Genomic DNA, 134,364 nt, shown 5'->3' on the forward strand with positions numbered 1-134,364 from the left:
TTAATTTGCAATGCATTAGAGACTGGCAGTATGCTGAGATCTGACAGTCCTGTTGGTAGAGATGGTGGACTTGGAAGATGGAATCAGAGTATGGAGAGATTTTTGGGAAGGAATAACTGCATCTTTGACTCAGGAGTTTAGTACCTAGATGAGAAAAGTAGAGATGTGCTTGCTGCCCAAAGTGTAGGCTACAGTACTATGAGTTCTCTCTGCTCACTTCAGGTAACTTGGGATGTGTAATGAAATTACTTTGGAAATCTTCCTCCTCTTTCTTCCTGTATTTGGATTCTGGATGAGTGTGCATACAGTGCATTTTGACCAGCATTGCAGTTAAATCCCAAGTTTTCAGTCAAACATGTGCATTTCCTTTGTAACAAAACAGCTTTTTCCCCTTTTTTTTTCCTGTCAGAAGCAGGTAGAAGCTTGGTATTCCTGTAAACTATAAAAAAATATAACGGATCATGATAAAAGTCTTCCAAGATTCTTTCTATTCATCTTTTTTTTTTTTTTGGTACTTCTCTGTTTATTTGGTTTTATAATTAAAACAAGTATACTTACATGATCCAGATCTTGTGATCTTGTTGTATCTTTAAATTGCTTTCTGCATTTAGAATTAGAAGTATCAAATTTTATCTCTGATGAAGAAGTTAAAGATTTGAAAATACTCTGATTCAAACTCATATTTAGAATGTTTTACCTAGCAGGAGGCCTACTTTTCCCAGGAAATAGATGTGCATTATTTGTATGATTTATAATTAATCTGATATAGGTACAGATTATTTAGAATTTTTCATGGGTATTTATTTTTTTAATGGACCAACAGACTTAGTCCCATTTCTTATTTTAGGTAAGTGCCCAAATATAGCACTGGTACCAAGTATAGGTTTATTCCAGTTTTGTGGCAGGTGCACAGGAACGGGTTCTAACATTTTAAAGGGCAAGGTCTGCTTTTCCTGTGGGTCCTCTTTTTAGTGGCTGCTCATTTGCCACGCTTCAACAGGAAACACAAATGCCTTGTGTGAAACTTGGGTGATGAGAGGTAGTTTTCTAGAAATATGTGTCTCTGTTTTCATGCATACAGAAAAGGAGATTAAATAGGGTCCATCAAAGAACTCTTTTCCTTTTGGTTTCACCACTCTTTTGTGTATAGGAAGAGGAAGAAGACAGCATGAATAAAGTTGAATAATATGTTATGAAAATATTTAAGAAAATAATATCAAATTTTAAGAGTGAGGAGAACCAGAATATGGTGCTAAACATCTTAATGCCTTATTAGGAAAACAAAGACATTGATTAACAAGTGCCGAAATAAAAAATTTTGTCACAAGATGAATGGTAGTCATAAAAATTAGAAGTTCAAAGAATGGTGTCCACTTGCTCCGCAGTCAAAACATAGTGTTGGTCAGAGGAAGGAATGCCTCATAAATGTCGTCCTGTTCTCCTTGCACTATGCAACTACTGTCTGGGGAGGCAGAGAGGTGCTCTGAGAACTTGGGAAATAAACCAGAATTTTATCATCAAAATACAGAAAATTGGAGTATGGCCATGAAAAATAGACATTCTAGCCCAGCCCTGGGCAGGTGATAACCAAAGGTCCTTTCCTCCCTCTAGCACATTGTAAGGCCAGAAAGGGGAAAGGGATAATAGATTCAGTAGCAAAGAAAAGATTCAAGATGATAAGTCCATTTGAGGTTTATATTCAGCTCTTTGAAGTTGGACCTTCTTAGTAAAGTCTGGCTTTGCAATCAAAAGTTTTAGTTTTAAGAAGTCAAGAGCAGGGAGAAGAGGAAGGAAATGCTCAGATTTCCTTTTAAGGGTTTGAGTGTAGTTTAAAAGCACCATGAACTGCCAGTACCATGGCAGTAAAAGGAGAAAACAGGTTGGTCATGAAGGTGACTTATATGGAAGGAACTGACAACTCCCACTGCTGTAACCTGTGCTGGGCTGGCCTGAGTACAGACCAATGTTTGAAACTTGCTTTGTAATGCTGTTCTCTCAGGATGTCATAACACCTTTTTAATGGTGTGTACTTTCTAAACTGATCTCTATTCCCTCACAAAAGAGAAAGAAAAATATGAGAAACAGAAAAGAAGTCAAACTTGGAGTGACTTTGGATGACAAAAAGTGGAAAAATGAGGATTGTGCAGTTTAGGAAGGAAAAGAAGCAGGAACAGAAGTTGAAAGTTAAGTTGGAAAGTAGTTAACCAACAAAAGTATTACTCAGGACACAAAGTGACACAAAGAATGGAATAATTGATTACAAACTCTTTAGAAGAGCTTTTTTGCACGGCAACCCTTTGTCTTTTCCATAACTGTGCAGTGGGATCAAAAACTTACTAGACATACAGATTGAGAAGTCAATCTCTAGCTTCATTATGTAAGGTAGCAGCAGGAGACATGCTGCTCCATGCAGTGAAGTACTCTGGTAGCTAAACAATATTTCAGTTTTAGGGACATAGCTATCCCCTTAAATGCTTCTTTGTACAAGAAATTGTGTGAAGTCAGCTGCTTTCCTAACAAAATAATTGAGCAAAAGGGTACAAATAAAAGCTGTGAGTTACTTGGGAAAGTGTTATTATTTCATATACTAAATGGAGTCAAAACCAAGAAAGAATGCTGAGGTGCAGTGGACTATGTGTGAGGCTCTGGGATTTGTTTCCTCCAGGGTGCTCCACATCTGGGCTTCCCTTCACAGGGCTCCATGTACTTAACCCTCAAGGCTGCAATCATAGCTCAGCCTTTGTCTTCCTCCCCAGGCTGTGTGGGTTTGGTTTTGTTCAATGGCATCTATAAAAGTCCATTACTCCTTGGTCCTTCTTGTACCTATTGTGATTTCATCTGCTGAAATCCAGATTCATTGTGATCATGGCTCTTCCAAAAGCACTGCAATAACAATAACTGTTTTAGCTGTAGAAGGCAGAGGATAGGAGAGAATCTCTTGCCCTTTTTCATCATCCTGTCTGCCAGTGAAATGCAGATAGCAGGGGAGTGGATGTATATGCCTTCACAGGGGTAAAGAAATCCCTCAATACTTCAGCTGCAGTATTTCCTGAATCCAAGAAGGTAGGGTAGGGAAAGGCATTTTTCTTTCTCCATCCTTCTCAAGTACACTGGTTTTTTTCCACGGAAAATGCATTCTTTCTGCAGTCTACATTACCTGTCTGCTCAGGCACACAGAATGTGGCAAGAGACTTCTTTAATTCAAGTGTTTAATTTAACACAAACATTATTTTAAAATGATATTAAAAGAAAATAATAAAATTATTAAATTCCTTCCTCATAGAAGGAATTTTGAGCAAAATATTATGGCCAGTGTCTTTCAATAGTTCAGGCTAAAGCACAGTGGTAATTTATTTTAACCTTAATACATCTGAATAATTAATTCAGAAAGGAATGCTTCTTGGAAAAAATGAAATGAGGTAATGATTGGAAATGCCTATCTGACAGCTATAAATATGGCAGCCATCTTTACACATGACTTCATCAACATAAAAATTTTCTCCCTTCCTTCTTTTTATAAAGTAACCTGTAGATCACCAATTGGAAAAAATGACCAATTAAAATAAAACCAAAGCACACTAGATTTTCCACTTGATAATGGAATTTGTACTGAATTTCTTGTACATTCAGCCTTTTTCCTCCTCTGTGAAATTTTTACATGGAACACTAAAATAAAAACCTAACACCTTTTCTTAAATAGTAGTAGAATATGCAGTGTCTACTGCTTTTCCTGTTAGTGATTCCTGGAAGATGGTGTCTGTCCAAAGCAAATGAATGCTCTTTTAAATACTTGTTTTTAGAAACAGTTAAAGGACTTGCTGATTATGCTGTAGCAGCAAATTTGTTTTGGCTTTCATCTTACTTTTACATAGTTCTTTGGTTTAGGTGTTTCAACTAAGCTGATTTAGTGGCATTGACAAATGTAGTGACAAAACATGAATTAATTATTTTCACTTGTATGCAAAATGGACAGAAATTCATTGTCATTGTCTTGTTCTGAAGTAACTCAGCCTGAAATATGTTGTCATCCTCCATGTGATCTTGCTTTAAGAATTTGAGAGTTAAACTCTACAAACATTGAGGCTGTAGGAAGTAGAAAGGAAGTCTTTAAAAACTTGTTTTGACTCATCTTTTGTCTATGATTACTTTTATACTAGGAATGTGGTCAACTTTATAAACTAATATACCTTTAGCAGAAAGCAGTAGCTGTGATACTTTTGAAAAGTTTAACAAACTTGTCCTCTTTGAAATTCAGGTGCAGTTGCCTCAGGAAGAAGGGTAAGAAAACTTCATAAACTAATTGATATTTACAAACCCTTTGAGACTGACAGCTATTTTTTTCACAGATGAATGTCAGTAATTTCTTAATAAGAACTGTACTGTCCAAAAGTCCTTTTTTTGTTTTGTGTATTTTTATTTCCAAGAATAAGAGAGAGGAACACTCTCCCAAAACATTGTGATGGCCTTTTCTGGTTCTGGTTTTGGTTTTTCTTTTTTTAAACTATAATTTTGGAGTTTCAGTTATATACCTAAAATAGTTATGTTATTATTTTTGTTATGTTTCTAAGTAAAAGCAAAGGCATTTTTATCTTGAAATTACTGACATCTTATTTCTTCCATTTAACTGTTGCAAGGTATTTTGATTTCTCTATCTGAAACTTCACAACTTCATATGTGAAATAGCTCATCAGTCATAAAATGACTTTTGCTATTGCCCCAGTACTTTTGTAATCTCCAGTGTAGTGATTGTTGAGGTTTGCAGAGAAGTTCTGCTCGTGCTTGCAGCAGTGCAAGCTGGGCATAGTGTTAAGTTTCAAGTTGCTCTGTGCTGCAGAGAAAGGCTGTGCTTGTGCCTATGAACCAGCACAGTGTCCATCCAGTTCACTGGGATAAAGCTTGAAGGCACAGGAGCAGGAATGGATAGATCTCTTGTCTTAACATGGAGAACAGAGCACCAGCTTCTGAAATTCAGGGAATTCTGTCTGTATTTTCATAGAGGAAAAATTAAATGCATATGGAAAGAATTAGTTATATGACTTATTAAATGGGAATGTAGTACAGCTTTCTGTGCTCGGAAACTCATCCTAATAATATTCAGTTAGACTTCAGTAAGATTGTTCATTATTTGCAGAAAATATACTGCTCTGTGGAATGGTCAGCAGAGAGGAGACTAAAATCATAGGTACTCTTAATTTCCTTAAATTTGCTTTTCTGCCTGCCATTAAAGAAGATTGGCAATACTGAGCCTGTGCTATATATTTATTCAGAAGAACTAGTTCACATTGTGAAGAACTTCAAAACAAGACAGAGTTTAATTTTATGGAAGCAGTAGTCAATCTGCATGAAGGAGCTTTCATCACTGGAGTTTCTGTTACACACTGCAGTCTGAAATGGTGTGTTCTTTTAAAACTTTTTCAAGCACTGAATCTATTTTCAGAGTATCATAGCTGCAGCTCCTCTGTTGGAAGTGTTTTGAACTCCAGTTCAGTTGGCAGTTTGTTCACTATCCTTTTTCCTTTTGTGGTACATCTAGATATTTTTAAAAAATATGGAAGGACAGATTGGCTTCCTGACAGGGTTTTGATGGAAAATTTCCTTAAGTTTATTTGGCTTTACATTTTTAGTCTGAAGACTTTGCCATAGGCAACCAGTGTACAAAGTACCTGTAATGGCAGCTCTGCATTTAGCTGTCAGCACCGTGGTATAATTCTGCAAACCTTCAGCTTGCCTTAAAAGGGGAGAAAATACTTCTTTACTGTAGGTCTTGAAGGGAGCTGTTCTATTTGTGAGAACAACATAGTAATGGAGAGTTCTCAATGATTTTTGTCAGAAAGTACCATTAAGGTTACACTGTCAAGTTTTCAGAAGCTGCAGATTTGGGCTGTTGGTCACCATTCTTAGAGTCCCCAGCCTGTGATCATTCAGATCATTTGGGAGAACCACTCTTGAGGTCCCTACTGAAATCTCATTCTGGCTCTGTAAATGTTCTGAAGCTTGTACTGCTCCCCCAAGGGGAGTCACCTGAAGAGGGTTCTTGTGTCACTGAGATGCCCAGTCCTGGCCAGGCTGCATTGCAGGACCTCCTCCCTGGCATGCCCTCACTGGGCATGGTGCTCACAGGTACTGCAGTGGTGCTGCCAGGAGCACAGCACTGCAAGGCTGTGCATCCAAAGGGGAAGAAGAGGTGAAAGGTGGTTTGAGAGGCAAAAATGGGGAGGCTTTTCTGGAGGTGCTGAACAAACACAGCATTGCGAGACAGGTTAGGCAGGAGAAGGTGGGATCTTTATGGGCAATGGTGGCAGTCTGTAAAAGGAAAGAGCTGAGAGGGAAGATGTACAGTGACAATCATGTCTAATTAATAGAGGTCAGATTTTGCCTTTCTGGAGAACCAGATATCCAAATGCAAACAGAACAGAATCTGGACTTTCAGCAGCAGTGTGAATGCTAATTTTCTCTACTGCTTTGGGAGTTTGACTGTATTTAATTGCAGTTCTGAGGAAGACTATTTTATACTTCACCTCTCATAGGAGAGGAAAAGGCAGGTTGGTGAAGCTAGTTTAAAAATAGCCTGAGGAGTCTGACATACTCAGCTGTGTATACAAAGCTCACCAAATTACAAAAAGAAATATGATACTTAATAATGGTGTTCTTCTCGATTTCACCAAAATTTTTACTTCCTGCCTCCTAAAATGTTGAGATATTTTCAAGTACCTGTATTGTGAGTTCATGTGGTTTACTGTCTGACATACGAGACCAGGTTATTCTTGGGTCGTATTTTTGAGATATCCCCTGGAACCATATGGATAAGAACTATGTATTTACATGAAAGATGAGAATATAGTGTGGTTTTTTGACTTCAGGAGTTGGAACTTTAAGAAAGACTTGCACTTTTGCTTGCTTAGTCAAAGCAGGTTATTTGATGGGTTGGATCGTTATAAATCAAAATTTCTTTTCTTCAGCTATAATATACAAATGAAAGAGAGACTACATCCATATCCTACTCCAGGAGATTGTTCTAAAGGAAGGAGTCCATTTCAGGAGGCAGTTGGGACACTCTGGAGAGCAAATGGGCACCTGGGTTCCCCTGGGCTGTTGCCCTGGGGCCAGGGATGAGAGGCAGCAGGTTCTGACTGATAAGGCAGGATCAGGCCGTTGGGGTTGCAGGAGTGTGCTGGTGTAGGGCTGACTGTAAAACCGTAGGTTGCTTCCTGGTTAGGTTTTAAGTTGTGATGTATGTATCATAAACTTGTTAATAAAAGGAGGTGCTGTACCTTTAAGTAGCACATGCCGTCTAACCATCAACAGGCATCTCTTGCAGCAGCTTTAGCCTGTTTCTCCAATCATGCCTGCCTAAGTCAATAACGCTTTGCCAAAGCTCCTCGTGCATTAAAGGTTACCGTTTAGCTTGTTCCATGAATCACAGCAGATGCATAACTTGGCAGTGACCATTTCTGTCCCTCCCCTTCTTCGCTTCGTACTGACTGCAGCCCCCCAGCTCAGCGCTGGCCGAGCCCCCTCCCCCAGCAGGGAGAAGTCATTACATGAAGAGATCAACTTACCAGTTGTCTTCAGAGCAGTGGCTGAGAGCAAAGCTCCTGGTCGGACCGTGAGTGCGAGAGAAAGGGGGAGAGGGAGACAGACTCGTACCTACAAGAGCTCAGGGCTGTGATCCTGAGACACAAGTGCATCTGCTAGCTGTTAGTACTTGGCAGAGGGTTTGCTCCTCCAGGGTAGCTCTAACTTTGGGTAATAATGTTTGTCAGCTACCTGATACTAACGTTGCTCTGCTTTCAAACAGCAATGTTAGCAAGACCTGGGGGTGAGGTAAGCAAAGTACAATGTCTTGTCAAAAATCGTCTTGTCACAGTTGCATTTTCTTCCTATCTATTAAGATGGACTGTAAAGTATTTTTATGCTGTTAAACATTTTAGAATTGTGTTGTTTGTGTTGTGTAAAAAGCTTTTGCTTTGGTTAGATTTGGGGGTTTGTTTTGTTCGGGGGATTTTTGTTTGCTTTTTTGCTTTGGGGTCTGTTTGGTTTGGTTTTTTTTTTCTTTGCAAAAGCCAGAAGGTACTGTAGGAGAATAGTTTGAAACTTATCTAGATTTGATATACAATATGCTTTCTATAAGAAATTACTAATTTGTGAATTTTTCTTTACTAACATACAGAGAAATATGATACTCTGCAGCAGTAGATGGTATTGTTTTGTTCATATTTTCTGCAAAAATGTGCGCTAGTGAAAAAGTTTTTGCACAGGGTACATTTTAGGGATGTGAGCATGTAAAAACTCCAGGCTTCATTACTTTAATAAGGTTCTTTTTGTGCAAATACATGTAATGTTTAGTCTGGGGCAGGGCAGAAAGAACTTGATTTTTAAAAAACTCTATATAGTATAATCAAAGAAGGACTTTATGTGTTCCTAATATTCCTAATTCCTAAATCTTCAACAGTGGAATAGAACAGCTCTTTATACGCTTTAAAAAGTTGCTGCTTGATTTATGAAGAGCCATTTTCCAGATTTTTGTCCTCATCAGAGCAGTTTGTCATCAAGTACTTCTTTCATACCAAAGCAGAAATTTTCTGCTACTCTTTTGCCATTTAGGAAATAACTTAGCAGGCATGGTACTATTTGATATAAAATATTCCATCTAATGAAATTAATTGCAAAAAACACATTTGATACTCATTCTCCCTCACTCTACCTGAGATGGGATGTGTAGCTGTGCATTTTAAACAAATCATTGGATAATTTTGTTCCATAAATATACCTTCCTTAAGTAAATCATCTGAAAACAGTGATTCTGCTTTAAAGCTTTATTGGTGCTGTCATAACTTAATAGTAGCCTAATGAAGTCCAGATCAATTACTTTCCCTGGTAAAGGTGGAAGTGAACAGGAAAAAACACCTTGTCCAGCAGTGTGTGGTTGACACTCCCTGTAGCTCCTGTGTCTAGAAATAAACTTTATTTTGCTTTCAGGGTGTTTTAATAAGAGAATCTTTAACAGCTTTGTTTCAAGAAAATGTCTCTTAGTGAAATCTTGTGCTGCCTTTGATCTAGCTAAAGCAGGGAAAGGTTTTCAGCAATGTCTCAACAAATTTAAATGGTTTGATGATCAGAGCAATTGGAAGCTGATCATTGCCCTCTAGTTGTCACAGAAGTTTTTAACTTCCTGGTTGATTGTTATGGAGCACAGAAAATGATAGATGGACTCACCTTGTTCAGACTGAGGGACCTTAAAATCTGTGGTGGCTCATATGGAAAATATTTCTGTCACCACTGCATGCACATGTGGTCTTCAGAGATCCATATAAAGAGCAAATCTAGAGCAGCAGCAGTGCTGCCTGCCAATTATCCTCGTTAGCAAGTAAAATAAAAGCAATGCTGTGTTCTTACCTGGAAATTAATTTCTGCTGTAAAAGTGCAATGTGGAATGTTTTAGCACTGTGATCCATATGCCAAGTACTTTAAACTGGACTGTTTTTCTTAGTTTTTCAGCTAATACAGCAGACAGAATATAAAAAATTGGCCTGTTGCTTTATCAGTGAATTTCTGGTTGTAGATTTTAGCATAAGGGGTGAGAAATTTTTTCCTTTATTATGTTCATATGCCTAATTTTGGAAATTTCATAATAAAAATATACTGTACCTACTGTTATTAATATAATATTTCTTTGTCCTGTATTGTAAGAGACAACCCGATAATCTTGTGCATTTCCCTGCTCCAGCTGCAGAACCTTGGCTACATAAATATTATTTCTCTAGGCAATTACTCAGTAAAGATTTTTCCTGTGGTTGACAGTGAATTGAAGACAGAGGAAATAAGTGAGAAGCCATTTTTTGAAGGAACCTGGATTGTCGTTTTGTGTTCTTTGAACTGTTTTGTATACCTCTCTGAATATTTAATTGCTTTATAGGTATGTATTTTTAAAAGTTCTGCTCATAAAAATGTCAGGTTTTAATAGATTATGAAGTCAATGGGAAGTTGCTTTTCTTGCCAGCTTGTTTTGTCTGTATTTTAATGCTGCACAACTTTACCTGTTCAAGAAACATTCAAGTAATATGTTTTTTCCCATATAATTCTTAAGAAACCCCTAACACTTGTTCTAATGTGTGTATGATTATGTTCTGCTTTTCATTTGTTGTTGATTTAAGGCATGACTTGGCATGAGGTCAGTGAAACTACATTGCATCACTTTTCCATCCAGGAAGGAAATAAGGTTATATAGATTTGTAACTTGCACCACATTTGTATGGCCAAGCCCAGAGCTTGTGTGTGTGTGTGCTTCTCAGCAAATGAACATGCTGAACTCCTAGCAAAACAACGCTTAATCAAGCTTTCCTCCTTCTCACTTCTTTCATCTGGTGTTTTGGAATCAGCTCTAGCAGGAAAATCGTTGGTTTGACTAGATACATTGGGCTTGAGCAAGCAGGGAGTTTTCCTGAGGAATAGCCCATCCCTGTATTTTCAGGTATTCCTAAGTCTGGGATTATTCTTCACTCAAAAGCAGGTAGCCTTTAAAATCTGTTTTCTCAGAGTACTTGTCAGATATTTGCATTTGAGAATTTCACATGCCTTGGGATTTTAGTTGATTCAGCTGAATTTTCCTATTTTAGTAGCTTCTTTAATCCCATACAAATTGACCATAAATCAGTACTGTCAGCCCTATCTGCCTCAGTACAGGTGTCAGTGAAGCTGTGCAAATGTTCCAAAGTCCCCAGCCTGGCCTTCTCAGCAATAAAGCAAATCCAAATGGTACCATTCTGAGTTTGGTTTGAATTGTTTTCTATTAGTTTTTAAAAAAACATCGGTCTAGCTGACAAAATATGTGGACAATGGGAAGGAAGCCTCACATATAACTTCTGTGTTGATTTGATCCCTATTTTAATGTGATAAGTAATCATAATCTGACTAATCATCAAAATACATCATATATGACTTACCACAGAACTTTCAGCATGTTTAAGTGAACAGGAACAGGTTTTAGGATACCTAATTCTTTTCAGTCCTTGAGCATGTTTTGCTACATTAATCAGGCTGTTTATAGAAGCAAAAGTTTTGTTTAAATAGTAGATACTATTCAGCTTCAGAGTATTGAATACTAGATACTGTTCAGCTTTCTTCATAAAGTAGTGCAGTATGAAGTGTAGAAGATACTAAACAGTGTCCTTAAGTGTTGTTTTAATATGTTTTTATTATAAATAAATTTCACAGATGTGAAATGCTTCCCTTTGGAATTTGGGCATAAAGAGTGTGAAAAAGTCTGACTCCACCCTCTAAAATGAGTAAAGGGAGCCTGAGCAGCTCTGAGTGAGATTCTTGGTGGGCTGCAGACACTGCTGGTTCTCATCTGTGGCTTGTGGGCCAACCAGTGGGGCAGTTGTTCTACACAGTGTCCAAAGTTGCAAGACCAGGAATAAGCAGACAGGCGTGCAGAGGGAGTTTATTGCCATTTTTCCTGTTCATTTGCACCTCCACTCTGCTTGGCCTCTCTGCAGTGTGTGTAGCTTGTCCACAGGAACCAGAGAGGCAAAGCAAACTTGGCAGCATTTAAAAGATCATTCACTGAACAGGGTCAAGTGTCACAATCCCCACTGCACAAATGCAGCACATTGCAAGAAATAACTCAGTCTTCATCCCAGTGAGCAACTTCGTGTTCAGCTCAGTGTTACTTGTTTCTGTGTGGTACAATATGAATGGAGCTCTCCCTTGTTGATCTTGTTCAAGCAAGAAGGAAGAATACAAAAAAAAAAAAAAAACACCAACCAAACCACAAAAGACCCCAGACACCTTGAGATCATGGTCCTTTTGAGACCCTTGACTGACTGTTCCCTTGTCAAGGAGGAGCTCTCTTTCCTGAGGCTTACTGCAGTCAAATTTCTGACCTTACTCAGTGGAATCTCCCGGTGTTCTGTGGACAGATCTGCTGCACTTGTGAAGAGGCAGGGAGCTCCCCAGCAGGTCATATCTGCAGCAGCTAATGTGATTTTGGCCAATTCTGTGAAAGGGCAGCATGGAGAACAAACATGGCAGTGCTTATGCTGCGTGACTGTTGGTGGTCTTCATTTATTGCATTCAGCTGTAGCTTACCAGCCATACTGGTCTGCCCATAATGACTGTTGTATCTGTGGATTTTGTCATCTTCCATTTTTTTATCCTTATGATAGTCCTGTGAGGCTGTGCTGTTATACAGCTGTTATTTATGAATTCCTGGACCACATAGGTAAAATACAATTCAGAGGCTCAAAACATTATCAGTAAGAACAACTTTTACATAAGCTTGAAAAATCGGCCTTTCTAACACAGGAATGGTTTTATATCTGAGCACTGTCTCAAAGAAGCTCTGTATGGCCAGGAGATGAACCAGTTAAGTTGTGTCTGCTCAGTCTCCAGTATCGAGTTGATCTGATGCCATACCTTCAGTCATGGGTAGGGAGCTCATGATGGGGCCCAATAAAACAAGCATTTCCAGCTCTGACTTCCACAGGGCCAGCATATAAGAAAACATCATTTCTCCCACTGTCATACAGGCAAAAATAATTCCTCATCTCTGTACCTGAGTGTTTCCATTTGCAGGCCAAGGTTAATAGGGTTTCCATTGATTCTCCTGAGAAATTGATACATTACCTTGACTCTTACTTTCCCATAAAACATCACCCTTAACCCTTCTGTTTATGAGGCATGAGAATGTTTGAGAGCATTTGTGGACTGGTAACTAAGGCGGGATTGAACCATTTATTTATTTAGCATACATAAAAGAAAGTTATTTGGATTTACTTTAAAATTACCTGATTAGAAAAAAAAAATTACATATGGCAGTAACTGCTGACATCACCAGTAAAACATCTGAAAGTGAGAGATACAATAGTTGAAAAATAATCCTGTCAAGTAAATATCCACAGCCTTGGCCAAATTATAAGAACCTGCTCTTATGTATTGGTGTAAGTACTACAGTACATGTTTATTTGACCTCTGACATTGTTGCCTCACTCTCCCCAGTTTTACTGTCTGTCTCAACTGCAGTATTAGTAGTACAACCCTGGTTTGCTTTGAAGACTCTGGTGTATACTTGGTGTAGTAGAATGTTCAGTTTAGAGTTAATTACATTCTAGCAAAATTACTCCAACTGTGTTCTTTTACCCTATGTGATTAGGGGGAATAAATGTTCTTCCAATTGTGTTCTCAGGATTTCTGTATTGCATTAGTTCTTCCTGTATGGTGTATCCCTGCCTATTCTTGTGGGAAAGACAGGACTGCAGTCCCAGTACAGTGGTGTGCACTGACCAAAGTCTGTAAGGGTACTTCCCTTGTAGTTCTCTAGATCCAAAGTCGTTTGGCTTTGGGCTCTGGTTCAGGCTGTGCTGAGCTTCTTGCGTGCCATAAACATCTAAAAGATGGATTGAGGGCTGCAGTAATTCCCACAGTAATTACAGCATCATGCTCAGTCCTAGCTGAGTGAAGCTAAATTCATTAAGTCATTACCAAAGACATGGTTATGTGTGATGGATGAGCTAATTTGTTTCTGAGACATGGTTCATAGACCATTTTCTTGAAAGCAGTTCCAGAAACTTGTTGGATTGCTTACTAGATAGACATATGTTTAAATGAGTTTACCATGAATTTTACACCTGGAAATACTATTTTCCCTAGAAACTAATAGTTTACAAAATACTTTCCTAATAATGTTTCATAATCACTATCCATTCTTTTGATCTGCTTGATTTTTTTCACCTTTGCTTTTTGAAGTAATAATTCTCTTAAAATTGAATTCTAGTGAATGTATTTTTATCCCTGTAATGTAAATGCTTTTTCTTCTGGCACAGTGAATTTAGCTCCTTTTCTGAGGATTTTAATATTTGTTCCAAACATGCTGAGCATATAAATGGAGCAATGAATTTAGAGGGCAGGTAGGTAATATTAGAATGTGTTGAAAGGTAGTTACAAACAACAGAAAAGGAGGAATAAAGATATAGTAAGTAAAATAAGTCACACTAATTGTTTTGTAAATCATAACAGTCATTGCATAAATAGGTTTTTCTTCTAAAGTCTCCCTTGGTTTTCCTATCTCTTTATGGCAATTTTATAAGGCTCTGAATTTTTAAGTGCTCTGATGTATAATAGGGCACAGGAATGTGTTCCAAGACTCATAAAATCTTTAATTAAAAGAATGGAAATTCTTGTAAACTCCTGGTGGTTGCCTTTAAGTGATATCACTTCTTAAAACACTTCCCGCTCCCCCCAGCCTGAGAGATTGTCTTGCATTTGTTACAGCGCTGTTAGGTTCTGCCTGTGGATGATGTACCCGTTTTAGGGAGACGAGCTGATCGTTAGAATTCCCTGGCCTTTCTGGAAGGGAGACCTGGCACACAAAAGAGGCTCTGCTGAGTAACTAAACAAATGCTTTGCTGTTAAAGGTCAAAAAGGAATTTCACTCCCAGCTTGCCTGGAGGCACACTGCTGGAGGTGGGTTACTGGCACTGCTCACTGAGCTGCTGCTCAGAGCCTCTGAGTCCAGAGCTGGGGGCACTTGTGCAGCCATCAGGAACACAAAGCAAATACTCAATGCATGGTGGAAAGACCGTGGGCAGAAGGGGACTGGTATGTGACACACATCCCTGTCCTTACTTGGTCTGTGGCTTTCTCCATTTTTCCTTCAATATCCCTTGCTGTTCATGGCAGCCAAAATGAGAGCAGCAGGGATCAGTCATCTTTCCCTGGTGTGTAGGGACCCAAGGGCACCAACACAGCAATTATATCACTGACAGCAGCTACATTGCTTCTCTTTAAAGAGCCCTGCTAAATGAGACACATGAAAGTGAAGCATGAGAGAGCATTAAATTAAAGGTTTGCCTGTGTATGTCATTGCCTGAAGCTGTTGATCTGTTTCTTCATGGGTTACAGGTATTATTTTCCCAGCATGAGGGTTGTGAGGGAGGTTTTATCAAGAGAGAGAAGTTTTTGACAAATTTCCACTCCTACCTATTTGGCAGTCACAGGAGAATGAGGTGAATTAGGAGTCAATAAATTAATCCTCCAGCCGTAACTGCTTTTTGACTGAAGCAGTCAATATGAAGCAGAAATATGTTTACTTCCATATTTCCTGAGATTTCTCCCCCAAATGTCGTGATGATGAGAATAAATCCTCAAACATTTTTTACTTCAAGACAAATCCTTTTGTTATTCAAATTCTTAGTCAAAATGAAAAGTTTTTTTTTTTTTAACTGTTTTTTGAAAAAGTGTTGACTAATATCACAGGTAGATGATAATGTAGTAGGAGGCTTGGCATTTAATATAAAATTGTCTCCTTGCACCTTGGAAATTGAAATGACAGAAGCAATGGTAAAAGCATGTGGAAATGTTGCATTTTGATCCCAAATAGTTAATAGATTTACCATAAGAAATCACCCCCTCTGAGGAAAGATCTTTCTATTAATGTAGTTATTTCACTGTACATTTCAAATGAGCTTTAAGTAACTGCTGCAGAGACAACAAAGCCACATTTGATAGCATTTGGTGTGTGGAGGATGTATTAACATCTGTACATGAACAGAATTTCTGCAACACGTGCTGGACTCTTGCTTGTAAGTACTTGAAAACTGAGATTTATTTAGTGCTCTAAAGAGCAGGTGATAGTGAAGCATTCTAGCCAGGGGCACCAAGGGTTTTGATGTTGTTAACTATGAGCCAATATCCTCTAGAAAAGCACAGAGACACAGACTAACTATATAAATAACTTTTCTTATTTCCTCATTAAATGGAAGATTCTTGCTGAAATGGCAGGATTATCTTGTTGGAGCCAATGCATTAAACTGAAGACAATTTCTTAAAACATTTCCTTAAATATTTTGATAGAGAGAATCTCAGGCACAGATTCTCATGGTGCTGTGGAGGAACTGAAGGGAGGAGGTGATAGGTACATAGTGCCCAGGTGACAGAGGTGATGAGTGCATTGTGGACACAGAGGTGATGTGTGCATGGCGCCCAGGTGACACAGAGGTGATGTGTGCGTGGTTCCCATGCTGTTGAGGATTGCTCATGTGTACTCTGCTCATGACATGAGGTGGTTACAGTGTCATTTGCTCTGTGACTGCATCTCACCCTTTTGGAAATTTTGAGTATTCAGGTGATGCTTCAGTACTTCAAGGTTAACTCTTCAGTGTTATCCTGAGGATCCCTGGCAGAGCATATAACAAATGCTTGTAATGGGTTATGTTTGTTGGGGTGCTTAGCTATCGGTGATGAACAGTGCATTACCGAAGAAACCAATAATTAGGAAGGATCAACACAAGAATGGAAATATTTCTTCAGCTGCTTTATTATGGTTCAGGGAATGAACAAAGCTAAAGCAAAGCAAAGTGACTGCAGCATTGTAGTAGTGAAATTAAGAAAACTCGTAATGCTTCCAGCTGTCACTATGTGGCTGTTGGGGATTATCTCCACTTAGGCCATGTCAGCAGAGACTGGCTTGTGTCCTGCCTCTTCTTTCTGAATGACCACTTCTGATTTTCAGATGAGAGTGAGAAATACTGGGAGTGACAGCTAATGCCATGTTGCTTTATTTTGTAATATAGAAATGGGTTGCTAACCATGTAAAAATGGTTAATAACTAAGTAAAACCATGCTTAGGAGTCAGTTTAAGGTAAATAGTCATAATGACTTGTGCAGAAGAAATTAAAAAGTTTTAGAGGTACTAATCTCCCTCTATATAGCTGTGTCAGTACTGAGAGGTGTTGAAGGAACCTCTCAAGTACAATTCTAGTTTCTTCTTTGTTCTCACTCCTGACACATTACCTAAATGTCACACTATTTTAAAGGTGTTAATCAATGTTATTTCTTAAATGTGGGCTTTGCCTGTCCATTATTTTTGCTTTAGTAGTGGATACATTGAATCATTGGCATCTTTCAATTTTGTCATTCTCACTGCAGTAATTTCTACTTGTGACAAATGAGCCATCTCGTTCTTTTATGAATTCCCCAAAGGCAATTTTAGGAAAGAAGAATCTCTAAATATGTGTTTATAAGACATTCAGTGCACTGAAAAAGCGGGAGTTACTTGAAAAAATCTAATACATTTTCCCATGTTGTCAGAAGCCAGTATTGATGCACAGAAGTCCATTAGTCCTTGGAAAGAATGGCAGTTGGTGTAGCTCCAGCTGTATATGCAGTCGTTCATTTTAAGAATTGATTGAGAGCAGATGAGATCAAAAGTTAACATCTGCAGCTGTTTCTAGCCACTAAATAAGCATTAAGGACCTGGCAAAGCTGTATTTTAGTGAAGAATAAACACTACAGAACTTGCAAGCACAAATTTCAGTAGTGCTATAGCACTGTTCCCAATCAAGTTTCAAGTTTTGGGTTCTTCCCTCTGTTAAGAGAAGGCTGGGCATGCCTAGTGAGCAAGTTAAAATTCACACAACTTCATGTCTTCCTGTGAGGACAAGATAGTTCTTGGAGAACAAATTTATGATGCTAGAAAATGCTCCTACTTCTGCTTCAAGTCAGAAGGAAATTTCTACTTCATCTTAAGCAGTTTGGCAAAATTTTAGAAAGTAAGAAATGAATGCTGTTAAAACATTGTTTGCTTTAGGAGGATTTGGCCAAGGAAAGTAAGGAAATGACCTGAAAAACAATCTGCCTTGTGGAAACTACTGGAGACTTTGTTAGGGAGACATTGCAGGGAAGCAAGTGAAGGATCAGCACTGGGAATGTCAAGGTGAAGTCTTGGCTCAGATAAAGATTCTGAAAGCCAAATGGTCACTGATTTAAAACTGTCATTATTAGGGTTTTGATCTCAATGACTGAAGATTTAGGAAAGATGTCATTAGCCAAATCCTGCTGCCTTGATTGGATGCAAATTTCCCTATGTGCATTGTACAAATGTCTGTACAATGGCTGAGTTGTAAGTACATTGGTTGGGAGGATCTGGAAATAAATGTGGTATCCTGCAACATAAGGAATGAAAAAAACATCTGGTGTGGGACATTTCTAAAAATAGTAAGAACTTACTAAATTCCATGCAAGCCCTTTTAAATTTTAGAATAAAGCTAAAATTCAGCAGACATGCTGTCCCTCTTTGATTTGTAGAAGTCCTGCAGCTTAATAAGTTTCTGATTTTTATGCATTTATTTATTAAATTACATTTTAATGATAAAAACTTTCAATAACATCTGCCGTTATTTCCTTTGAATCTATGAGAATATTAGGCCTTGGTCTCAGAGATCACTTAGCACTTTTAATACATTATTCACTCACTGAATTATCAAACTTAGAGATATGAAGAGGGAGTTAATTTTTATCCAATCTGAAATAATTGTATGATAATTACCTGATAATTACAGATAATTATCTAACAATTACCTCTGAGCCACCATAGCTGAGCTGCTTCAGAGGATCACAGTGATGCTTACCAATGGATTCACATTTACATACAAATGCAACCATTGTGTCTCTGTGGTCTCTTTTCTTTCAGCACAACATACCATTTTAAAAATACTTCCTGAATCAGACAAAGAATCGAGGTTTTAGCTCGTTTTTCTGTGACTTGTTATTGACAAAGTGTGTCAATAACATTGTGTCAGTTACAGTATTCATTGTGTCCCTGAGACAAGTGAACATGAACTGCAATTTTAACTGCATTTTATGCTATCTTCTGGATAGAAAATGTAATGTAGTATTGCTGCTCAGTTAAGCTGACACCATTTGTTGTGGATTGCAGCCTTGGTGTGTGCCCTTGGTGGCTGCAAAAAGCCCAACTACACATCCCAGTTTGTGAGGTCACATCAGCACTTGTACAACATGATCAGATGCATGTCTGGATTGCCAGTTGAGTGGCTGGAGTTTTCCTGGATTTTGGTTTTATTTTTCTACTTTTATGTCTATCCTTTAGATTGGTTTCTACTATGGGTTTGGTGAACTTCTTCAGATAAAATGGAAATTGAGGAAACCTTATCATTTCTCGTCAAGAATCAAACTAAATTTCATGTCCTTGAATCTCCAAAAAATGTAACTAAATTTTCTTCCTGGTATTTTTACTGTTTTGGCTAGACAGAAAAAAACCAGAAGCTTTAGTAGTCATATTGGAATATAAGAATTGAATTGTCCTTGTGGGTAAGGATGTCCAAGTTCCTGTTTTCAGGTCATCTTCTCTTATGATCTTTCTTATGGCAATTTCCATTTTCCTTCCTGTTGTATTTCCTTCTGTCCTCGAAGGTTCAGGGATAAGTAGTTAAATTTAGGAATGCTCTTTTTGTTTGGAAAGAAAACGGAAAAAGTTGGATAGCCTGAATATTTAACAATTTCCCAGAAAATATGTAAGATCATGAAGTTTACAGTAGTAACTAAGAGAAAAGGAAACCTTCAGATATTTTGTGATGGTTTTTTTCTGATTTGGAATGTCATCAGAATTGTTTTGCCAGCTTTAGTTGCCTCTGTGCATACATTAATTTCTGCAGCTGCTTCAGTTTTGATGGCACAGGCTGAGCCCTGTAGCATTGTCATGTATTGCCTTGTGCCATAGGGATCCTTTATTGCCTGGTTAATGAAATATCTCCAATAAAGCTTTTCTGACCTTGTGGCTTTGAGAACAGACAGTTTCTGTATGGATGTTCTAACAGAGGTAATATGGCCTTGTGCTGTCAGGTGTTCCTGATGGAGTTCTAATAGGATCCCTTTCTCCTGCTTTATCTCCTGTTCTCAAAACCTGTGGTGCCTGTCTCAAATGCCTAGAAAAGCTAGTTATGTTTCCAGGGTGTTTGAAATTGGTGAGGTCTTAAAACTTCCCACTGACTAGTTCCTGTTCTGCCAATATGTTTCTTGTCTTTTCTTTGCTTAACTTAAGAAGTAGGAAACTTATGGTTGGGTTTTTAGCTACAGTAGGATCACAAAACACTGCTCAGCTATAGATACTCTTCCTTGTAATCTCTGCCTCATAAGAACAGACTTTTCTCATCTATGAAATAGGGATACACAAAACTGTTAGATGGTAGAATGCCTGCAAGGAAACTATGTCATGACACTCTGAAAGGTATTTCCATTTTCAAGTCCTCCATGCCATTCACTTCTGTGATGTTCTATTTACCTTGCCAAACTTAGGTCCATCTGGGAATCCTGAGGTAAAGTGAGAGAGTCCCAAGCCACAGGGCAGCATCAAAGTGTCCACAAATGGCCTTAAAAATTGCTGGTGTCACTAATCCCTTATTAGATATAATGAGGCCCTAAAATTTCTTTTTTAATTGCCTTCATTAACCTGAATCCTGTGTAACTTGGAGAGGCAGATTTTAAATGTCTTTGTTAACATAGCAGGAGAGGTTATTACAGGTTAATCCCTGAAGCATGACAGTTTTTATGCAGCCATAAATTTATTTGTGTACATTAAAAATACAAATGGTTTAAAGTTCAGCCCTTACAGTCTGTCTGGAGCTTAACTCAATGCACAATCATGGCACATTTCCAGATAGTGGTTGTGCCAGGCTACAAGAGTTGGTTTCCCTGTAGTGGTGAAGCTGAAACCCTCTGACTCCACATAGCTGAAGTCAGTTTACTGTTGAATTGGCAGCAGTTGTGGTCAGGCTTCAGTTGTAAGAAAATGCTTTATTGCTTCCAAGTTTCCCTTTCAGCAAAGAACACTTATAAGACCATAAAACTGTCTGTGTCTTTCTAAGATCTATCATGGCAGCCTGGTTGAACAGCATCTATTTTTTAATTTAAGAGTTAGTGTTTTCCAGTTATGTAGAAGGCTTAAGTAGCAATATTTATTTGTCCTCTGACTTGTTTCCTGTTGTTATCCTCTGTCCCTTCTGAAATGCACTGATCTGCATCAACAACAGGGAGAGTTTAGTTCCTCTACTGGTTTTAAAACAGCAGGAGATGCAATTGATGGGAATATCTGCTGCCGAATGGTTCGGCACTCTTGCCAAGAAGAAAAGGAGAAAAGTGCCACAGAGGTTTAAACCAACACTGTGTGAAGTGGCACAAGGTGATACCTCAGTGTTAATCTCCAAGATAAATTCCATCCTTACTGCTTTTGTGTTTGTTAACTGTGCCTGCAAATCCATTTGCAGGACCATTGACTTTACAAATTCCATTTCTGTTTGCCTTTGCCCACATTTTTAGGTCAGTACAAGAGTGGCATAACAAATTGTCACACATGGCTTCTGTCTCAGATGTGTTTGTTGGCTTCTTTTAGGTAAACCTGACATAAATCTTTTGGAAAATAAAGTGTGTTCTTGATACACTGTTGAGAATGGTTTTTCTTGGTTTCTTACAGGTGCAGAACAGAGAAAACTGGTGAAAGAACTTAAAGTGTTAGATTATTTTGATAGTGGTATGTCATTCAGTCTTATCAAGGTCTTAAGCTCAAATTGAGTGGAAGTATTCAGGTAATATATCAAAAATTGAAATTATATGGGTTGAAAATCTACTTATGAATTTGAATCTAAAAAGAAGCTAAAAAGGAGAGGGAAGGAAAACATACAGAAAATTTAGAAATTAAGTACAGTACTTAAAATGCAGTTCTGTGGAATGTCAAAGAGTGGCTTAGATGGGTTTAATCAAACAATGCTTCATTGTAAATTAATTTTAATTCATTTTAATTGTCTCCCTTCTCTATGGACTAGTTTTCACTCTTTACCTCCACATCTGTTTTCTCACAGCACTGATTGTCTTTAGGGCTGTCCAAATCTGAGAACACAGACCTAATTCACACAGAGTGCATATACCTTTGTGTGAGAGAAAATATACTTATGCAGGCCAGTGCAAGCATGCTGAGATGCCTCAAAGACCCAGAATGGACATGTCACATCTGTGATACTATGTCTATAAAATAGCAAAGTGTTTTATTTTCTATGAAGCATTTCTCTGAACCTAAATTTTCTATAGGGGCTATGGGACATACTGAAGAATACATTCTCATAAGTTGTCATGATTCTCATGAGTTGTCAATAGGACAACTATTGATGAGGTTTTATGCAGAGCTTGCACTCATGAGATGCACAACTCTAAGCAGAGATGCAGGTTCAAGTAATCATTGCCTGCCTTTTAGTAGAGAAGCCATTGTTTTAGGTCCTAGATATTTTCTCGTGATTGCTGTGTTAGAAGTTGTTCTGAAAAGCAGTGACTGCACCCACAGTTAGTGTCATCCTGGCCACTTAACTCTATCAATGGCCATCCAAACCTTTCTCTCTTCTTTTGTCATGTGCGTTCTATAACCCAATGTAGTAATATGAAATTATTAGGGTGCTCACTGGTATGTTAAGGTAAGCTTAGTTTAGATATAAGAGAGAAGTTCTTCCCAGTTAGGGTGGTTGGACACTCTCACAGGTTGCTCAGAAAAGCTGTGGATGCCCTGTTCCTGCAAGTGCTCAAGGCCAGGTTGAATGGGGCTTGGCACAGTGGAAGGTATCCCTGCTATGGCACCGGGGGTGCAACTGGATCATCTTCAAGGTCCCTTCCAAGCCAAACCATTCTATGTTTTTGTGTTGTAAAGTAATTTATGATCTTCATGGCTGGAAAAATGAGTTACTTAAATACAGCCATGACTTTAACTCACATTCTCCTCAGCTTACAGAGCTGTGGATGTTCTGAGCCAAACCCAGTGGTTCTTACCCAGGCAGAACTCCCACTGACTTCACTGACTTCAGTGGGAGTTTTGCCCAAGTAAAGACTGAAGGATTTGGATCACCAAACTTAGAACATAAAGTTTTCTATAGCCTTGGGCTGAATTGCACAGGAGGCAGTGGGTGTTTGAAGGAAAAAGGAAATACACTTTTTTCTGCAATAATTTCAGCCCTGTTAGTGCTGAAGTTAAAAACATTCCTTTTGAGAAAGCCTGACTTCTAAACTCTGCCAGTATTTTGGACTGAGGATGTTAAGAATTACATTTGGAATTCTTTGTACTGCACTGCCAAGTTTAAAGAAATACTCTTCAATGAATTAGAGTAATTATTAGTATGGTTGGTGTTTTTGTCATGTGGTAACAGAATAGATGTTCTGTGAAAAATAGCAGTGTACTTGCTTTTTCTTGCTTTAAATTTAAAACAAATATCACAAATATAAAAACCTTGAACCAAGTCCAGGAAAATTCTGTTTATTTATACAATACAATAAATATACAAAAAGTTAATCTTAAAATTATTTACTGCTTACAACGGGTTTTAAAATCTTCTCCAGTAAAATGCAGTTAGAACAGTTTTCTTCATCACAGTGTTTGCTGCCCAGATAGCATATGCCCAGATGAGTGTCTAGTTTGTGCACAGCAGTGCAGAATAAGTACTAAATATGGACAAATAAGAATATTAGTGTGTTACACCCACTTTTCCCTTGTGCTTGTGTCCAGTCAAAATGAAAGACACTGGAGAAGCAAGGCTGGACTACTTACATAACAAAAATGTAGCAGTAGTACCTCCCTAGTTATTGTGTAATGGAATTGAGGAATTCCATACTGAGCAGGGTGTGAGGAATTTTTCCTGTGGGTCTAGGTTTTATGCTTTCCTGCTCGGAGAGGCTGAGCATGTCATAAACGTGGCCTGGTGAAATGTTTCTGTGGGCCAAGGTGGTGGTTGATGGGAATTGCACAGGCGTGTTTGCTTTTCTAGGATCACTTTATCTGCTCCTTTGGTGGTTAGATGAGGTACCACAGTAGCTCTAATCTATGGTGTTCTGCATAGCACTGGAGAAAGTAAAGGAATGTGGAAACGGAACAGGGAAACCTTGATGAAACCTCGTGTTGTGAACCCTGGCATCCTGAAACGCTGCCTCTGGCTAGAAACCCTGCGGTGGATCTGTGGCCAGGCTGGGAGGAAGGGAAGTCTGCCAGGGAGGTCTGGAGCCATCCAGGACTGTAGAGAGGGGATGGAAGGGCTGGATCCTAAACCACAGATAGTTTCTTCAGCCCTACAAACTTCATTGTTCCTTTTATACAGTGAACATCACCCAGACTCTTGTTAAGGTTAGGCAGGCTTTGAAAATTTTGTGCTAGAACTTCAAAGTGCTGCAAATTTTCCTCTAGGGTATAAAGTAGAATATTCAGGCTCTTTTTTAGTTCTAGCATCAGGTTTCTAAAGCTCTCTGATACAACTTTCTTTTTTACTGAGATAGCATGCATTGTATCCAGAAATAGAGAAATAATGTTTTTGGGAGCTAATTATCACAAAGGCATCAGCTGACTTAAATAATGATTTCTTTGAATTCTAATCTACACCTAGAAATTTTTAAAAAATATATAGTAAGAAACATCGTGTAGTGACTTGTTTTCAGCTTCATATGAAATGGTAGTTGCAATCTGGGCTAAGTTCTTCAGAAAGGAAGTATTTTAAATGTAATATGATGAATATATAATGGCCTTCATTCTGTGGTCTTTATAAAGTTTCCTCTGCCTTCATTTTGCAAGTCTGTGCTCCTTGCATAAGCTCTTTGAATTTCCTGGTCATTGATCCTGCTCAGTGTAGTGAAGGAGCAGAGAATTACTTTTCCTCCTGTCCTGTTAGCTGTGGGCTTGAATATCTATTTGGTCTTTTGCTGCAGAGCACACGGTGGTGGAAACTCTTGGCTCTGCTTCACATACAGAGCACTGAGTGGAAAATTCTGGTTCTGCTTCATGTTAGTTTGCACTTCAGGCAATTTATGCAGCACCAGTGTTGAATCACAGAATCTTTTTTCCTAGCATGCCATCTTGGTAGTCTGACAGGTACAGTGGTCCCCACTACCACACAGCTCACTCAGCTTCACTTCTTGAGCAGGAGAGGCACTGGCAGAAACTCATCTGGACCAGGCCTGCAGAGGTCTGGCAATTTTAAAGCTGTCAGGCAGAACTTTCCAAGTAAGAAGTACCTCACATTGTAACTGTCATTACTAGAAGCACTGCTGTGCTTTATCAGTGTGAAATGACAAAACTATGTAAAGACGTTTTAACTGAAAGTTTCTTGTAATTACCTCCACTAGTAGTGACTGCGTTATCTTTGAGTTGTCATTTTTACATAACACACCCATTGTTTTTAAACTATGTTACAAAGAGAAACAAAAGAGTGAAATCTACTTTAACAGCTAAATTAGATTTCCATAAAGAATGAGGATATCAGGCCAACCACATCTCTCAGTCAATGGGCCTTACTGTTCAGGAAGCAAAGATTAATACTCAGCAGTGCTTGCCAGGCAAAACAAATAAGATGTGCAGTCAGTTCTGCAAATTGAGAGGACAGGTCTTGAAAAATGATCTCTTAACCCACAGCCTTAAAATCAGGACTCTTCCATAGTCCTGACAAAACTCAGAAGTGTGAGATAACACATTTTAAAACGAGCAGCAAGTAGAACGAGGGTAGGTGAGACACTTTGTATTGTCGTACTTTGGCAAGACTGAAGTAGTGATTGATTTAATGTCAGAATAATATTCTTAAGGATGTAAATGCATTTTAATTCTTCATTTAATTATTTTAAATTACAATTAGTTTAATTCCTGATGTAAATGGTTCCATTATTTGCATTTGCTTACACTTACAGATTGTTCTTACACACAAGCTCTCTTCTCAATCTGGTATTAAGAAATAGTCTGTACTTCAAGTTGCCATGTCTCTTCCATTTATTTAGTGATTTTTTTCTTAAAATCACGAATTACATTTCTAGTTGGTGTTATAATAATATGGTCTCTTTCCAGTTAACAGTTTTAAGCCATTACCAGCTTTGAACAGAGCCAGGAAAACTATTTTCTATTGATGGTTTGGTTTAGATCTGATGGCTAACTTGTAAGTAATAATGGATTTTCAGCTTCATTAAAGACAAGGAAAAGTTTTAGAATTGTTGAAAGAAGCTTTCCAAATTTATCCAGCAAATCAGAGGTTTTGTAAGGGTAAAATTAACAAGAAAATATGGCTTACTATGGACCTTCGCCTACTTATCTCTGGAAATTAGGGTGATAGAACTGTGGCTTTTGTCAGTGGTTTTTGTGGTTAAATCTCAAGTCACATTGATTTTACCACGGGCACTGACACACCCACGTCCACTCTGAAACACCAAGACCTATTTATCCAGGTACTTTGGCTGGGATCCCTTCTGTGCAACGTGGAGGGCAAGGAGTGCCCTCTCCAGTCCTCACTCTGTCTCCTGGCTTGGCTCTTGCTTTGTGAGGAGGACTTGGGGTTTTTGGCAGATCTTTTCTAACCTTATAGATGGTTAGGAATGACTTTTCAACTCATGAACTTGTTCCATAAATCCAAAGAAGAGTTGCAGGGCATTGTCCCCTTTTCTTGTTCAGGGGTAACTTCATGGCAACAGTTGTGCCTGTTGCAGCAAGGGGAGCAGGAGGGGTGAAGGTGACCTGCTGGAACACCCGGCGCTCCTGCTCCTGCCAGAGTGCAGAGCCGTGATGCACTGGGCTGTCTGATCTCGACATGAACATCGTGTTTCTCCATTGGATTGTAATGAAAAGTGTCCTTTGTTAGCAACACAGGCCTTTTTTTTTTAACTGTTGCTTGGCCTGTTTGTTCTGGAGCTCATACATATTTCCATCCAGAACAATCTGGATATTTTTGGTACAGTTCTGTACTTAGACTTGTGTGTAATTTTGAAGATGTCAGTCAGTCAGTGTTATGGCTTTATGTCTGCAAGTATTATGACAGTGCTCTATGTCTTACTGTTTCAATAAAATGCTTTTGTAACTTTTTTTGTACAGTGTGTTCTCTAGACATAACTGTAATCTAATGAAAAATATTTCAAAATTCCTCGTAGGAATAGAATGACTCGTCAGCCATCAGTTGGCATCAGAATGGAGACTAGTCTGTGCAATCTGCTTCCTTGTTAAATTCTCTCATTGTGTCCTCTGTTAATCTGATTACTAAAGTTTCAATTGATTGCTTTACCTTTAGACTGTTTTTCTCAGCCAGCACTGATGTCTTTGCAATCTGCTATAATTTCATAGCTATTCTGTTGTCACTAAAAATACAGTTTGGTAGTATTATGTAATACAATTTTCCTTCCTTTATGCACTTTAAGTAGTTTCCACTTACAGTAAATTTTATTAAAACTACATTGTACTATCAGTCTTTTGTCTCAGCTCTGGAGTTTCATCAGGCAATTTTTTCAAGTATTGTATTTTATTTCCTAATGATATGGATGTTAAGTGTAGATGTAAGCAATATAAATGCAGTCTGGAATGTTCGTATGGGAATATATTTATTCTTATGCAATAAGTTGCCTGTAAAACATGGCTGCAGACACATGTTGGATACTAAAATAACTGATTAGAGCATTGGTTTTCAGCAAATTGACAACACCTTGTTGACAGCAATTTATATAGCCCTTCAGGTATTTTGGCACAAGGGGATATTGCACATTTTGATAGTGCATCCTTATTATTTTAAAGACTAGGGATGGCATTATCCTGTGACTCTCCAGTTCCAAAGTTATGTAAAATAAAACTGCTTAGAAACTGTTCTGATGGACTGTTTTGTTCAGGTGAATCTTGGACAAGTAAAGATTCAGGTTGTGTGGAATTGTACTCTAACGTTTTTGAAAGCATTACTTGCATTTTAGTACTTCTTTTAATGATCTAGCTGACTTAAGGCAATCTTAGGACTCTTGAAGGAGTTGGAATTTATTTTATTGACTTTCCGTTGATTTCAAGGACATCTCTTTACTTTCTTTGTGTAATAGTACAGTTTGATTAATTAATTTTCCCCCTTTTTTATTCCTTTGTGCTTGTATTGTATTTAATCTCCAGTTTGTTGTGGGTTTCTTTATTGTATTACTGCACACATTTTGAAATGACGTGTGCTTCATGCATCATTGCCTTTTTCAGTCCCAGCTGCTTTGTGTACAGGGATCAGTTTGCTGTGTAATAGAATTGCTGAAACTGCACATGGTTAGTTGTGCATGGTTCTGCATGCGCACTGTGCATGATGCTCACATGTCGAGAGAAAGTTTGGATCCCTCCACTTCCTCTTGCAGAGAGCTGCTGGGAAACCCTCACTGTTATGGCTCCCCCGAGGCTGCAGAATTGTCCTCCTCAGTGTATACAAGCTCCTCCATTGCCTAGGATGGAGCTGTGCTTCTTGGATATTTACATCGGGGTGAATGCGGAAAACAGATGCTTGCCTGAGTGTTGCCAAATTTGATCAGGATATTGATTCAGTATAACAGCAAATACAGCTGCCAGAATTCTGTGCTCTGGACTATTTAATGTATTTGTTCCAGGTGGAAATTCACCTCTCTTCCTTCTCTCCTTGCTTGGATGGGAAACCAAGCAGTGTGCTGGCTTGGCTGGCTCTTTCCTTGCTTGCCATTGGTATTTTGTTGGCTCTTTCCATCTAGCTTTTGGCAGCGTCTCTAATTGGAACAATCTAAGTTTGCCAGAACTTTTATTGACATTGTACTTCCCTGCTTTTGCAGTTACTTGTTTTGTACTGCTTTGTGCTAGGGTAAAGAGAGAGTTTATTTTGCTTTTTTGTGTTTGTGTGTCTGTGTGTGTGTGTGTGTGTGTGAAGTGAGCCTGGACATACTGCAGGACTGGAATGAGGAAATCATTCAGATGTGGGGTTTTTCTCAGTTGTATAAATTCATGCTATAGTTAGTCTCATTTTTACAATGACTAATTATTAAGGTATTTATGAAATACCAGTATTAGATACCTTGTGGCATCCATTTGGGCAACCTAATTACATTTGTAAGCCCTGAAATGTGTATGTCAGCATATTTTTCTGGGATGTAGTATAGTTGTTGTTGTTACTGTACACACTTCTATGACATTTTTATTTTAATTGCTGCTTATTTGTGACGCACTCTTGAGTTGGGGCTCAGTCCTGAAGACCTCATTCAGGGCCTTATTCAGAGTAAGTCTCCACTGTAGTCATAAATTGCAGTTCTTCATACCTGGTACTGTTGTGTCCCTTTAGTTGGTCGGTGACTGTATGGCGATGCACACTCGAGTAGATTTTTAGGAGAATCACAAATAAATAGCATTTCTAAAGAATTGAATACTATTTCAAACTCAGAGAGAAATCATATGCAAGTTAGAATCTGATAAGGATACATAAACTTAATCAACTGTCTGTACCATAAAAGTTTAGATGATGAAATGTGCTCAAAATAGATTTTTAATTCTATTTTGTTAAATAAAAATTATTTCAGAGCTTTTGGGCTGTGGGCTTCTAGAAGACAGAGCAAGCAGTGCAGTCTTGGGCAGGAGGACAGTTGTCTGGGGTGTCTGGCTGATTGTCAAAGAATTTTGCACTTCTTCATACTGTGATGGGCACTGGTGTTTGCATTGGACAGTTGAAATTGCTATACCAAAGCAAATATTAGTCAGAGTGCCTACTAGTTGTGTAGGACCAGTTCAGTAAATCCCACTCCACTGGGAAATGGAGGTAGGTGGACACACATCTCATTAGCTGTTGTTGAGTTATATTCTGGAAAAGTGCTACATTTTTTCCACAGAATTTGCCTGGTTGAAAAATATGTGGGTTTTTTCCAAGAAATGAAGTAGCAGAATTACTGTTGAGTTCAGTGCCCAGATAAAGTATTTAGGAGGCTAAGCACAAGACTATTCATCATTTCTCTCTCCCTACCCCCTGCTATGAAAAAACAGATACTTGAATGATAAAGTAGGGAGAAAAGACTGGAGAAAAGCATGCAGGATTGGAAAAGAAATGGAACTCAAATCCTTCGCAGCACTCACAAAGTAATGTTTTTGCCTGCAAGCCACAGCAGGTACAATAGAACTAAGTGAAATAAATGAAAGAAATGAACAGTTTTCTATTTGAAAAGCACTCACTGGCAGAGTCATAAATTTTAAAAAGGCAGAATTAAATGGAAGAAAATCCTCAGTTTACAGCCAGAGGAAAATTTGTATTTATTTCCAGCAAGAGCCTAAATGTGGCTTGAATAAAAATGCCATGTTACTTTGGCTTCCTATAGTGCACTTTATCAGGGACGTGGAGTAGAAAGAATAAGCTGAAAGAGTAAGAGCCCTAGAAGAGGTTTTTTTTTGTGATTTTGCTGGGGATCAAGGATGGGCAGACTGATTAATCCAAACTGTCATGTCTTGGCACAAATAATGTGTAATAATTAAATTACATCAGTGAGTTTGCTGGTACTTTGGAGTGAGAGATTTCGAAATGTCTAAAGTACAACTGAAACTGAAATTGTGTGTAATTGGTGCCATACAGTGAGTGAGAATATTACATAATCCCTGAGGCCGAGCTCATTTACTAACAGATGGATTGTACATTCTGAGAACAGAAGTGCTAGGAAAATGATGCATGTGCTTTGCTGTTAGCATGATAAAGACAATAACTTCCAGTTTGGAAGTCAAGCTAGGAAATTACCTTCCATTGTTGATACGAGTTTCTTGAAAGAACAGCTCAGTTCTTGTTGCTGCAGGATGTCAGTGCTTGATAATTCCTCCATCAAAGGAGCAGGAGTTACTTGGTTAGGTATTCCATAAATGTTCTTTTTGCCCAAGGCCAAAGCCTTTTAATTTTTACTTCATCTTCTCTGGGGGGTGTCACTTTCAGCTCAGGGTAGGGAGAATACTGGATTCAGTCTCTTGCTCCAGAGAATTAGGATGACTTTGCAGGTTGTGACTTAATTAAACCACAGAGAGGACAGAGGTGTTGGATATGCGTGGGCAGCCTGAAGGTGAAATTGTGGTGATCCCACTTCCTCCCATGGGCTGTGTATGACTTTCTGGTATTTAAAGAGCTGGAATGTTTCTTCAGGGGAGGACTGAGGTCAGGCCACAGTAGGTGTCTCTAAACCTCCTCTGTCAGGCCTTGGCCTGGTGCCATTGTGGAGCACGAGCGTGGCTGTGCAGTCTCAGGAGCAGTCCAGGGGTGACCATGAGAACTTGTTGTTGCAGTGAGCCTAAGCAGTCAAGAACCAGATCTCTGCTTGCTTGCACTCTGCCCCGTTTGGAACTCACATTCTGCAGCCTGTACTTGGTACTGCCTATTCCCCTTCACCATGCCTTGGGCCAGAAGAGCATTTATGGAATGCCTAACCAAGTGGCAAGCCAGACCCTTCAGTAAGATATGTAGCGTTTTCTTACAAGGAAAGGATGTTTCTTACCTGCTGGTGGTACCTTCCCTCCTCCTTACTATGGGTGCAGTGTTGGGGTACGTCTCTGCACCTCTAGCTGACCTTGGAAATTGACACAGAGTTCGGGAGGTAGGATAAAGAGAGTTTGAGAGCTTACTGAGAGATACGCATGAATATTGTCATTTTGGGGTATTTGGAACAGTCGTTAAAGCTTTCTTTGTTTTTAGAGAAGGAAAGCTGCAAACTCCTGCTCCTCCAAGAGGTTTTCATCAGGAAATCACCTTGACTCTCATGAAGGCCAGCAGTCATTAGATAAAAAGCCACTGGATATCAGCTGTTTGCTGAACAGCTGAAGTGTTAAGACTCGGGATTCTTGGTACAGTTTCTGCAGGTTCTGGCTGTAAATGACTCATCCTCTCCTCTTTTGTCCTCCTCTGTGCTGGGCAGACATGTCTGCAGTACTCTGTGCTCCAGCATGTCTCTGTCCTGATCACGCCCTGGCTGTGTGTTCCTCAGTTGTGTTCAGCAGAGCTCACAACTGCTGAGCTGCTTCAGGGACTGCTTCCCTGCACTTCTGGCATGGCACTACCAATTTGTAGGCTGAGGCTTGAACTTACCTGAAACTCTGGAGCATGCACTGTGTGACCAGGTTTTTTTCAGTGTTGTACTGCCCAGTCCCTAACTTGTGTGTTGACCAGATGCCATGGTGATAGTCAGGGCTTTGAATCTTGACTAGACATGGGCATCTTTCATAAGAAGAGAAAGGATCACATCCTTGATACCATCTCAGTCTCCTTGCCAATTTTGAGCCCCTGATCTTAAAAAGAACAAACATTTCTGAGTAAACCAGTCATAAGTTCTTTTAAAAATATTTGCAAAACACACAATTTTATTTAATCCTAGGTTTTGGGAAAAAAAAAAAAACAACCAAATTATTTTTGCTGTTTATTTTCTTTGAAAATAAATGTTCAGCTTGTTTCAAGTCCCTGGCAAAGAAATTTTCAGTGTGGGTTGTTAAGTTTTGGCAGAGCTATAACAATCTAAAAGCAGCAGGGATACTATTGGAAAGCACTTGAAAATATTAGCCATTACTATAGTTACCAGCTCTGCTTGTATTTCTTTCTTTGGGCATGAAATTGTATCAGGTCAAGTATTCTCCGAGGTGGGTACACCAAGGTGGAGAGGAAGGACATGAGCCAAGTGTCAGTGAGCAGTGCAGGATGAAGCACAGGTCATGGTGGTCCTTGGGTTCAGAGGAGATTCCTGAGGTCTGAGGTATCAAGTTCCTGGGTGCTGCTGCATGCACCTCACAGCTCTTGGTAGCACAGTTCCGAGTGTAACAGACGTAATTAAATCCCTGGAGGGAAAAAAAATCTCCCAAACACTTGTTAGAGAATTTCAGATTTATTAGAATTAAAGAAATTAATTAAAGTTGTCCCAGGAGATAATAGAGAACACTGTATTCTGTGCTACCTTTTTTGTGAGCTACATCATGGATAAAAAGAAATACATGCAGTTGAAAGAGAGGGCTAAAGAGTAAGTATTTATTGCACAGATATATTCTGGCTATGTTAGCTGCTGTTTCAAGATCAGACATCTGTCCTTAAAATATTTTGCTGCTTGGAGGTTTTTTTTCTTTACCTTGAAATAAAGCCAAGTTTTTCCTTCATAAAGGAGAACACTTGAATAAACACAATCCTAGCATAAAGCCAGTTGGGACTGGTCTGTTGGCAAGGGCTAGAGTTCTTTTCACATAGGGAATTATTAGAAAGACAGTGAATCTAACTTCTCCCCTCTCAAGGGTCCCTCACATAGTCTCTGTTCTTGACTTCTGTAATATTAAGCAGCATGGAACAGTCAGGAGTGTTACACTGGGATATTTTTATATATTGTCCCTTATTTTTCAGAAAAAATGAAATATTTCTTTGTTTTAACTTTGAAATTGTGAAAGATGCAAGTATTTGTTACCTATGGTGCACCCATAGGGACATTTATTTACACATAGCAAGCAGGTAAAACTTGTAAATCTGTTACAGAACAAAGCTGAGAATTCTATGTGGCTTAGAAAGGTTTGTGTATTTTGGGGAGCAGTGTTGGGATGCAGTAGTACTTAACTATGAATTGGATTCTGCAGAAGTTGGCACACATTTATTTTTCCTACAAAATTGCTTCTAAGAGTTGGATTTTCTGTATGTTAGACCAAGTCACAAGAGTTGTAAAGCTAGTAATGTCTGAAACCAGTTAGTAATTTCCAGTTTCCTTTGTCCTCATTTATATAAAATGATTCTTCACTGAGATCTCTTGCTTTCTAAGTTTGGGGAGATGAGGGAGTATCTACACAATTGCAGTGAGACAGGGAAACAGTGAGATCAAGAGCTCTTAAGTGATTTGAAGAAAGGTAGTAGAAGAAGGAGTTGCTATCTCTAAACATCTTAGAGCAAACAGTATGGTAAGAATATGAGGGATAGCAGTAGGCTGAACTCAGAAATGATTGGGTCAGTTGTGAAAGTGGTACAATTGCATTTGTTTGCAAGCATATCAGATTTTTGCTTAGCCTGCCAAAATTAACCAAACTTTAATGAGTTCCATCCTGAGAAAACACTGTGAATGTGGTTGTGGCTCTGTCTGCACAGAGTCTATAATGATATTTAAACCAGAACTGAACTTTTGAGAAATGTGCATTCCTAAAGACATCTTAAAAACAGTTAACTTTATTAAAAGTATTAGGTGTAAGGGCCTCCTGCATAGGCACTAAAGTAATATTCAAACGAGATTAGGAAAGGAAGAGCATGGGTGTTGAAATGAATATAATGGCTCAAAAATCAAGAAGTTAGGAATGAAGAAAGCAGTGCAAACCAGAGCAGGTTGCTCTGTGTGTGTTTCTCGGTATGAGTGTGTACAGATGGATGAACATACATGTGGCATCTCAAATGTGTGGCCTCCCCAGCTCAGGTGGGGCTGTTCAGAAGCACAGGAAGTGCAGTTAAGCCAATGAAGATGACAAGGGAATGGAATAACTTGAGCAGGATTCCATAGGCTGAGCATTTCAGTCTGGAAAAATAATAACTTGGGTGACAATGACTGAGTGAAGTCCATAAAACCTGAGAGTTCATGGAGAATGTGAAGAGGAAATGATTGTCATTGTCTGTTTCAGTACAAGATCTCTGAGTCACTGGCAGAAATTACCCAGTGCTATTCTCAAATGAAGGTGATGTGGCATATAGTGGAACTGACAGACATAGGAATTAGGCCTCCTAAATTTCAGGAAGAAAGCTAAGCATATTCAATAAAGGATTACTAAATGATAGAAAGACATTATATTTATTATATTTGTCTGAGGAAGTCTTTGTGCCTCAAAGTAGAAATGCAGCCTGGAAACATATTCTGACAAAATAGCAAACATTTTTCCCAGCTTTAGGATCACTCTTATGCACCCATTATTGATGCCTTTGGATAACAGACCTTTGATGTGACTTGCAAGGACTTCATGTTTCTGTGTTCTTGTAATATGGTGGGAGAGTTTTGGTGATTGAATCTAATCATTCAAAGGGCCTGATCAGTCGCTGCCTTGAGATTCTTCTGAAGCTCTTCATACTTGGAGGCTTTTTTGCTAACCTGAGTATCTCCACATTAGCTAGAAAGTACTAAGAGCCAGGAATTTCTAGTGCAAATTAAGGATGAAGTCATTATTGACACAATAATGAAGTTGAACATACTCTTCTTCTGAGGAGGGCATTAGGCCCCATCCTTTTCCTCATTTGTAAGCCAATCAAAATAGAGAAATGCATACAGTCTTCCATTACTCAGGGACCCAGTCACTGATGGTTTGCACATCTCTCTGATTAACAGAAATAAAAATATTTTAAGGGCTGCAGCATTGAAATATGTCAAGATACTAAATACAAAAGAGTATTGCTTATACCTGACCGTATGTCTTGATCTGGCAAGTACTAAGAAGCTGTTAAAATGCAGAAAAATGTTGAAATTTTACAAAGGGAATTTATTTTAGATCTTTAGTGATAGGTCAAATTACTGTGAATTCTAGTATTTCTTGCCTTTTCACATTTGCTTTGAGATGTTTAAAACAGCTTAGTGTAATAGCAGCTTTAAAACACCCTTAGGTTTCAGGAATATGTCTTTTGTAATCCAAGCTGTTAAATCTAACCCCTGTGAAGCCCCATGAAGTCCTATACACAGGCAACTGAGGAAGGAACTTGGTGCATTCAGTGGTGCTTTCTGGAGAAAGACCATTCTTGAGCTGTGGTTTTCTTTGAGAAACTGCTTCACTCTTGTCTGAATAGGTTCAGAAGCCTAGAAAAGATATTTTGGTCTACAAATCTGAGTCACAGGAAAATCACCATCCCAAGGATTGGACTTGATCAAAGAGGAGAATAGACAAACCATAAAGAACCAAATTCCCTGGTTTCTGGCTGCAAAAATGTTACTCTAAACATAAATTCTGTCATTAGGTAGTGTTTGAGCATGACAAATGAAGTGAACTGGTTTGCCCCATGTAAGTCTATTAAAACAAGTAAAAAAGAGGGTTTGTTTTTGTCTAGAAATACACTGTTCTATGTAACTATTATCTTTATATGAATCATTGTTATAGAAAGAGACATAATTTTAGTTAAGTGTTTTTCCAGAACTGTATTCTGCCCCTCTTCACACGAGCTCTACAAGTAGGGATGGGGTGCTGGTGTTCTCTCATTCCAAGTCTGTTACCACAGACTCCCATTATAAGGAGAAAAATCATTTCTGCCGGTAATTTCTCACAAGCAGGTGAAGATCACATAGTAGAAAAACCTCACACTGCAGTACAAACCAGATGTGTTTAGAACAGTTTTAGTGTGTTGTATAGACAAGGATTTGTTTGGGCAAAACTCCTTTAAACCCAAGAGCCGTAAACCAGAGTGGAGAATGTGAGCCAAGAGAATCTACTGCACACCTTGGTTGCAGGATCATCAAGGAAGAGCTTGAACAGGTAACAGAGCAGCTCCTGGAAATACTGTCTCACATGATAGCAAATGTATTTTTTTCTTTCAATCAGAAGGGATGTTTCTGAACAATCAGCATAGGACTGTGGCACAACCTTCCAGCCACTCTGTGTTCAGAACCAGGCACCTGTTAAATCCAGTCCTTGCTAGCTGAAGAGGAAAGGATCATCTCTTTTTAAGATAAATCTAAAAAGTCTGATAAATGCTCAGGGCCATATGAGATCCTGAAGAGAAGTGATCTGCAGCTGTGTGGCCTTTTCCACAAAGAAATGATCACAGGTATTTGTTATGTTTGTAGGAAATGGGTGTTCCTATTTCTGCCAGTTGTGATGCAGTCACACACTTGGAAGGAGCTTTATCCAAATGTCTTTGTGCCATCACATGTTCTGCTCTTGTGATCTCCTCCCTCTTGAATTTGCACCTTTTCGTCCCCCTACAGCATTGATATACAGCCAAAAATGCAGGTGCCTGATTGTTAAATGGGCTTTCTACTTAACTCAGGTAACAGGACTAGGGTGCAGTGCCTCCTTTCCTAAATTCTGGTCAGCAGGAGTATGTAAAAGGTCAGAACATGGAGTTTCCACGTGTTTTCCAGGGCATTTGCATAACACTCCTCCCCTGCCCCCAACTTTATGTTTTGAGGGCTCTTATTTTCAATAGGACAAGCAGAACTTTAGTATTTCAGTCCTGCAAGCTCAAATAGAGCTTTGCAAGAATAAAATTTAAAAGTAGAAAACTTGAACCTGTAAGTTTGAAAGACTTTTTTGCAAGTATTTGCAAGTATGCAATTACAGCTGTATATAGTGAGAAGAGAGAGCATTTGTATTTGTGTAAAGACATAAATTGTGTTTATTTGGGTGAATCACCCATATTGCTTAAATGGCTGTTAATTGGGGTGATACTGTGTAGCTGTTTAGCACCAAGGATGGAGAAAATAGAGCTGCATTGAATGGAGGCTTCCACTCCAGGCTGTCCATTGGAGGTGTCTCCTGCACTGTGGAGTGACTGCTCTGCCACTTCTGATTTTTCAGAAGAAACAGGTTGCATTTTTGCATCATTCAAATAGCAAAATGGACTGGCATCTTTTCCATCTCCTGTTCCTAAAGGGCAGGACAAAAACAGCATCAAAAGCTTGCCATGCCAGAGCAGTTCCTTTGAAACAATGAAATAGTTGCCATAGAAGCAGTGAGTCATTGCTGTATGGGAGAGGTGAGTGTTTCCCTGGAAGTGGCTCAGGGGTCTGTTCTGAACACCACTCATAACTGAAACGATTTCTGTTCTTGCCTCTCTTCCTCAGGTTGGCTTCAAATGTTATTACTGTTTGTTTATGCTCTTTATGACATTCATGAACCAGAAAATAATAATGGTAGGTATTGTAAAAGCTCAGGAAGGAATGAAAAGGCAGCATTTCAGGAGTCAGTGTGTGGCATTGAGGAAACAGTTCTAACTTTGGTGAGGTTATATGGGGTTTTACACTTGTTCTCTGAAGCACCACCCTTTTGAAGAGAATTGTGGAGACCTTTCATTGAATCCTGCTATGGCACAGTACTTCTTGCCAACACTAATACTGAGACATGATCAGGGTGGTGCTGACATGCATTAGCTTTAGCCACTTAGAGAAGAGGTGTTTAAAAAGACATAGAGTTAACATCAACTACGTGAATTGTATTATTTTGTTTAACTGTTTCTTGCCGTTGCCAACAAGGTCAATTTAGGCTCGATTTGGAGAATCATTTCATGAATTTTTAAACTGCACTGTTTCTGAATTCAGAACATCTGTATATCTAAGCCCTCTCTGCAGTTTTGAAGGCTTTACCCTCATGAACCACATCAGAAATGTGCACTCTGTATACGAATTTTAGGACAGAAGATAGCCTTCTTAAAGCACTATATTTTGTGGCGTTGGTATCTGACCTTAGATATTGAAATGGTTTTCTGCTTTTCCAGTTGAGTTGTTTAAATAGAAGCATAGAGTTTGCTTACTCTTGCTGAATCTGGGCTATCAAGTAATTTGGCATATTTGCAGCAGATCAGTATATTCAAGCAGACATGAGTGCTTTGTTAATACGTGAGCTAGGAATATTTATTTCAGATTATATTTAGTCTGCTTTTGTACTAGAGCAGCTTTAATGTCCTTGTGGTTTTTAATTTTCTGAAGTGAAAAAACAATTAGTGCATTTTAGAGGTGCATACATTATTTGGACCTATTGTACCTCTTGAGCATTAGAACTTTCGGGGTATGGAGCTTCTAGTTGCAAATTTAATGTTCATATAACAAAAGAAAATAGTCAGCCTTTCAGGTTGAGGTACTTCTGGTGGTTTTTTCTATCACAGTATTTCCATTCTTAGTGAATGTGAGCCGTTTGATCAGCTTGAGACTACAGAGCCTCAGAACTGAAGCCCCAGGACCCTGGATGTGCCTGTGAGTGCTCTAGCAGTAGGTGTGTGTTGGAGCAGCCTGGCCCAGGATCCAGCCATGGGGAAACTTCTCTCCTTCTGTGTGGGGACATGTGCCTGTGGCTGGATTCAGTGCCAGAGCCTCCTGGGAGTGGGCTAGACAGATTCCTGCTAACCTAGGCAGAAATGAGAGCGGCTGATTGAACTGCATGGGATCAAATGGGGACACACCCACAAGCCCTGCACTCACCTTTAGAGGTGTGTTTGCCAAAGGAATGTACATACTAGGATTAGGCTTCTTCATCTTCTTCACTCTTAAATGCTGCTAACACAGCCACTTCAAAACACTTGAGTAAACTCCTTTAATAAGTTCTTTGTAGACTGGGGTCTCAAAGCTCTCTTGACTTCTATAGGTGACAGGCAGCAATGATCTGTTTGCATTTCAGTCTTTATTGCTGGGGATTTAGGCAGATTTCATAGACCTTACATTGGGTTTGTGTATGGGAGATCTACAAGTTCCATTTAGAGAATCTTTCCTTAAAACAACAGGAGAGAAGTTGTTTTCCTCTCTGAGGTATCAGTGTGAGATGCATACTTTAGATTTTTTAATCCTTTTTTATTAGCTGTTATTAGTTGATATCTCTAAGACCATCTTTTCACATGATTACTTTTCCTGGATGGCTTTACTTTTTCCATTGTAACAAGAATAAAACCTTTTTTCTCTCAAGTAATTTTCTAGCCAGTAAGAAACTATTGAATATCTTAGTGAAAGAGTCTTTCTATGTCTTCATGTGAGTAGCTTTTTTTCACTAAACGGGTGCATATCCACCTACTATAAATGTAATTTGAATTCTTAAGGTTGTCAAAAATGAATAGCTTGCTTCTTCTTACTGTCTGAAATTTATCTGACCGAGTGAAGTTCAGCTTAAGGCACAGATAGGTAATGAAACCAGCTATTGTGCAGGTAAGAAAATCTGTGATTAATTAAGTGGACCACATCTGGATGTGACCACAATCTAATCGTGAGGGGCTGTAAACAGCATCAAAGATTTGTGAGCATTAGGTCTGTGGACAGCAGGAAATATTTGAAAGCCAAAGCAGGATCAAATGTTTGGGTAAAAATTATGGTTATAGCTAACCACAAATCAAGTGAGAGCCATTAGAATGTTGTTTGTTATCCTGTGGTTGAATGTAAATTCTCAGCATTGCTCCTTTGATTCGTAAAGCAAATGAGGGTTAGGCTGAGACCTTGAAGACGTGTGAGACATTGAAGTGAGACAAGCAGGCTCTGCTGGCTTTCTTGTGCTCTGCCTTGGGAGGTTTCCTGAAGCATGAGGTTTACCTCTGGCTCAAGTACAGCCATGGCTCCTCACTGCTGAACAGCCTGTTCAGTTTGTTTCCACTGAAGAACATGCACCACCAAACCCTGCACTGGTGTCTGTACACGGGCAATGCCTCCTTACAGTAAAATGCTTCAAACACAGGCTGTGCTGGCATTTCCCTGCTGTGCTATTAAAATGGCACATGCTGGCTTTTACTCTCTAGCAGTCATAACATCTTCATTGGGGTCTCATTTACTACCCTTCACAGGCAGAAAAATGAAAGGAATTATGTTTATCTAATTGTGAGAGTTAAGATCATATGTGAAGGTCAAAGATTTTAACAGTGGCCAAAGTAGTAGTATTACGCTCAGCTTCCTCACACAGTGAGGGGAGAGCCATCCAGCCAATCTCTAGGCAGACTTGCTTAGACTTCAGAGGAGAAAACTGAGAAAAACTGGTCTCCTTTCTAATGGAAAAGAGAGAGACTTACCTAAGACAAGAAATAAAAGTTGGGGTGAAAATAGCAGAAACTGACTGTCTGGGAGAGGAATCTAAGTCCACTAATGCAAACTGTAGTTCTGAAAGATGAGGAGCCAGAGCTTTCAGATGCCAAAGCAGTATGTGCTTCCTTGTTCCTCATCTGCTGCACCTCCTGCCTGGAGGGAAAGGATTACGTGAGCAGCATGTCTGTGATACCTTGCTGTCAATACCTTATTGTCAACTTTCCCAGTCTGAATTTCTCCAGTGTGGCTGTTAGATACTGAGGGACACTCTGAAGGCCTTGTTAAAGTCAAGGCACAGAACATCCATTCCTCTCCACTCATGTGCTGAACTTGTCAGTGAATCACAAGTTCAGACACAACTTGACTTTGGTATGTCCATGATGGTTGATCTCGGTCTTCTTTTTTGGTTTGTTTTTTTTTTGTTTTTTTTTGTTTTTTTGTCTTTCCTACGTTTGGAAATTACTTCCATGGGGATTGGTTCTGCAATCTTCCTGAAGGCTGTTAGGGTGACCAACCTGCAACTGCACCTCAGGTTCTCCTTGCCCTAAATGAAGATGGATGTGGCAGTTACTTTTTAAGCATCACCACCAATCACCATGACCTCATCTGGTCCCAAAGATTTGTGTACATAAAATTTTCTCAGGTGCTTCCTAACTTGATCTTTCTCATTTTCCCAGACTCAGTGGAAATGATTTAATTTTACACAAAAATTTATGTGAATGAAAAATAATATACATACTTCTGTTTGACACATTTAAATCCAAAAGTCTTTTAAATTTGTTAGTGCATTTTGCATTGTGAAGACCATGGAATTGATAGAATTCTGCCCTGTCAAATCCATAAAGAGGCAGACTTCTGTGACTTGGCAAATTTCCAGTTGATGTCAACTTTGAAGTCAGTGAAGATTTCTTTGGAGTAAAGACATGAGCATTTGGATTAAAATATTTATTTATGATTGATAAATGAAGTCCACCTGGTCACCAGACAAGGAGAACATATGATACAAGAAGAAACAGTTTGAGATTTCTTTTTCATTTCAGTTTAGTAGAACATTTTATTTCATTCCAAAGCAAAAGAAATCCTTGGGTTGACTGAAAAATTTTTAAGAATCTATTACTGGTATCAAAGCAGCAGGAGTTGTTACTCATGTGGTAAAGGCTAATTTGAAAAGAAGTGCAATATCAGCTTCATGTTTAGGTGTAAAAAATTCAATTTTTTTTTTTTTATTGTTTTGCAAAGACCTACATTTTGATTTCACAAGGATTGTAAGTGCCACCTTGTGGACATCATTATTCTTGTATCTCATAGGACACAGTGGTGAAGTAGAATAATAAAATTTCATTTCAAAATCTGTGACAGAAATTCGTTCTGTTTTCTTTGAAGTTTGGGAGATTTTGATTGATTTTCCAATATTGCTGTTGATGTGCTGAAGTGGAAGAACACACTACTGCTGGCTTCAATGGCTGTAAATAAAGCCAATACCTGTCTCACTTTGAAGTCCTACTACCTCATATTTGTAGTTCTTGCTGGAATTCCTTTGTTGATCACTCTCAGATCTTTCTCCTGAGTAAGCTATCAATGGAATACCATGGGAGTGAAACCCCAGATGTCTGATGTTCTGACAAGCTCCTTATGTTGTGACCCCCAATGTCCTTGTGTGAAAGTGGCTGGATGAAGTGGTTCATGTGATGTCAAGAAGTAGCCTGTGTGATTTTTGGGGGTGTGTGGGTTGCAGGGGTTTCTTTGTTGGACCTTCTGGCCCTGGTAGATCAGCTATGTCATGTTTGTGAAGGGTTTGGGGTATGTCTTGTCTCCAAAGCATAGGTACACTGATGCCTGTAACAGCAAGCCTTGAGTTGGGCATTTCTACCCTTTTCAGAGATAAAACCAAATTTTATTCTGAGGAATACAGAGTTTCTAATTACATGCAGCTGATTTTTGCTCACTAATAACTTAAAGGTATTGTCATGAGGTACATTAAATATCTGCTGGTTATCTTAAAGCTGTCTCATAACGATCTGGAGCTTCCTCACTAGCCAAGTCAAATTCAAGCCTATACTCCAGAAGTAAATCCCATGTGGTTTGTCTGTATGCTGCTTTGCTGTCAGCCAGTCACAAATTCCTACTTATCTCCAGGCTATACTTAGGCTATAATATCAAAATTCCAGGACATCAAATCTCTTCCTTGGCTTGCTGCTGAAGTATTTTCTGTGTTGTCACAAAACAGAAGCTGATTTATCTCAGATAAGTTGTTTTTTAAACTGTAAGAAAGAAATGGCCAGCAGTGTTGTTTTTGCAAAAACACACTTATATCCCTGCTCATCCAGGATTCCTTTAGTATCTCATCTTTAAAGCTGTTTTATGCATTGTACAAAGCAAGATCAGTTGGATGGGGCTTGGAACAATCTGGTTTAGAGGAAGGTGTCCCTGCCTATGGCAAAGGGGTTGGAACTGGATTATCTTCAAGGTCCCCTTCCAACCCAAACCATTCTGTGATCCTAGGAAATTATTTTGTTTTAAACTATCCTGTCCAGGTGTTACTGAGTGGGTTGAAGGTTTCTACTCAATGAGCAGGTGGGTCTCTTCTCTAACTGTCTAGATGCAGTATGAAGATTTCTCACAGACCTCTTTTGGTGAGAATAGGCTGAGTACTCACTTTTAGAGGAGATTACGACAAGACTGTAGAGGAAGTAGTTCTGCTTCTGTAGAAAGCCTATTTTGAATTATAACAAAATCAAAGCTCTCCACCTCTTTCCTGAGCAGCAGCTGTGGGAACTTTGTTGTTCAGCTTCTCTTTCAGCTGAGGACTATGCAGTCAGCATGATCTATGCATTACTGCTTGTGGTGTGTTCTTGGATTTTGCCTGGCAGGATGTAAAAATCTTTGGCTACCTTGAAAACACCGAGTCTGAGAACCCTTTGGGTTTTATTGCTTTTTTCCATACAGAAGACATTGCTGAAATGCTAATTTACAAAATCATTTCAGAATTGATTCTTCTCTGAAAGTCATGCTATTCTCAGTTGTTGTGTCCAAAGTCTGCAGTTGTAAGATCTTGGAAAAAGAAATCTTACTTTATTTTGCAGAGCATTGGCTGTGACGACTATCTGGGTTCTGACAAGGTGATTGACAAGTGTGGAATATGTGGAGGGGACAACACTGCTTGCAAAGTTGTGTCTGGAGTTTTCAAACACACGCTAACAAATCTTGGCTACCACAAGATAGTGGAAATTCCTGAAGGAGCTACTAAAATCAACATTACTGAGATGTCAAAGAGCAACAACTATTTGGGTAAGTTGCATCTCAGTGAATGAAGAATGCTTTGTGTGCTAGTGCAACTGGGTGGAGGTTATGCCAGGAAAGGCCTTCTGAGCAGTGTGAAATCAATGTCAAGAAGAAGAGAGGAAAGAAAAGAAATCATTAAACAGATGTTTTGATCAGAACTAACTGGCTGTTTTTAATTCTAGATTGATCTTGCATGACAAACATTGTCGACCTGTTACAATCTATTTCCCTGTCTGTCTGACTTGGCTTTAGTTTCTCCTTTTAATCGGTTCCGCTGTGATGTTTCCCTTTCTCACATCATTAACCTTCTCTGATCAGTCAAGAATCCAGCCAAGCAGGTGCTTGTGTATATAAAAGGCTGCTTGAGGAGAAAAGAGCATTTTCTGATTGCCAAAAAATTTCAGTTCTTTAAAGTGAGATAATTTGATATTGAGGAGGTACTTACTTACAGAATCCAAGTTCTTTGTACAGCTGTTTATTCAGAAGCAGGTCCCTAATTCGAAACCATGGAGGATCCTGGAATATTTATAGTAACATAACATCTTAATGTATGCTTCTACATATGTATAGTGGGTTTGAAATTAAAGATTGTGTGGAATGTATACCAGATCTATATCAGACTTGTGTGCATTTATGAACTGTGGCATTCCCCACTGTAACCTGTTGTGTTCCCAGGTTACAAAGGCCTTAGTTTGGCTACATTTGTGCATGTTTTGTTGGCAATTCTGATGAGTGGACTGGAGAGAGAAGAGTTACTTATGATTTAGAAAACCTGCCCCTCACCCTTCAGTTTTCTCTTCACCATCTTTAGATTGGTCTTAAAAATTACCATTGCAGACGGTAAAATTGGAGGCACCTGAGAACTTCAGAGCTAGCTTGGTGTGGTTATTGCTAGAGACTGTCTAGCTGTATTAGAATGCCAATTGCCAGTCCTCTTGTTGGACTGCTGCTTCCTCTCCCTTCTGGTGGGTAAAGCATCTCAGCTGCTGCTCAGGTACGAAAAAGGAAGGTGCTCATTATGGAATTGCTTTTACTCTCTTTCCTACTTTCTTCCCCTTCATTCCTGTTGAAGCTGGAATGAGTTCCACAGAAACGCTGCCTGTAGATGGGAGTTTATTATGGGGAACAGTCTGAACTGGAAAGTGAGTTGTATAATTTTACCAAAAATTTACTTCTAATTTGAAGAATAGAATAAGCTAGCCTCAGTCCAAGAAAGCCAAACGTTCTGAACCTGTTGTCTGGGTGGTTTTCTCAGTTCTTATTTCTCTTGGTTTCATCCAAATGAGGTTTGATACATTATATACCAATTTACACCGGCATTTGTTTTTTCATGAGAACAGCTTGTATAGCATCCATCAACACTGACTTAATTGATGATGAACTAAACCAATAATTCTTTCTAAAGAATTTCCATGGATACTTGTACATTTGGTAGAAAATGGATGAGAACATAGCTGACTTGGCAGTACAGTGGAAGCAGTCACATTGCTAATATATAAAATCATGGAGTTGAATGTAATTTTTCTGTCAGATTTATGTGCCAGCATCTGAAAACAGCTGACAGAAAAACTCCTTTAACTATATTAAAATGTCCTGAGCCACTTGAACCTTTTTTTGATGGGCAGGACAGAGAGAGAGCAACATTTTTGTTCAAAAATAACCAGGCTGTTGGCATGTATGGGAAAGTGATAGAGTTTTTCTTTCCCATGCTACTCCTTATCCCCTGAGCTCTTGGTTTATGCTATCATCTTTTCTTTCTTTCTTCTTTTTTTTTGCTTTTTATCCATTTCATATGTTTTATTTAAAAGTGCTGGTATGGATTTAGTCTGCTAAATTTGCCAGCTCCCTCCCATGTTAGGAATTCTTGAGTATGTAATTCCAGCCTAGAAGGATTCCAGCCACTCTGCTTACATTGTTACACAATAAATTTGGTTTATTGAGGCAGGTGAGTTACACCAGGACAAAAATGAACATGTTCAAGCAGATCAGAAAGCTGAAACTGAGAGAAAGGCTTACCAAACAATTTATTGGACAAGTGAAATGGAAATTATGCAGTTGGCTTTTTGGCATATTGGTGGTTACAAATTTCTTACTGATAAAATAGCATTCAGAATTTAGACATTTTTGTAGTGCTCATAACACTGGTGGATTTGGGAAACTTGAAAACTCAGATCAGGCATGTACTGGTTTCTCTGTATTTATGGTAATAAGCAGAAGTCTCAAACTTTAAAAATAACAATTAAAAAAATTAAATTATTTTTATGCTGCAGCAGCAACAAGAAAATTAACCCAGCAGCCATTCCTTTAAGGATGTAGTTGAATGCTTTGCAAAACTGAATTTTCAATACCTTATTCTGTCATAATCCAGTTGTAGCTGCTTGTAAGCACCATTCCTTTTTTTTTCCAAGGAGTTGGTTGCTTTTGGTTTTCCTTTCACTTTGTACATTTTAGTTCCTTCAATGCAAAATTGGTAGTCAGCTCAAGGTCATTAAGATTTTTTTTTTAGGAGGTGATGGCAGGTGTTCCTAGGTATCAGTTACTCTGTTTTAATCTGTTTGGGAGATTCTCTTGAGTTCCATGTGATTTCATTAAGCAGGTTTACCAAGCTCCACACTTTCCTCTAAAGTACTAAGCAAGTGAGTGATCAGGAGTGTTCTCAAGGAGGTATTTCTTTAAAATTAGGAAGTGCTGGAAAAAGCAGGCAAGAATATGAGTTTCAAACTCGGCTAGAAGTCATCCAAACGTTTGAAAGCTTCTCCATACTGTTTTTGTGAACTTTTGTATTAGTCTATTGCTCATCTTTGTAAAGCCCTCAGAAAAAGCACAGTTCTGTCGTTTCTGCTGAATATGATTCAGCTTTCTGAGTTCTCTCATTTTGAGGACTGCATTTTTGGCTTTTGCACACAAGCTGGAGTGATTCCAGAATAAAATGTTTAAGTTCTTGCCACCGGAAAACAATAAACTTCTGTTAAAAAGAGAAAGCATGGCAGTGGTATATAAAGCTTTAAGTGTTTCTAGAATTTTATCTGGGTAGTCAGAATATGCAGATTAAAGGAGATGGGCTAATTGGTTGTTCAGGGAACTTTATAATTAACTTTTCATAAAATTCCAGTTTGGAATGAATTGAATTTCATGCAGCACAAATAGAGTATTTTCTTCTCCTCCTGCCCAAATATTCCAATTCCTTTTAGGCTTTACATTTCTTGTAGATCTTTACTGTAGGAAGAGTGTCAATGTGATAAAGGAAAATATTTTAGCAGTCAAGTTGAGAGTGGGCTGCAACATTAACTAGTGTGTCTTAGTGAGCCAAAACAGACTAACTCTAATAGAACCACGAGGTGTATCTGAAATTCCCCAGGAAACATCTCATGCTGGTTTTCTAGTGTGTGTTTGTTGGGAAAGAAAGCAGTCCAGTTTTGGAGTGCTGTATAACAGCTATTCATAACTATTAATGATGTATTCATCAGGCTGTATATTTACTCTGGTATTTTTTTACAGTTGAGAGAAAAAGCGATGTATTACCAGCTCTGTAAAGTGTAGAGAAGGCTCTAGGCTGCACAGCCCTGAGCTATGTCAGAATGACTTCTCAAAGTCCTTTTCGGCAGTATTTTCCTACTGGCTCACATGTAACAGAACCTTTTGGTAACAGAACTGCTGACCTTGGACAGACCTTTCCATTGGCAAAGCACTTCTGTCACATGCTAGAGACAAAGACATACTTTTTATCCCGCTGGTAATCATCATCTGGACAGTTCTCGTACACTGACATGGGAAACTTGCCACTGAATTAAGTAGGACCATGATACCTTCAGTGGGACCAGCACGTTACAGCACTTGTGCTGCAAACATGTGGGTTGGAGTATAAATACTTCTGCATCTTTGGGATTGGGATTTGAGATAATAGCAGAATTTAAAGCCAGATAACACAGATCTGAAGTGATTACTTGGAATGTGCTTTTCTTTCATATTGTGTCTTGAGAACCTAATTGAAAGAAGCTGGTTGCTATCCATATCCACAGCCTCAGCTGCAAGGCAATCTGTTGGGAAGGAGGTGTCAGCAGTTCAAATTAAAATTTAGCTTAATACAGAATTGAACAATACATTGCTTGAAACTGTGTAAGTTTTGAAATACACTGCATAATGAACTCTAATGGAGATAATCTGGTAATGTCTGTACTCAAGGAACACTTTGTTTCTGGGGCAGTTGTCTGAGTGTGGAGTCCTGTGGATTTGGGGTTGAGTGCAGGAAAAGGTAGCAGACTCACTGCCTGCCATTGCAGGCCTGCAGGCTTCTGAGGCTCTGTCCAAAGGAAGGTGGATCATTACCTGTGTGGGCAAATCTCCTAACATTTTCTTTCTTACCCAAATGCTGTTTTCTGCAAAGATGTTTGTTTCATAGTGAGCTTGTTTAACTGCTAACTGTAAAGCTCATTACAGTTCCTTCAGGGAATATATTATGGATTTCAGTTTTGTTTTTCATGGAGTCACTTCAGCCACTAAATGAGATAGAGACATCTTTTGATCTAGTCCATTTTCCCTGCTTTCTGTAAAATGATGCTCTGCTATTTCTAGCATCTTGTATTAGCACATGCCAGTGTACACCATTTGTGATTAAAATAAAAGTTGCAGATTAACACTTTTTTAAACAAAGGTCCAAGCATGTTAAGAGCACTATTGTGAATATTGGTGTGCCTGAACAGGAATATGATTTTAAGAAATTTGTTGTATGAAAACAACTGGGCTTGATACTAATGGGGCTCTGAAAAGAAATGGGGCTCTGAAAACCATTTTTATTCAGTATTCCCTGTAGCAGATAACAGTCAAACAATACATCTCATGATGAAAGATTGTTAGCAGCTCTTGAACTTAAAATAACATTTTGAAATCAGTTTAGAGATTCGAAATTACAGCAAATAAAGGCATTAGATTAGAACACTGGCAGGAATTTAGAAGATAAACATTGCTAGAGGCACTGCTGTGATCACGTGAAGAGCTTTATAATATATATACTCATTGATTTCCTTCATGTGGTACTCATTAAGTCAACTAATATACTTCAAAATATACTTTTTAAATTGCTGTTAATGATTCTTTTAGTTTTGTTTTTTATACAAGATTAAATGTTTCTGTGCAAAAAAAAGATGCAATGAATATAGTAATATGGAGGAGAGGATGCACACTGGAATTTTTAGGGCTTGGAATGAGCTTTATACAAGGGATCTGCTTATAATAAACTTCTGCTCCAGTGGTTCAGTGTGCCTTGAGCTCAGTGGCTCTCCCACTGCCCAAGAACTGTCAGTGCTCCATTGATAATTCTCACATTTCTGTTCAAAACCAAAGCCTGCAGTTTGTCATTTGAGTTTATGGAGTGCTGTAACCCAAAGCTATGCTGTTATGTATGTTTATTGGATGGATTTGAGACCTTCCCAAGTACTTGAACATTGTATTAATCATTGAGTTCATCCCTGTATCTGTCAGTGCATCAGAGTTGGAGTGTCTCTCTTGCATCTGTGGCTTCCTGAATGCATTACTTAAAAACAAATGTAATTACAATATCTGGATAAGAATAACTATTTTTTTTACCTTTTGTCCTTTGTACTCTTGACTGTTCTCTGCTGGAGTTAAACAACAAAGATATTTCTTAGTACAGCCAACAATGTGCTCCAAAATGTGGAGAAAAGATTTAAGGAATCACTTTTTAAATAAACTGAAGTTCAGTTTAACACAGCAAGTAAACACAGCAAGTTCAAACCATAAGGAAACTTCGGAGTGAATTCTCAGTGTCTGAAGAGGCAGTTACAATCAGCGTGTAAACTTAAGCAGCTCGTTTTGAATAGTGTTCCTAAGAAATGCTTTTTATGATCAGGTATCCTAGTGAAACTCTTGTGTCCCTATTTCCTGAATACTGAACTGGAGAGTCAGGAAATACTGCACAGGAAGAGGAAGAACTTGGGGGTGTTTTGGAAAATGTTTACAAATCAAGCATTCTGATAAAAACGTGGAACTGGCAATATAAGTTGATAACTCCTGGTTATTGGCTTTTGCCTTATCTCTTTGTCTCCACTCAGTCTTGTCCTTCAGTGCTTCAGATTCTATATTTGGTCAAGTATTTTCTGATTCTACCAGATTAGCCATTAATAGCTGCTTTAGAAATTGTGGGGTACCTTAAAAATTTCAATTCAATGTCAGTTTTAGATGAGACCTGATGAGCAGAGAGGATTCTGATTTTTTCCAGTTAATTCAACTTAGTTAGCTAGCATTGCTAGTTGTAGATATATTGATTCTCTGAATTAATAATAATTTTAATTAATTGCTCTCTGTGTGGCCATGCCTTTATTCAAAGGTAACACAGATCTCTTAAGGGACTCATCTTTCTCACCAGGGATTTAAAAACAGCCAAAAAAGAAAGTGTCTAATGCTGACCTGTCCAGGAAAGTGCTTTTCCATGGCTCTTATTTTATGCACAGAAGCCCAGGGTCTGATCAGAAAATATGCATTTTTTAGCAGCTACCTAGTTCAGTGCATGTGATTTAATATTACACTAATTGCTGACAGATTCTCTTCAGGATTTATGTTTAACTGGGTGTGCTGGCCTGAGAAATTGAATAGGTCACATTTCCTTGAGCTGAAAAGTGTGGTATTGTGGTTGGCTGGTTATGGCTAAATGGGTTTTTATGGTGATTTTTAATAATTTCATGGTCGTCTTCTGCAAACTGCAGTTTCAGTGTGTGGGGGGCCTACAGCTTGCTCTGACATTAAGTGGTGTTAATTACCTTTACCACAGCCAGTCTGGCTCCCATATTCTGTGTGAAGGGTTCAGGGAAATGGTGGAGAGGTATAAGGAGTCTCTGCTTTATGCCTGGAGATGACAGGAATCTTAGAAGCGTATTCTGCCAAGAAGTTTTGGATCAGCCTGAGTTTGGATCTTGCTCTTTGGGGTCATATTCCTGTGTCTGTGGATAATGTATGTATAGATAAGCTAGGAGGGAGAATTAAGACCAGCAGAAGTTTGCTTCTAATGCAGAAAGGTTATAAACCAATAGGAGACAGTGTATCAAGACAGAGATGTGTAATTGCTCCCTTTCCAATATTTCTCACCTGTAGTTCATTATTAGGATGTCCAGCTCTCCCTGTACACACACTTACACTTCTGTATCCTTTCTGTTATTGTCCTTAGAATGGTTTCAAATGGATTTTCTGCAGGGAGTGTTTCTTTCACTAAATAAATGTTCATCTTACTATAGCCAACATGTATTACTTGGCTGGGATGACCAGTTACTAAAACCCTTGAAGCTGTTAAGACTTTGGATGAAATTCAGCCCTGATAAATTCAATTCCACTGAATTCAAGTTGCTCAAGCATCTTACCTAGTGTAATGACCTGTAGTTGGAACAGAATATATTCAGGACATTATTCTTTGCTGACCATATATTTTTTTCAACTACTGCTGTTGCTTAAATAATTGCAATTTAGAATTTCTGGCAGGGTTATCTTATTATAGTAAATTCCAAGGTGACCTTTTCCCTTCTGGCTTCATTAAATAGCCAGCTGGTATCTAATACTCTATATAGTGGCCTGTAGGGTTCCATGCACATTTTGAAATCATATAAAAGAAATACTTTCTCAAAAGCTGGTTTATTTATTTTTATTTATTAAATGGCCAATCTTAAAAAACATTACAAAAAGACAGACTTTGCTGTTCCTCTGGGTGATGGGAAATACTCTTTCCTCTGGCCTCAGATTAAGCCTTGATGGCTGGGTTAACTTGTGTGTCCCAGCTTTCCACCACTGTCTCACCAAACAGTTCTCTGCAGGTCACTTGCCATCAGTGTTTTCACTCAGGATCTTTGAAATCAGTTTCTCTTTGTTTGCTGAGGGCAGGAGGCCTGAGGGATGGCCCTGAGCTGGGGTGCTGAGCAAGAGATGCCTTGCCTGGGAGGCTCCTGACTTTGTACCTAGTCTGAATCTCCAGAATTCTCCATGTTGCTGTTTTTCCAGGTAAATGGCTCCTTGGCCTTTATCCTCTGCATCTTAAAGAAGAGTATGGATGTTTCTTTCCAGCTGCCTGTGCTGGCTGTGCTTTTCAGCTCATACCTGCTCATTGGTGGCAATGGTCATCACCAGTTTTAGAACCCATAAAAATCACATTTTCATTTCCTAGTTGTGTCATCATATGACAGAGGTGGTGGTGCATTCTTTTACCATGTGTTTGTAAGCATTGTTCTTATAAAAACAACACTTGCTACAACAGAGCAGCAGCTGAAACCTGCTGTTGCTTTGATGATCTGCCCTGCAAATACATCATCTGAACAATAGCCAGCAGCAATGAGTCCCACTGAGGTGTTGTTTCAAAAGTTCTGTATTAAAGGAATGTTTTTTTCTTCTCATTAAATAGGGAACGATTGCTTTGAAAGGCAGGGAAAGGATAAAGAGCAATATGCAAAATAGTGAGAGGAAACTCAGCCTGGTTGTTCAGTTTGACTTGTAAAACACCCAGCAGTCTGGTTGCTTATATAACTTTGCACACTCCCTTGGCATGGAATCCTCTGGAGAACTGACTCTGCAAGATTTTCAGTATTTCCTGCTTCTTGTCAGACCCCAAAATCTTTAATTTCAGCCTTTCTCACAGTGTTTTGATTAGACTTCTGTTTCCAGTTATGGACAGAAGTAAGGAACTTGAATGCAAAAATTTCAAAGAAGATGCATTAAAACATGAAAGAGATGGCCTGTTTGAACAGTTTTTATTAATCTGAACCCAATTAATGGGACCTTTTTAGATCTCAAAGCTTTAGATTATTTTTGTCTTCTAGCTGATGACCAAGCCACCAAGCAGTTTCCATGCAAACACTCCCTTGAAGGGTGCAGAGTGTTTGGAATATCAACTCATTGTTTGTTCAAGGCTTCTTAAAATACCTAAGCTCTCTGAACAGGGGGGGCTAATGGGGCACCTTTTGGTGAGTGCATTTCATGGCACTGGGCAATACTCAGTAAAATGAATTCTCCTCTAACATTGCAGCTGACTCTCTGCTTTCACTCCACTCTGGCCAACACAGGACTGTGTTGGAAATGTCATGTACTCTTTGGAAGTTACTAGCTTTGGGAATTGATTAAAATCCTTCACATGTGATCTATTGCTCAGCTGTATTTTACTTGGAATAAACACTACTTTATAAAGTTGTTAGCAAGGTGTAGTCATTGCTCTGATACAATACTGTTCTCCTTTTCTTACAAATTTTAATTCAAAATTAATTTTATTCTGTGACTTAGTTGTGCATAAAGAATGATCAGAATCAGTCCAGATTCATAAAGTATCCATAGGCAAATTCCCAAATCTCATGAACACACAATTCTTCCCTTTCATGCCAAGAGGAGAAGTTGTTACTAATTTAAATAGTTGTTCAACTGCTACATAAGAGAACTTGAGAAAAAATGGTTGAGAACCTGGTTTCAATTGTCACAGATATTTCTGTGCAGCATTCTTTGATTCCATAATCTTATTTTATTCTGAGCAAAATTCTCTTTTGGATTGAGAAAAACCTTTCTTTGTTCCTTAAGCATCCCTTGATCTAGTCAGATAGAATGTGTTCTTACATCTTTGATTCTGTAAAAGAAACTTTCTTTTTTTTTTGCTGTTCCTTCTCTTATTTCCCTTTGAACTGCTCAATTTCAACATTTTTGGGTTTTACCCTTTTCAAAATCTCTTTTAGTAAAATAATCACCCAGTAGAAATTCTACATGATTAGTGGCTTCATGGTTGGAACCAATAAAGAGATTTCATCTGCAGAGAATATTTTTATATTGCAGCATTAAATTCCAAAAGAAATCCAAGTCCTTTCTAATACACAATATATATGGGGATTTAAAACTTGATTTATAGACTGTATGATTAAGTTAGTCAAGGGAGATTAAACTTTATCCTTTATTTCTTAGCTTGCCCAGTGCCTTTGTTTTCTATTGAATATTACTTCAAACACTTTGTGTCAGAAGAATTTGGGTGCTTAGAAGCACTACAGACCCAGTCTCCCTTTCATATTTGTACCCATGGCAGCAGTAGTTGCCCCATGGTCATAGCTCCATTTTTTGAATACCAAATTACTTTAATTCTGAAAATGCTGGGAGTGTGTTGAGAGATGTGGGTCAGGTGAATATCTGCTGTGAGACTGAGGGCTGGCTTTTAATGAGCTACCTGGCAAAGCTTACCAGCTGGCATGGCTAATTTAGGCATGGCTTAAGGACCCCAAGACTGAACAAGTGAGGATCTGTTGAGCACTGATAACCATGACGTGCCAGGGGAAGGGTTTTAAAGGTGTAACAGCCCAGCTGCAGCTGTTGCTGTTTGGGTTATTCCTCAGTCCACTGCCTTCAGTCCATTCCCCTACTCCAGCTCTTCTGTGGAAGAGCAGAGCACGGCCCTGAGGCAGCACACTCTCACTCAGTGGGATTGTGTGGCACCTGAGCAGCCATCTGTGGGTCCTGAGCAAGGAACACCCCAGCTGAACTGCACATAAGGATTCTGTGCAGGAGTTCCATTGAACTCATGGGAGGTCATCCTCAGGGAGGAGCTAGAGCTAGTTAGGAGGATTCTAACCAAGCATGGGGACATTTAAATGATAAACCATACCAGAGCTTTGGAAAACTTGGAAAAGAGATGTGATTTATTGGTTTCATTGCAATTGCTTGTAAGGACTTAAGGCAACAACACCTTAGTGTGTAATGTGTCTGCTGATGTTCAGTCAGACTGCAGAATTAAGATTCCTTCAATAAGTGGAATTAAAAGTTTACTGTTGAATTTCCATCATAACACTTCATCATTCTCTTTTAGGTTTATATTGCAGAGGACTGGGGGGGATTTAATTTTTCTCAAGTGTCTGGCAAAACTAGAAGAGGTTGTTCTATATTCAGAATGATAGTTCCTCAGATTTTTTGATTGTTCTTACAAAAAAAAATTTCTTTTCTTCCCCAAGCCTAATTAATGCAGAGGAAGGCCAAGTAATGGAAATTTGTTTGGTGTGAGCTTAAATTTATGAACACACAATACCTTTTTACAGTTGTTTTTTGCCAATTTAAAAGAAAAAAAAAGACAGTGAAGCATGATGCAGTCTAGCATTTGTGTCAATAGGTTGAAACTTTTCAGCATCAAAATTTTCTTTTGCATTTTTAGCAAAGCAGACTTCTGAAGAAAAGTCTCTCACGTGTCTGTTGAAACAAAAGCACAGTCTTGAGAACTTGTGGTTTCTTCTGGCTTTATCCATTGATACAGTGAGAAATCAATTCTTCCTCTAACCCTTGCCTTCTAAATAGCACATCACAGCTCATCCCTGGAGCTTCTGAGTCTCTAGTTCAGAAGAGTTTGCTTGTGGATTGTTTTGAAACTGTTCATAGAGTCCTAATGAGCACCAGACCTAGTTTATTGTTCTGCCAGCAGTTAGCTTTATTAGAGGGAGAGCTATTTTGAATTGAAACTTCAAAGTTTGTGAGTTACTATAAGCAAAGGTTCACTGCTTTATGAATGAACAGAGGGTTCCTTCCCCATGCCTGTTTGTGTGAGTTCACTTCAGAGCAGTTGTGCAGATTTTGGAGAACTACAAAGGAAAAGCACAGAATTTTAGTTTGCTCTGTTTGTTTGTGAAGAAGTGTCACATGTTTGTAATTTAGTACATTGCCATGAACCTTACAGATAGTATAATTAATAAAGATAAACATGGGAAATTCAATTAATGTGTTCAGGTTAACATTGAATTAACTTGTCCTGGCAGTAGCCCTTGGGAGTGTTCCTTTATGGCAAAAATCTGTAGCATCTTCATTGCACACATTATGGAAGCAAAGGTGAAATCAAACTGAATCATTTTTTTCCTGCCTTGGAATATATCTAAAGGCTGAGGAGGAAGAGACAGGGAGTGTGGAGTGGGATGTAAGCATTTGTGTTTTATTTCAGAATCATCCCTAATGCAGATGTAGCAATAGAAATTTGACACTTCCCTGGAGGTGAGTTGATGAAGGCTTTTTTCAGTCTTTTAGCTTCATCACTTGTTTTAAGCAGAAAACAATGGTAATGTGGTTAGGATACCTATGAGGTCTGACCCAAATCAGGCATGTTGGAATGCAGCTTACCTTTTAAATTAGTTACATGCCTCTCCAGTGGGCTTCATTCTGTAGGTGCTGGGGAATACTCTGTAGAGACCCTCAACTCTGCTCAGTATGAAAGTGTTAATAAGCTGTAAAGTGTGAAAATCTAAACCTCAGAGTGCTGCATGTTAGAACACAGGAATACTGTGACAAAGCACATTGACTTGATTACACAGCAATGCTACACAATTTTTAGTGTTTCCTTAGTGTATTTTGTGTATGCATCTGAGATGCAGATTTCCCTGATGAACTTAGTGTCATTACTACTGGACTAATGCTGATTTCCTTCCAGTTGGTTGGATTGTGTCATTTTAATTTACTATGTTTAAATTTTCATCCTGTCTTAGAGGTAGAATGAATTAACACTCAACTGTGAATTTATATGATCAGATTATGGCATCTGCTCATATGTGACTCATCTGTTGCTGTGGTCTTAACATTGGTACAGCACTGTTTATGTGGAGTCAAATTCCTGTTGGATTTTGTTTTTATCAGGAACTGGTATCTGTTCTGCATCCACACCTACTTGGGCTTTTTCTTCCCTCCTCCAGTATAAAACAACCATCCTGTGGCTTTCTTCCCTTGAAAACTGTGAAAAAGCCTTTAATTTGCAGTTCTTACCTCTGGTTCTGCTCTCCTTCTAAGGGAGTTCAGTGCCACCCCTTGCAAGGGGGAAACTTCTCTCACTAATTGTGCAGAATAATGCAGTAGTGGAATTCAGTAGGTCTGCATAAGTGCTGACTCTAACAACTTAAAACCTTAAAAACACACTCTATAAGTCAGGTTTTTCAAGCAAATGTTTAATGTTAGTAGTAATGTGTGTAATTGGTCTGAGTTAGTGAAGTCCAGGTCTGTTTTGGAATGTTGTACATTTGATAAATTACAGTCATCTTTTACAAAGCACTGGGTTTCAAATCAGAGAGGAAAGTGAGGTGCAACCAAAGGTGCTGCTTGTTGGCATCCCCAGCAGAAATGAGGGAATGGGATTAAAAGTTTATTTAGAACCTCCTGATGATCCAGCTTTCACAGAGTCCATATCCATGGACCAGAAATGATCTTCTGAGGGAATGCAGTAACAGGCCAGAGCTTTCATCTCCTGCAGAGCTGCCCAGGTTTCCTGGTCTTTGAAAGGCTCCCAGACTTCAGTAGATCATTAAGATATTCATGAAGTATTTCAAGACACTGCCTCTTAAAATTAGTCATAAATAGCAGTGTAGCTATTTAGGGCTTGAAATCCATTCAGCATGCTGAGTAGTTCCAGAGGGAAAGTGGGAACAGTGACTAAAACCTCTTGGTGTGCAATGCTGCCCTCCTCTACCTTCTCTCAGTGGTGTTTTCTGCTGAAATTCACCAGTGTATGGGTTTGTATTTCATGCCTCTATCCAGAATTTGGCTTTTGAAACAAAAGCTCCTTGGTTCTTCGAGAAAATAATAACAGAAAGTGCTTCTTATCTTCAAAGTGTTTTTCTGACATTAATTAATTGGATCCTCACGATCCTGTGAGAAGAGTAAGAAGCAGCCTGGAAGTGCCCATCAAGCATTGCTACTGTACTGAACACTTCTGCAGCCTAGCTGGAAAAAATCTTTTGTTTTGTTTTGTTTTTTTTTTCCAACTGCCCAAATAACTAAAAGTGTTTGAAAATCGGGGCATGAAAATTAAAACTACTTTTGAACTATGAGCAGACTTTTATTCATTCGTGCTTGTGGACGTGAAAAAGCTGCTGTTAAACAAGCAGGGGTAGATCCTGTGCAGCTCCCAAATTACAATGGTGCCATTGATTTCCTTGGGCCTGGGCTGCCACAGGCCAACTGAAGGGCCAGGCTCCTTGCTTGGGAAGCAAAGTAAGACTTGATGTGAATAAAGAGCTTTAAAACCTAGTCATCATAATGGGAGTACTACCTAAAATGAAGATGCACTTGGAAACAGATGGAATAGATTTGTGTGAGAGTCAAGAGAAAGACACGTTAAATGAATGGAAAAGAAAAACAAAACAAAACAAAGTTATTGGTATTTGTGGATATGACCTAGTATGGAAGTGGAAAATATTTTATCTCCACTGAATTACTGAAAATTCCTTTATCTCTCAAATGACCATTATCCTAAACTGTATCTGACAGTAAGTAAAGGGAACCATTTTGTATTTGGGTATTTAGGGTGGGGTTTGTTTCTGTCTTCACTGAAGTTAATCAGGAAATGCTTCTAGCCACTGAAGATGCTGTGTGGATTTTTGATGGGATTGTAAATGAGAAAATGTGCAGTGTTGAAACTCACTGGACTTGAAATGAATGTGTGTCAGTATTGTCCAGAAAGACCTTTAATACCTAGTTCACATTGTCAATTATGGTCAGATATTTTCCTTACAATTTATGGTTCTTTAAGATAACACAAACATGTTTAATTTGGAAGTAAAATAGTTGTTAATTGAATGGGTTGGGAACTTGGAAACATAGAAAAGTGATTGATGAAAAGACTGATAAATACCCTGCTAGACTATGAGTAGCATTTCAGTCTGCCAATATAAATGAGCAGTGTTACTTGCACTCTGTCAGGTTTGTAGCATCTTCCTATTTAGTGTGGGCAGAAATGAGCCTAAGTGCTGGGAGAAGAGCTCTTGATAAATTTGTGATCTGCTAATTTTGGTGTGTTGCATAAAGGTGAGCCTGCAGAAACATGCTGTCCTTTTTGGTCATTGGCAACCAGGATGACAGAGGGGACCCCTCAGAGTGCAGCAGTAATCCTGAGGTTTGAACAAGTTTTAACATGGATGTGGTGGTGGCTCTTTGGTTTCTTTGTGTGCACAAACACCAATTAAAAGACTCATGCTTTTGTGCAATAGGTATAGAAGGTCTTCATTCTTTACAATTTCCATCCAATTATGTGTTCCCCTTTTTCTGCTGCTTTATTGTTCCTACTCTGCTTAAGTAAGCATTAGAAACCATTATTGATCAGTGCCTTGAAGATCTCATGCTGTTTCCAGCATTAGTTGCTGGACAAAGTGCTGAGCTTCCTGCCCTGCTCCTGACTGAGAGTGGTGCAGAAGCCTTGTTCCTGTGTGGTTAACACAGAGCTCAGTTTGCTGTGGCACCAGCAGCCATCTATTCAGGATGGTAATAATTGAAAATGGTGTTACAAAGCCCTACAGTCTTTCTGTTCATGATTCTTTAGAAGTGGAAAGAAACAGTGTGTTTACATTCGTATTTGAGAAAGGAATTGAACCCTTCTGTTGCCTTTTTTGTTTATTGTTGGGCATTTGGGTTGGTTTGGGGTTGTGTTTTGGTGGGTTCTTTGAACAGAAGAGAATCTCAGTACAGATGCATGTGATGATTTTACTGGCTTCAATAGAAGAGACATTGTTGGATCAGCTGGTCATGCATTTGTATGGGGTGGACAGGGTTTGTGCTTTAGGTTAGATTTTTTTTAGGCAGCTAGTATAGAAACAAACAAAAAATGCAAATGGAAAATAAAATGTTGGAGGAAGTAAAGGAAAGAAGATGCTAAGTGAAAGACAGTATGAAGGGGAATACCAAAACTCATTCAAATAAAGACTCATTCAATATGTCTTTTAAAATGCCAGTAAATATTTTAACCTGGATTTATATCTATATAAAATCATCAAGGAAGTATCTGGGGATTGCTGATTATTTGCATTGGTAATAATAGTCTCTGATACAGACTTTTTTGGTTCAGTTAATTTATTCAGACTTACCTTGTGCATGTTTTAAAAGGCAGGTGACTCAGCAGTTTTATTGAGAGACTGTACCTGCAGTTCAGTTCCTTTATATTACATGGTAACTGCCCAAGCTCTGCAAGCCTTGGCAGTAACTCCCAGCCTACTGTGCTGTGCACAAACCAGTTGCATTTACATGTCTAACCTCTAAAGGATCCCAGAGCCTTTCAGAAGCTTATACAGTTGATTCTCTTTGGCTTTTTTCTCTCCAAAAGCTTTCCTTGGTTCTGTGGTCAGCTGTGAGACCATTTCAGTGTTCCTTAGTCAGGAGTAAGAGGCTGCAGCGTGTGCTCCCAGTGTAACAGCTGTAATTAAGCAAAGGCCACGCACAGATATTACAGAAACTGCAGCAAAGCAGTTTCTCCCAAGCCCTGGCCTTTCCCACAGGATCCCAGGGTGTGGAGATAAACAGCTGAGCCCCCAGGGAGGGGCAGCCTGCCCTGTTCCTGCGTTAGACTTTGGGAGGGGCTCTCTGAGGTCCTGTCCCTGCAATACAATGAGCATAGAAACATCAGGGCTTCGATTTGTGACTTGGCAGTGAGTGTAACCATTTGAAATTATGGCAGTCATTATGGTCTAGTCCACAAAAACCTGGATTGAAAAGGTGGATTTCTCTCTATTTACCCTCTCCCTGATAAAACTCCTGGTTTTGCTTGAGTTTTATTGGAATGGGTTATGTAAAGTTGAAGACTTTGTACCGTTGGTTGAGTCTGTGCAATCATTCAGCAGCACCAGGTGGTTCCTAGACATGTGTAACGTGTTACTGGCAGTAATTGATTTGTTTGTGTTTATAACAGGAAACTAGTTTTAATTACTTTTGGGAGGGTGGTTATTTAAAGGGCTCTTCACTCATAGACAGCATTCATAAAAAGACTTGTTTATTTATCTCAAACATGGAAAAAATGTTCCCAGCTTAGTATGAAACTACGTGTGCTGGATGTACTTTCACCAAAAATTAAATTCACTATTAATGTAAGCAGTGTGAAAAATGCTGTCTCAAATGCAGAAAAAAATAGATTATGGAGTGTATGAATTTTGGTTTAAGCAAAAATTAAGGCTGTATCTAATCACTTTTTGTGGTTCTGAAAAAGTGGTACTGGAGATAGTCTATTAAAGGGAGAAGATAGAGCTTATTGAACTTTAATAAGACTTTATCAAAGACAGACAAGGATTTTTTTCCCCAAGGTGAAATTGTAAAGGAGATATTAGAAACTTGGTTCTGAAATGTTGAATAGTTAATGTTCAGAATGATAAATTAATTTCAGTCATGTTTCATAGTTTGAGACCAATGTATGTAACAGTCCCTGTACAGTGTATTGATCAGGAGACCTATGGGACTGATGCAGGAGGTCTAGAAGATCAAACTTGAGAATTGGGAGCAACTGTCTGCAGAACTGTTTGCAAGGGATCTGCTGCACACTGCAGGGGGGAAGAAAATAAGTTACTTCTTGCTAAAGAAGAGAGACACTTTCTTTTTGTTAATATATTCTTTCCCCCATATGCTTGGAAAAACTTAAATTCAGTTCCTGATGGCAAAATAATTACATAGTTTGTACTAGTTATACTTAACTCATTTTCTTCTATTGTCTATTTGGAATCTGGACTGCCCTGTTTCATCTGTGCTGCAGACAAAATTCTGCCATTAATTAGCCAGTGTTATCTGATGATCTGAGGTTAGACTCACACCTTGCAAACCCATAATTTTTCCCTGTGTTTCTCTGAGTAGTTTTATCAGAGAATTTTTTTTTTCATTAGCTTAGTAGGTAGCTTGGGAATAAATAACAGCAGTAGAATGAGATGTGATACTCTGAAATGCTCTCTGTATTTGGAATGATCCTGTGCTACTTTTTGTAAAATATTTCAGTCATATTCTTTGTTGGTTTTGGAGCTATAAAAGTCATCAATAAAATGTGATGATTTCTGGTTTTGCCATGTCTATAGATTTCTGGGCTTCCCTCCAGCTATCAGTTGTGTGTTTCACATGGTTTGATGGCTTTCTCAAATAAATATCAAATCAGTTCCATCCCAGAACATCTTTTTTATATTTAAATGCGTGAACTGACATAAACAATAACATTAGTGATACTGCTCCAAGCCTTCATAGCCAGAAGATAATGCCTGAGAAAGTGATACCAGTGCTGTATTTCCAGCTTTCCTCTGACCACCCAGCTTATTGTGCCAGATTTCCTCTTCTGGCAGAGTGAACAGAGGTAAATGGAGACAACCTCTCACAAGTGTCCATGTCATTTTTCTTCATAGGAGCCAAGTGCTCCACAGGATCTGTAGTAAATGATTGTTGTTTTAAGTGAAAAACTAAGGTTTACATGCTGTTGTCAACTTATTTTGGAAGAGAATGAGTGAAGAGCTGGATGATATTTTTCAGGGCTGGGCATGGGCAATCTGTCTGCTTTAGCTTGTGGCCTGTGTGCTAACTGTAATGGGCACTGAATTAATCAAAGCACCTGTGTCCTTACCCTAAAGGTCACTAAATTAATCAAAGCCCATCTTCTCCCCCCTAGTCTGGTCTCTGTTTGCTCTTGAGTCTCTGTGCCTGTGCCCTGATCTCCCCTGGTCTGAGCTGTGCCTCTCCTGCAGGGCCCGTGGCTGTCTGGCCCCACACACCCTGCGGGCTCCTGCTCCACCCTGCTGCCAGGACAGGGAAACCATTGCAGATTTCTCCTCCATGCCAGTGTCAGCATTCACTGAGACCTGAGTGCACCTGGGACTTCAGTGTCTGTGGCAGCCCTGCCCGAAGCCAGCCACGAGGTCTGAAAGGCCTCCAGGGAGCAGCAGCATCAGACACTGGGCCGGAGCGACTCGAGTCTAAGGCAGGGGACCCAGCAGTGCTGTGCAGCTCAGGCTGTGTGTTTTGAGTTACAGTGTTTAACTTCACCACACAGAGCATCCAAAATTCTTGAGAAATTCCACTTGAAATTCAAAACAGCTTAGGAGTATTCATTAGCTCCAGGTTTTCATAGCAAGGAACAAAAGCTATTTAGCAAACAAAAGAAGCAGTTTCTACTTCAGCTTTTAATTCTTGTGAGATAGAGTGCTCTTTTCTGTCAAGATGTCACAATCTGCTGGTTTAGTTTAGCTGTCATACAATTATTCTAATTCTTGGCAGTTGACAGGAGTGCAAGGAGGTACAAAACACTTTTTGTTATGCCAGCTGAAGAAAAAAGTGGGGTATTTACACATGTGCATTTCACTAATCTGGCCCTTCTGACTGAAGTAGTGTCTAGATTAGAAGATAATTCAATTGCATTTATCTATCCAAAGGACCTTTGCCAAATGTGTGCTGGGTTCACTAATATGCAGTTGAACTGTGCCAGAAGGCTCAGCTATCATGTTCTGAGCCATTAGCAGTCAGTCCAATCAAGTCCTGAAATACAAGAACCAGATTCTTACTGAAATAATGTAACTAAGACAAATCCTATCATCTGCAGGTTCAGCTGGAGCTTCATGGCTAAAATATCACATGCTGCATTGGAAATGTATCCCTGGTGGAGTCTACCAGTCCTGAATGTTGTTTGTTATTTCTAAATCCTTGATTTACAGCTATTGCCAGTGGAGACTATTTCCTGATGTTACTGTCATAGGGTAGGGAATACATTGCTAAGAATTCAAGCCCTGCTTTTTTACTAGGCTTAGACAAAAATTCTAATTATGCCCTATAAGAGCTGATGTTCTGAAACTGCCACTTAGAAACTGTAACCACAGTTGTGTCCTGCCTTCGTTACAGAAAGAAATTAAGAATGTATAAGTAAGAGTGGGAAAAGAAGTTTTGAATTTCTATATTAAAAAAAGCCCACAATTTTGAGTTAGACTCTACTGATTAATTTCTAGAGTCTTCTGAACTGTAGGAGCTCCCTTTGAGGTGCTGCATTTCCCAAAATAAAATAGGAGACATACAATGGGCTTTACATTTAACATAGTTACAGTACAAGACATGGGTGATTCTCACTCTAGTTCTCTGGGGCTAAGTGTTGTCCTTCTCTTCATATTTAATTCCTCTCAGTCTATTTTTGTCCTTCTGTCCTTCCTCTTCAGTATTTTCATGGCAACAGTAAAATTACGTACAACTAAACCACAGAAAATTTACATAGACTTTGGTGGAGTTAGGAATTTAGTCAACCACTTCTACACCTTCAATTCCAGGGAAATTTCTGTTCAAGTTATAAGAGAGAGAGGTTTTTATAGATTATTTTAATAGTACTTAATAAAATGTATTTGAAGTATATAATTATAGAGAATGGCTAGGTAAAAATAAATTGAAAGTTCATCATTCTTATCAGATACTGTTGCTTGTGTACATTAATTGTGTAAATCCTTTTAGGTTAGGTCATTTGCAGAATGATGAAATCTGCTCATTTTCAGATTTTGTTGGAATGATTCTTATCTTCAACAAATGTTGTGCTGGCCTTCTGATAGCTTGTCTTGTACTTCCCCCCAGTACAGGGGGATGTAATAGATGACTCATAAAATGCAGGAATTGTTCAGGAGGGATGGCATTTCTAACAGGAGTTCTTTACTCATTGCAGTCCATTCTTCAATACAAAGTAGGAATTGAAACACCCTTGATGAAGAGCTGGGTTGTTGCCTATTTAATTGTGGTGGTTATTGAGATGCAGTGCTAATATTTGCACATGTCATGAATGGCATAGACCATTAATGCCTTCACACTTCCTTGACTTTCAGAAAGCCTGTCGTGCTAAAGAGGCCTAGGCAGGTTTATTTTTGTGCTAGAGACCTCATAAACATAGCACTAGCCTAAAAATTAACTTCATCTCTTTTGTTTCCTCTTATTCCTTCATTTACTTTCCTGGTAAATGTTAGTATGGCCTCCAATAAATGCTTTTAGAAACTAATTACATGATCTGGGTAAGCATACTCTTTAGTGCTCCCTAATTCTCTGCTATTTAGAGCCATATCTGAACATTCAGAATTACTGCCTTGGCATAACTTACTCCCCATGGAAAGCCCTGAAATCATGTAAGTGTTATTAGTTTTGTACTTAGGAATAATAATATTAAAAGTCATCAATCACTCAAGAGCACCTGCTTGGAAAATGGGAAAAGGCATTTCATTAGAGCAATTTTAAAGAAGGGGAACAGTAATAGGAAGAAAACTGAAAATTAAGCCCAAGATGCAATTCATAAGGAGTGCTTATGCCTTGCAGTGCAAGAATTAACAAAATGCTGAAATTCTGCTTTGATGAATGTTTTTACTTGCATCATCAAATCTGCTTCATGAGTTCCCTGTTTCCAAAGCTCCAGGCTGTACACAGACACAGGTTTGCAGTCTTAGTGTTGCAGCTGGGTAATAGCATGCAGAACATTCCCTGCTTGAGTAACACTGCTGTTTATATGGGTTTTCCAAAGGTCTGTGTTGCACACTGCTTCCCACTGGGATTGAGGATGATGTGTGGGAGAGCAGCAGTGACATTGAAGCACAATAAATGCCATATGATCACATTTTGCAGATGTCAGGTCATATATCTGTGTGTGCATTTTGCAGTGCCTCATGTGCCAAGTCTCACAAGTCACAGTGTGAGAATGCTGTAGTCAGAGAGGAGGTTTCTTGAATTTTGCTTCTCATCTCACCAAAAAGACAGAAGAGGAAGCCTAGACTACCTAATGTGGCTTTGTTTCATGGGCTGTTACTAATACCTATCAGGGAAGACTGCTAAAAAACATGGGGAAATCCTGCATCCCCTCCTGACAGAAGCTCAAGATTTGGTGCCATGCAGATTGACTCTGCTCTTCCTTTGGAGATTTTACTGAAGCTATGGAGATTTCAAACCTGCTGTAATGTCTGGGCCTGAACAGACTGTACAGCTATACAGTATAAAAAAGCAAAGCAAATCTGGCTTTTTTCTCAAAGCCTATAATACTTATTTGCATCAGTAGTTAATTGTCTGTTCTGCTTTGCTGCCCCAGCATTTTCCTTGAGCTGATGCATCAACAGGGCTTTTGGAGTCAAGCACAAAAAGGAACTGGCACAACTGAGAGAAGTGGGAGCTTCTCTCTGAGGAAATTGGGGAAGCAATAGTTCAGCAATAGTTTGGATCCTCTGAAATGAAAAATGACTGCTGCAGTGCAGAAAAGGAGCATTTCTGTTTGCAGTGATTAGCTGCAAAACAATTGCATTTAAGCAAATAAACAGGTAAAAGAAAAATCTGTGATAGTGGGATTTGCTGCTCTCATAATCATTAGGAAATGCACCCAGAGGATGCCTGCTTTCTCAAAACTAAAACAACACTATATGAGACCTAAGGCAACAGAATGGGAATCTCTTGTACTTGCTTTTTTTGACACTGTTATGGAGGAGGGATAAAACCTGCCAAAGTGGCACCTCAGGACAAACTGGCAAAATTGCTTTAATGAAATTCACTGTTTCAAATTTATTCCCCTTTGAAGCAGGATTTCTTTATGTGATAGCTCCCTAAGGAGAATATCTGAATAACTTATTGAGCAGGATTATGCTGTTGACCTGAAGTTCTGCTGTTACTATTTTAGATAAGAAAGAAAACTGTTCAAACCTTTCCTTGGAAATAATAGTATATTTGAATTATCATTTCCTTTTAATAGTGTTGGGAATCTGGTACTTTTATCTAATGCCTACTGTAAAAATATTTAAGCAATTGTTTGAATGCTAATACTTGCAATAAATACTAAGTGTAAGATTTAATTTGCAATGTTATGACAACTACTCAGTTCATGGATAAATTCAACAGTACCATTACAAAATAAGCATATGTCCAAGCTACTCAAAGCTGTAAGCAAAGATGTTTGTTGGATTTCTGAAAAGCAGATTTTGAAGTTTCTTCTAGGTAAAAAAATAAGTGATATAGTAATATGTGTAATAAAAAATAAGTAATATATGTAAGAATAGGGGTCTATATTATGGTGTAATTGTAGAGAAAGGCAGACAACCAAAATTCTCTTCTCCAAAAGGACTTGAAGACAACTTCAGACATTTTAAAAAACCTCAAAAAAATTCCAAAAAATTATTCAGTATCACAAAACACAGCCTGCCTTCATGCCTGTCAGTCTTGCAAGATGGAATGCATTCAGAAGTAGCCACTGGTTGTAGGAGTTGCACTGGTGTGGCTATGGCTGCTCAGAGTTAAAGGCCAGCTCAGTCCAGCATTTGCTGGACTTTTCCACTTTCTGAACTTTTCCATTTGCTGCACTTTTCCAACAAGCCCTTCCCTTCCAAGTTTCTCTTCCAGTTGCATTCCTCGTGGTTTGTACCATGAAGCCAGCTGACTTGCCTCCCAGGAGATGTCACCAAAGGCTATCTGTGGGGCTCAGCTGTACAAGATGCACCACCCTGCACTGATTTTTATAATGCAGTATGTGAATATTTTAGATTTGTCTCTGAAAGCTCCATATAATGTATTTTTGTGCAGGAAAGATAAACAGGAGAAGTTGCATGTTTCTTTCACTTCTTTCATCAAACTGGTTACTCAGAAGTAGTCTGAATATTTACTGCAGCTGTTATCTGGGCACTTTCTGTAAAGGTGCTGGGAAAGTGGTGTTTCTACAGAAAGCTACTATGGCCAAGACATTCTTGTACTTTAATTCAATATAACAGCAACAGGATTAAATCTTTAAAAGCTTGTTAAAATAAAATACAAGGGAAAATGCTTCAAACGTGATGTGTCAAATAAAAATTGTGCTTATGGTGTAAAAATAAGAAAGTTGCTGCACTTTGCCTGTAAGATGCTTTGATTTTTGATTGGCAGCTGCAAAGCCACTGCAGAGAGAAAGAGCCCCATCCATCTCACCCACTCACCTGTTGCAGGTGCTTTTGTTGAGGACCTTTATCAGAGAACATTTTATGATGTCTTTTCAGTCTCTGACTTGCACCTTGAGTGCATCTGCAGCTTGTGCAGGTTCCCTGGATTAAATCACCAGTGAGACATTTGCAGTGGACTCCAGCAGCCAAGCCTTGACCTGGATTTCCACTGGCCACAGTTGCAAGGCTGTTCCCAGAGGGAGGAACTGCTCCCTGCTTCACTCTCTGTGGGTCAGGACCAAATGGGAGACTCTTCATGTGTATGGGAAAGAACTTCAATTCTGGCTGTCTACAGCCTTAATAGGGCTTGTAAAGCAATTTAATAGGACTTAGAACACTGTTCTCCCAGACAGAAAAGCCTTAGGACAGAAAAATATACTCTATTGCTCTGCATGTTAGTGCTGTTGCCAGATTTAAGAAGTTTCTTTTTATTATTGGTACTGTGCCTATTTGGGTACAACACCCACACCTAAAATATTTCTCTTCAGATATGGTTAGAAAAATAGGAGTCAATCAGCAAGACACCTAAGGTATATATCAAACTGCTAATATGGAGAAGTTAATCAGAATTGTGTCCTGAAAGACTCCATATCACTCATGCAAAATATTATTGAAGGCCACTGTAAACAACACCGTTTTAGTTAAAAGCTGTTTCCAAGATGAAAGATAGATTAAATGAGCTACAGCATGTATGAGGAATTCCTCATGAGGACTTAATGGCAAAGCTTCTCATAATCTTTCATGGTTTGGCTAAAAATATTAGCACCATAACAATTTTTCAGGAGGCAGACTTGAGGTGGTGGATGCAGAGTGATCAAAACATAAAAGAAGCACATTTTCCCTTTTTATGGAGAGGCCTCTTTCAAAAGTGTCATATGATGGATTTGAAATGAAAGTTTAATGTGCACTCAGTTTTTCAGACAGCCATCTTTCTACAGCTTCATTATTAATAACAATTTCGTCTTAGCCAGCTCTCTTTTTTTTTCTTGAGCTCTTGATGATTCATTTCTCTTATTTGTTTAGCATCAATCTAAGAAAAAAATACTCAGATCATAAAATTAAGGAAGTGTTCCACATTAATAAACCAATGTAAAATCAGTCTCCAATACATTTTGCAGAAGTTTTTAATCCATAGTTGTTTGAATTAAAAAGTTAAAAGGTATAAATAGCAAATAATGTGACTGGATTTCCTATTTAGCCTGTGTGCAATATTTTTTGAGCTGCAATTTTTCCTCTCAGCACCATATGAGGAATGATGAAGCCGTTTCCATGGCTGATGTTGTATAAAATATTTTTCAAGTAATGTCCACAGTATAGAGGTTGTTTTGTTGGCATGTCAGTAATGAGACCTAGGAAGCAAGTGAATGTATGGCAGCTCTTGGGAAAATAAACATGTAGCATTAAGTAAAATAAAAGTTCAAAATGTGTGATTGCATTTACAGGGTCTGATCCAAAGCCATTAAATTCATTGACATTTTTGCTTTTATAAAAATACTTCATCAATATTAAGCAAATTATAAATAGTTGGGTAGTCAGCAGCAACCTCTCCAAGTCAAAAGATTTTGAATTTTACAACCTAGCAAGACAAGGGAGTGTCACTGTCCCTTCTCATGGGACATTCTGTTCTGAGTCCTGCAGCAAAGCACAAAGACTGCTTCTGTTGATTAGTTAAGTTAATTCAGATGTCTGGAATATGTACAACAAAATAAGAGTTTTGACTCTAATGTGTATTACTTTGGAATTAGTAGCATAAATTTAATTTCCCATCATTTAGGCCATGCATGTAAGTTTTTCCTAGTAGCATAAATAGTTGTGTGTAATGCTGAGAGCATTTTAACTGAGTATCACTGTTGTTGAGACAGGGTGAAGAAGAAGCAAATTGGAATAACTGGGTCCTTGACCTTAAATTTTTTTAAGTTCAAAGCTGGTACCTTGAATTTTTATTTTAAAAAGTAAATTGCCAAGCAAGATACAGCCAAGGGTATGACTAGATTTTGTTTAAAAGAAAATTCTTTTGTAATAAAATTGAAAATCTGTGAGTAGAGCCTTTAGAGAAAGGGTTGTGTCATTCCTGTGTACCTAAGCAATGTCTGATAGGGTTTCAGCCTCTCTATATGTATTTATTTTTTTAAAACTTATTTATTTATTTATTTATTTATTTATTTATTTATTTAAAATAATGCAGCTTTAATATTGCATAAATTATGCATATATGTGGCAGGAGTTTCTGACCTTAAGGACTGAAAATTATAGTCACATAGACAAATAAAGAAAATGGGAATGAGGAGGAACAGAGGCTCCTATGTCACCAAACCAGTGACTAGCCCATAATCACAAGTGGAAGGCACTGCCAGCGAGACATTGAATCCATATTTTATCAATCCCTGGCTAGTATCTGATTTGCAAGTCACTTTCTTTGTGCAGGTGATCCCACAGAGCATTTTCAGAATGCTCAGCACTCCAAGCAGTGCTGCAGGTCAGGACTCTGCAGATGTTCTGACAATCTTGTTCTGAAAAGGAAGTGGAGGGACCAGCCAAAGGGCATCATGAAGAATAACAGGAGCATTTGGCAACTCAGGGTACTCATGTGCTCCTTCATTGTTTGGTCCTTCTGCATTGTGTAATGCACTGGTTTTGTGTATCTGACTCTGTGACTTGTTCTGCCTAAATTACAAAATAGTCCAGGCAATGGGAAGAAAGTGCAGGAAAACCACTTCCTTGGCATCTGTGTGTGTTGTGTGTGCTGCTGGCTGGCTGAGAGTCACGTGGCCACCTGGGAGAAACTGTTGGAAAAGGCTTCCAAGCTGTCTTTGATTTTTCTTTCTTTTCCTACAGCATAAACATACAAAGGGTTGAGACACAGTTTTGTAAGTTTGGTTTGTGCTTGATTTGTTGAGTTTTTTACTAATAGAACTGTTCTTTTCACCAGCTTGGTTGCCTGGCATCAGGAGTACCTGAGAGTGTTCTGTGCAGCTGTGGGGAGCTGGCTGGGCAGCAGTGTGGGAAGGGGCTCTCCTGTGACCACGTGCTTGTGTTTGTGTCCCCTGCAGCCCTGCGGAGCCGCTCGGGACGCTCCATCATCAACGGCAACTGGGCCATCGACCGGCCGGGCAGGTACGAGGGAGGTGGCACAATGTTCACCTACAGACGCCCCAATGAGATCTCCAGCACTGCAGGGGAGTCCTTTCTGGCTGATGGGCCAACAAATGAAGTCCTTGATGTCTATGTGAGTTAGTATTTACATTATTCTTCCTGATGGAAAAGAAATTGTTCAGTTTGTGGTTAACACACAACACTAAAGTGGTATTCAGTACCAACACTTTGTTGCTTTCATTTTGAAATGTTAGTTTTGATATTTTACACTTGTTTGCTGTGGTATCCGTTTTGCTCCAGATCATAGGAAATCTGCATCAAGCCTTTTTCTCTCAAACTTAACTGATCCAGTAAAACCAATTGAGCTTGCTCAGTAAAGTAGAAATAAGGCATACAAATGTTCAAGGCTTTTCTTTTGTGAACTGGATTTTTTTCTGGATACTTTCCTATTGAAACAAAGTTGGTATAGTTTAATTCTGCAGTGAAGAAGCAAATACTTGAGCCAGACAAGGCCTCTCACCATCTCAGTTTCCTTAAAAAGAAACAAGTCCATAAACCTATAGAATGTAGGATTTGAAGCAGGGCAGTTTTAATATGAAGCTGTGATGGGAGACCATAGATAATGGCTGTTTGAGAAAAGAAGACAGAAGACAAATTGTGTCTAAGAGGGAGAAATATTCAGAAAGCTTTTTGCTTCAGTTGGGATGGATTCTTAGTTCATCGTACTGAAATAAAAAACATAACTGGAATTGATTACAGCTTCTTCCAAGATAAGTGGTGTGTTCTGAGATTATACACTCCCACACAGTAAAATTCATTTCTTGAAAAAAATAAATTAACTGAATATATGATTCTTTCATACAGGCTTTTTTGACCTTGAGTGCAATGCAAGGTAGAAAAATGAATGTGCTGGATAATTTCATAGAAAAATTAGTAACTACTGTGATTACTAAGCTGGGAAAAGTTAGATGTTGGCAAAGTTATTCCCCATCTGCTATATGGTATCTAATAAAGCAATGTAATAATTATGTTAGCACTAGAATCATTAAGGTTGAAAAAAACCTCTAAGATCATCAAGTCCAACTGATCCAAACTTCTTTTCCAATTGATTGTAATGAATGACTGGGAAAAGCCTGGAAAAATAAACAATTGGGCTCCTAAACTGTGCAGTGCAGACTCTGTGTTTTTCGGATGTTTGTGTTTTTGTGAGGTTGCAGGGTTTGTGAGTTGAGGCTTGGCCCTGAGTTTTTATGTTCAGCCAATTAATGCCTAGTATGTAATGACCCAGGGAGAAATGGGTTAGGAAATGGATTAAACATTTCCAAAGTAATATCATAAAAAAGCCATAAGTTTTGATGTTGTTTGATGTTTGGTTTTATGTTTGATATTGTAATGTTTTGGTTTAGGCTTAGGGAGTGTAAGAAAGCTGCCATGATGGGTGTCGCTTTGCCAGCTTTGTTCTGTGGCTGCTCCTGTGGATTGCCACTTGTGATTTGACAGGACTCTCACCAGAGATGTTTCTGGTTGATAGGAGGAGTACTACAATGCAGTATAAAATGATTGTTTAGTCTCTTTTTTAATATATTGTGGGAAGATCGAGGTGAATAGTGCTAGATGCAAGAAAATCAATGGTCAGTATGACACAGCCTGTCTCCCAGGTTTGAAATGTAGCCAAGCAGATCCAGATGTCTTTTTTCAGACTTCATCTTACAGTGCCTGATCTCCATTCACCCATACTCATGATCTTTATGCTCTGTGTAGAAGAATGAAGAGATTTGCAGATGGGAACTCCAAATGGCTTCTGTTCTGTTTTTCTGAGATCACGCTTTCTTTCTTCCACTCTAAAATACAAAGTGAAAAGCTTTCTGATTTACAGGAGATTATAAGTAACAAGAAAAAGAGATGCAAGTTCTGTCCAAGTGTGAAGTATACATTGCTCCAACGACTTAGGTCCACTAAGTCAAAGTAAAACTGTTCTATCATTTCAGGTATTTTCCTGCAGGAAAGCTGGAACAATATGCTAATTAGGGACTTCATCAGTTAAGCTCTGTCTAAAATATGCCTGTCAGTTGTTTTGAGAAATATGATGGAAAAACCATCACATGGGGACCAGTGGGAAGTTGTTCCTGGAACCATCTGAAGAACAGGGTCCTGGCTCTGGAAGGGGAAGTTAGTTCACAGTTCTTGGTTCTCTCAGGACCACAAAGAGGGTGTATTTTTTGGATAAGAAAGTGACATTGGAAGGACCCAACCTTAAAAAAAAAATATTGCAGGCAGTGCATTATTAGCTGGTTCAGAAAAGTGAATACTCTCTAGGCGACAGCGTTTAGAGGAACAGCTATTATATTTGGCAAAGGAAAGAGTGATTTTGACATAAGTTAAAACAGAAGTCTGAATCCCTAGTTGGTATTAATAGATGTGAATTTAGTGAAGCCTTGAAGCATTAGTTGTCCTCTCCTGGGTCACTGGGCCATTAGGATAGCAGGACATTTTACTTCTAGGTCCATGAAACCATGAGATTCATTGGTGAGAACCAAAAAGCCAGAGGTAGCTGTGGTGTTTGCTTGTGGCTTTGTTGGTTTGGGGTTTTGTTTGTTTGTGTTCTGGTTTGATTTGGTTTGGTTTTAAAAAGTACTTTGAGTGTAGTCTGAGGCTTTTATCCCACTAATCTCCACAGAGAGTTCAGGCTAGAACATATGTGTCAGTAGTAGCAGTACTGAAGTAATCAGAGCTAAAGTGGTGGAACTGTCAGCTCACGACACCCCTGTGTTTGTAGTGTGGGTGTGCTCAGGCTAGAGCAGCAGTGCAGTAGGATTCACTTGGGAATGGAGTGTGCTGCTGACAGTTTATAGAAGCTGTCCTAAAGTTGTATCTTTCTCAGGTCCTATTATGCCCAACTGCCTAAACAAGCACACCCAGTGTAACAGTGACTGTCAGAGTCACGCTCCTGTCAGCTCACATGGGCTTGTGCAGCAGCATTCTGAAAACCCTGAGCTTCGTTTTCACATTTAAAGGAGAAAACCTTCTGGTTCCTGCCTGTGTTTCATAAAGAACGCATTGATAGACTTGTGTTCTGTAAGGCATCTTGGTTCAGTTGAAGATGAATATGGAAGGATGCAGGAGGGCTGTGGGCGATCTTCAGCTGCTGCTGCAGCAGGTCCATGGGCTTTTGGCATCTACTCCCTGATCTTTGCTGGGCAGTGCTCCTGGGCAGGGCAGCAGGATAGCCCCAGTTTGAACTGGTGGGTTGCTGGGGCTCCATGGGGTGCTGAGAGAGCTGCAGGTGTTGGAGGGAGCAGCAGCTTTGTGATGGGCACAGAGCAGTGTGTGTGTGCTGTCTGCAGGTGTCCCCTGAGCCGCTGGGGAACCTGGAAAAGTGCAGTAGGCTGCTTGTGCAGGGCTGGAGCTTGTGATGTTTTGTTTTTTCTGCTTTGTTTCTTCTTTGCTTTTGTTTCCTCAGGCATCTGTCAAGTCCCTGCTATCTAAAAGTGTTTTGATGACCTTAGGACCATCTCTTCTGCTGCTGAGGCCTGGTCTGAGCCTCTGCTGCTCCCCTTGCTGAGGGGGAGGCTGTGGCTGCTGCAGCCCACAGCACACCTTGGCCCAAGCATGACAGTCTTAGGTTTTTCAAAGAAGATGTAGACAAACGGTTTCTCTGCCATCAAAAACTAGCTCAGTTTGCAAACACAGGAGCTTGCATTTTCTTCTTTGCAAGCAGTAATTTGTATTTTCTTCTTTTTGCACTTTTTGGAGACAGTCATTAACCATTGCTTCTATCCCAACCTGTGATAAATAATGCTATGTAGCTGATCAGTTTAAGTTGATATTTAAGTATTAGTGACATAACAAGTGGAAGAACTGAATGTGTGGCTGGTTTTCTTTTTAGATGATTCATCAGCAGCCTAACCCGGGTATACATTATGAGTATATCATTCCAGGAGACAATGTCATTAGTCCTCAGTTGCTTGCTCACAGGAGGCCAGGTAAAATGCCACCATTTCCTTTTATCACTTTTTGCTACTTAATAAGCTAATGGAGAAATTCTTACCAATGAATTAGTGTAAATGCTGTCATTGATGTGGGAGAGGCCCAGAATTTCAACCTACATGTTGAATGAGAACTCACCATAGATTTAGTAAAACTTCAGTGAATTAAAACTGGCAGGGTTTATTATGCTTTAGCTGGAAAGATTACTGCTTTGAGTAGAAGTGTTGTAACCATGTCTCAGAAATGAAATAGAACATGATCTTTATTTTCAGAGTGTTTTTCTTTCTGAGATAATTTAAAACAACCCTCCACAGTTCCCCTTTCCTCTTGCAACTGGAGAGGATCAAACAGAACAGTGTTCTCTTCCCAAGCAACAATGTGGGCAGCTCCTGCCTGAGCTGTGGGTATGTGCTGTGTGTACATACCCACAATTCTGAAGGACAGGAGAAACTTTGCAAGTGAATTTGGTCCTTGCTTTAATGTTCGTGACTTGCTTTGACAAATTTCTGAGTGTTTGGTATGTTCATAATGAGGAGCAGCTGTGCTGTGACATGGGGAGGCACAGAATGCAGAGCATGGAACAAAACAAAAATGCTTTGGGAAATTTTGACACTGGGTGCATTAACTCTATGTTGTCTTTGGAGATTCTTCAGTTTTTAGTTTTTAATGTACTTGCTGGCTAAGACTTGGTTATCGTAGTTTAAAACAACACAATCTTTACAGGTCACTATTAGGCAGTCTCTACATAGCAGATTAAAGCTGCTTCCAAGTTTAGTGATTCTCCAGTTCTAATTATTAGAGAATCATACCACAGACTAATAGGCTCATTATTTTACTTTTCTGGTATTGTCCATCATCAGGGGAGCCGCTGAATGGTCAGTTAGGAATGCCAGAAAGTACAGGTCGTGAGGATGAGGATTTGCATAGAGAGACAGACATTCTCACTGGACAGTCAGCTGGAACTTTTCCAGTTATTCAGCCAGGAAGATTTCCTTCTCATCAGCCGGAAAACCAGGTGCCTGCTATGCAACCACCAAGACAAAACCGAGAACACAACTGGAAACAGGTTGGAAAAACTGAGTGCACTACTACATGTGGGAAAGGTAAGTGCTTTGTGTGTGCACAAGGCATTGTTGGACCTGCTGTTTTCTGTTCTCTTACAACCAAAGGTCACGTCACTGCTGTTACCTGTGCTTATGTTTAAATCAGTAAAACCAGCTAAATTAAAAATAGAAAGCATGGAAATTATAAGGAAAGATATGGCATTTGCCTCTGAAAGGAAATATTTCAGCATTTATGGCAAGCTGCTCTCTCCCATGCCCTTGATACACAGCTACTTTCCTCAGCATCCTTTGGCATTCTTTACCATTCCTTTTGCCTCTCCAGCTTTGTCAGATACACCCACTGTGCTTTTTGTGTCTTTGTCAACAGTTTTCTGACCTTCCTGGGAAGGTTTCACAGGTGTTTCATCAGACTTATCTTTGTCTCACTGGATGTTGCTGGGGCAGCACTGATGTGACTACAGAAGTCTGAGGTTTTAACAGGGAAGAAGTGGGAAGGAAAAGGGATGGAAAGAGCCTGGTGAACTTTTGGGAATTGGTTCATAAAGTGCTTGCATATACTGCAGAGATTAAGCTTTGCTGCCAGACATTCACAGTGACCACAGATTCAATAATGCAGAACACAAGCAATTACTTGGAAGAATAAGTTTTTGTGATGGTAAAAGTGAAATCTTTTGTACTAAGCATAGCCACCCACCACCATACCATAAAACTGCAGAGGTTTAAAATAAACATGTACCAGTGTGGGAGCTCAGCTGACTGTCACCAGTTCATATACACATAGAACATTTGCTTCCTAATTAGTTTGAGAAGACACTTTAAATTTGGTCCAAGGCCAGGTGGGTGTGCATGTTATAGCTACAGACAGCTGAAAAAAATCCAGCAATATTGATAGCAATCAAAATTGCTTCTCAGTTAAAAAAAAAAAAAAAAAGAAAACTACTTGGAGAAATTACTGCAAAAGTACTAGAGCTAAAATACTACCAGTAAAATTCAGACTTCCTTAAGTCAGCCCTTTTGTGGAGAAAAATATTTTAGTTGGCATTTAAGCACACTGTGCTTTTAGTACAAGTCATCTAGGCAGAATCCATAATTGTGTCTGATTATTGGCTAGCAGTAATCAGTCTGTATCAACTGCTGAGTGACTGAATTCCATATTCAAGGTGAATTTCAGTATCCAAATCAGGTAATTTATGGTGCAGTTGCAGGAACACATCAGGGTAAATGTGTTCTTCCTTTCCGTTATAGAAATCTTGGTTGTGTGTGCTGTGGCCTTGATCAATATTGGCACATGTTTTTGTCCTTTCTGCAGAGATCTGGTCACCCTTGGCAGTGGTATTAATGAAATCTGAGTCAAAATGAAGATAGCAAAACTCTAGGACTTTAAAAAAAAATAAAATAAAATAAATTAATTTCAGCCTCCTATTTAATCCATGAAATTTAGCAACAGAGCTGTCAGAAATAAGTGTCTCTTTTCCCATTTTATGAAGAATGTGTGCATGTTCTGATTAAGTTAAATTCAAAAGAAACTGGATCTTGACAGCTGGATCGTGAGACTATTGAGACTGTATGAACATTTCTTGTGGTCTTGATCAGATGCCCCTGACTCTCTGATGGCCCTAAGGCATTTCAAGCCAAACTAGGTTATGCAGGCTGACAAAGAAAGGAGTGGAAAAATCAGGAAAAAAAAAAATCTGTACTGTTGAAGGCTTTGTTTTCATTTTGCATCATTCAGTATAGGACACTTTCTGCCTTTTTCTTTCCTCTATGTTTTCCATTTTCTTCTACTTTATTTCTTCATGCAGAAATAGAGATGATGGTTTTTAATTATTTTTTTATAAGTCCACCAAAGTTAAATGACCTTAGGAAATTCCAAGTTGCAAGAAGAAAAAATAAGTTATTTTTGTGCTACCTAAAGAAAAGGGAGGCTAAATTAACAGTTTTGATGAAAACCAGAGAGATTTCAAACCACGTTTGTAAAACTTTGGCTTAGAAAAAGACTCTATTATCTTTTTTTTTACCAAGTGAAAATGCTTCCCATGAGAACTGCCACCATCTCTTGTCCTAGATTTCCATTTAAGATGACTGAGCAAATAGATCTGCTGGAATTTGGACAGTGCAGAAACTGCTACCACATCCTGTCAGCTCTTACATTTGGAAATGTTGGATTAAACCTTTGTCTGTATTTCCTGATGCCAATTTACACTTTTGCTTTCTGCATCAACCTTGGATGCTGCTGTCATTGCTGCAGAGTGTTTTGCAATTCTTTACCTCATTGACTGTTTAATTTCAGGATCACAGTACCCAATTTTCCACTGCGTCAACAGAATCACTCACGAGGAGGTACCTGAGGGTTACTGTGATAGCAGCACTAAACCCATTCCAGAAGAGGAGGCCTGCAACCTCTTCCCATGCCCTGCTTTGTAAGATACTATAACTTGAGTGAAATATCCCAGTATCATTGAGATCTTGCATGTCAAGGGGGCTAGTCTAAGTAGGAAAGTAGTTTGACTTTCTAAATACAAGATTTCTGAAATAAAATGAGTAAACATTTTAGATACTTCCTTTAAGTGTGTGTCTGTGTCTTCATGCTTGTAAAGAAAAAACTGAAAATAACATATTTATACAAAGGTGACTGAATAAATACAGTGAAATTTTGGAATGACAAGGATCTATCTAGAAATTTTTTCAGTCTCTAAAGTTAATTATATTTGTTCATTGCTTATCATTTACTATTTCAGTTTTACTGATGAATGAGTGCCTGGATGCATTTCGTGATTTTTGTGTCGTTGTCTTTTAGAGCCTTTGCTGCAGAAAAATACAGCACATATTAAATATTTTCAGAAGTGTCATTAGAGCAGTAATATATATTATAGACAGATTCTTTTAAAAACCAAGTAGCAGTTACAGGCTTGAGCAACATTTGTAATATGTCTTGAGACCGTGAACTGTGCAATCTGTATCCAGCTCATAATTACCAGCCTCTGCAGGAAGGCTGTGTGAGCAAGTGTGTGATGGTGCCTCCGAAGGGATCGCTGACACACAGGGACTGAAGTGGGATTTTATAGGATTCTGGACCAGCATAAGAATCATGTCATTTCAATTCTGTTAAGATCAGTGTTAGAGAATTCTTTGTGGAACAAAGATATCCTTTTTTTTTTTTTTTTCACTTCAGCTGGGATATAGGGGAGTGGTCTGAGTGCAGCAAAACGTGCGGGCTGGGAATGCAGCACCGGCAGATCCTGTGCCGGCAGATCTACGCCAACCGCACGCTGACAGTGCAGCAGTACCGCTGCCAGCACCTGGAGAAGCCTGACACCACCAGCACCTGCCAGCTCAAGATCTGCAGCGAGTGGCAGATCAGGACAGAGTGGACCTCAGTAAGTAGGATCCATTCATTTGGGGTAGAACACCTCAGAAAGAATTCAAATTTTCCTCCAGGTATCACTAATCAAATGTTAATTTGGTTCTGTTTAAAACAAAGTGGAATATTAAAAACCTGGGAAATAAGCAAATCTTAGTTCAATAAATCCCTGCTTGACTACGACCATCGGTTTCCTAACCAGAAAGATATCTTAGCAGGAATAAATGAATGAACTGTATGATCCCAGCTCCCTGGTAAACCACTGCAGTCCTTGCACAGAGTCCTAATGCAGCCTCCCTTTTGTCACAGTGTTCAGTGCCTTGTGGAGTGGGGCAGAGGACTCGAGATGTGAAGTGTGTCAGCAACCTTGGGGACATTGTCGATGATGAGGAATGTAACATGAAGCTGCGGCCAAATGACATCGAGAACTGTGACATGGGCCCCTGTGCCAAGAGCTGGTTCCTTACAGAATGGAGTGACAGGGTAAGGCTTCTCAGTATCTTTATGCTGCCAAACCTTCTAAAACAAGAGCATCAGAATTTTAAAAATACACATTGGTACAGCCATAAAAGGAGTAATCTTATTTTTCATGTTTATTCTTGGTCTTTTAAACGGGCAAAAGCAAACAAAAAAATAATGATCCCAAGGGCTTCTTGAGTTTGTGTTAAGATACAAGAATGCATAGAAAGGGCAAGCCTGTGCATACATGGCCAAATGTCCAGACTTAGAATTGACTCTGAGTCTGAACTTTCCAAAATGTTGAGTGTGCTGAGATTTATTATTCTTCTTGCTTAGTGCTGAGTCTTGAGATTCAGACTCTTAAAAGTTTCCCCACTGGTTTTTTAAGGGATATAGATTTGAGGCCTGTTGTCTGGGTTTAAGTTCAGTCCATAAACCAATTATCTCATAGGTGTGAAAAGAGGAGAACAACTTCATAAAGTGATGAATACTTGATTCAGGCTCTTGTATTTTGTGAATGTGGATGTCAGGGTTAATTTTCTTCCAATGAGTCAGATTCTCTGCATGAAAGCAGGAAAACCAGAGTTTATTTAACTTGTATCGTGATTGGGCTCAGAGTTGTTGTTCAGTGGTGATATTTATATGCTTTCATTAAGAAAAAACATGGGCTACAAACATGGGCTAAGAAAAGCCTGATATTTTGGTCCCTCTTGTGGATGCTTGCATATCAGTTTCATCTGTAGGCAAGTTCAGCCTTCAGTCTGTCTTTGTTTTGACAGACAAATAACATAATTTATCAGTGAAGCTGTAAGATTACATTCATAACTTCATGATTTCATTGTTTGGACCACTTTGTAATAGTACCTCTGAGAGCCAGGAATGTCAGGCTCACAGGCTGGGCATTAGTTTGGACACTCAGAAGATTTTCCACGTGGTTTAGATGCCGAGATGGAGCAGGAACTTTACAAGCAGGGCAGGTACCTGCTATGTCACAGAACTTTAAAAGGCTGATCAGACTCTTGTTACAAGGTCTGCTAAATTTTCAGCCCTCAGACAACTCAAATAGATTCTTTAAAGAAAACAATAATATAGACTACTTAATCTGTGTCATAGTGACTTTTTTTCCCAGTGTATGCTCCTGCATAGTATGGACAGAATGATACCAGGAGAAGCTGAGGTATTAGGTGCAAAGGGCAAAGATTTTGCTGTAGGGAAATGGCAGTGCTTTTTTTTTCCTGCCTTTTTTTTTCCTCATAGATTTGTTCTTTGTACGGTGCTGTTAAATCCATTATACCCTCAAAGACATCGTTTTGCCCAGCTGCTATCATCCAGTGCAGTTCTACCACATAAAGCACAGACATTGCAGTGAAAACTCTAGCACCATCCTCTTGAATATTTTACATTGATATTTAGTCCTCTGCAGAATTAAAAGCAGCTTTTGAGCTGAAGGTTATAACTATAGAATGTTATTATGCTTATTTATACGTGTTAAATGAGACGTAGAAGTGAAGCAGGTAATGTGGAAAATGTTGGAGGTTTTTTTTTTTTTACCACAGACTTTTTAGGGCTGGAGAGTAAAGAATGGATTTTGTTACCTTCTCAGTTTATATAAGTGTACAGATTAATTTCTTCCAAATGCTTGCTACTGTAGTTGGCATTATTCACCATCACTTCTGCCAGGAGTGGGTTTGGAGTTTGATTCACAAAGAGGATGTAAGAAACAGCTTATTTTAGGAAAAAAGTAGATTTGAGGTGAAACATGCAGGATCTCCTAAGATTCACACATACCTCATAACTGAGATGTTGAGACATTCAGGGGCAGGCAATGAAGTACAGCAGCAGTGAACAGCTTTGCAAGGTCAGGCTCTTGGCCATTAGCTGTCTTCTTGTGCCTTGAAAGAGCTGCAGCTTAGGAGCAGAAATTTCTCTTTCTTTGCAGAGGAGTGTGTTTCTGTTGAAAAACAAAAAAAGAATTCTGTCATGGAATAGAAATGGTCATTCCCAGGTGTATGGGCTTTGCATGTGTCATTTCCCAAAACAATTCCTTAAAAAGTACTTGAAGCCAAACCACACTTCAGCAATAAGCATAGATCAGCGATGGGCAGCCACAAATGGTTCAGATAAGCAGCCAAAAGTTCAAATGCTTTAAAAAAGCTTGTTCAAACCTCTTGAGTCTGCAAAACTGTGGTGGAAATCTCACAAGAACAGACCTTCTTTGTGAGATTTATTACATGCCTACTTCAAGTCCCAGCTGGAAATACCACAGAACAGTCTTGCCCATTGTATTTTGACATTTCAGCCATGCCTAGAAATAAGAGGTAAAAGAACTTATCATAACTTTTGGAACTTTGAAATGGTTGAGTTCAAACTTAGTTACAGCTGGAAGAGAAGGCCTTTTCTGAACCCACTTTGAAAACACTTCATGTGTACAGTTGTACATGCAGCAAGTAGAGATTTCCAGAAGCTTGTCAGAGATTGGTTAGGCACATACTTCCTCTTTCAGCAAGGGGTAGATCAGACTTCCCTGTCTGGATTGATGGGATGCATGGGCTATTACAATATAGCCTTGGTTAACTAGCAAAACATCAAGAAAAAACCACAGCAACATAAAAAATTACCATTGTCTTTGCTAGCAGCAGATGTTCAATTTCAGGATAATTTGACATGGGTATTCTGTAACACCGTTTTGAGAAAAGAACATGGTCTAATGTAGGAATGGCGAAAAGATGTTGTGTCTTCTTATTTTACTGAGACCATGCAAAGTTTTAATGGATGCAGAAATCACGCTAGTTGCCTATATTATCATTAATAGTTTCTGTGGTTCTGAACTAGATGATTATATCGTTACTTTCCCTAAGTGTGACTTCAGCAATATTACATATATGCACTTAAAAAATGTGTAGAGCATATACAAATTTGTGTGTAGGAGTTGTGTTTCCTTCCCAGGGGTGGGCTATATGTTGCTTTACCCTGTAAATAACACTTGGCTGCCTTCTTGCCTGTTCTCCAGTCTTGTTTTCCCACAATGTATTTATGTATTTTATGGGCCACCTGTTTCGCCCCATGGCATTGACCTCCTTGGTGTTGGTTTCTGCACACAGTGAATTTTTATATATGTAATTAAAAACCCCTTCATGTTCCTAAGACAATGCAGTTCTTGATTTGTGGTATTTTGATAAACAGGTATCAGAGTCCATTGAGTGCATATTTCACAAACAAGGTGTGTGGCCACCATGTGTGCTCTGGAAAGGAAGGGAGGAAAAGCAATTAATTCTTGGGAAACAAACACTTCTTTTCTGAAAAGTGTATGCTCTTGTTCCTTGTATGGGAAATAGGTCTAAACACCATCTATTGAACCCCCAGGCTCAGTCTTGAGAGAAGCAGATATTTTCACCCACTTCAATGGAAAAGATTACAGGTTGAAATCTGTAGTAGCAAAGTGAAACTCGTTGATCTTACTTTGTCTGTGCCTGTCTTTGCATTTATTGCTCTATCTTGAGCATAAATAAGACAATTAACTAAAGTTTCATGGCTTTGACTTCTATATGATCCTTAACCTCTTTTGCCTATAGAGAGTCTGGACAAACTTTTGTGATATTTTTATGTGCATTTGTAGAAAGATTGCTTCCTGTCTCATAATTCTCTAAAGATGTCATCCTGCATTAAAGCAGCAGAGTTCCACCAAACAGTGTCCATTAATCAGTAGAGTAAATCTGGTGAACCTTACTGAACTTAGCAACAAAATGGGATTGATGGGAGCAGATGAGATTCTTGCAAACATTTCACATGACTGATTCTTTGACAGCTCTAATTGCTGGAAAGTTTATTTCTCCTATGGGTCAGGAGAGGGAAACTGCATTCTCCTGATTTACAGCAATGGGAGACTCACCAATGTTTCCTTCCAGCTAACTGGAGCATTTCCCTCCTGCATTTTTCTTTATTCGTCATTGCCATCTCCTCTGTTCATTTGTTTCTCATTTTATGTTTAGAGCCTACTTAGAAAAGAAGCCAAAATACAAACAATTCTTAGATGTTAATGAGATTCTGCGGCCAAAATAAAATCTTGGGAAGAAAGAAAAAATGCTGCACATCAGGGAACATAATCAAAACAAACCAAACACATGCTCTGGATTTCACTCTTCATTAAAAGGAGTAACAGCAATGCTTCTGTAATATTCTCCTGCAAGAGAACTGTAGTAAAAGGAGAACTTCATAAAAACAATGAATTATTCCTCTCAATTCTAAACATTGCCTAAAAGGTTCAAGTGTGTTTGTTGACCAGTCAAATCTGGAACTACCAATGAATATTGTAGCTTACACTATTCTTTCACTGCTTTTTATTTAAATCTGGATACTTCACTTTAAATCTCCTGAATCTTGGGGGAAAAAGAAAAATCACCATTAAGCTTGTGCAAGAGTTAGTTATTTTATACTAAAACATTATTTGTTTTAGTATAAAATAAAAGCAAGATAAAATACCCTTTTCATTGATTTCATGTGGTATTTATATGGAAATAGAAGGTTTGCATTCCTTACGTATAAATATGTAACTCACTTCATATTTGCAGTGAAGCATTCAGCCAGGAAGATGTGATAGAAGGGTGGCCAAGGTCTACAGAGATTTGTGTTTCCTTGTGACCTGGCCTGGCTTTGCCCCAGTTCAGCCCCTGCAGCCTGCCTGGCTGTACCTGTGGCCCAGTGTCACAAGGAGGGGGCAGGCAGGGTCCAGCTTGTCAGGCAAGATCAGTGACGAGGCAGGGGCAAGGTCAGGCTCAGGGTCAGAGCAGGGACAGAGCCCGGGGTCAGAGCCAGCCCAGCCACCCTGGGGCAGGGCCAGGCTCGGGCTGGGAGCCAGTCCCGGGGGGAGGGAGCGTGGAAGGGCAGGCTGTGGCTGGGCAAGGCACCTCTCTGAGGAAACCTGGGATGGAGCAGAGATTGAAGGGAGAGCTGGGACTTGAGCAGGGCCTGCCTGGCCAGGTGAGGCTGGGCAGGGCCCCTTCAGAGTGCTGGTGCACTCGGGCCCTGGGCAGTGCTGGCAGCTCTGCAGGTAGGGGCACAGTGGGAGCCAGAGCACAGCGGTGCCTTCCCTGCTGCTGATCACTGAGGGGACCTTGGTGCTGGGCTTGGAGGGTGCCATGGAGCTGCTGCATGCATAGGTGCACTCTGAAGGGAAACTATTTCAATCTAGGTATCAGAAAATGTTTTCACAGTGCCAAAAGATATTTCTTCCTTCACTCCCTTTTTAATTTCTTTTTTTTTTTGTAAGAAATCAAGGCAGCTCTCAGTGGGTTTATGTCTTTTGAAAATCTGCCCCAGTCTGCTGTGGCAGAAGTGATCTTCTGAAATACAATTCTGAGTGTATTATTGGAAAAACAAAGGTTACATAATCTGTCTAAAATCCCTTCTGAAATGGATTTTCTCAGAGTAGGTCAAATAATGCTAAGGAGTTTTATAAATGTATTTGAAACATAGATTTTTAATTTTTTTTTGTTTGTTTGTTTGCAGTAACATCAGGCAGATGACTGTAAAAGTCCTTACTGTCTTGTGGGACATAGTTAAAGTGACGAAGGTTAAAAGTGTGGTAGAGAGAAATCCTGCACAAATGGGGGTGGTTTACTCAAACTCAATTGGTTGTTATTTAAAACTTTAATTAAGGCTAGCAGTGATGCTGTGTCCTGTGTGAAAGCTCCCTGGAGGCCCAGGAGAATTCCTGCTGCCACTCTCCTGTGCTCCGCTGCCCCATTTGAGTGTAATGAGTAGGGCTGGCACATCAGTGAAGGGGAACTGGCACTGCTCAAAGGGATTTTTTTGCTCTGCCCTTGTCTTGTAGCTGTCACAAAAATTCAGTCTTCCACTCACAGTTTTCCAAGTTTGCAGGAACTTGCCTTATTTTCCTGGACTGCTGCTCAGTTGCTTTCCAACAAGTATCAGAGACCTGGATGAGGGGTTTTATTTTTAGTTTTTAATGGGTATGGAAAGCTTCTGAAATTGAACTCATGAGGGAAGGACCTCAGGAAGAGGAAAAATGGCAGACTCCTTAAAATACAGACGGAGGTTTCTGAGGAATTCGTGCCAATTAAAACAAGACTGTGAAACAAAATATCTTTAATAATAGGACCAGAATAAAGTTGCAGCTTGTGAAAGTTCCTCATGTTTCACAATGTTAGGTTATGGCAGTTACTATGTATTAATGCAACAAATCAATGGCGCCAATTTGAAAGTAATGGGTGTGTCAGTTGTGAAAAACAAGGGGAAAAGTTTCATTATCCAACTCCCTACACCCTGCCTTGGACCTTAGAAATCCATGATTTTCACAGAGAAGATTTTTTGCTGAAAAGGAGATAAAAACATGAAAAAACAAATGCATAATGTGAAACATTCAGGTTTAAGTTTGCTTTGTAAATCCTTAGAGGGTAGTTAATCTGTAGTAAAATCTTGCAGCAGAGAGTGGAACAACCCTATACCTTCCCATTTGGTATTTCCTCTGTTATTTGATATGCAAGCCTGGTTCATAACATAATCATTTAAAACATAAGACTAGAGAGATATTCTGGATGCCTTTACAGACTAAATTTGTTCCCAGCTCTCATTTGAAAAGCAGAAAAGCAAACTAGGTTGTCAAATGAAAATTAGTTATCAATAAGAAAAGTATTTGCAGAGTATATGCATGAGTTCTCTCTGCTTAATGTAATTGGACACACTTGGAATAGGAACAGCCACAGAATTGGTTTCTGTAGGTTTGAGTGGGAGCCAGGGTGTGGGGCTGAGCTCACCTGTGAGTGGCCTGTCTGAAATGGGTGCAGTTTAGTTGTAGTTTAGTTGTGGTTTATGTGACCAGGAAAATGTTCACTACTAGCACAATTTACATTATTCTTGTAGTTTCAATATTTTACCACTTTACCTTGAAAAGGCCTCCTTAGCCATGAAATTGGTTTGCTGAGGAGGTGAATCTATTTTACATACCTGCTCGAAGGGGGAAAATTTTGTTGTGCACCACCAACAGAAAAGGTTCATTATGTTATTTCTAGGCGTCATTTAAGAGATGCTTAATTACTTGATCTTGCAGATGGAGGAAGAAACCTGAATTTCTACTTTTTCCAAAATTGTACTTTGTTAGAAAAATTGCTTCTAAAGAGATGAATCACTTCTTTAGTTCTCATTCCATTTCAGTAAAGCTTTGCTATTCTATTTGAACATCTTGTGAAAGAAATCAACTTGCTGATAGGAAAAGTGGTTTTCTATTCTGTATCAGTGAAATAAGTGTAACATGACTACATGTTTCACACAAGTAACCAGTGTTCTTCCCTGCAAGTGAGTAAAGAGCAGTTTGCTACCAACGGCATTGTCAGCCCCTGGGCTCTCAGGAAGATGAGTGACTGTGTTGCTGGTTCTGTTGTTCATAGTGGTGTTGTCATGGCATCTGCTGTTTTGCAGCTGAACTATTGGAAGTGAGCCCTGACATTGTTACCAATGGCAGCTAAATCAAGTTAATGGTCAACTTTGTGTCTCATTACCAGTTTTTTGACTCATTCTTAGTCAATACATTTTTTTAATGTTCTAATGCAGAGTTATAATTATTCACAAGGAATGTGGTGCTCCATTGTGGAAGTAAAGCACAGTTTCTCCTAATTACATTGTATGTTAAAAATAAAATCTGAAATAGCAATCAAATGCATATTTTTCTATCATATATTACATATTTATTTGTGGGTTTCTTTGCATGTGACATATAATTGCTTTGTTTAAATTCCATTGTGTACATATCTTTCAGTGAGCTGCATATAGGTTTTTCTTCTTTGTAAATGGTCTATACATGGAATGCTAAATGCATTTTAACAGAACACAAAAGGGAAGATCAAGAAATAATTAAGCAACAAAGGAACAGTCAAACACAAGACTTTATTTCCTTGGCATGTTTTTGTTTTTTAAATGTCAGTAGTTTGATGCTCCTTCGGACAGTGAAATACCAGATACTTTCCTGCTTCAATAGATGAAAGAGCAAACTCTAAGGGCATAAATGGAATTTATCCTGTGATTTGTGAGTGACATGCATACTGTCTCTGAATGGGTGACATAAAAATCTGCATATCACTTATGTAGTAAGAGCTTTCAGAATTTAGCAGTGTAATTTTCAGAATGGTGAACGTTAGTTACTGGAAAGTCATATCATTAAAAAGCAACATTGAATGGACATAAGCTTCTACAGCCACCTCTCCTAAAACAACTTTAAAACTTTAGTTGAAACAGGCTGGGCAATAACTCCTGGTAGTTACAGTTACTTACTGAGGACTTACCTGAATCTTTTGAAATGACCTGTCAAAATAATTCATATTCTTCTACTTCACTGTGCTGTCAGACTCTGTCAGTTTTTTCTATAGAGGAGTCCCAGGATGTGCTGTGCAGTCACTTTACTCCCAGTGCCACAGCCCTCAGAGTTCTCCTGAGTTGTCCTTTCAGCCAGTGTAAGATGCACCTGGCTGACAGCTTGAACGCTTGGAGGAGAAACCCGGAGAGCAAAACAAAGGCTGAAATAGGACTGCTGTCCTATTTTTATTGGAATTACCCGTTCTCAGAGCTACTAATTAATGTGAAGAAAGATTAATAAAATGAAAACTGGAAGAATTTATGGACAGGAAGAAGAAAGGAAAAGTAAGAAAGCTGACAAAAAGCTGTAAACCAAGGGATTTCTTTCTTAGCTAATCCTTTTGTTTTTTGACTGTAAAGACAGGTATTGCTTGTTGTGTTTTCAGACTGTTAGACAATTTGCTGCAGCTGAATTACAAGTAAAAATAATTGACATTGAATGAAAGAAATGACTTAACTTCCATGACTGTCATTGTTATTCCCTGTGCTGTAAGAGCCTAAATGAGGGGTGTGGGACTCTGGGCCACTCTCCAAAATGCAGTTTATTCCATCCAAGAGGTTACAGCAGTCCAGGGTCGTGGGTGACAGAGCCTGTGCCTGCAGCTGTCAGCTCCAGCTGCAGGCAGGCCTGGAGACCCTTTGGTTTTGGTTACATTGCATTATATACTTTTCTTTGCTGAGCATCTTAATACACTAGAACCAATCTATACCTTAACTTTTATCTATAGCCTGTCATAACTACTGTAATTACCATATTCATGTTACTGTTCTCCAGTCACCAAAAGTTAGTACATGACAGTTTAAGCTAGAAGTTGTTTTTCAGTTTTCTTGCACTGGAAAATTCTGAGACCTTTTTTCTACTTGCAGCATTTGCTGACTTGTTTGCCTGTGCTATCTTTCTGCTTGGTAAAAACATCTTCTTGTTTGGGGTGGGTTTATCCTTTGCTCTAAGCCATACAAACCCCTTCTAACGAACACACCCTTTGCCTCCTTGGTTACCCAGTAAGACTGGCTCAGCAGTTCTTTTCTTCTATGTCAAAACTTGCTTCCATCTCTATTCCTTCTTCGGATTCTACATTTAAAAATCTTTCTGCCAAGCACACATATCTGTGAGACTTTCCTGTCAAGCTTCCATCCTTCCCAAGGCTGTGCAGTCTGAGGGCTCACAGGTGCCCCTGTTGTGTCTCTCGCAGTGCTCGGCGGAGTGCGGGGACGGGATCCGCACTCGCTCCGTGCTCTGCATGACCAACCACGTCAGCAGCCTGCCCCTGGAGGGCTGCGGCAGCAACAGACCCGCGGAAACAACGCCCTGCAACAACGGGCCCTGCGCCGGCAAGGTGGAGTGGTTTGCTGGGGGCTGGACACAGGTAAGGCAGGCACCAAATCTGACTTATCTGTTGCTTTTCTACTGGCATTTTACTTTAAACTTGTATTCTGATTCAATAAAGATGTGTGCCATAAGGTATTTCTTCATCTCTCTAGAGTATTTTTTGGTATTTTAGAATATCAAAATACTCTAGATACCAAGTATAGCTATTTGGTATCTAGAGTATTTCTCTCTAGAGTATTATTTGGTATTTTTCCCTGTATTTTACTGAGCTGATGTTCAATACTTTTCAGCATGTGCTGAGTTTTTTTACTTTGATGAAAAGAAAAAAAAAAATGTTTTTCTTCTCCTCTCTATCTTCATTTTTTGTTTTTCACCTACTGACCCAGTGTATTTATGAAAAGAATGGTGACAGAATTCTGCTCAGCATGTTCAGGTAAACCTTAAAGCAGTGGATTTGAAATTCTTAAAGTCGAGCCTTTGTGATGGTGCATAAATGCAGGGAGATACATACCTATACATATGTATGCATATGACATTTCCAAAAGATAAAGAAGGCAAAAAGCAATGGCTAAGTCCAAAAGTTAGCTTTGGCATTGTTGTACTGAAAGCCATTACAATAGGCAAAAGAACAAATTTTGGTTAGTGGCCTCTATAGTGATACTCTGTCCTCAAAGTAAATGCTTCCCTTCATCCACATCTGGTAGCCCTTGTTCAGAATGAACATTTCTTCTGTCTTTGTGTGGGCTCTGGCATTGCCTGGAGAACCTTTGGGACTGCTTGGTGGAGCTTCACAAGCACTTGGTGGAACTGTGCTGTTAACTCACTGCACAGCAGATCCCACAGTCCTTCCAGGAGATAAGGAGCTGGAAGTTAAACTGGTACAGCTGAGGGGAAGATTACAGGGCTACTGCTATGCTAATGCTTTCAAGTGCAAGTAATAATTATAGTGTATAAGAATATGTATAACAATAATAACAAATTCAGATTTAAAAAATCTTAATCTGCAGTTCTAATAACAGGCGAAATCCAGGCCTTGTTACTCAGACTTCTCCAGACAGTCAGTAGGAACTCTGTACCCATTTTTGCTGTGCTGGAAGGGTGTTCAGTTCAGAGCATCCTGACTATTCTTTTAATTCACCTTTTTTCTTTACAATTGAATTGTTTGATGCACACAATCAACATCTTTGCTGATGTGAAAGCTGTGTCTGACAAGATCAGTTCTACTGGCCTAGTCCTGGCTGCTCTACCTGGTTTTTAATAGCAAGATGAGAGCAGTCAGTAGGGCAGAGCAGTGGGGAGCACAGAGGGCTGGCCTTCCCCTGCCAGAGCTAAGGTGGGGTGTTCACATGGTGCCTTTAGGAGGAGCCATTGAAAGAGATGTTTTGTGTTAAAGAATGTGCAGTTACTGTACTTCCTGCAGAATTTATTTGGGTGCATTTATCTTAAGGTTCTTCATTCTGCTCAAGAGTTTTGTGGGAATCTGGTAAAGGGATTGTAAATTCTACCAAAAATATAAAGAAAATCCCCAGTGTTAGGAATGTTTCATTGGTTTAGGCTGGAAAAAGCCTTCTGAAAATCATAGTCCTTTATGCAACCTAGAAACCAGTATGTTGCTGTAATCATCTTCTAAAAACCTTTTTACGAGTGCCAGAAACAGTATTGTGTGTGTACTTAACCTTTAAATGGGCAGTAGGAATCCAAGTGAGTCAAATTCACTTTTCAGAACTGGAACCAACACTACATCACATAGATACTTGCAAGCATGAAAATAACACCCTGGCAGATCAAGGCATTTTCTAGAAACAGCACAGAATGTGAGGCTTTGTAAAGCTGCAAAACTGTGCTCTAACCTTATAACCCTCCAGAGTTCAGTGCAGCACATAGGATCCTGCTTCAGCAAGAAACAGTAACTCTGCTTATGGAGAAAGTGAGTTATGCTTCCCTGTTGATTGAGAAAATAAATACCAGTTTCTTTTTGTAGCTACAGGTAAAACTACGCTTTGAGATTTTTCCAGAAGTGCACTTAGAGTCATATGTCTTCTTCATTAAGATAATTAGAAATATGTCTTGAGTCCGTGGTACCATGTGATGTGGAGAAATGTTACTTTGTAAACAAGTTGAAGGACATGAGGAGAATAACAGATTTTCCCACTTTTTTTTTGTTCCCTGATGCAGTGCTCTACTGAATGTGGTAGTGGAACTCAGCAGAGAGAAGTAATTTGTGTTAGGAAAACTGAAGGTAATTTTGATGTTTTGAACCCCTATGAATGTTCATATTTGGAAAAACCTCCCAGCCAGCAGTCCTGCTACCTCAAACCATGTGGATCAAAGTGGTTTCATACAGAATGGAGCACAGTAAGTCTGTCATGTTTTCCTGTATCTGTACTTTGTTTGACACATCTTTTTCTGTTTATATTGAAAGAGAACACTGTTTGCATACAACCACCCATCATGAAATTGATTTAACTTTGCACAGGAATAATAATAAAAAGAAAACATTCTCTTTGCCTGGTGGAACATAGAAAATTCAGGAAGTATCTTGACCAGAAAGAGACACTGCACAGTTGTCTTTGTATCATTGATGGCTTCTTCATAGAATCTTCCTGTTTTATAAAATTGCTTTGGCCCTTACAGTGAGACAGTGTGGTGCACTTAGAAGTTCATTTTAGATCTCTAGTTTCATTAAAATTAAGGAGTATTTATTAAAGAATGAGGGATGTATTCATTTCTTAGAGTTAGTTTTACAATAATATTTTACTGTGAACTCTTCACTGTAATACTTAGAACTTCACTGGGAGAAAATGTGTTGTACAGCTTCATGTATCTTCAGTTTCCCCTGGAAGTGGACCAGCTACATTCACCACTGTGCCACAAAACACTTCAATTTCATCTGTAATTTCCTATATCTGACATAGATTATTGGTTTTCTACCAAAAAAAAAATCAACATTTTTGTCCTTAATGAAAATCAGGAAGTCCACTGTCACCTTGGAATGAGATGACACCGTATGGAATGCAGTCACTTTGTTGAGCCATAGGTCAGATTGCCACTGGCAGCTCTGCAATGTGGGTGCTGCTCAGAATGGTTTGTGTGAAGTGTGATGTGAGTCTTGGTTCCATTCTAAGTGCTTAAGATCTCTGTAGACCTGAAGTCCTTATGGCTGGATGTGGATGTGGAATAATTACAGTGTTCTGTACAGGCATGTAACAGGAGAAACTCTAGAAAAATCCATGTTCTGTTACTGTTGCACATGGCTGCCCTTTCAAATGTGGGTAAAGGTTGTACTTAAAGATGAAAAAACAGTTTAAAAATATAAAATGAGACTACTTTGGTTCGTTTTTTTACAATATATGATTTTATGGCCATGGTAAGTTTTTTATGCAATGTTAGGAAAAGAAATAATTATGCCAAAAAAGTCAGAAAGAAAACATTCTTACTAGTCTTGAGCTATTATGGTTTTAATAATAAATGACCCAGGTTTAATTAAGTTTTTGAACATAAGGTCAAACTGGACAGTGAGCCAAATCTCAAAGACCTCACTCAGGCAAAATCCTTTGCCAATGGGGATTTGCTTCAGTATGGGCAGAAATGTGTAATAATTGGCTTTAAAAGTACCATAACAAGCAAGTACAAAAGTCTCTGGCTTCATAACAGAGCCTGAAGGAGCACAGAAATATTTCCTTTAGAAATTCAGAGAAACTTAGAATGGTTAGTAAAATCATTGTGCTGCAAGAGGTGAAAAATAATTGAGTGCTAGGGAAAAAAAGGTAATTAAAATTATTCTTGCTTGTATATAAATGGCAAAAGGGAGAGTGGAGGGCCGGGCAGTCAAGTAATAAAGTTCAGAGCAGTTAAGTTCTTAAAGCAGGAAATGTGAACACTATGGAAAGAGTAGATTTGGGAGATGCATCTAAATGAGCAGAGAACAACCAGAGTAATTAAAGAAGTAGATGTTAAGTAATAAATTCAGAAAGGGAACTGTTCTAGCTTGATTTCAGTGGCACGGCATCCACTGTGTTTATTTGTGTGGTTGTTGCTCCTGTGGTCAAAAATGTTTGGGAATCTTGAAGAAAATTTTACCTGTATATTACGGGCTTCCTAGGTAGAAAATAAAACCCAGTAGGGTGAGGTTGATAAAAGGCTGCAGTGATACCTGGGTCTGTCATCAAGGTTCCCTTGTTTACTTTCTGTAATTACACATCTCCTATGGCCTTCATGAACTTCAGCTGAATTGTTTCAGTGTTCCAAGTCCTGCGAAGGAGGGTTTCGGGTGCGCGAGGTGCGGTGTCTGTCGGATGACATGGCAGCCAGTTCTCAGTGTGACCCACAGCTCAAACCCGAAGAGAAGGAGCCCTGTAATACACAGGATTGTGTCCCTGAAATAGGTAAGGCAGAGGAAACTTCTGTTTTAACTGTGGAACTCCATCTAGTGGAGAAGTTATTTTATAGACATTAATAGTATATTTTCTTTGTTGAGTTCAAGGTTTTATTTTTACACAAAATACAGCTCTTTTCTGTGATTTAAAAGTAGGTTTCCAATGAAAATGTTTTCCTTGAAATGTGTAAGAAACTGGCTTATTCTTGAAGTTGCTGAGAATGTGAGAGATTTGCTTCTGTGAAAGTGGTAAATACAGGGTGTTTTTCTGCAGCCTCCTTGCATTCTCCAGGGTTTCTCTTGGAAGAATATTTAAAACAAACAAAAAAAAAAGGATCATTATATACTGTATTTGGAAACAGGTTCTGTATGAACCAACAAAATTAAACTAAGGTATTAAGTGGAACGAAGCAATTTCCTTTTGTATATAGTAAATACGGGGACCCACTTAATTTGCGTTGGAATTAGTCATTCATCTCATACAGATTTGATTTTTATAGTAATGAGAATGGCTAGGAAGAGAAAGATGCAAGAATGTAGAGACAGTTTTAACTCTGAATGTTCTCCAGTAACTTTCAGTTGGGAATTATTCAACATACTTTAAGATAACAGCATTAAAAACCTGGGGAAATGGGGATAGCTACATTTCTTCAATGATTTATGTATCTTAATATGAAATCCTAAATAATCTGATTTATTTGCTTAGATAACCTGTTTTAACCTGACAGTGAATGTTTAAATACAGGTCCAAGGGGTTTTACATGGTAAAAAGAAGAGAACTGATTGTTGCTCTGGTATGGTTTTCTTTAATTTCTGCTCTCTTCCTTTCTCTCCGCAGATGAGAACTGCAAGGATAAATACTACAACTGCAACGTGGTGGTTCAGGCCCGGCTCTGTGTGTACACCTACTACAAATCAGCCTGCTGTGCCTCCTGCAGCCGCGTGGCAAACAGACAGCCAGGCTTCCTGGGCCGCAGATAACACACCCTGCCCTGCTCACAGCACCACTGGCACTCTGCACTGGAGCCTGGCAGTGCTGCTTGGACTGCAGCACTTGGAGCGTCCTGCAGATGGGGTTTATATTGCTGAGTGCATCAAGACTTTGGTTAAATCTCACACCCTTTCAGTTATTGTGCAGTTATCTCTTTTAGGATGTTTGTTGTAAAATCATGATTTTTTTAAAGCATTCATTTTTAATGATACTATTATTTGCACCTGCTCATCAGATACTTAAGGAACATACCGGCCTTAAGATTGTGAAATTAATGAAAACTAAAATCAATTGCAGGCAATTACTGGAGATAATTGACCAGTATGGATGCAGCTGCTCCATTATTTTCTGAGTGCTTACTTGGTTTTTTGGACTGCCTTAAGTTAGAGGACTAAATCAATGAAACATACATGAGAAAAATGACTTCCCTAAGAACCAGACCCTTGAAAAGCATTTATCATCAGTTTCCTAGCACTCTAACATTTATTTTTAACTACTTCAGTCTATTCATAATAAATCAGAGTCACTGTTAAGGTCTCTCAGTTGTCCTTTTAAGTGATGTCCTGTCCTTAGGCAGCAAATATATACACACTTGACTGCCAGAAGGTGCCTTTATATTTAATTCATAAACTCGTGAAGACATACTTTTATAATTTTGTATGGATTTTAAAATCCATTCCCTACCAGAGTGACACTAGTGTCTAACTCTTTAAGTCTTTTAACGGCTGCAGCTGTCAGTGAGACAGGTTAACCAGAAAGGTGAAGAGCCTTTGCTGGTATAAAAAGTGATTGTTTCCATTGGTGAGGTCTTTTTTCTGTAGGGGACTTATTTCAGAACTGGGATCTTGCCTAATTCTTGTCTCTGCACTATTGTTTAACAACTGCCAAACCAAAGTACTTTGTTCAGACCCAGTCTGGAGATGTCACCAGTTTCTGAAACAACCACCAAAGGAGAGAGGCCTGTGTGCCTTAGAGCAGTCTGTTACTCCTGGTATCAGGCAGCAGTATGAGTCTAGTAGCTGAGTATCTGTACAAAGGGGTCTTAGCTATTGGCATTCTTAAGGTTTTGATCAGTTACTATAACATACTTGTCTTTTTTTGCTCAGTGTTTCATTGTGCAGATCTGTTCATACCATTCACTTCCTGTTACTTAAGAATGGCTGCAGACTTAGAGCTGAATTTAAGTGGTGATTTTCCATTTCTGCAATTACTGTACTAAGCCTTGAGACTCGCTAAGGGCAAATAGCATACTATGCAGTGCAGATGAGGTTTTGCATTATCTGCTTGTTCTCTAGCCTTTATTTGAGAGGTCTTTCAAATGTGTAAATAAGGCTGAGGGGAAAAAAATAAACACCTCTGTTTATTCAGCTGTTTATTACAGCATATTGCTTGTAAATTAATGGTGCCCATCTATGCATCTGTTCCTAAAGTGCCTCATGTCTGAGTTGCAAAGAAGCTGTAATAATCTATGTTCAGTCAATCCCAGAGGTGTGGTTAAGGTATCCTGCCACTGATGCAGAGCCATGTTTGAGCCTCATTGTATATCCTTTTCTTCTTGCTGCTTTGGTTCAGAGCAATGCTGGGAGGCAAATGTTGCTGGGTGTGAAAGCAGTCACATCAGTTTATGTGCTGGAGCCACAGGAGGGTGGAATTCCTATAGTCTAAAAGCTGCCTTGAATTGAGATTAACTCCTGAATGTTTTGATTTGGTCACTCATGAAAAATATATTTTGGACATGATGAACTACTACTGTTTGGCTACATGAAATGACAAAATGTTTCCCTTAAAATTTGGAGGTACTCCTTGTAACTATAAATTGTTGTGTGTCAGCCAAAAATGTCATTGGCTGTTTCTGTACACTTTGACTTGGGCTTTTTCACTGTAAATAATAGACATAAAGTTGTTAGAAACAGAAACTCTAATTAGGAAACTTCAAGTTCATTAATCCATCACAGTCCTGTTTCCTTGAATTACAAAGATTTATCCACAAAGATAACTTACAGATTTGTTACCATGTTATGTTCCTTAGATTCTTGACCAAAGAATTATATGGATAAAGTGCAGTGTAAACAGCTCTGGAATCCATTACTTCTGAATACAGATTTTCATCTGTGTATCTCATTGCAGAAAATCTTGACATACATTATGGCTGTTATCTCTTTCATCCCAAGGAAGTGTTTTTCTGTCAGCTTGAGGGAAATACCTGTTCCATAAAAAGGCTTCCTGGAAACCCCAAGGCAAATGAGATGCAGAGGGAATCTGGTTTGCAGTCATGGAACAGATTCTTCTTACACATGCTTTGGCTGTGAGACCATCAGTGACTCAGCACATAGATAGATCCCCCTCTTTTATAAAATCTGTTCTTTTGCTCTGGAATATGTGGCCATTAGCTTATTGTACAAAGATGATCATCTTGTAGGCTCTGTTAAGCTTCCACTACTGTAAACACTGTTAGTGAGAGCTATCAAAGAATATATCCATACACATAGCAGTATAACCCTGTATTACATCTAAGGTATGCAGCTTTGTGAATTGAATGTAGTGAGCTGTGGTTATACAAACTGTAAAGAGTAAAGAGACATTTTTCAGATGAACCAGATTTTAAAAAAAAAAAATCAGTTTTACCTAATTAAATATCTAATGGTAAGTAAATATTAATGGAAAGAAAAGTACCAGAATGCTGCTGAACCTAATCATTTATCATCTCTTCTCATATGTCAGCATTACTAAAATAGTTGTTCCTGCAAAATGAACTAGTGAGCCCTTTTCATCAGCACTTTGATATACTAATATTGTCTGCACAAGTGCTGTGCAAAGATTTCCCCATCTCAAAAAGCATGATTTTGAAATTGGGCCTATAGCAAGTGTTTGTTCTAATAGACAGTGCCCCAACTTAGGATGATGCCTGTAGGGGATTTGACTTTATTTTCTGTAAGTCAAAGGTGGCCTTAATGAATGTAGTAGACATAGAGCAGATGTGAAACCAGTATAAGTAAGTAAGAAATTACGCATATTATCAATTACAAATATCAACTATGCACACTTCTGATTTTTAATGTTTTAATTTCTTTTTCTGACAATTTAACATCAGTCCAAAAAATGCAGAATGGTGGAAAAAATGCTTCCTTGCCTTGAAGATGCTTTATGCAATCCAGGAAGACCAGAGTAAGTTAGATACTTCATTGAAAGAGTCCAGCTGCTTATGGGCTAAAATCTGCATACAACTTCCATGTCTTACACACATGCAGCTGGCCAAAATCAGCTTCATCCAGAGCAGGCCCTGTGTCTCAAAGCACTTTCCATTTGGAATGGAGGATTCCTGGTGCAGTTGTTTATCAACTTACCAAGGGCTTGTCAAGGTTTGCTAGCTCCTGTGCAGTGTCATCCTCAAGTATGTGGAGGGAGAGTTCCTTGTGTACACCAAATTTGAGAGACTGAATTCATGGAGTCCTCCCTTCCTCTCCCAGAAGATGGTGTGAAAGTGTGAGGGTTGCTCCTGTGGGAATGACCCTGGGTGTGTCTGCCTTGGCCAGCAGTGAGACAGTCAGTGTTTGCTTTGCTCTGTGACCTTCAGCCCCCGGGGCTCTGAGCAGGGCAGGGCTGGTTAGGAGGCAGGGCAGTGCTGGGAGTGCCCCTGGCTGTGCTGCAGGCCTGCCAGCCTGGAAGCCCACCCCTGCTGGGTGGCCACAGGCTCACTGCAGGACCACCTCAGAATCCCTGCACAGGGAACTGCTGTCTTCCTCATCCCACACATAAACATCCTGCTTTTTCCCAATACTTCAGCAAATGGAGAACTTTGTGTATGAATCAAGCAGTGTTTAGTGTTACTGCTTAGATCCCAGTGTTATGGCAGTGTGGTGCAGTCTTGTAGTCCTGGACTGTGCCAGTGGTCATCACTGAGGGAGGGAGGTGCTCAAACAGCTTATGGCTCATGTAGGACTCGTACAGGAGGCTTGGCCTCCTCTCTTTATAGCATGTACCACTGTAAGTAGTAAAATGTGCCTTTTGGGCTTTGTTTTTCCCCATCCTCATCCTGACCGATCTCCTTTTTACACCAACACTAATGCTTCTCCTCTCCTTATCCCACTTTCATCTCTTTGTCCTTTGGATGACAATATTAAATTTTGCCAGAATTACTGAAGATTCTGAACTGGCCTTTGGTTTATAAGAATCCATGTTAGAAATAAGCCCAGCTGTTAAGAGAGCTGTATTTTTTCCAGCCCCTGGATTTTTGTGTCTGTGCATATCCATGCTGGCTAGTTTAAAATGCATAGTAGTAAAGGACATACTGAATTAATTCCTGTGCAGTGAAGCTGTGGTTGCACAGTCTAGGGTGGCCCTTTAATCTCATATGTAACATGTATTGCACAGAAATAGTTATGGTCCTCACAAAGGAAAAGCCATGTGTTTATCTGCTTTTCCTGAGACTTGGTGTCTCTGACTTCCTCGGAGCTGTTCTGTGTATTGGGCACATAATTCATGTGCATGCCTGGAATTGGAACAAAAACCGAAATTTTGAACATGAAAGTAAACTTCATTTATTGCTATACTTATAGAATGTTTGTAGGAGATGAAATTAGGCATTATTTAGAAAACAGAGTAAAATAATTATTTCTATATCAGAAATGAAAAATCATCCACTCAACCTTTTCAATATATTTTAAAGCAAACTTGTAATCATGATGATGTTTCACTGTGGGTGAAATTCAGACCAGGGGAAAGGGAGAAAATTCAATTTCAGAGGATTCATAGCAGACCTGAATTTGGTTCTTTACTTCTCACCTTTTAATAACCAGAAGTTCAGAGGAGCAAGAGTCCCCAGTTTTCTATATCCCCATGTACTGTAACTGGATACAGATAAGTAGCATCATACCTGGAGTGGAGGGAAGCTTAATTGTGATGGATCATTGGCCTTTCAGCACATCATTGCTGCTGACCTGGATTTCCACACTGTGTTTGGGTCTCTTGAGACCAGTGGCCTTGGCAGGGTTGGGTACATATGAGCTTGTGAAGTCCCATCATAGTCACTCAGGATCTAAAGAGAGCATCAGGAAGGACAGGAGACAAAATAAACCCTAACTTTTTTTTAATATGTATAAAATTGTCTATTTGACCCTCATAATTGATTTTGGCAGAAGGATATACTTTATTATAACTTATTTTGTTATTTGTAAATACAAGATGTCTATGGGAAATATGTAATTCTGAGCTCTGTCTATGGAACAAGCCACTGCACCAAAATATTTCAAATATTTAGAATAGGCAGATTTTTTTATTAAAAGGGACCTAATATGTATTTATTTACGTATACCATTCAAATTTTGTCCAGCTTTTTCATTATACTAACCCATCTTTTTAGGGAATTTTATAGTACAGGTATTACATATATATTTTTGTATATATGTCATACTGTAAATCCATAATACAATTTTCTAAACATTCTGGTTAGCCAGTTCCTTGAGTGAATTAAAGGGGGAGAGCATAAGCAAATTGCTTTCTGACTCGTTCAGGAATATATATCCGTGGCAATGTACCTGAACCAGAACTGTACAGCATCATTTTCATATTGTATACATTTTCTCTTTGATGAAAAAATGTTAACTATTTTTGTTTATGACTAATTTATTTTTTATTATTGTGGAAAATAAAGTAACTGAAGATGAATTTAAGTGACATGTTTGGGGTTTTTTTGGATGATCTGCACTTGAGTTTCGTGAGAATTACAAATATCTCCTTTGATCTCTGCGGCTTGCAGCGCCTGCGGCGATCCCGAGGAGCGCTAGGGGGCAGCAGTGCGCGCACGGCCGCCGCCAGGGGGCGCCGCGACAGGGGAGCCGTGAGGGGGGCGCCGCCAGGGGGCGCCTTCCCGCCCGGCTCTGAGGGGACGGGACTGACCGCGCCTGGGCCGGGCCGGGCCGGGCCGGGCTGGCACCGTGGTGTCCTCACGTTGTCCCCGCGGTGTCCTCGCTTTATCCTCACGATGTCCCCTCGTTCGGGAGCAGATCAGTGAACGCAGGGCTGGCCTGGGCCGCATTCCGCGCCTCAGGGGCACCGCGTGTGGGGAACCAGCGCCCGTGGCCCTCTGTGGGGACACAGAGGCGGGGGGGGGGGGGCGGGGGGAAGAGGGGGGTTTGCTTGGGTGTTGTTGGTTGGTTTTTTGGTTTGTTTTGGTTTTTAAAGTAGAACTTGAGGTATTAAGCTATTAAATTACAAAATTATACAATAATAAATGTCTTGCTCTTCCTCCAGCTGTTCTTTACGTTTAAAATAAAACTTCATTGTAAAATTAGGAGCCCTGTAGCAGCTGCAGTGCTTCCCTATGTGATTTGTCCGAGCCCTCAAGCCTGAGGATCCCGAGGATTCCACATCACCAAGAGATGCTGGTTTCAGGGTCCTTGTTTTCTGTGATACCTGCAAAGAGTGGACCTCTAAGGTAAGTACAAAGGCTGTAGGCAGAGTTACAAGAGTTATGTGCAGCCCTGCACTGAGCAGTTGGTGTTGTTGAGTGCACATGCTCATCATTAATGCCTGTCTCCATACCCTATTTCCATGTAATGCTTTAATTTGTTGGTTCAGAATACTCTTTTACATAGTTTTTACTAGCTACAGTCTTAAAAGGAAATGGAAACTATTACAGAGATTTTATTGATGAGGTAAAATTCAAATAATTGCTCTTAAATGAACCCAAAAACTTGATTTTGGTTCTCCACTGATGCAAGTTCCAATGAGGAACAAATATAAAAAAGGCAGTGCTGGCCTCCTGTCCTATTTTCTGGTGTAGCTAGGCAGACTGATCATTGATTAAGAATTAGCTGCTTCCTTCAGTCTGGCTGGCTTTGGTGGGGATATTTTGAGGTACATAAACAGAGTGAATGTAGTATAACACCTGTCCACAGAAAAGTGTGGAGCTCCTGGCAGACTGGGTAAGGTTGGGAGGCATCCAGAGAGACCATCTACTTCAACCTCTCTACTCATAGCAGTGTCACCTGCAGCAAATTGCCCAGATCTGTGTCCAGTCAAGTGTTCAATGCCATCCAAAGGATGGAATTTCCTGTTTGTTGTTCAGTTTGTGCCCTTTGCCTCTTTGTAGTCCTGTCACTGCACACCCCTGAGAAACACCTGGCTCCATTGTCTCCGTTCCTTCACATCAGGTCTTCAGAAAGTTGAAGAGAAGTGCTTCATAGTTTCTTTCTCTGAACTATGAAGACTGTTAATGCTGGAATGTTGTGTTGTCACTGTGATGTCTTCAGCCAGGTGATATCTACAGTTGAAATGCCTGAGAAGATTTTAGGTCCAATCTTGGGATCCAAAGCAGAGATTTTATTATTGAGTTGAAGCAATTATTGAGTAGATGAAAGGAAATGAATGCATATAAATGTCTGGCACAGCTTTGGGCACAGTAGATATTTTCTGTTGTATTTCCTTTGTTACTCTGGGCTGTTTTATTTTGTTTATTCTCTGTTACTCATTTTTGCTTGGGGTGTTTTAAAAGAAAAGTGAATATTTGAAGAAGAAAGACTCCATCTTTCAAAGGAGGAAAAATCCAATAGGGTAGATCAGGAACCAAAAGTAAATTTGCTCTAATATTAAAATAACTTTCATACTTCATTCCTGCTTCTTCATTGTATAATTTTGGGTAAGGCATAGGAGGGTACATATTTAAAGTGCACATAATATGACATTAATGTAATGCACCTGTACTGAAATTGGAATTTATTAGGACATATGCACACAAATGAATCAAAGAAGCGTGCCAGTAATTGTGAAGAAAGTCACATTGTGTGCTTTCAATGCAATTGGTGTCCAGCAACTGTAAAACCGTGAGTTCAGTTTGTACCGGAGCGCCTGTGTCAGGCTTTGACCCCAGCCAGCAACTGAGCCCTGCCCGGCCGCTCGCCCCGTCCGTGCCGCTGCCGTGGGGCGGAGCCAGAGCCGTGAAAGGCGGAAACCTCACCGCTGAGATACAGTTCAGTAGGTAAAGCAAAAGCCACATGCACAAGCACAGCAAGGAATTCCTTCACCCCTTCCTACGGGCAGTGAAGTGTTCAGCAATCCCGGGGCTGTGTCCTCTGCCAGCTTCTTGGGCCCCCCCAGCCTCCTCGCTGGCAGGGTCGTGTGAGGAGCAGAAAAGGCCTTGGCTCTGCTTAAGCACTGCTTAGCAGGGATGGAAACATCCCTGTGTCATCCGTGCTCCTTCCAGCACAAATGCAAGACATATTCCCGTCCTAGCTACTGTGGAGGAAATTAGCACTATCCCAGCCACAGCCAGCACAAACAGATATTTGCAACACAGGCCATCTTTCTCCAGAGTGGCAGATAAGCTGCAATCTGAACATTTTATCAAGGAGCTGTAGTTTTGTGAATTCTTGTGATAAATAAATGCAAATAATATATTCTCCAGCATTCCAATTTGGTTTTCTTGGTATTTATATTAAAAAAGAAAAAAAAAGTCACTCCAGTCATTAGTGAATGATCCTGGGCAATTGTGTGGATTATAACTGCTTTAGTCTTAGTATCTCTGATTCCAGCTCCTTAATCTTAAGTCAAATGACTGAAATAGAAGTAGATAGCAGTGGTATATTAACCTTTTGGGATAGGGAACTGTCTTCATTTTGAATTATTTTTGTTTTATGTTAAGGCACATGAGCAAGAGTCAGCCCTCATTAAGAAGAGGTAGCTGCTATTGTCTGTGTTGCCCAGACTTTGTAACAGTGAACACATGCAGACAGTTCCTACTTCCCAGTTCAAGCTGCCAGCTGGCTTTTGCATTGTCACCCAGCCCTGTGGTGTGAGGCTGAAAGAAAGCTCAAGGTTTGCCAAGGAGAAACAACTGGCTTGGAATTGTGTTGTTGCAGAACTTTGGGAAGAAACCCTTCCTTACAGAAGCATGCATCTGATGGTTGGAGAGTAAATCATAAAATTCCACTGAAACTAAGAGATCTACTCCAGGCTGCTGTACCTGGCGTATACAGGCAATCTGTGCTAAATTTAAAAAAAATAAATAAATAAAGCATTTCCATGTTTTGAATGGATCTATTTTTACCTGCAAGAGAATATCAAAACTGAATTAAAAGTGTGTTGTCCTGGGAAATACAGTAAACTTGTTTTCTCTCCCTTAGAACAAAGCTAGCTGTTGCTTCAAATTTGCCTAGGCATCGGAAGGGATGGACCTTCTCACTTAGAGCAAAATAGAAGAGACATGCCAGTGGAAGGAAATGTCACTGGAGCTGAAGGTACTACTTTGGAGTAAGCCTAAGGTATCCTCTGTTGTTTTTTCTTAAGGATTGGTCTCTTTATTATATCTCCAGAACTTTAAAATTTTTTTAATTCCATCCTTCACTGCTCTTAGCTACTGCTGCTGGTCTCAGCAACCCATTGGAAAAGCTGCTGCTAGTTCTAATTCAGTCAGGTGGTGTCAGACTGCAGAAGGTATTTCAGAAGGCCTACTTAGTTAAAATAAAATAACAGCTAAGAGAAAAAGTAGCATCTTACTGTTTCTCCAAGAAGCATTTAGCATGCTACTCCTCGTATGGACTAATTGGGTTTTTCAAACTCTTCAGAAGCTCTATTTCTAGTAGTAGTATGTTCTTTTTGGAAAAGATTTCCTGCTGTTTGGAAAAGCCACTCTTTAATTTGTTTTGTGGAGTGAATGCTTCCTGGTTTTTTACTGTTCAGAGCTAACTTTTCTTGGAAATGGTTGCTATTGCCCTAGAATGTATGCTATGGATGCAGAATTAAGAAGTAGCCAGAATGTGGCCTGCTCAAAAAGATTAACATGAATGCACTAGGTCAGGTTTTAAAGACGAATGGATGCTCTTTGGCTACCACAGAATAAAGAAAAATGAGAACTTGTGAAATCCAGTCCAGCTAAATTATAAAGCAGCACCTGACTGAAAATTATTTTTGCTTGTACCAAAAGTGACTTGCTCAGCACTGATCTTTGGCAGAGAGTGGAGAAAAAATGTAATTTTTTTCTGGTTTCAACCTAGAGATTGCCAAGTGATGCTCTTGGCTATTAACATGCATGAGGCAGTCAGATTTTTGATATATGTTGACTCAAAAATATAAAGCATTGGGAGCCTGTAGCAGCCCTAAACCTTTATGCTGTTTTAACAACAAAGTAGTGAAGGAGAGAACAAGGGAAAATGTGCAAATGTTCTACCAACGTTTTAATAGTTGTTAGCAGATAACCTTGAGAAGAGGTATTTATTTGAACTATTGCTTGCAAGAAAAGGAAAGATAAATTAACAGTTAAAACATAGTGCCATTTTTGAATCATGTTCTTGCTGTAGCAATTTGACACATTGTTCTTTTAATTTAAAATGTGCACAATGTAGGAGCTACTGTTTTTTTTTGAAAACAGTAGTTTTTTACACTAAATTGTAATAAGTGGGTTCCCTTCCACCTCCATGTTTGGTTTTTTATTGGGCATAATCTTCCTTAGCATACAAAAACATTAATGAAAATGCCCAAATTACCCTGTCTTGTCTTGATGTGAAATGGTAAGTCATGCTGTTGTATCTGGTTGGTCATTTCAATCTATGTGTCTTTAATGCCAAGCACAGTATACTTCTTTATTTAATAAGCATGTGGGCAACAGGTCATATGTGTGTGGAAGACATGTGGACAATGGATCACATTTTTAACTTCCTCATTCTTGCTAATGTGTAATTGTATGAATACAAATTCAATCTCTATGTTTTATGCAAGCACTTTTAAGGGCAAGATTAGAAAGCCAAACTGAACTGCAAATGGAATCTGAAATCAATAAAATGAAATTAAATATAGGTGCAGTTTTTGGTAATTGGGAGTGGGGCTGTGGCCCAGCCTCATCCCCAGTGGGTACAGCTGTGAGCAGCAGGTGAGCAGCACTGCCAGCAATGAGCCATGGAGTGCCCAGGGGCACTGACCAACCACCAAAGGGAGCAGAGGGCACACAGGTGCAGTGCATCAACATGAGGGGTAGAAAAGGTTGGGCTGAAGAGCAAGAGCAGATATTTGCAGCCTTCTGAAGTGATGTTCCTCCGTGTGGGCAGACTCCTGAAGCCTTCTGATGAGGTAAGGTGTTACTGTGTGTGGGTGAATGCTTAAAGCCTGCTGTAGCTGTGTGGGGATACTCTGTGTGTAGTGGCTGCCTGGGGTGCAACATCTGCTGTGACAGTTAAATAAAGAAAGAAAAGGTTCCATTATAAAACACTGCACTTGGAATGCAAAATGTAATGATTAAATGTAAACTGCAGAATTGCAAAAAAATCAAACTGAATAATTAATTGCAGGTAACACTTCCAGCAGTGTTTTTTTCTTACCAACATGAGTTCATGCAAGGGTAGTGATTTCCCCCTCAGTAGTATTGACAAGATATATATACTGAAATTGTGTTTCACATGGAAGATATTGTGGGAGATCTGAAAGGAAACTGAAAAAGGGAAATGAAAAAAATATATTTGTCTCTATCCATCATGAGTGATTTTTAAACTAACTATATTTGTTTACTCTAGAAGGTACAGCCTGGCCATGGATTTAACAGTCCACAGTGTGTTAAGTTTTTGGATTTAATTATTTTGATCTTTAGGAGGCTACTGATCGATAAGGGGGAAAAAAGCACCTGAAGTTTCAAGAAAAAAAATGGCACTTACTACATGTAAATAACAAAATTCTTTTCTGACCAGAGGAATATGATGCAATTGATGCAGGATAAAGATACTTTAGATGGGTGTCTATTTTTGAATCTTGCTTCAGGACAGGAAGATGGACTAATCAGTCTTTTAAAACTTCTTTAATGTACAGTACAGCAATAATGATAAGAGCAATAAAGTAATTCTGTTTTTCTTGGGTGTTCATGGCCCATGAAATATGGAATAAACTGTGCTTAATTTTGGGAAATAGGCATATTCAGAGTGGGGGGATGCTCTCAGAAAAGACTCTTGTTTTCACTGGGGACCTGGCAGGAATGGTTAAGTAGATAAAATTTATTTACAACCTCCCTTTGCTTAGAGCATCCAGTTTATTCTGATTTTAATGAGCTCTGTGTGGAGAACTTGTGTCTTGCTAAAGGACAATAATTTGTCATTCAGCTAGACTCGTATTCCACATCAGGAATGTTTTTTTCTGGTGGGATTTTTGGTTTTGGGAGGGGATTTTTTTTTTCTATGAATATGTATTTTTAAATATGTTCGTGTAGGAAGTGCATTCTAGTTATGAAAGGTCAATCCTCTGGCTCTCTCTCTTCTAGAGAACTCTGTTCCTTGTTAGGAACAACATCTTGTTATGCTGGAGTTGAACTTGGATGTCTGGCCTGGGAAACCACAGGCTGAAATTTCCTTTGGACATGCTCAGTTTTTTACCCAAAATCTCTATTGCTTTAAGCTACTCTTCCCCACTCATTTGTTCTAGGATCTTGCTTGCATACCTGATTCCTAATTCCTTGCATGCATTTTCTATCTTTTTCAGGTTGTTTTCAGTCCATAGGTCTTAAAGAGCAAGATAAATTTATATCAAAGCTGTTTCACTTAAATAACAGTCCTTCACAAACTGCTAGGATATGCCATTCTTTGGGTGGGAATTTCTGCAGTGTTTATGCAAAGATACAGACTTCTCTTTTATTGTAAGTTTTCTGCAATGTCAGAACACTTTTGCATAGTCTTGTTGGTTCCTGATTTGTCACTTTTCCACTGTGATGATGAATGTTTTTAGCAAAAAGGTTGAAGCACTTGACTGTCCACATGAGCAATGACTGCTCAAAGAGTGCTATAAGGCTCAGTTGCCACTTCTGCCATTCCTTTTCTGCTACTGAAAACTGGTAATTTTTCTTTTAGAAGTGCAAAGGGAATGACTGCCCTCCCACCCCCTGCTTCCAGCTGTTACGTTGTAGTTTCTCCACACTAAAACATTGCCAGCACATTTAGCATCTTTTCAGTGCTGTGCTGGAAAGACACTGTACAATCCAGTATGAGGCCTCTTGGATTTATTGATAATAATGCCAGCATAGCTGCACATGATGCAGCACTTTCATCTTCCTTTTTATCAGTCAGAGTAAGATTGCAATCATATATTTGAAACTAGCTGTCAGTTAGTTTACTTCTTTCAGTCTGGCTCTACAGCCTCATAGTATTCTGCAGGAGATGTAAAGTCACTTTTTACCAAAATAGTGCAGTTTTACTTTTCAGTTTAAGCTTATTAATATTTATTAGAAACTAAAATCTGTCACTCATTTGAATGTGACTTGAAGAATCTCGGTGAGTATTGTCAGTGTTTTCATCTAGATAAATTTAGTATCATGGGACCTTTTATTTAAACACCTGTATTTCAGTTACACACCCACCTTTTGTGGCTCAGTGTGCTGCACCATGTGAATGCTTTGTGGGAGTTTAACTTGGTTTCCAGACTGTACAAAGGAAAACTCCTGTCATAAGCCCTGCACACACAGAGCCCAGGGAAAGCTGTTGAAGACTTGAGGGCTGGGTCTCTGCATGCAAGTGTCTTTCCACACAGCAAATGATCCAAAGAGCAGCTTCTATAAATAGTGTAATTTCCAACTGCAGAAGTTTGTCCTTTTCTGTGGATTCCTTGCCAAACATTTTCTCAGTTCTAAAGTAGAGATGGTTCTGTAGCCAGCGTGCACTTAAATAGCCCTTGGAGAGCTGTATTTGATTTTTGCTGGCTTTTGTTTGAACTTTTAAACTGTCAGATTATTTTAGCAGCATCTGTAGAAAAGCATTGCCTCTTGGTGTTGCTTGCTCTTTTCCATTGTCATAGTAAAGTATTAAAAGCAGGCTGTGGCTGATATCTCTGTAACACTCCTACCAAGGGTATTGCATTGCCATGCAGCACTGTCCTGAACAGTGTCTTCTATACCTTCAAGTACAAAGGACTGTGGCTCAACACAACTTTTTGAACAAAGGAGATATAGATTTATTTGCAGATTTCCCAATGCAAGTTTTGGAACTTCTTGTCTGAAGAAATTGTATTGAGAAAATGTTAATTTGTCTATCAGATGATTTTGAAAGTGAACTATATTTAATGGTCATAAATCAGAACTGAGAAAAGCTCCATTTATGGGATCATGTAACTGTGCTGTAGACAACTTGAAGGTATTAAGTAGCTGAAAGATATATTTATAATTAAGGGATGTTAAGATACAGCTGGTTTACCCAGAATCAAGTTTTATCAAGTACTTGATCCTGGCAAATATTGTGTCTGTGTTGCCATAGCATCTTTGTGCTTCTGGGGAATATTAGTGTAAGTTTCAATGTTCCCTTCTAGTTGTAGGTAATTTCTTAACAGTGGTACTGCAATATTGCAAAATCTCTTAATATTGTGATCATACTACTAAATTCAGAAATCTTCTACAAAGACATCTTAAAATTACAGTTACAAGTTGATGCTTTGGGATGCATAGCATTTTGTGATTTCATGGAGAACTTTGCTGAGACTACCCTTGGGAGAGCTTGGAGCTTGTTAGTGCAAGATCTGTTCCCATTGCAGGTGGCTGTGGTAAAATGGCAAGAGGAGCTAGTGGGCCCTGAATGTTGTCGAGGAAAAAAAAAAATTTCCTTCTTTATGTTTACAGTGCATACTCTGACATCATTTGAGGCAACTACACGGTTTGGTAATGCAATTCATGGCATGTCAGATACAGCAGATGGATGCATGCCAGTGTTTTAATGAATTAACATGTTCTTGTCTCTAGGTTGTTCTGGAGAAGTCCTAGTCCAGTAATTTTTTTTTTTTTTTAAAAACAAGAATTTTTTTTCTGTTGTTTTTTATTAGGTTTTTAAAAAGCAGCTGCAGTTGCTGGCAAGTATCTGAATGAACTCACAATGATATTCCTAAAGTACTGTCTCAAACTAATTACTTATTCATTCCAACATGCTGCCTACTGGTGATGAGTTTACCAACTGCTATAAGTTACAGCTGTGTTACTGTCTGGAGTGTCAAAAGTGTATAGTTGTGGTCTTTCTTTGCAAATGAAGAACAATAATTATAATAAACCTTGACGCTGTGATCTTAATTTGGAAAAAAAAAAAAAACATAATAGCTTTATGGTTTTAAATGAGTAAAATACCTATTGTTCATTGTGTTCCTTGCCAGTAAACACTTGCAGTTTTGATGCAAGGGGTTTAGCATTTGTAATAAAATCTAATCCCTTATGTGCTGTGGAAAGCAGAAAGAAATTACAGTTGCAGTTAAACAACTGATAGATTGATAGTTGCAATTATGCTTCATGAACTAAGCATTGAATGCCAGCTGCTGGAGTACTCAGGTTCCATTCTGGAGTCCCCTGGTTACATTGCAGCCTAACCCAATTGAACCCAGCTGAAACTGGTAGTCAGTATTTATTCTGAATTTTTAACTGTGAATCACTTCTGTGTGTTTTCTTGCATCAATCTACAGCCATTTTAAACACTCCACTGGAGTTTTAGCTGGGTAGAACTAGGGCAGAAAGTTGCCAGCAAAACTATCATATTCAGGTGCCTTGCTACAAGAGAAGAAGGTATAACTGAAGCTAAAAGCACAACTATTTTTACAACACTGAAAAGCATCTGACATGGGCTTGGTTCAGTAGCTAAAAGTCACAGTAATGACTATGGGAACCATATAGTGCTGTGAGAAAAGAACAAGGGAAAAGGAAAGTATATTGAGAGAGAGAAGGGCAAAAGAAAATGGGAGTGTGCTGTTGTCTGTCTGGGACGAGGAAGAATGAGAAGGTTCCTTGCTCCCTTTATGCCTTCTCCTTTAGCTTTTATGTGTATGTTAACCATTCAGAGTTCTGATTGCTTCATCTAAACAGCATGAATATTTTGTCAAAAATGCTACTGCTTTATGGACTATTTGGAAAAATGAGAAATCCTTCAAATCAGCATTTTATGCTAAAACCTTTGGTCTAGCTTCTGCTCTAGAAGCTCTCTGGATACCTCTGTTGGAGTTTGAGGCTGTAAATGGCATCCTAGAGTTCTGTACTTCCATAAAAGTCTTGGCTTTCATCTCAGTACACTGTATGATGCTAGAAGATTATTAGAAATTAAATTAATTCTTTGTAAACATTATGTTTGATACTTGGCAAAGTAGTATAAAAAAAGGTGTAAAAACCCATGAAACATCACAAACTGAAAGGTAATTGCCTACTGTTTATATAGTGTTGTTTTTCATGACACAAATATTTTCAACCATCGAAACTGTGCAGTATAAGGTTGTGTCAAACAGAGTAGAACTTGGTGTACCAGACAGAAACCACCTTAACTAGGTAAAAAAAAAGATAAACCACTGTATTTCATCAGTCATACTTGAGTATTTCTTAGCTTAAATTTCTTTTCTTTGTGAGTTTAATTTTTCTGAAAAATTATCCCAGCACACTGTGCCAAACGTGATTTATCTACCAGCATTCTTAATTTCTATGGGGCTCATAGGAGCTAAACCCAATATCTCATCCTTTAATTGCTTTATTTTGTCCTTAGTGAGTTTGCTCTAATCCTTGAATCAGCTACAGCATTAAGCTCAGATGAGCCCTTGGGACTGAGCAGTTCTGTGAATATTGGCATAGGCTCACAAGGAAGAACAGTTTGTCTTGTAGAATTCAGTAAATACATTAGTAAATTAACACAAAGCCTGTAGTTGGGGAGCACAGTATTTGTGTAAGAGGCTAAGAAAAGGAGTGAACATTTGACCAGAAGTGCTGTCAATCCTAAATAGCTTACACTTCGGAAGGCTGAAGAGTCAAAGAAACTGGATACTAAAATGTGAGGTTATTTTGAGCTGCATAGAGTTTTAAGTCATCCACATGGATGGGGAAATCCTAGTGTTGCATATGAGGCAATGATCCATGAACCAACCACTAACTCTTCAAGAGTTAAGGTTTTATTTTTCTAGTAAGAGCAAAAATTTAAAAAAAAAAAAAAAAAAATCTTCCACAGCTATCTTATTTTGTTTGAGAGGATCTAAAATGCAGTTGCTTATCTATGTCCAGATTCTGCTCAAACTTGCCAGCAGCAAAAGGGGAATTGATGATAGGAGTCAGGGAAAAGCATCAATCAACTTTGTAATGTCTGTGCTAGGAAATCTAATTATCTGATTATGCTGGAGCACCGTGAAAGCAGGGTAACAGGGAAAGGCTGTGGGATTAGTGAGCTTTGTGGCGATTTCCCCAGAAAGCAGAGTTGAAAAGCATTATGTTCCAGCTGAGTACTCTATATGCCATCTTTTTCTTCTGCTTTTTACTTGCAGTGGGAATTGTAGAGTAGTATTAAACTAATTAATTTCACATGTGTATAGGAGTGTCTTCTGCGTTCAGCTAGGCAGAAGCACCAGTGCAGTGCACATATAACAAAATCCAAACTGCTGCCTAAAGGATATGTCTTTCATGTCCACAGGAAAGTTGTTAGGAGTGATACAATTTTGCACTATGTGGCTGAATGTGGGGTGGGTGGAGGCGACTTGCAGACTCAAGTGAGTGGCTTGCGAGTGGGTCAGGACATGAGCTTCCATTTGTGAAGGGTTATAGGATGTTTATGGGATGTTTCCCAGCTCTAGAGCCTGGTGCAGTACAGATGCTGGGGGAAGAGCTGCTCTTCATAGCATTTCTCCTCAGCACTCGGAAGCAGCCACAAGAATCCTTTTTACCATTATTACAATAGCTGTTGCAAAGGCTCTGTTCCCCTGCAGGCAGCTGGTGAAGTGGCCCAGAAAATGGTGGGGAAGAGTGAGTAAGTATAAAATGTGTGTACTGACTGATCAGTGAACCTCAGAACTTATTACAAAAGGAAGATTTCACATGGTTTTATGTTAGTTTTGAAAACTAGTTTCTCACTTTTTCAAGTATAAGTGTATTCTGATTACTGTCAGTTTTATCTGTGTGATCACAGCTCTAACTGTCATTACTGAAGGAACAACATCCTGTCCTAGTATCTGCCAAAGAGATCAAATCATAACTTTTTCTAGGGTAAACAAAACATTTTGCAGAAAGAATTACCACCTGCATTATGTTGTACCCTTTTTATTTTATCAGCAGCGTGACAATATTTTAATAGAAGCCAGATATTTTAAGTATGACTTGTTTTTCCTTCTGCACTTGGCCAAGATTTAGGAGTTTGTTATGATTTCTGGTTCAAAAGACTGGATATTATTTGATTATGGAGAAGCCATAGCTTCAGTTTGTTGGTGACAGCAGTCTGCAGCAGGCTTTGCCATCCCTGTTTGGAGAGTTCTTAATTGACCTGTTTTTTCCACTGAACATTTGTTTTCTTTCATTAGTTAAAAAAAAAAAAAGCATGTGTTTTTGTAAAAATGGGTCCCATTCTTTGGAAAGTTTATAGGTCCCTGTATTTTTTTATTCTTTTTCAGATGATTGATTTTTATTCTTCTTTAGATGAGTCTGTGGCCTTGCCTTCTGCTGAGAATGTAGTCAATTCCAAGTGCCATTCCTCGGTGGATGACAAAAAAAAAGTCTTAAAAATTTGCAGCTTTTTTCATTTCTCCCCCCCCCCCCCCCCCTTATTTTTAATGGGAACCTATTAGAAATCCTGTGTATTTTTTTCAGATGACATCAAGTTATATGTAAATTTCTCTCTAGAAAGAATTGAAATTAGGTGATTTTTTTACCTTTTTTTAGAAAAATGTTAGGTCTCTTCTGGTACCATTAAATGTGTCATTTGCAGGAGTGCATGTACGAACGTGGCCTTTATTTCTTGAACCTTAACCTGGATTATAATAAAATGGGTCTTCTGTCAGAAACAATTGCCAGTATCTCTTCAACTGCTGGACTTGACTTTGTCTGGATTTGATTGCCATTGTCATTGGTTCCAGTGCAAGAGCCCTTCAGAGGTCATCTTGGAAAGCTTTTGGAGGGCAAAGCAAACCATCTTTTTTCAGAGACAGAATTGCAATTAATACTGTCCTTTTGGGCTTTGTCTATAATCTTCTACGTGTAAAACTAGTCAAAAGTAAAACACCCTGTTCAGAATGCATTGAGCAGAATCATTAAAAAAAGATTCAAACCTTTTTGAGGCTTCCTACTGACAGTAGTTTGGGAGTTACTTGCATGTAGAATCATAAGTCAGTTTTACTTTCTGTTGTAGTAGTATTGAAAGTGCTGAATGATTATGAATTCTTTTATGGTACAGTATCTATCAATCTCTTTCAGCTGATTATTGTACTATAATGTGATTTTAAATTGAATCTTACTCATCTTCAGTCGGGAATTTAACTGTTTTCCTCTTATAGGATACAATAGTTACTGTTCATGTTCCTATCTTTAGAAAGGAAATTGAAGAAAGTCAATCAGCTTTTAGGGGCAATGATGCTGAATTGAATAGTTTGGTGCACCTGTTCTGGATGATGCAATTACTTGATACAATTATCTGATAGTGTATCAGATCTATTAGAGTTCCTGGTGTTTGCAGCCTTCGTGTGTTTCCTCTTAGTAACTTGAAGATTGAATTGTTATTGCAGCCTAGGGAGGTGATTTCTACCCTGCATTAGTTCTGCTGATGCTCAGCCTACGTGTACATATAAGCTGTGGCTAGGTTTGTGCTTTACCCTTGTCCTGTGCTTCTCTGTGTAGTCTGAAATAATTAAATATGAAGGTGTGATTAGGTAAGATCCCTGCACTTCCCCAGCCTTTGCAGGGGGTTACTCCACATACAGTAGGAAGATTCTTAAGGAGAGAAACATACTATGTCCTTCTGTGTCTGAAAAATAATCTGGTGGGAAATAGATTACTTTTATTTTGATTGGATTAGAAGGCAGTTAAATTAGAAATAGTAAAAGAAATCAAAATTTGATACGGACTGGTTTGACAGCAGATTCCAACAGCACATAAATGCCTTACTTCAGTTCAGAGCATATTGCAAGTGCTGCTTGGAAATTTTACAGTTTGAAGTCTTTTAATCTTAGCTGTGTAATGAAACTATCAACAGTTGATGAAAGCTGCTATACTCATATTTAGGCACTTAAGAATGGAATCTGAGATGCAGAACACGTTTGTGTTTAGAACTGCTGAGCATAGATGGTTTGGGAAACTGCCTCATGGCTGTAAGTTGTGTGTGGTAGGGAAAAGGAGAGGAGGGATTCACTAAAGATGGTGTGCCAATGATAATCTTCAATCCCTTTTAATAGTTGAGAAAAGGTGAAGTTTGCTGATGGTACCAGCTGCCATCTCGTCCCACCATACATTCCAGGTGGGTTTCACTTTTCTTGAGGATGATGTGTGTTCATCCAATCATCTGAACTTCTGTGAGTAAAATTAAGAGTTAGGTGCCATATAGATCTTGGGGAAGGTATTAGCCCATATTGCAGGGATTTAAACAAGCTGGAATTCTGTATATTCCTTTGATAGTTTTCCTCTTTTTTGCATTCAGTCAGATTGTCTGCAATGTGAAGAGATTAAATATATTTATCTTGGCATGTATTGTATTTTTAATGCATTATAGATGACAGGAATTGTTTGTTCAGTTCTATCTTATTTGATATACTTTATTTCCTCATATTTTGCCATGAAATCCTGTTTGAAGAAAATCTGTTATGATTTAAGAAAATAAACAAAAGCTTGAGAGGTCGAAAAATGCATTTATAGTGACAAACTCGTTTACCTAAAATTCCTTGTGACATACCAAAAAAAGTATCAAAATAAATGTTGTTATAGTCTCTCTATCAGAAATTGAGGGAAAGCAGCAGATATCCCGTATGAACAATGCTGAAAGGAAAACCAAAAACCTAAATGCTAAAGCACTATAAACTTCAAATCTCATACTTAATGTATATGGCATTAAATTAACCATTTAAGTTTATATACTTTTGTACTGTTTAAAATTCTCAGTTTGGAGAAATCCTGGCCTAAACCTCCTTAGTGTTTGCACCAGGCATGGATGGATGCTCTGTGAGAGGCCACTGTGAGTCTTGGGAGGAGGACCCAGCAGGCCAGGCTGGGCTGGTTTTCACTGTGCTGCACAGGGGCTCTTTCCCTTATTGCAGACACCTGGTAGAGCAGAGCCCTTCTGCTCGGGTTAGTTGCACCCCTCTGGCTGCACTCTGATAACACAGCCTGACTGCAGCTGGACTTCTTCTTTCCTGTCTAGTGCACATCTTTGTCAGCTGATTTTGTGGGGTTTTCTTTGTCCCTTTTGCCTGGAAGTCTGTTACAGGAGTCCTCATAATTCAAGCCTAAGCAATAAAAATGGAGTCCTAAGAGTGAAGAGCTTGGGTGACAAAGGATGACCTGGTTCTTTTGGTCACGTCAATAGAAGTCAATCTTCAAAAACCAGCCATGTGTCAATCTGCATACTGCACAGCTTAACCCATCTGAAAGGAGCCAATCTGAGAGTTACTTCACATGACAGTGTTTTTCTTTTAAATGATGAAACACAACCAGACCTTACAATTTGAAGTGGCATCTCTGAAGGTATATAAGGAGGCAGTAGTCAGCTTTGCAAGCAAACTGAAGTTGGAAAATAAACTTTGTTGCTTTAGCAATTACAGAAACACACATTTGAATTTTTTTTTTTCTGAAGTGTATAAATAGGAAACATAGTCACTTCACTTCTGCTAATTTTGGAAATTTTGTCTCCTGGCTCCTAAAATTTGCATACCAAAGTGAGTAGCAGTCTTGCATTTGGGAAGTATAAGACTAGAATACTAAGCACTCAATCTCCAGGGCTGGAAGGGTAAATTAGGTGACTCTGTACTGTCTTCTGTAGTAGGTGGTGATTGGAAAGCATTACATTGAATATTCAGTCCTAAATTTAATGAAAATTTACATAAATCCTGGATCACGTGTTGCCTTTAAGCCATGTTTGTTCAGATGGAGCACAAAAGCTTCTCAAACCTCTGGAGGAGAGCATTTTGGAAGGTGTTGTAGGTGATTTCCATTGTCAGGAGTCTACCCCTGGCTGAAAAATCCTTTCCTTTCATTTGTAGAGATTAATGGTGCAAATTGAGGTAACTCCTTTAGATTAGTCCAAAAGAAAAATATGCTGTTAGTTTTTCAATTCTTTTCAGACTTGTGAGCAGGCCTATACCAGTACTTAGCTTCAAGCTTAATCCTTGAACAGAGAATAACATCAGAATTTTGTCAGCAAGAACAGATGTTTGAACTAGAATAAAACAAACCAATTCTAACAAAAGCAGCTGATTCAATGTAGCTGTTATTTAATGTAGCAGCTGTTGACTCAGGAATTTTGCTGTATAGAGTGTCAAATTCACCTGTCTTGAGTAATGAGTTCATAAATAGAAGAAAGCAAATGGCAGAAGAGTCCTTTATCTGGTATAGCCTTCAAGTTTGCAGAAGACAATGGCTGGGGACCTGTTTGAGCCAGTATTTCTATGTGGACAAGAAGATGATGAAATTGTCTGAATGAGGTACTACAGTGAAACTAGGGAGATTTGTCTTCACTCTTCTTCCATTACCTAATTTCTTAGTACTGTTTCTTTTCTTGTTCTAGAAACTGCAGTGGTGGAAATGATGGAAGGGAAATATCACATCTTCCCTCTCTTTTTCATAGTCTTTAGCTGTTCACATGCTGCTTGAAAAGTCCTTCCTTAAGTGTAGGTGAAGTCCCAGACAGTGACAGAAGTGTTTTGAAATTAAACAGGTTCTAGCAGGAAATGGCACAAGACCTAAACCGTGGGTAAGCCACGACTGTGTTTTTAAAAGCAGCATTCAAGATAGCTGAAGATTACCAACATTCTAGGCCCTCAGTCAGAAGGAGTCTTTCAGAATTGAAGTTCTAGTTACTCTTTAAATGATGTGGTAGTAGATAAAATATATGGTATTGCTTCTCAGTGATGTGTAAAAATTAGATCAAAGTGACTCATCTACATCACTATTTATATGGAGTGTGTAAAATGGTCCTTTTTTAATTAAGTAAACCTTTAATTTCTTTGAGGTTTTTGAATTATGAGCTTTACTGTGATCAACTGACAGTATTATTTCAGTGTATGAAAACTTGGGAGCAATGCCTTTCTGGTTTGCCCTCTTTTGCTACTTGCCTTTCTTGTAGTTCATAGAATCAGTTGTACAGAGTTACTTTGTCCATGATTTTTCTGATTCCTTGCACTTCATGATCCTGTGTGTCTCAAGTACCTTGCAAGGCACATGTTATACTAATGGTAAATGCAAATAACTTATCAAGTGCTAAAACACTTGAAAATCACAAATTTATGATATCTTCACATTGTCATCTTAAGGATTATTGGAACATGTATATTGAAATGAAAACTGTGCACAAGACAATGTCCAGTACTTGGCCATGTCTCAGGACAAGAAAGGGTTTGAATTTGGTGAAGCTCCTTTGTTCACGTAAATGGTACTAGGTCAGTCACAAAGATTTCTTTACTTTGGGTGAAAATTCTAAAGGTGCATTACTGTTAACGTAACAGAAATTTAACAGCTGGTAAATGTTCTGTTATCATTATGACATGATTGGAATTGTGCAGTTTCTTCTCAGCAAGATAAATGTTACAACTGTGGTAAAAGCATGAGCAGAGATTCAAGGGAGACTTTTCCCTTATTTCTGCTCTCCACTGCAGCTTAAAAATTGTTGTCTTGAAGCCGGTTATCTAAATCAATAATGTGCAAGACTGCTTTAGCCAGAGTGACTTCTTTTATTTTTGATTTTTTTTTTTTTTTTTTTTAACAAGCAGGAGGTCTATTGGTAGTTAAAAGACAGAGAAGCCGTTAAGGGTCTTCCCAAGTTTGGTTTAAATAATTGTAAATGTTCCTGTCTCCTGTGTATAATTCCTTGGTGAGCAAGTAATGATGGATGCCACTTAATAGCTTTGCAGAATGTGACTAAAATAGAAAGATCTTTCACATTCAGAAACTAGAAATTATACAAGATGGATATTTCGTGTGTTTCAGAAATAATGTATGCCCTTCTTGTTAGCAAGCATAAATTGTAATGTAAGAATATGCATGAGCTTCCTTCAGTGAACATTGTTTTTCTGTCTGTGATGCATCTTTCTAAACTGGTTTGTACCTTATTCAGCATCTTCAGTGCTACAGAGAAAAGAAATCCTTTTTAATTCTGAAGGCAGATATTCAGCATCAGGCAGAATCATCAACTCCCCTTTGGCACTCTGTTTTCTGTTGGAGTATTTATCTACGTGCATTGGAAACTTACAAAAAGAAGTTGCTTCAGCATAATAATCTTTTGCCCATGTTGAATCAACTGTGAGCATAAAAAGGAAAATATTTCATATTGGCTGCAATGTAGGATTATTTTCTCATTAAGAACCTGAATAGCAGTTACATGGCTTGAAATTGAAATTAATTTCTGTTGAAAGCCCTTATTAGTTCTTACTATTATTATAAATACTTGGGGAACATGATCCAATGAAACAGAAAATCAGAAGATCAAAGAAATGATAAAATAATGACTTCATGTTGTTATTATGAAGTCAAGTTGTGCATTTCACACTTCTTTAGAATTGTGATTAATTAATTTGATTTCCATCAAAACATTTACAGATATTAGCAAACATGTGGTTCTCATTTGTCGTACCTAGACCTTGGAAGCATTTTATCTATGACCTTCCTAATCTTACACAGTGCTGTAGGGTTTTGGACTTTTTTCTGTCTTTGCCCAGGCTGCTGCTCACACTCTGTTATAACAGCCCTGGGTTTTAGGAGGAATGCCACACTCAGCTTTGATGGCAGACAATACAGAGCCTTGAGAAATATCTTCACCTGGCTCAATTTTATAATGTGAAACGGAGATTATGCCCTTTTACAAATTCATGAAAGACACTTTAGTAACATTTGCAGTCTTCCTTAAAAAGAATAAAATATGAATGAATTATGGAGTTGTTCCACAGTGGTGAGGCTTAGCCAAGATCCAGCTAGGAAACAGGGTCCACAGGTGTGGATCAATGGGGTTCACAGCCAGGCACTGGCATGGCAGAGCTGGAGACAGGGATAAAGGTTCAAGCTGAAATGGAGCCCCCTGCTTTCTCTGCAAGGGCTGTCTGGGGAGCCTCCCAGTGAGGCTGGACAATGCTCCTATAGCTGTTAGCACACTCACAGCCCTAATATTGGCTCAGAGCATCCATGCCTGGTTTTAAAGATAAGATGCTGTGGCAGGAGGGAAATGGGAAAATAATATCCTAAGGAACAGAGAGAAATTGGCAATGTTATGAGACCTTTATGTAATTAAAACATGTCAAAGGCAATAATTAAGAGTAGTTGGTCATAGGTGAGAGTTCTTCAATACAAGCAGCAGCTGCCATAGGGGAAAGGCACTGGATAGCACCAAAGTCAAATTACTGTGGCCTTTGTGGCCACAAGTTTGCCACAGATGAATGGAGAGCCTTAGTAGATTACAGATGCTATTAGAGAAGATTTTTCTCATCCCCTTACTACTGGCCATAAATGTGATCAGTGTAAAAATTAAAGTCTCTTGTTTCCTCATGAAGTGGAAAAAGGAATCTAGCTGCAGGGACTGCTTATTTTTCTGGTGGGTTCCAACAGAGAAGAAAAGTTGCGAACAAATCTGTGGAGGGGTGGAATGTAAGAAAGTAGTGCAAAGGTAGTCTCACACCTGAGGACCTGCAGCTGTGCTAATCACCAAAGATTAGGAACAGGCCTGCCCTTAATAGGCCCCAGCTGTGTCCAATAAGAAGAGTGCTACAAAAGAGTGGGTAGCTGGTTGAGCAGAGAGAGATGGAGTTTGTTGGCTGTGCTGAGAAGAGAGCTGAAGTTTGTTGGCTGTGAAGAAGGAGTCAGTGCTGTGAGGAGCTGCCCATGAGAAAAGACCAAGAAGGTATGGGACTTTTGAAATATGATGACAACACAAATCAGCCTTTGAGGTTCTGTTGTCACTATCTTGGTCCTCGTGCTGAAGAAAACCTATAAAAACTGTGCCTTCTTGTTCTATTTGGTGGTTTTTACAGAAATGTCTGTTCAAACATGACAGGGAGTGCAGTGAGCATGGGGTGGGGGCTGACTGAAGGCTTCAGTGCTGACGTAATGGGATAGGGAAATGCTGTTGTGATGCAGAGTCCCCAGGCAGGTTCCATAGAGAGCCCTTTATTGCACAAACCAGGCCTTTTTAAGCAGTTAGTCCTTTATCAGTTACATTCCATTTAAGCACAATAAGTGTAATTCAACCAACTACCGTAAACCAGACCATGCAGAGAAACAAGATTGGGCCCATTTTCCTACAGAATCTTTTGAATTGTTTCTATTTTTGGATAAATTATTATTATATTAGAGGTTAATTAACTTGAAGTTTCAATGAAAACCAAAGTGATTAAAATGCACAAAACAAAATTGCAAGCAAACAGATCAAAATTTTGATGCAAACTGCGTGTTTTCCAATGGCAAATCCAGCCCCCTCCTTGCCGCTTCTCAGTGCTGTTTGACTCCATCACATCTGTCAGTACAGGCAACCTTAGAAGAATATGCTTTTCTTTCTCATTGATGATTATGACAATTTAGAAATGCTGTTCCCTTTCCCAGCTTAAGGTGTTTTGTAATTAATTAGTTCCACAGAATAGTTGAATAGAATAATATAAAAAGATGAGGGCATAATTTCCCAGTTATTAAATATATTCCACTGGTAGATAAGATATGATATATGATGGGCCTCTGGTGATAATTTTTCATTTTCAGGGAGCTTACTTCCTGCAGCTTTTTTGAATTAACTTGATAATGAAGCTGCAAAGATATCTTGTAGGCACTGATGAATCAGAGTTTATGCTCCATAATTTGGAATACTTACTGTTTAGCTACTGAGTTGCTTAACTGAACTTGTTACCCTGCAGGTTTTTGTATTAATTTTTCCTGCATTGCTCCTGTTAGTTAACTCTGATTAGATCACCTTTTTTTTTTTTTTTTTTTTTTTTTTTTTTTTTTTTTTTTTTTGCAATAGAAGCATGTCATTTTTTCCTCTAGCAAAGTGACTCTAGCAAAGTGAGGTTAAGTGACATCAGAGGAGAATAGGGCATTATTTTGTTTATCTACCCAATGCTGGATTTCAGTGTCTACTCCCTTCTGGGGAAAAAAACAGCTTTCAGGTTTTTGCTTCAGTCAATGAACTGCAAATTTAATGAGGAACATGGTGCGTTAGCAATAATTTCAAGTTTATCAGGAGTACAGCACTTCAGTAAGGGAAGCTACTGCAGCTTATAATGCTTTTACTCTTTTGAGATAGTGTAATGATGTATGTGTGACTGTGTGTCTTCACTTTCCATCTGTGTTAGTAGTCACCAACAGCAGCTTTTAATGTTTCAGGATAAAGAGTGATGGGCATTTATGATACAGCAGCACTAGAGAAGGCAGTTCCTTTCTCATATAAATATACATGTCCTTATATAGGGGTTCAGTTTTCATTTACTTTTTAGAAGCAAAGCTCATTTTAGGGAATTTTTCAAGTACAATGAAAGAGCATAAATGCTGTGTAAGTTTTGGTGTTACAGAGCTCCTTTTGTTACTACTGAATTATTTTGTTGCCATAAAAATGTTGTCACTCTCACAAAATGATTTATTTCAATGACAGCAATAGTAAGTACTGATGCCTCTGCCATCTGAACATTGGCTTTGAAATAGTAAGTCTTTCTGGAGTTTTAGATTGAAGCCACAGAAAGGATGAGTCAAACCTCTGTCTCTTGGCTGCTAAACTGTAAGGGGGTTTTGCAGTCTCTTGTGACAGTTGTGTTGGCTGAGACCTTGCCAAGCCAAATGCCATCTGGTCTGCTTTGGACATCAGCAGTGTTTGTCACAATGTGGAAGTATTCATTGTCCTCGCCCTTTCCACTTACCTAAATGGCTTTTTCTTTGAGTAATACCTTTTCAGTTTGTCTGTCTAGATTCCAATGACATGGGCTTTATATGGATCAAGTGAATTTCTTTCCCTAGTGAAAGAATCATCCAGTGTCATAAGGAGCTCTCCAAATGTTACAGGATTTTAAAATTATTGTTTTACAGCCTGGGAATAGCAATCCTCTAAAAGCTGACTTTGTGCTGAATACCTACAAGAGCTACAGCAGTGCTTGGTGATGGATCAACTTAGACAAAAGGGTATTTTCTTCCCCTAAATACTTTTTGGACCATAAGCCAGAGGTCCTATAATTCTAGTGTTGAGTGCTTGATGAATTTTTTTTTTATTATTCTGGTAAGAGAAAAAGCAGGTGACACTGTCAACCCCTTTGTGACCTGTCACATGAACTTTCTCATCATTAATTTTTATGTAAACTTTAGTAGATCTGAGATTTTCTTTATCAAAATGCTAATACCTTGACAGTGCAGAACTTTATCACGATACTAGATTTTAATGACTAAAATCAGAATGAAAAGTAAAGTTTTATTAAGAAACTATAGTGCTCTTTCAAAAAAAATATATACTAATATTCTGAATGTCAAGAAGTACTTACAATGTTACCTTCAGAACATTTTATCATTTTCAGTTTTCTGGTATCATCAGTGCTAAATATTTAAGATATTCATAGTAAAATACAGTAGCTGATGGTTTGATATCATAGAAGAAAAATTTCTTGACGTCTCAGGTTCATTACCTATGTGTGCTTATTTACAAGCTTGTCTTGCACTGTTTCAGGATACTTTTGGCACAGCTGGCATTGGAAAGGTACTGCAAACTATTAATAAAAAAAGGGGGGAATAAAAGAGCCTATACTGTGGATTGTCCAAAGTTAGACAATTTTATAATGTTAATAAAGAGAAAAAAAACCCACTTTAACACCCAGTACAAATCTACCTATGGGAGATTTAATAGTTTAGTAGTAGTTTAATGCCCAGTACAAATCTATATAGGTTGACATCATACTCTGAAAGATTTGTGTAAGGCTTGTCTTTGAGTTACACAGGAAGTGGTTTGCTTTCCAAAAGATGAGATTAGTGCAAGCAAAGTGTAAAATAGATGAAGACTGCAGGAGATGTTGAAAGCAAGAAAAATCCTCAGGCATAAAAGAATTCTCATTAACTAAAAATGTAAAAGAGTGGGGGATTGTTTCCTTTTCTTTTGCAATTACAAACAGCTGTTAGTAATATTCTAAAAATCAGTATAGCTAAGAGCAGTCACTGCAGTAATAATGGATTTCCTCCTGTAGTAAAAAGGAATGCTCCTAGAAAATTAAATAATTTTAGAATGCCTAAGATACCTATAACTTGGAGCAATCCATTTTTGCTGCTCATAGAGACTAAATGTAACAGCCTGTTAGACTTAGAATCACAATTTATAGTGTGGGGACTCTGACTTGTGATGATGGTAGTATAAAAAATTTTCTGGCTTTTTCTGTGCTTGTCATTGCTACATTTTCTTTTTCTGGATTTGCCCAGTTGTGGTCTGGTGAGCCAAAAGTTGACAGGCTTGTGTTTGTTTTTGCAGAAGCTTTAGATTGCAAATACTTTGGATTTTTGGTGCAGGTTCTACACCATTTAAGATGTTGCTGTCTTTCTGGAACAGCACTTAAACTGTTGAATGGAATTAGAATGGACTAGACCTTTTAAAAAGCAAATGCTGCCAAATTACAAAGTCTTTTGTTAATAGTCTTTCATTGTGTATTGCTCCTCTACCTCAAGCATTCCATTAGAAAAGGTCACATACCATCAGGAAGACAAGAAATCATTGTACAAATGTGCCTGTAAATGTCAAAGACTGTAAAAATAACTGCAAGGGACTTCAATTTAGTCTTATGTCCATACACTGTGTCCTGATGTGTCAAACCTACTGCACATTGACAACTGGCTAGAGAGGACCCTTCAAACTGTGGCCTGAGGCTTCAGCTCTGTAGGCCTGGCCTGTGTTCAAAAATAACACTGGTTACTGCTTTTATCAGAGTTGTCTGTGCCTTGGTGTGCACTGGAGCTTCTAATCACATATCAGCTGCTCTGCACTCAAACTGTGGGAACAAAGCTTCAATGTGGCAGGTTGTAAGATTCACCTATGGCCTGCCAAATGTGGATTCACAGATTACCAAATTGCTGTCTCTAGTGGGAAGCAGTTTTGCAAGCCTGGGTGGTGTTGGGGGACTTTTTAATGATAAAGTTAGGAATTGAGAAAGCAGCTGCTGTTTTGTCCTTTTCTCCCCCTTTAGCTTTTGTTACCTACCATTTTCTGTTAGTTCTACAATGAACTTTGCAGGTTTAAAACTCAGTGCATTTCAAAGTTTTAATGTCCTTTTCCAATCAACTTGAAAGTGATTTGATAGTTTATCCCTTATCTTTCAAATACTAACCAAAATGTTCCTTCCTGCTTCTCTTCTTATCATGGAGATTATCACAAAGGTTCTGGAAAGTGTCACAAGAACAGTTAGGTGCAGTTTGCTGGTTAGCCTGAGCTGTGTGTGGGCTGGGGCCAAAGGGGTTTCAAGTGCTGTCTGTTTGCAGCTCCTGTCTTAAAGGCAGGAAGAGGGGCTCATGTGATTGCATGAGGAACAGGAGCTCAGGAGCTGAGCATTAAACAAAATGACCTTCTCAGTGGAACCCTTCCTTGGATTTAGGGTACCTCAGTGCTCAGATTTCATGAGACCTGTGACAAAAGTCACTAAAGGTTATGTGATAAGTGCTCTTTCCCAAAGCTGGTTTTCTAAATGCCTTGTCATTCTATGGTAGAGATGGGGTTTTATTGTCTCACTCTGCACACTTCTTTAATTTCTTGAGACAAGTTATCCAGCTTGCTTCCTGTTGTAGATGAATACTTTGCTTGTTATTTCCAAGCCTGAAAATCTGAAAAAGCAGATTAAGCTGGTTTTGTATACTGAAATAGTGCCTTTGCTGTGGAACATGCTGTTGCCAAAAGTGAAGAGGTACAGTAATTTCACTAGGAACAACTCAGACATGTAGTCTGGTTCTCTTTATTGCACCAATTAAATTTCAGAAATAAGTAACTTCCAAATTATTAGCACAATTATGTAATATTGCAATAACAAGTGTCAGATGTAGTTGTGATTGTTTAGTTGTGGGTTTAACTTCCTTCTGTCAGTTTGATTCACTGAGATATTATCTTGTGGAATTTACAACACTGTAATGAAAACTTGAACTCCAACCTGTCAACACTCTGAACAGGATAGCAAGACAATCTTTGAGAAAGAAATCCAAGTTCCCCAGACTGCATCCTGATAATGTCATGAAGATAGAGCTGTAAAAATAGCCATGTACATTTATGGCTAAATGTCACTTCAGGAACGGATGCCCCTAGATGGTGCTGTAACTCAGAGCCTGGTTTCCTTGGAAGGCATTTTCCTCATTAATTCTGCTGTGCCCAGATGATGCATGAGGTACACAACGAAGTTAGCTCAAGCTGTATTGATTTAAGAGACAAGAATTAAGCATAGAAAATTTTTTGTAACATCACCAATGGTGAGGACTCTGTAACACTATGAAAGGATTGAGCTGTACATTTATGAGGGTTTCAGGGTGGGTATTTTTGTAAGTATGCAGTTTGTACCCTATCAGGAAAGAGGGTTATAAGAATCTGTCAGGCACACCTGTATATACATATGATGATTTTGCACCTGTATCATACCATGGATAAATAAGAATTGTTTACATTCATTTAGTTCAAAAGTAGACCTGATTTTCAAATAACACAGTAAATTTTGTTAATTTACTATATATTATTTTTGCAATGTCATAATTTTAATATTAGGCATGTGAATGTTGCAATATCAGCTAATCCCAAGGGGAGAAGTGAATATAAGCCTTATATTCTCTCAAGCTGGAAATTTGGTGAGATATGGTACTGTTGCACTTCCTCCATATGAACTGATATTTTGCTAGATAATAGCCTTTTGGCTTACTTTGCATAAATTCTATGGGAATAATTATATAAAATTCTTTTTCCTGATCAGTGTTGTTGACACATTTTATAATACATTGCTGTTACAGTAGATTTGCATTTCTTTTCATTATTGGAATAAGCAAAAGCAAAACATCATGTCAGTAGAAGTACTATGGCATAAACAGAATCCAGGAGGCATTCTGACTAGGTATCCCCAAATAATCTCTGAGCTGTTTTCAGGAATTTTTTTGAGTTTTTCTTCATAAAGAAAAATGTTTCTATTGGAATCTTTGTAAATTATCTTTTCCACACGAGTCAATTGCTGTCATTTAACATTGCTAAGCAGTTGAACAGATTGAATAACATCTGTAAAGGAAGCCAATTAAACATCTCTGTAGTGCTGGAATCAATGAATTGGCTTCAGCATTTGCATCTTAAAATCAGTCCCAGTTCCTAACATCTAGAGAATTTTTTATTGTAAACAAAATTCAATTTCCAAACATAGATGCTGTGGTTAATTGTGCATAAATAAAACATAATTAAGAATAAAGAGATAAACAGCCTTTAAATTAAGGTAACTAGTCCCAGTGGTCCTCAGAAACTTCTAAATCAACTCTACCAATTTGCAGGTATAGAAATGATGAAGTGTGAGTAACTTCATAAAGTTGATCTAGAATTGCATTAAGGTACTCTTTCTGGAAATATTTGGAAATGCAAAGATGCACATCTGTCACATGCAGAGATGACTTAATACCTCCTCCAGATGCATCCCAAGGTGTCGGTGAACACCATGCAAGGAGTCAACATAAAATCTGGATCCTAAACTGAGGTTACAGAGTTAGCCATGACTGGAGGAAGGACTGGAACAAGAAGGGGTGATACACCACTGTGCAGAATTAGCTACTGACTCCTGTTGGGACTTGCCCCATTTTCTTCTTTTAGTTTGCTATGCTGCCCTTTGCTTGAACTGTCTCTGCACTGACTCCTTTGTGTCCAGTTCTGTGTAATCCCTCCATGACCCTTTTTATCATGTTGAGCACAAGGAATATTCCTTGGGGAGTTCAAAGATTGTTTAATTTTTTCCTAATAGATCTTCATATTCTTTTTTGGTCAAAAAAAAAACAGTACAGCTGAGTTTAAATATGGCTTTATCAGTGAGGGAGTTTTTACTCTCCTACTCTGTTACACTGGTTCAAGTTCTTCATTGATAATGAACTGCAGAGTTGCTACAAAGATCATAATTTCATCTGTAAATCTTTATTGCATTTGATAGTGCATGAGAAGTGAGCAGTGTGGCTTGACTTTAGGAGTTTTCATGACAGCTGAAAAAAACAGGTGTTGCTGTAGATTGAACAAACATCACTACAAATACTGAGAAGTGGTCATTATGAAACCTCACAACTGCACATTCAGAGAAATTATCTGGGGGATAAACACAGTTCTTAAAACTACTCCCTTCTTTTTAAAGGATGGTTAATTCCTACATTTCTGCAACTGAAGGCTACTATGCACAAAGAGAGGAAAATTATTTAAAAACCTACAAGTCTGGAAAGGTGGCTAAACCCATGCATATTAAGTATCTACTTGTACCAACTCCTCTTCAGTAAAATGCCTTTTTGCTGTATGTCAAATTATGTCAGAGACTCTGATCAATAAAGAAGCTGTTGGCTTCAAAGCTGCTTCTAGCATGGTGTCTATCCAGGAATATGTATGAATTTGGTGTGGGTGGGGCTTTGCATATATGTGTGTGCACATGCACATAATTTTTAATTAGACTTCTACAGATTCCATAAATGTAGATGATTAGGTTTGTAAAGCAGTTAGCTGAAATATTGTGGGGGTTTTTCTTAGGCAGTAAGAAATTGGCACCCATAGGCTGCTGTTTGGAAGTACTGCTGCAGAAGCTTTGCAAGCTGAGTGTGCTGGGAGCACTGCACTAAGCTGGGCCAAGTTTGTGTAGCACAGGCCGTGCCCCTGGAGAGTCACTCTCTCTGAATGCTGCCTTCCTTTAGAACAGAACCCTGGGAACTTCACAGCTGCAGGTCCTGTTTGTCCAAGGGTGCCTAATAGAACTGTTGCTGTGAAAGTCATTTTTCTCTCTTTGTGAATGCTATTCTGAGGGCAATTAGGTTTTGGTGGTTTTTTGATAGTGGGAGTAGGTAGGGAAATAAGCACAACTATGATGTGTGAGGGAAGATGCTGATGCTTTGTCTTTCTCCAAAATGTAATCAGAGTTTGACAAACCATAGAAAATCTGCAAGAAGAGTGAGTTTAGACTTGCTACTGCCATTAGTTTCAGTATAATAGAATTAAACTGAAAATAGAGTGTATTTGTGTGCCTTAAAACCAGTCATTGTCATTTGGTATACTAATGAAAGTGGGCTGGGGCAAACTGGTATCAGTTGATGTAAATCCAAATTAATGTAATAACCTTCCCCTTCTGGATGAGTCAACAGAATTAACAAATGGTGTAATCTCATTTATTCCTCTGTGGTTCATATAAGTAGTTCATAAATAGCAAAAGCAAATGGTATGTCAGGACCGCCTCTGATATAAGAAGGAAGGGATAAATGTCCTTTATTCTCATCTACAAATCTTCCAGTTCCGAGTGTGTCCTATCATTTCAGAAAAGACCATATAGTCTTATTAGGCTATTTGAGACCCTGTTGTGGATCACTTATCCTTTGAAGATAAATGAGGCTATTTGCCTTGCTCCAGCCCACAAATGGCAGAATGAATATAAGGGAGAGATGTTTGAAAGCTGAGGGGGTCTCTTGACTCTTAATTTTCATTAGGAGTAAGTGAAAAGCTGGAGCCTGCTCCATGAAGAGATCTGTGTATTCAAGTGCTGTTTAGCCACCTAACTCAGGGATTTTGTGTCTGCTTTAAGATCTGGACTTTATCAGAGTGAATTACATGTTGAGATGATATTTCTCTTTAAAAATGTGCATCCCTGAAGTATTTGCAAGTATTGTCACAAGAAGAGAGTTGCTTCTAAGTGTTTGTAGTAGGGAGCCTGTCCTTGTTTATTTGCTATGACTTGTATTCTCTGCTTAGGTTTTTTTATTCCAGAATGCCTTTCTTCTGGGCCAAGGTAATATATGGGAGGTGGTTTTTTGAGATGTATATCTTTCCATTATATTCCAGTGAGAAAACTTTTCAACTCCTTTAAGCTGTGGTTCTACTCAGCTGGTTCAGAGAAAAGCTGTAATTGGAATATGAAAGAGAAAGGTATTTTCCTAGCTGAAATTCTGGTGGAAACTAGGTTACACTGCAGAGATTCTGAGCTGAGCTTCCTGGAGTGATGAAGAGATTTCCTACAGAAACAGCTTTTGAAGGTGGCAGTGCAGTTCTTTGCTTGACTTTTACCTGTTTAGAAGTAGGAGCACAAAAGGAGTGGCAGGTACCAGAGTTGTCCTTTTCTACAAATTATTCCATGAGTTACATCTACCTACATTTTTGTTTAAAAGTAGCTGCAGAATTAAGTTTGCCAATGTCAGCAAGAACTATAAATAACTAAGGGATGCAGCCAAAAATTCACTTTTTTCTTCAGACTATTTCCAAGTTTATCTCTTTTTTAAAAATAAGAGGGTTTGTGTTTCAGTTTTGCAGTTTAATTAGATGCAGTTTTCCCCTACAGATTATTCAGAAGATGAAGGCTTCATTTTTTTTTTCTAACTCTTTCTGTCCCTTTCTTTTTGTCCTTTTTTCTTTTTTTAATACTCCTATACATATTGCGCAAGATTTGAATTTTTCTGGCAGCTTTCTAATGGAAGTTTTCCTCCTGTCTAATAAATTTTGAAACCAATTCACATGCTGATGAATGTTTTATCCATGAAAGAATTTTGAGAGCACTGATTATCATATCAAGATCACTAAACTTTGTCAACCCTTTCAGTAAAGATGCTTATCCCAGCCTCCCTTTGCCTGTCAGCCACTGCAGTTAGTAATAGGAAGGGAAGATGGCAGGATGTGTCAAACTCACACCTGATGGATGCTTTTGGCAGCCAGGGGTAGTTGGGTGCCTTTTGAGATTAATTTTGCTGAATCCCCACTGGACTTCAGGTTATGATGATGCTGTGTTCTCACTGGGGAAGTGCAGAAGGCAAAAATGGTAATAACTTATTAGCTTATTGATCAGGGCAAATCAAGCTTACATCAGAGGAGTGTCAGTGGATTCATGGTGATGCTTTTAGAGTACACCAACTCACAAGGCAGCCTGACCTAGCTTCTGGAATGGATCTGTGTCATGGATGGGTGGTGGGGAGACAGAAAGCAGAGAATTCCTGCATGCAGTACTCAGTCTTCACTGCTTGTCATGCCTCTGCTTGCTGGTGCAGGTTCACTTTCTGCCCTTACCTTGCACCTCTCCGCTTCTCTGCAGTGGTCAGTAACATCTCATCTGAAATCTGTGGTTAGGGCTGTTTACTGCACATGTGGTGCTATTAATTTAGTTTTTATGAGAATAAATCCTGCATTTTGTATATTCAAATCCCATGAGTAAAACTGTGTGTTAGAGGTTGTATACTTTATTTCCAATGAGGTAGGATGTAAGGGCTCAAAAGTGGAAATTGTGCAAGCTCAAAAGACTTGAAATACCCAAGTGACCAAATCCTTCTTCTGGTGCTATAACAGATCTACAGCTGGTAAATCTTCACTGCAAATACCTTCTGTGTTCTGGAACTGCTGCCAAAGCCAGCAGTTAGTGATTTGGAATACCACCTTAGTAAAGGGAAAACAACAGGAGCTGGCGATGTTTTAATCCTTGGCTCTAATGGATTTGGAAATTATGTATAGTGTTGACCTTTCCCTAAATGAGTTGCTGTAGAATACAGCCGTAAGTTTGTCCAGAAGGTGCATGGGCAGGTTAATTTGGTATATTTATCTAGGGTTGCTATTAGACTAAAGCAACCTACCTTTTTTTACTTTGTTTTTTTTAACATCTGTTCAGGTGGAGAATTTTGTTATTTAGCTTTTTGTCATTCTAGTTGCCTTCTGCAACTTGTTCTGATCTTCAGTAACTGATTGAAGCTAATTGATCTGAATTCAAGTACTGGAACAAATTCAGAAGAGAAAAGTGATCTCATGGTCTTTATTGCAATTCTGTTTCCTTTTGATAGTCATTTTGTCAGGGCAGTGTTACAGCTGCGTTCTTGGCCGCTGCTCTCTGTCTTTAACAAAGCCTTTGAAATGCATGAATTTGCTGTTTCCAGTGTAGTTGACATTGCTAGGAAATTCATATTCATTCTCAAGGAGGTGAAATATCAGCATCTGATCCTAAGTAATTACATGAAAGGAAAAGGAAAACTAATTTGCTCAGATTGTCTTTTCCTTTCTTTGACTTTGAGTTATTTGAGTATTTTGTTACTGTTTTATTTATTGAAAATGAGTTCTGAAGTAATGGAGTAAAAGCTTGTTATGCAGAGTGATAAACTGGAAGAAAAATTAATATTGATAAATGATGATAAAACTCTCAGTTTACCCAAATGAGAGTGAAACTCTTCAGATTCTATGCTTCATTTATAGTAAGGATTGTTTCAATATCATTATTTTACTGAAAAGACACTCAGTTGTAGGAAAACAAAACTTTTCTATTTTGATTGTGACATCTTGTACTTTATGTAAGTAGACTAGCATCCTAAATCTGTAGTCATCTGGTTTCTGACTCATACACATGCATTTGAACCCAAGATGAGCAATTACTTTTCATATATCTGTAGTTTGGCTGTAATGGAAAAGTGGCTTGGATCTGCAAATTACAGCCAGATCTTCAGGTGTTGGGTACCCTGGGCTAACATAAAGGAAACTTGAGAAATGTTGAATGGTAATACTGAATTCTTTCTCTTCTTTGGGGTGAGAAAAGGAAAAAGGAATTCTACAGAATTCATAATTCTTAATATATCCTGTTAAAGGCCATCTCATTATTGCTGAGTCATTCTGCTCTTCAAGGAGGCATATTGAAGGAAATCTAAGGGTTATCTCCAGAAGTGGGCAGTCTTGATTCCTTCAGTCTTCATGTGGTGACATTTTTTTCTTGGCTGTAACTGAGAAAAACACTGGAAATTAGAAGTAAGTTTTGGGAGAATGCACCTGCCAATACCTAGAGGGAATTGTTCTGATCTTAGATTCTGTTCTTGCATTTGGCAAGAATTCTCCTTCACTCCTCTGCATGTCTTTCTAGGCTAATCTCTCTAGATTTGTCTGTTCTAGCCCAAAAATAGAGCTACAGACAGGAGTTATCTGGTAGCTGTTAGTGGCCTAAATGTTTTTTTAATGAGGAAGATAGGGGCCAATGCTGTAGGTCTGAAACCCCTTTTTCCTTGACATCCCATCAGTATTTGTTCTAGGGGTCAGAGTTTTGTTTGCATTACTGTCACTAGCCATGTCTTTTGACAGGCACTGAGCAGAATTCCAAAAGGAAACCTCTTCACTCAAAAATATTTCATTTGAAGAGACACTGTGTTGTTTTTCATCTTAAACAACCAAGCTCCCAGGGAATGATGGCTAACTCTTCCTCAGTGAGCTGTCCCTAGATTAACATGAATGCCTTTTACTTCAACTAGCAGTTGGTGGGTGAATATTGGCTGTGAGCTGTGCTGTACATTTTGGGTGCCACACAGTTTGTATAACATTTAGGGCTGGTTGCCACACAGTTTGTATAACATTCACTGCTGTATAGTGCACTCGCAAAAAAAGAAGAGAAATCTCAAGTAAGAGTATGTATGGATGCCATATGGCTGGCTGTACCCAATCACTATCCCTGTTTCTCTGCATTCAAAGAGAATATAAAAATTGAAAAAAAGACTCCCTGAGTTACTGAAATGTTTTTGGTATCTTTTTAACCATTTTTCTCTAAGTGTAACTATAATAGAATAATGTTGTAGAATAATGTACTGTTATGTTTTTAAAGATTCAAGTAAGATTCTGTAAGAAAAAGAATCATTTTGAGGCCATAGCTTCTGATTTAAACATTTTCTACAGTTACTATAATAATTTGTCATGACATGGAAGTATTTGAGCTGACAATACTCCAATATAAATCCAGCTGGATTTTTCATCCAAACATCAGCATGTGCCATGTGTTTCCTTGGTATCACTGTTATTTGTACCTGAGTTGGGCTCCACTATTTCTGCTGTGATGGGAAAATGCAGCAACTGAGAATCTTGTTAAATGACAATACAATTTCTCTGTGAAGGTGTCTGTCATATCCTTAGCCTAGGAGTCTGAAAAGGCATTTACTGACATGGAAATTCTCAAACTGGTATTCATTTATCACATTGCACTTGAAAAATATCTGAGGCCTTCTGGCCTGTGGCCTTTTTTGCTTGTGTTTGTCACCATTTGAATGGTTTTGTCATGCTTTCAGTTTGTTATACTGACAGCAAATAGAGGCATGTTAACAGGTTGATTGTGGAGGAATTTTAGTCAAATACACGTGTTTGAAAAAAAGGGAAATTTATACAACATAAAGCTTGTCTCATCGAGGGAAGATGTCTTTGCTATCTTTTCTTTTTACTGAAGAAACATGCTGGATTTGTTTCTTACGTTAGGAAGCGTCTGTGCCCAGCAAGTTTGGCCTAATACCCTTTCTCAAGGCTGGTTTCCAGTTGATCTCAGTTCCTTGCTCAGAGTTGGTTGGTTTATTTATTTATTTTCCCATACTCAACTATTGATTTAAATAATCATTTTTTTAAATCTTTCTATGCAGTCTGACAATTGCCAAAGGTTTTCCTCCTATTTCCCTGTGTTTCTCCCTAACACCATTCAGCCACTGAAATAAACTCTTGTAGCAATTCAACATATGCTATAAGCTCTCATGTGAGAGGGAAGGTTGGTTCAACCCTCTTCCTACTTCAATTTCCTAGATGGTTGTGATCAGAAGGGTCATGGTTTTCCTGAGCAAACAAACCCAAGGCAGCTGGTGCAGGAGCCAGTCAGGCAGCCCCAGCATGCCTGGTTACGTGAGAGCATCCTTACATTCCTATTTTCCTTATGATTCAGTCAGAACATCACTGCTTACATGGGTTGTAGAAACAACTTTCTAGTTATTCTAGACTACTTTATGAGTCATTCCTCAGTCTTGGCTCACAGTATGGTTAGAAGATTACTTTTCATGTGATGGGATCTTAAAGCTTTTGATTTCTTTTGTCTGTAACACTCCATGTGGTCTTGCAAGGGGAAGAGGGAGATATTGCTGATTTCTTTGTCACATACCTGAAAGACTCGGGAGGAGGATCTAACAAAGTCAGCCCCTTGTGCTGTACTGTTACTGTAAGGATCTGCAGACAGCTGGTAATATATACAGTAGAGGCCAGAATGTTCCTATTTTATTCCCAGATTTATTGAAATTGTGGAGATGAATGAGATATCAAAAAGAATTGCCACAGAAAGAAACTGCCTGAATTTTAATCAGGGTCAAATCATTGAACACAGCTGTGAC

At 38.8% G+C, this 134,364-nt stretch overlaps 1 protein-coding gene across 1 annotated transcript; it reads left to right on the forward strand.

Moving 5' to 3' along the window:
- Positions 1-7,600: 7,600 nt before the first annotated feature.
- On the forward strand, positions 7,601-99,863 carry THSD4 (thrombospondin type 1 domain containing 4). The gene is made up of 12 exons (XM_059858222.1): positions 7,601-7,824; positions 43,320-43,524; positions 70,226-70,401; positions 74,155-74,251; positions 75,116-75,358; positions 77,610-77,739; positions 78,492-78,696; positions 78,990-79,163; positions 88,697-88,870; positions 91,009-91,188; positions 93,074-93,218; positions 94,047-99,863. Exons 1-12 carry the CDS (start codon positions 7,753-7,755, stop codon positions 94,187-94,189), a joined length of 1,944 nt encoding a protein of 647 aa, XP_059714205.1. The 5' UTR covers positions 7,601-7,752; the 3' UTR covers positions 94,190-99,863.
- Positions 99,864-134,364: the final 34,501 nt, after the last annotated feature.

The sequence above is a fragment of the Haemorhous mexicanus genome, chromosome 13, assembly GCF_027477595.1.
Source record: "Haemorhous mexicanus isolate bHaeMex1 chromosome 13, bHaeMex1.pri, whole genome shotgun sequence".
Classification (NCBI taxonomy): Eukaryota; Metazoa; Chordata; class Aves; order Passeriformes; family Fringillidae; genus Haemorhous; species Haemorhous mexicanus.

What these genes read in the sequence shown, in the direction of transcription:
- THSD4 (XM_059858222.1), top strand. Translation starts at nt 7,753, where the DNA reads ATGTTTGTCAGCTACCTGATACTAACGTTGCTCTGCTTTCAAACAGCA. An exon ending in TAGCAAGACCTGGGGGTGAG is followed by an intron (nt 7,825 to 43,319) that starts GTAAGCAAAGTA and finishes TTTATTTTGCAG; the next exon opens with AGCATTGGCTGTGACGACTA. An exon ending in AAAGAGCAACAACTATTTGG is followed by an intron (nt 43,525 to 70,225) that starts GTAAGTTGCATC and finishes TGTCCCCTGCAG; the next exon opens with CCCTGCGGAGCCGCTCGGGA.